Below are 144,179 nucleotides of genomic sequence, written 5' to 3' on the forward strand. Positions count from 1 at the left end.
ACCCTATACAAATCACGTTTACAAATATATTAAACATATCTATCGTATGTAACTAAAACGTTATTTAAAATATTATGACTTTCTGTTTGTAAAACATTATTATTCACATAATAAAGCGATCAGTAAGTAAATTGTGATATATTTTTACAGTCACTATTTGTAAAACATTGTTATCCACACAATAAAGCGATCACTAAGGGGGGGTCTTATGGTTAGGCACCACCAGGGGGGATTTAGGGTTAGGCACCACCAGGGGGTTGTTAGGGTTAGGCACCACCAGGGGGGTGGTTATGGTTAGGCACCACCAGGGGGGATTTAGGGTTAGGCACCACCAGGGGGTTGTTAGGGTTAGGCACCACCAGGAGGGTGGTTAGGGTTAGGCACCACCAGGGGGGTGGTTAGGGTTAGGCACCACCAGGGGGGTGGTTAGGGTAGGCACCACCAGGGGGTTCTGTGTGAGAGTAGGGTTAGGTTTAGTTGTACTAAAATGTTAGTAATATTTAGTAATGTTTTACTACAGTTATTTTTCATTGTTACAAACAATATTTTCAGATTTTATTACATGACGAAACGATAAATGAAGGTTATGTACAATATTATACAATTATAATTTTTATACATATATTATCGTTTTTTAACAAACATTATTATAAGTTTCACTTTCAAAATAGGGAAGATTATCGTTTTTACAATTTGCGAACTCATACACATTTGTTAATGTTTTTTTTAATTTGTAAAACATTATTGTAAACGAAATACAACATATTATTTTTTATAAACGTTATTGCCACTTATCATTTACAACCCGCGCCCTTTTTTCCTGACGCCCTTTTTGCATGTATGCGTCTAAGAGAATATTGGGAGCAACAACACCATGAAGTCCAAAGAACACACCAGACAGGTCAAGGATAAAGTTATTGAGAAATTTAAAGCAGGCTTAGGCTACAAGAAGATTTTCAAAGCCTTGAACATCCCACGGAGCACTGTTCAAGCGATCATTCAGAAATGGAAGGAGTATGGCACAACTGTAAACCTACCAAGACAAGGCCATCCACCTAAACTCACAGGCCGAACAAGGAGAGCGCTGATCAGAAATGCAGTCAAGAGGCCCATGGTGACTCTGGACAAGCTGCAGAGATCTTCAGCTCAGGTGGGAGACTATGTCCATAGGACAACTATCAGTCGTGCACTGCACAAAGTTGGCCTTTATGGAAGAGTGGCAAGAAGAAAGCCATTCTTAACAGAAAAGCATAAGAAGTCCCGTTTGCAGTTTGCCACAAGCCGTGTGGGGGACACAGCAAACATGTGGAAGAAGGTGCTCTGGTCAGATGAGACCAAAATTGAACTTTTTGGCCAAAATGCAAAATGCTATGTGTGGCGGAAAACTAACACTGCCCATCACTCTGAACACACCATCTTACTGTCAAATATGGTGGTGGCACCATCATGCTCTGGGGGTGCTTCTCTTCAGCAGGGACAGGGAAGCTGATCAGAGTTGATGGGAAGATGGATGGAGCCAAACACAGGGCAATCTTGGAAGTAAACCTCTTGGAGTCTACAAAAGACTTAAGACTGGGGTGGAGGGTCACCGTCCAGCAGGACAACGACCCTAAACATAAAGCCAGGGCAACAATTAAAATGGTTTAAAACAAACCATATCCATGTGTTAGAATTGCCCAGTCAAAGTCCAGATCTAAATCCAATCGAGAATCTGTGGCAAGATCTGAAAACTACTGTTCACAAACGCTGTCCATCTAATCTGACTGAGCTGGAGCTGTTTTGCAAAGAAGAATGGGCAAGGATTTCAGTCTCTAGATGTGCAAAGCTGGTAGAGACATACACTAAAAGACTGGCACTGGCAGCTGTAATTGCAGCAAAAGGTGGTTCTACAAAGTATTGACTCAGGGGGCTGAATAATTACGCACTCCCCACTTTGCAGTTATTTTTTTTTTTAAATGTTTGGAATGATGTATGATTTTCGTTCCACTTCTCACGTGTACACCACTTTGTATTGGTCTTTCACGTGGAATTCCAATAACATTGATTCATGTTTGTGGCAGTAATATGGGGTGGACTAATTGGCTACAAGGGAACATGTTCCCTTTCACCAATTAGTAATGCAACTGACACTGCCGGGGGGTGCGCTCTAAAGCGCACCCGATCGTGCACAGCAGTGCTGCAAGCTTAGTCAGTATATCTACGTCATGGTGGCTTGGAGGGTGCCACAGATGACGTAGATATACTGTAGCAGTGGAAAAAGTGGTTAAATAAAATCAACGATTTATACAGGAAAATCATGGCGATTAACAAGGTTGCCCAAACTTTCCCATCCCACTGTATATATGGAGATAATGCTTGCTTGGCATTTGACAACTTCTATTATCTCCCATAATGCAACAAGTTTCACAGACAGGAAACTGTCATGGTCATGGCCTTGACATCACACAGTGGGAGGGGTTTCTTCTCAATATTGGTCACACAGATGTCCCTGATGATCTATTCTAAAAAAAAGTAAAGATTCTTCATGGGAAAGGGGTATCAGCTACTCTTTGGGATGAAGCTGAATCCTGGGTTCCTCTTTAACTGTTGCTTGATGTCTGATTGGCTTTTGGATATAATAGGAATCACTCATAGAGCTAGTATGTGGCAGGACACTGATTTCTATGGACTGATTGTTGCTACCTTTAGAACTTTAACCGTCAGGGACTGAAACAGACACTAAGAAACTTACCGTAAGTATTTTTCATTTTTTATTCCTTTTATTTTAATGTAGGCTATATTTGTCGGTTTCTCTTAAGCCAATTTTTTCTATATTTTTTTCATATTTCTTTTTCTTTTCTTTAACCTCCTTAGCGGTAACCCCGTGTGTGACACGGGGTAAGCCGCCGGAGGGTGCCGCTCAGGCCCTGCTGGGCCGATTTACTTCATTTTTTTTTTGCTGGACGCAGCTAGCACTTTGCTAGCTGCGCCAGCACCCCGATCGCCGCCGCCGCGCGCCCGATCGCCACTATCCGGTGCGGCGCGCGCCCCCCCCCCCCCCAGACCCCGAGCGCTGCCTGGCCAATCAGTGCCAGGCAGCGCCGAGGGGTGGATCGGGTCTCCCAATGACGTCCCGACGTCGCTGACGTCGGTGACGTCATTCCGCCCCGTCGCCATGGCGACGGGGGAAGCCCTCCAGGAAATCCCGTTCTTTGAACGGGATTTCCTGATCGCCTATCGCCGGAGGCGATCGGCGGGGCTGGGGGGATGCCGCTGAGCAGTGGCTATCATGTAGCGAGCCCTCGGCTCGCTACATGATTTAAAAAAAAAAATAATTTAAAAAAAACTGCTGCGCTGCCCCCTGGCGGTATTTTTCATACCGCCAAGGGGGTTAAAGGACACCCGAGGTGACGTGTAATATGATGAGATATACATGTGTATGTACAGTGCCAAGCACACATAACTATGCTATGTTCCTATTTTACTTTCTCTGCCTGAAAGAGTTAAATATCAGGTATGCAAGTGACAATTTCTGTCCGAGTTGTGACTGGGTCAGACTATAGCGTAACCCACTTTCCTTGCAAAAAATGGCTTCTGAAAACAGAAAAGAGATAAACAAGGGTAATAGCTCATAGATTTTAGCTCTGGCATACTACAATGAATGTGTCATTGAAAAGGGGCCATGAAACGGTAAAAACTTAAAAATTATCTTACTAATATTTTAAATATGCAAGTTTGGATGTTCGGATGTTTGTTACTCAATCACGCAACAATGGCTGAACAGATTTGAATGAAATCTGGCACACACATAGTACATTACCAGGAATAACATATAGGATACTTTTTATCCCCATAACCAAAAAGTGAGAGGAGACAAATACAAATTTCACTGGGAAAATGTAAAATGCCGCCATTCTCACGCTGCCTGTTAATGGTAAGGTTCTCAAACTTTGCACATTTGATCACTGGGTGACTGGGATTAATATTCAGAAAAGTGGGTGGGGCCTACAAAAGCCAATCAAAATTCACCTATTGATTTTCAAGGGGAATGTTTAATTGCTGCTATTTCTTGCATTGTTAATGGCACAAGCCTTAAACCTGGTACAGCTGGTCATTGGGTGACTGGGGTTCAAATTCAGAAAAGGGGGTAGAGTTACAAACAGTCAATCAGATTTGTTACTTTCAATGCAAATTATTGATGTCGCAAAGCTAACAAACTTGGTCATTGAGTAATTGTGTGTTGGGGTTAGAAAAAGTAGGCGGAGCCAACACCATCCAAATACATAACCGGGGAACGCCGGGCCATCAGCTAGTATTTAATAAAATATTATTAGTAGTATTTTATAAAATAAAACTGTGGAATAATTAAAAAAGTAATTTTTAGGAGGAGGAGGAGGATAGATACAATTGTTTATCTCATGATTATTTTTTTTCACCTTCGGAAGTCCTTTAACCACTTCAGCCTTCAGTCGTTTTCACTTTACACATCCGAGCAATTTTCACCTCCCATTCATTAGCCTATAAGTTTATCACTACTTATCACAATGAACTGATCTATATCTTGTTTTTTCCGCCACCAATTAGGCTTTCTTTGGGTGGTACATTTTGCTAAGAGCCACTTTACTGTAAATGCATTTTAACAGGAAGAATAAGAAAAAAACCAGAAAAAAAATCATTATTTCTCAGTTTTCAGCCGTTATAGTTTTAAAATAATACATGCCTCCATAATTAAAACTCACGTATTGTATTTGCCCATATGTCCCGGTTATTACACCGTTAAAATCATGTCCCTATCACAATGTATGGCGACAATATTTTATTTGGAAAGAAAGGTGCATTTTTTTCCGTTTTGCATCTATCACTATTTACAAAAAAAATATAGAAATATTTCATCTTTACATAGATATTTAAAAAGTTTAGACCCTTAGGTAAATATTTACATGTTTTTTTTTTATTGTAATGGTTTTTTTTTTTTTTTTTTTTATAACAAACATTTTATTTGGGTATTTTCTGGAGGGTGGGATGTAAACAGCACTTTTATAATGTAAATGTGTGTTGAGTTTTATTTTTTTTACTTTTAGTTGTAGTTTTACTTTTTGAGTTTGTTTACATGACGTCACTCTAAGTGTAACATACGCTTAGAGGGACGCATGGGGGACGCAACAGCCAGAAAAAGCGAAGCTTCTGAGAGAAGCTGTCGCTTTTTCTGCAGGGGGAAGAGTCAGATATCGGGCACCATAGCCCGATTTACTGATTGCCTAGCTAACGAACCGCGGGCCGGGGGCGCGCGTGCACGCGCGCGATCGGCCGCGGGAGCGTGCGGACGCGCACATGGCCTCCTGGGCATAGCTAGTACGTCTAGGAGGCCAAAGTAGTTAAAGGGAACCTTAGGTTGCCCAAAGGTGTTCAGTTTAAATTACCAGCCCCCTGTAGTCCTTCAGGTCCTGTAGTCCACTGTCCTCTGCGTTCCACTTATATGCCCTCTGAAAGCTATCCAACTGAGCCCTGTTGCAGGCTACTGTGAGTATTGTGAAATAATACTAAGCATTGCTTTTTAGTAGGAGAGCTTTTCTGTCTCTTTTAGTTCCCTAAACTTTCTTAGTGGTTTGAGTCACCCCGAGCTGCTTGGTTACTCTGTTGAATCAGTCCGAGCCCTATCCTATAGAGCCAAACCAATCCCTGCCATGCACTAAAGAGGTCCAAGAGGCTGAAACAGGCTGTCTGCATGTTGGGTTGATGTGGCTCTATAAAATTTATAAGGTATAGTCTTGCTATACACCAGCAGCGATGGTCAGTGACATGACTATGTACTCTGTAAAGTGCTGCAGAAATCTATATATATAAAATCGGATGTATGTGTGTGTATTTGTGTGTGTGTGTGTGTGTATGTATGTGCCACGATCACGCAAAAACATCTTGACTGATTTGAACGAAACTTGGTATACAGATCCCTTACTACCTGGGATGATATGTTTTGGGGGTCTCGCGTCCCCCCTGCACACCTGGGCAGAGCTACAAACAGCCAATCAGATTCCACCCATTCAAGTGAATGTAAAAAATGGAAAAGGCTGCCATTCTAACAGTAATTGAGCCAGAGTCCCCACACTTGGCACAGGTGGTCACTTTGTGACCGAGGTTACAAATCCAGGAAAAGTGGTCAGAGCATAAAACAGCCAATGAAATTTCAGACATTCATTTTAAATGGAAAAACGTAATATGCAGCCATTCTTACACTGTTACTGGCAGGGTTATTAAAACTTGGCACACTTGGTCACTGGGTGAATGAGAGTAATATTCAGGAAAGTGAGTGGAGCCTACAACAGCCAATCAAAAGTCACCTATTGATTTTTAAGGGGAATATTAAAACTGCTGCCATTCTTACACTGTTAATGGCACAAGATTCAAACTTGCTACAGTCGGTCATTGGGTGACTGGGGTCCAAATTAAATTCAAAGGGGCGGGGCCACAAACAGCCAATCAGACTATCTTGTGATAAGGATAAGAACCAGAGGCGCCAAAAAGAGTAAAAACAATATTAAGATTAAAAATTGGGGGGAGACGTACTCGCCACCCATCAAACAGACCAAAAACCAATAGAAGACACAATGTCTGGTCAAAAATTCAGCAATTTATTAGTACTCCCGGGTGCTACGCGTTTCACGGGATTATCCCGCTTCCTCAGGCAATCAAACAGGAGCACAAGCAGTTGGGGGTCTGGAACGAGCTAAGCGCCTTAGGCGCTTAGCTCGTTCCAGACCCCCAACTGCTTGTGCTCCTGTTTGATTGCCTGAGGAAGCGGGATAATCCCGTGAAACGCGTAGCACCCGGGAGTACTAATAAATTGCTGAATTTTTGACCAGACATTGTGTCTTCTATTGGTTTTTGGTCTGTTTGATGGGTGGCGAGTACGTCTCCCCCCAATTTTTAATCTTAATATTGTTTTTACTCTTTTTGGCGCCTCTGGTTCTTATCCTTATCACAATGCAATCCACCTATGGTGGCAAGGATTCTTCCTAATGTCCTTCTACAGAGAGCGACATCTTATACCTGAGTGGGGTCAGGTACTAATTCTCCCCACCGGCATATGGAGTGGTTGCCTAGGGGCAACCCATGTTTGTGAGTATAACTTTTTCCACCTAATTTGTCTCTATTGCTTTGAAATACCGCACCATTTGGGCTCTCGGTCTTTTGTTTTTGTTTCTGAAGTGCAATCAGACTATCTTGGTGAATAAACTGCTTCCATTCACACATTTTTGATGCCAGGAACCTGAAAGCTCACAAACTTGGTCATTGAGTGACTGTGGGTCAAGGTTACAAAAAGTGGGCGGAGCCAAAAATAAAGTTCACTGGGAAAATATAAACTGCAGCCATTCTTACACTGTTACTGGCAGGGTTCTCAAACATTGCACAGTTTGTCACTGGGTGAATGGGATGAATATTCAAGATAGTGGGTGGAGCCTACAACAGCCAATTAAAATTCATCTGTTGATTTTCAAAGGGAATATTTACATTGCTGCCATTCTTACACTGTTAATAGCAGATGCTTCAAACCTGGTACAGTCAGTCACTGGGAGACTGGGGTTCAAATTCGGAAAGGGGCGGAGCCACAATTAGCCAATCAGATTTGTTTAATTTCAATGGGAATATACAAATTATTGATACCAAAAGCCCAAAGCTCATAAACTTGGTCATTGAGTAACTGTATGTTAAAGTTAGAAAAAGTGGGCGGAGTCAACAACTACATTTTATTCCAGGAGAAAATATAAACTGCAGCCATTCTTACACTGTTAATGGCAGGGTTCCCAAACTTGACACAGTGGTCCACTGGTGACTGGGATTCATATTCAGAAATGTGGGTGGAGCCAACAGCCAATCAAATTTCACCTATTGATTTTCAAGTGGAATATTTACATTGCTACCATTCTTACACTGTTACACTGTTAATGGCAGAGGCCTCTTACCTGATAGGTGACTGGGGTCCAAATTCACTAAAGGGGGCGGAGCCACAAACAGCTATTCAGATTTGTTAGATTGATTTCAGCCATTCTGTTATTGGCAGGGTTCTCAAACGTGACACATGTTGGTCAATGGATTACTGGGATTAATATTCAGGAAAGTGGGTAGAACCTACAACAGCCAATCAAAATTCACCTATTAATTTTTAAGGGAAATATTGAAACTGCTGCCACTCTTACACTAATAATGGCAGAAGCCTCAAACCAGCTACAGTCGGTCATGAAGTGGCTGGGGTTCAAATCCACTAAAGAGGTGGAGCCACAAACAGCCAATCAGATTACTTTACTGGATAAACTACTTCCATTCACACAATTTTGATGGCAGAAACCCAAAAGCTTAAAACTTGGTCACTGGGGAACAGGGATTAATATTCAGAAAAGTGGGTGGAGCCTAAAAAGAAAATCAAAATTCACCTGTTTATTTTCAAGGGGAATATTTAAATTTCTGCCATTCTTGCACTGTTAATGGCACAAGCCTCAAACCTGGAACAGTTGGTCATTGGGTCACTGGGGTTCAAATTCAGAAAAGGGGTGGAGCTACAAACAGACAATCAGATTTGTTTCATCTCACTGATACATTACAAATTATTGATGCCAAGGACCCCAGAGCTCACAAACTGGTCACTGAGTGACAGTGTGTCAAGGTTATAAAAAGTGGGCGGAGCCAAAACCAAATTTCACTAGGAAAATATAGACTGCAGCCATTCTTACACTGTTAATGGCAAGGGTTCTCCAACTTTGCCCAGATAGTCACTGGGTGACTGAGATTAATATTATGGGAAGTGGGTGGAGCCTATAATAGCCAATCAAAATTCACCTGTTGATTTTCAAGGGGAATATTTAAATTGCTTCCATTTTTGCTCTGTTAATAACAGATGCCTCAAACCTGCTACAGTTGGTCTTTGGGTGACTGGGGTTCAAATGCCGGAGAAGGGAAGAGCCACAAACAGCCAATCTGACTTGTTTAATTTCTATGGGAATATACAAATTATTGATGATGAAGACCCCAAAGCTCACAAACTTGGTCATTGAGTATTTGTGTGTTAGGGTTACAAAAAGTCACCGGAGCTAACACCAGCCAAATACATACCGGGGCAACGCCGATTCATCAGCTATTATTCATAAAAGTAGATGGAGCCTACAAAAGCCAATCAAAATTCTTCTATTGATTTTCAAGGGAAATATTTCATTACTGTCATTCTTGCACTGTTAATGGCACAAGCCCCAAACTGGGTACAGTTATTTATTGGGTGACTGGGGTTCAAATTCAGAAAAGGGGTAGAGACACAAACAGCCCACCAGATTTGTTTTATTTCAATGCAAACTATTGATGCCAAAGACTGCAAAGCTCACAAATTTGGTCATTGAGTAATTAAAGGAATACTATCGATACCCAAGTGTTCTAAAATGACAGTGTGCAAATAATGTCTAAGTAGCTGTGTAAACATTTTCCTACTTTTCATGTTAAATATCAGAGGCAAAAGCTGTAATTTATAGAGGGTAGGATTTAGCTATATTGGGACAAATCAATTGCAGAAGGGGTGTCTGCTTCAATGCACAGCCAGATTTGCATATCAGACTACAGAAAGCAAATATCAAACATATCAAACTCTGAAAGCAAAAACAGTATGAAAAAACTGTGACAATTAGTTACATTTCCTCTGCTCTCTTCAGACACGTCAGTCAGAAACACAGGACACAGGAGCTGCAGCTGTTGGGAGCTCTCTTCTCTGTCACACACAGAGTTACACATAGAGTTAACTGATCAAGTGTGAGAGGAATTTCCCCTCTCCTCATGGCTCAGTCAGCCGTCAGTTTTGGCGTCAGTAAAGTTTGAATGTATTTTGATAACAATAAACAAAGAAGTTGCTACTAAAATGTATACACCAGTACTTAGCAGCACTTCCCAAACAATTCCTGTGTCAATTGAAAAAAATATGTGAATCGATAGTATTCCTTTAAGTAATTGTCTGTTACTGTTACAAAAAGTGGGCAAAGCCAACACCAGCCAAATTCATACCCAGGCAATGCTGGGTCATCATTGGGCGGAGACAAATACAAATTTCACTGGGAAAATGTAAACTGCAGCCATTCTTACACTGTTAATGGCAGGGTTCTCAAACTTTGCACAGTTGGTCACTGGGTGACTGGGATTAATATTCATAAAAGAGGGTGGAGCCTACAAAAGCCAATCCAAATTCATTTATTGCTTTTCAAGGGGAATATTAATTTGCTGCCACTCTTGCACTGTTAAGGACTCAATCTTAAAACCTGGTACAGTTGGTCATTGGGTGACTGGGGTTCAAATTCAGAAAAGAGGCTGGAGCCACAGCCAATCAGATTTGTTTAATTTCAATGCAAATTATTGATTCCAAACAATGCAAAGCTCACAAACTAGGTCACTGAGTCATTGTGTTTTCTAACCCTAACACATACCCGGGCAACGCCGGGCAATCAGCTAGTACATAATAATAATATGACAGGACATTAGACTATGACTATGCTAAGATTAGATTGTGAGCCCCTCTGAGGACAGTCAGTGACATGACTATGTACTCTGTAAAGTGTTGCAGAAGATGCCAGTGCTCTATAAATAAATACAAATAATATGGTAGGACATTAGACTATGGTTGGATAAGATTGTGAGCTCCTCTGATGACAGTCAGTGACATGACTATGTACTCTGTAATGTGCTGCAGAAGATATTAGTCCTATATAAATACATAGTTACATAGTTATTTTGGCTGAAAAAAGACATACGTCCATCGAGTTCAACCAGTACAAAGTACAACTCCAGCCCGTCCCCCACATACCCCTGTTGATCCAGAGGAAGGCGAAAAAAAACCCACCAGGCATGGTCCAATTAGCCCCAAATGGGAAAAATTCCTTCCTGACTCCAGATGGCAATCAGATAAAATCCCTGGATCAACATCATTAGGCATAACCTAGTAATTGTAGCCATGGATGTCTTTCAACGCAAGGAAAGCATCTAAGCCCCCTTTAAATGCAGGTATAGAGTTTGCCATAACGACTTCCTGTGGCAATGCATTCCACATCTTAACCACTCTTACTGTAAAGAACCCTTTCCTAAATAAATGGCTAAAATGTTTTTCCTCCATGCGCAGCTCATGTCCTCTAGTCCTTTGAGAAGGCCTAGGGACAAAAAGCTCATCCGCCAAGCTATTATATTGCCCTCTAATGTATTTATACATGTTAATTAGATCTCCTCTAAGGCGTCTTTTCTCTAGACTAAATAAACCCAGTTTATCTAACCTTTCTTGGTAAGCGAGACCTTCCATCCCACGTATCAATTTTGTAGCTCGTCTCTGCACCTGCTCTAAAACTGCAATATCTTTTTTGTAATGTGGTGCCCAGAACTGAATTCCATATTCCAGATGTGGCCTTACTAGAGAGTTAAACAGGGGCAATATTATGCTAGCATCTCGAGTTTTTATTTCCCTTTTAATGCATCCCAAAATTTTGTTCGCTTTAGCTGCAGCGGCTTGGCATTGAGTACGATTATTTAACTTGTTGTCGATGAGTACTCCTAAGTCCTTCTCCAAGTTTGATGTTCCCAACTGTATCCCATTTATTTTGTATGGTGCTAGACCATTGGTACGACCAAAATGCATGACTTTACATTTGTCAACATTGAATTTCATCTGCCATGTATGTGCCCATATAGCCATCCTATCCAGATCCTGTTGCAATATGACACTATCTTCCTGAGAGTTGATGATTCTGCACAATTTTGTATCATCTGCAAAAATAGCAACATTGCTCACTACTGCATCTACTAGGTCATTAATAAATAAATTGAAGAGCACTGGACCCAGTACAGACCCCTGTGGGACCCCACTGCTAACAGTCTCCCATTTTGAGTACGATCCATTGACCACAACTCTTTGTTTTCTGTCCATTAGCCAGTTCCCTATCCATGCACACAAACTCTTCCCCAGTCCTTGCATCCTCAACTTTTGCACCAGACTTCTGTGGGGAACAGTGTCGAAGGCCTTTGCAAAGTCCAAGTATATCACATCTACAGCATTCCCAATATCCATATTAGCATTCACTACCTCATAAAAGCTGAGCATGTTAGTCAAACAGGACCTGTCTTTAGTAAACCCATGTTGATGCTGAGAAATAAGATTATTTTCTACTATGAAGTCATGTATAGTATCTCTTAGTAACCCCTCAAATAGTTTGCATACAACTGATGTTAAGCTTACAGGTCTATAATTTCCTGGATTAGATTTTTTGCCCTTCTTAAATAATGGGAAAACGTGGGCTGTACGCCAATCCACTGGGACTCTGCTAGTTGCAAGAGAGTCACAAAAGATAAGATAAAGGGGCTTAGCTATAACTGAACTTAATTCTCTTAGGACCCGAGGATGCATGCCATCCGGGCCAGGTGCCTTGTCTATTTTTAAGATAATAATAATATGGTAGGGCATAATTTTTAAGATAATAATAATATGGTAGGGCACAATAATAATATGGTAGGGCATTAGGCTGTGACTATGGTAGGATTAGATTGTGAGCTCCTCTGAGGGCAGTCAGTGACATGACTATGTACTCTGTAATGTGCTGCAGAAGATGTCAGTGCTATATAAATACATAATAATAATATGGTAGGGCATTAGGCTGTGACTATGGTAGGATTAGAGTGTGAGCTCCTCTGAGGGCAGTCAATGACATGACTATGTACTCTGTTATGTGCTGCAGAAGATGTCAGTGCTATATAAATACATAATAATAATAATATGGTAGGACATTAGACTATGACTATGGTAGGATTAGAGTGTGAGCTCCTCTGAGGGCAGTCAGTGACATGACTATGTACTCTGTTATGTGCTGCAGAAGATGTCAGTGCTATATAAATACATAATAATAATAATAATAATAATAATATGGTAGGACATTAGACTATGACTATGGTAGGATTAGAGTGTGAGCTCCTCTGAGGACAGTCAGTGACATGACTATGTACTCTGTTATGTGCTGCAGAAGATGTCAGTGCTATATAAATACATAATAATAATAATATGGTAGGACATTAGACTATGACTATGGTAGGATTAGAGTGTGAGCTCCTCTGAGGACAGTCAGTGACATGACTATGTACTCTGTAATGTGCTGCAGGAGATGTCAGTGCTATATAAATACATAATAATAATAATATGGTAGGACATTAGACTATGACTATGGTAGGATTAGAGTGTGAGCTCCTCTGAGGGCAGTCAGTGACATGACTATGTACTCTGTTATGTGCTGCAGAAGATGTCAGTGCTATATAAATACATAATAATAATAATAATAATAATAATAATATGGTAGGACATTAGACTATGACTATGGTAGGATTAGAGTGTGAGCTCCTCTGAGGACAGTCAGTGACATGACTATGTACTCTGTTATGTGCTGCAGAAGATGTCAGTGCTATATAAATACATAATAATAATAATATGGTAGGACATTAGACTATGACTATGGTAGGATTAGAGTGTGAGCTCCTCTGAGGGCAGTCAATGACATGACTATGTACTCTGTTATGTGCTGCAGAAGATGTCAGTGCTATATTAATACATAATAATAACATGGTAGGACATTAGGCTATGACTATGGTAGGATTAGATTGTGAGCTCCTCCGAGGGCAGTCAGTGACATGACTGTGTATGTACTCTGTGATGCTCTGTAAAAGAGAGGTCTGCACTATATAAACACATAATAATGTATGGAATTAATGCATACATACATCTTTGTGCCCTATATTTTAAAGGACATCCATGGTGAATATTAAATAATGAGGTAAACAACTGTATATAGATACAATTCCTCCTTCTTCTAAAAATGACTTTTTTAGTTATATCACACACAGTTTTATTTTATATTTAAATCTACTTTTTTGTTTTTTTTTTACTGTTTTATGGCCCCTTCTCAATGACACATTCATTAAAGTATGCCAAAACGAAAATCTGTGAACTATTGACCTTTTTTATCTCTTTCCTACTTTCATAAGAAGCCATTTACTGCCAGGAAAGTGTTTTATGGCTGCAATTCCTTACCAGTGTGGGTTACGCTATAGTCTGACCCGGTCCCGACCAAGACAGAAACTGTCACCTGAATACCTGACTTTTAACTCTTTAAGGCAGAGAAAGAAAAAAATGAACCAGGCATAATTATTTGTGTGCTTTGCACTGTGCATACACGCGTCTATCTCATCATCTCACATGTCACCTCGGATGTCCTTTAACCATCTCCGCCGCCCGGACGTGAAGCTCACGTCCGGGCGGCAGCTCTGCAGCGATCGCGGGCGCGCCCCCGTTGTGTCCCCCGGTACCCCTGGGATCAGTGAAAGGGAACATCACCGATCCCTTTCCCCCGCAGAAAAACCGAAACGCTCACCTGTTAGGCTTCAGTTCTTCTGCCCGGACAGATTTCCGCATCCCCCTTGTACTTCCGCTTAGCGAGAAGTACAAGGAGGGTAAACAAAAATGAAGGTGGCCATCTTGTGGCCAAATAGTAAAACTAGATCTACAAATGTTTTACATTACAATTTACACATAAAGCAACATTAAAAATTTACTGTTTATGTCCCAAACCAAAATATTCCCCAAATAAAATTTTTAATAGGAAAAAAAAATTACAATTAAAAAAAAAAAAAAAAAAAAAAAAAAAAGACATAAATAATTACCTAAGGGTCTGAACTTTTTAAATATGCATTTGAAGGGGGTATACTACAAACATTTTTTTAAATTATAAGCTTGTAAATAGTGATGGACGCAAAACGGAAACAATACACCTTTATTTCCAAATAAAATATTGGCACCATACATTGTGATAGGGACAAAATTTAAATGGTATAATAACCGAGACATACGGGCAAATAAAATACATAGGTTTTAATTATGGTAGCGTGGTTTATTTTAAAGCTATAATGGCCGAAAACTGAGAAATAATGAATTTTTTCCATTTTTTTCTTATTAATCCTGTTAAAATGCATTTACGGTAAAGTGGCTCTTAGCAAAATGTACCACCCACAAAAAGCCTAATTAGTGGTGGAAAAAACAAGATATAGATCAATAAATTGTGATAAGTAGTGATAAAGTTATTGGCAGATGAATGGGAGGTGAAAATTGCCTCTCGACCTTGCCTTTGTCAAGTCCTTCTGCTTTACTGCCATCTGATTTCCATGTTGACTCGGCCTGTCCCTGACTACTCTACTGATCATCCTTACAACACGACTGACATCTGACATTCTAATATACTCTAATTCCTTGTCTGAGCATCGAGAAAATGTAAGATTTGTGTTAAAAAAGTTGAGGGAGAATTCCTTGTTTGCCAAATTTGAGAAATGCCTGTTTGAAGTCACACAAGTTCCCTTCCTGGGTTATGTCATTTCAGACACTGGGTTGTCTATGGAAGAGAAAAAAACTGTCAGCAGTAATGGATTGGCCTCCACCCGAAGGCCTCAAGGCCATCCAACGGTTCATAGGTTTTGCCAACTACTATTGTAGATTTATCAAGAATTTTTCCTCTGTGATTGCCCCCCAAACTGACCTAACAAAAAAAGATGCCGACCCTGTCAATTGGTCCTCACAAGCTTAAGAGGCCTTTCTGCTCCTATCCTGACCCATCCTGATGTAAGCTTACCTTTTATTGTCGAGGTTGACACTTCTGATCTGGGGGTGGGATCCGTTCTTTCTCAGTTTTCTGGTTGTCCTGAACGATTACACCCATGTGCCTTCTTCTCCAAGAAATTCTCACCTTCTGAACCCCATTATGACATCGGTAACCGTGAACTTTTGGCTGTTAAAATGGGCTTTGAGGAGTGGAGGCACTGGTTGGAGGGTGCTATTCATCCAATCACAGTTTATACAGATCACGAAAATCTGGAATACATTGAGGGGGCTAAAAGGCTTAATCCCAAGCAAGTTAGATGGGCACTATTCTTTTCCCATTTTAATTTTGTGATCACGTATAAACCCGGGTCCAAGAATATAAAGGCTGATGCCTTATCCAGGACCTTTGAACCTGAAACTTCCCAAGATGTATCTCCTAAAAACATTGTGCCTACACATTGTGTTCTGGTGGCCACCCACACCCAAGAGTTTCCAGATTTGTATGACACTCTGCAGTCTTACCAACAAGACAGTCCCCCTGAAAAGCCTCCTAATGTTGATTATGTACAACTACATCTTCGTTTCCAAATACCTCAGGTATTTCATGAGTCCAAACTGGCCGGGCACCCTGGGGAAGCTAAAACCTTGGAACTCCTGCAAGAGAGTGTTCGGAGGGGGGGGCTTTTTAATGTAACAATCTTACCTTCCAGCGGCAGGTCCCGCAGCGTCTCTGGCAGGGTCCGTGCAGGTGATAGAGTTTCCACGCTGTCATCCTCTGGCGGCGTCCCCAGCACCCCTGCGGCGGTGAATCCGAGCCCACGTATGCGCAGAGCGTCCAAACGGATGCGCGCAAGACATGTTGGACCTTATAGGCTAAGGAGGCGGATCTGAAGGTGATGTCATCAGGTGACATCACCATGCAGGTGGTGCTACCAATTGGGGAGTGGTTTTGGGAATTGTCTATTGTGTATTTAAGGCCAGAGCTCTCAGTCGTTCACTGGCCTTGATACTAATCGGTACGCTAGTTCTTGGCCTAGCTAGTGATCTTTTTGAGCTACATTAATATATTGTGTAAACACACAATATATATGTACTCTAGTTAGTCAGTCTTGTTATTTTGTAGTTACAGTATATTTGTAATATTATCGTATTGTAATTATCATATCGTAATATTATATTAGTAACATCATATTGTATATTTTCTGTGTACCGACCTCCTGCCTGGCTTTCGACCTTGCCTTTGTCAAGTCCTTCTGCTTTACTGCCATCTGATTTCCATGTTGACTCGGCCTGTCCCTAACTACTCTACTGATCATCCTTACAACATGACTGACATCTGACTTATGTGTATGACCCTGCCTGATTATTGACTACGATTCTTGCCTAGCTACCTTGTACTTTGATAGCTCTGACCTTGTGTAATGACTTCGGCCTGAAACCTGACTACTCTTACTCACCTCTGCATAATTTGTACTTGTTACGCTACCTCTTCACGTATCAGCGTGATAATAGGTAGACACTATATAAGTAACTAGAGCAGGCTTTCTCAACCATGGTTCCTTGAAAACTCTGCAGGGGTTCCTTGGCATTTTTCCCCCATCGTGGGGTTTGGGGAAGTATGATAGAGAGCACATTATAATAAGTGGTACTGTAAAAGGAAGCACTAAATTTGGGGTCACAATAATAATGAACACATTAATAAAAAGCACTAGAATAAAGAGACGTAATTAATGGAACTGTAATGAGGTAGTGACATAAACAGCTACACCAGCTTTTGAAGACCATGCCAGGGGTTTTTCGAGGTCCACAAATTACTTGCAGGGGTTCCTTGAGATCCATGAAGTATTTTCAGGGTTCCTCCAGGATAAAAAGATTGAGAAAGGCTGAACTAGAGATACCCACAGTATAGGTGGCCAGATAAACCGACCTCCACTCCCTCAAAATAGACGAAGACAGATTAGAACCCTCCCCCGACACACAAACACACAAAAAGTATAGGTAGTCAGATTAGCACCACCTTTCACCCTTCCCCAAGGATAGGTAGCTAGATTAGAACTTTGCCCCCAAGTATAAGTAACCAGATTAGAAGATTAGCTCCCACCCTCAAGAATAGGTAGCCAGAATATCCTCCCTCCCGGAAGTATAGGTAGCCCCCCACATGTAGAGTAAGCGAGCGTAGTGCTGGACAGAAGTAACATACCTCTCTTGGCTCCACCAGTCTCTATTATCACAGTGCCCTCTAGTGATGGGAGTCGACGTTGCAGCCATAGAGACTCTGACACTAGGAGGAAGGAAGATCTTTTTGGAGCATGGAAAGGTGTGTAACTTCTGTCCAGCATGACGCTCGCTTACTCTGTAATTAAGGGCCCCGACGCAGGTCTCCATGAGGCCGAGACCACCAGGCCCTCCTTGGCTATAGGCCCTATAGCAGCTGTTGTGGCTGCTATGGTGATCCCTTCACCTATGCTGATGGCCATCTATTTTGGCAGCAATCAGAGCACTCCTGTATATGGTGTACAGAGGTAACAACATACTGCCCAACATTTTGGAATCAGAAACCGGGACACTTAGGCCACACCCCTAACCACACCCCCAACACACCCCTAGACCCGAATACCATAAAGATTTTTTACAAAATAAATGTTTTTAATCAATAAACCTTCATAGAAAATAAATATACCCTGCCCGTGAGTGGGGAGGAGGGTGCCACTGGAGAGGAGGTGGAAAAAAATTATCAAGGCGCCAGCCGGCAATACGAGATGCGGGATGCCTGGCATCACATACATTCCTCCCTCCCTTGCAGAGTAAGTATGCGGAGCGGGCTGTCATCTAATCTTACCATTGATCCTCGCGTAACAGCATCTGGCTCTTCTCTGCTTCCTTCCTGTGACGTCACAGGAAGCAGAGTGAAGCCAGATGCCGGTACACGAGGATCAATGGTAAGATTAGATGACAGCCCACTCTGCTGCGCACACTTACTCTGCAAGCAGAGGGGACACAGTGGGCACATTCGGAGGGAGGGAGGAATGTATGTGATGCCAGGCATCCCGCATCTTACACCTACTTTTGCCTTTGTCCCTAGTTGTATGCTCCTATGTTATATTGCCTGAGGAAGCAGGTTTACACCTGTGAAACGCGTTGCGACCCCCTTGGAGTATGCCAATAAAATTTATTTAGATTTGAACTGACAGTTTATAGTGTCTGCTTACAGGAGGTAAGTCCACCGCTGCCTCCAAAGCACTTTTAAACATTTTATTACCTGATTTTATCCTGCTGGCGCCTCTGTTCTTTCTACATAATATTAATTATCCACCCTTGGTGGAGGGGGATACCCCTTTTTTCCTGTCTACAGAGAGCGACTTCTTATTCCTGAGTGGGGACAGGATAATCTCCTCACCTGCCTATACAGTGGTTGCCTGGAGGTAGCCCTGTCTTGTGAGTATATATATTGTACTCTTTACATATATCCATTTTTGCAGTACTTACTACACTATATTGGGCTCTCGGTTTCCCTCTTCTGTATCCCGCATCTCGTATTGGCGGCTAGCGCCTCGATCATTCTTTCCCCTCCTCCCATTGCGGGCCGGGACACAAGGGGGTCATAGCGGGATAGCCCCCCGCCCAAATCGGGACAGTCCCGCAGTATTCGGGACACTTGGGGGGCTTGGGTAAGAAGGAAGTGTTTAAACAGGAAACATCCAGGGAGATCCCCATGCCGAGACCTCTCAGCAGGAGCAAAATCAGTAATGAATGGGAACCGCAATAATAATAACTACAAAGCTATTTAGAGTACATTTAGCGTGCTAAAGCTGAGATGGTCAATGGGATCCTAGTAATTCAAGCTTTCATGCAAAGTTAGTGCAAATTGTGTGCAGCTTGGATTTGGGCCAACTAAATGCAATTCAATGTCAGTCTGAGCTGCATACAATTTGCACTAAATTTGCATGGCAGGCAGAATTATTACTTTTTTAAGGACCACCCTAGCAAAAAAAAGTAAGAAGTTAAAACCTGGCAGAATTGACAAGTTTTGGACTAGTTCATCTCCTCATTGGGGGGTTGGGGGGTGTCCTCAGGGTTTTCTTTGTTTTCAAAAGCATTTCTTGAATGACAGTTGCTCAGTGAGTAGGGAGGCTAGCTGGTATTTTACTATTTTGGCAGTGAAACTGCCATTCAGGAAATGCTCTTGAAAACAAAGAAAACCCTGAGAATCCCCCCCCATGAGGAGATGGACTCATCCATACCTGTCGGCCGTGTCAGATTTTAACAGTTCTTTTTTTTTTGCTGGATTTTTCCATTAAGCCAGGGGCACAACTTCTAATCACTTCCCCCCTCCCCCCCAGGCAAAACATTTGATGGGAATCCCCCAACATTCACATCTTCTTCCCCCTTCCACCGTGGTGACTCTCATGGCCAGGGAATCTATCCAGCAGGGTCATATAACATGTGCTGCCAACCTGATCAATGAATAACAGTGCAGCCACCAGGACACCTCCCACCCAAAACCACCACGCCCACAACAGACCTGAGTGGATGAGCAGTTGAGCCCTCCCCCTCCACAGCTTTACGCCCCACTGTGGCACCAGGGTATTGTCCTCTAGCAGCAGAGGTGTAACAATAGCCCCTGTGACCCCGCCACCACACGGGGGACCCGGGGGCTAAAGGGGCCCACTCCTTGGTTAACATAACCCGCTCCTCCTCTTTAGTGTAGCTCATTGCAGCACCTTGCAGCCTATCACCACATGAATTGGGAGCCACATGGTGATTGGCTGCACAGGGTGGCTGTGAGCTACACTGAAGAGGAGTGTAAAAGAGTGAAGAGGACCTGTATAATTCTCTACTACCGCTCTGCTAATGGGTGGGTGGCAGTGGCATAGCCATGGTTTCGGCTGTACTGGGGCCCTTGGGCCAGAGTGCTCCACTGCTCGCCCCTGTGGAAGCAGAGTGGCCACAGACTGGGTTTGTGACAGCTGCAGTTTAAATGTTTGGCAGTTTATCTGCCTTAGTGTGCAAGCCTGCTGCCCGCCCCTTGCTTCCTGGTTACCTAGCTACCTATGCCATAGCCTTTGTGGCCTTGCCTCTGGCCATGAGGGTCAGTGACATTTGGGGAGCGAGGCTAGTGGTGTGTGTGTGTGTGTGTGTGTGTGTGTGTGTGTGTGTGTGTCTACCAGCAGAAAGTTAAACCATTTCAGGTACACTTGAAGAATCAAGCTGGGTACACACATCAGATAAAAGTCTTTGGAAAATGAAAGATCACAGACCAATTTTACCCCCTTCCATGTAGTATGAATGCCAGGGGTGTCGCAATAGGGGGTGCAGAGGTAGCCACCGCATTGGGGCCCTTGGGCCAGAGGGGCCCTCCCTCAACTACAGTATTAGCTCTCTATTGATCCTGTGCTCATAATAATCACTTCTAAAGATACTTTGAATAGTGGTAATCATTAACAAACTGTTTCCCATCCCCTTCTTGCGCCTCTGACACTGTAGTGGTCCTTGGCAGGTTTTGGTGCGCCGTATCAATTGTTATGTATAGAGTGCTTGGGGGGCCCCATTGTAAAACTTGCATCGGGGCCCACAGCTCCTTAGCTATGCCACTGATGAGAGCCATACCTACACAGTTTATTCTATTGAGCTGAACTCCTCATCAGATAAAAATCTTTGCAACATGCTGCACACACGCAAAAGATCTGTTCCTGCAAAATGCATTTATAGTCTATGAGATCTGCAGATCTTATACACACCTTGTTTAACAGACATTGATCTGCAGATCTGACAATCATCTGCAGATCTGAAGATCCATCCTGGTGGATCTGATCTGCAGATGAATGTCGGTTAAACAAGGTGTGTATGAGGATCTGCAGATATCATAGACTATGAATGCATTTTGCAGGAACTGATCTTCAGCATGTGTACAGCATCTGTGTGTGCAGCATCTTGCAAAGATTTTTATCTGACGGGGAGTTCAGCTCCATAGAATAGACTGTGCAGGTATGGCTCTCTTACTACATGGAAGGTTGGTCTGTGATCTTTTATCTGATGTGTGTACCTAGCTCAGAACTGAGTGTTTGTTTGTTTTTTTTACAATGATATTATTTCACCTGTAGATGTGGGAGTGATAAATGACTTATTTCTCATACACATCCTCTATAGAAATAACATACATGGATGATGTAAGAGAGAGATTACAGTTACAAAAGATAAACTGGGCTCCGCCTGTGGAACCTGCTTTTGTAGCCGATGAAAGAATTTTATGGTTATGATTATAAACCAGGTGAAAAATGATTTCTTGATCTCCCTGTGCAGCAGCTGGGAGGGGGGGTCACTTGTACCCATTCACCTGCACCTGGTATGTATACCGCAGGGCGGCCGGTGAGTGACAGGTTAAACGCATGGAGCTGCCACATGCAGGCAGAAGGTAAGGCTGCTGGGAAGGAGGGGGTAAGCTTTCTGGTCAGCCAGTGGGAGGGGAAGTGAGATGTTAAATCATAAGTTTAGGAGAGGCAGCCTCAGTCTCCTCCTGGCCTCCGGAGCATCGCAGGAGGGAGCAGCCAGTGCCAGGACCTCAGGTATGTTGTAATGCAATCCACAAACAGCCCTTGTTTGCTCGCTGGAGGTTTGGCCTTACTCACACTTAATCTCTTAATAATAACTGCATAGTTTCAGCACAGTGATAGAGATGTGTATGGAGGGCAGTATGAACTGTCAGGAGAGGAGGATTTCACTGCACCAAACTGATACTTCTTTGGAGGAACAGTCCCTATTTCTGATGACTTTTAAGCTTTCCATCCATCACCCTGTAGCACAGACAGTCCCCACTTTACATTCATTTTACCCAGGTCCCCTTTGTTTTAGATTGATTTAAAGCAAACCTTAAAGCCAATGGGTACCGTATTAAAAAAGAAAAAGTCAGATACTCACCTAAGGAGAGGGAAGGCTCGGTCCTAATGAGCCTTCCCTCTCCTCTCCCGGTGCCCTCGGTGCTGCGCTGGCTCCCCCGTTCGCGTCCGCGCCGCAGGGACTTCGGAGTTCTTCGGGAGCACTCGGGCTTCCGAAGACGGGCCGCTCCATACTACGTATGCGCGAGTGCGTCATAGAGGGCGCTCGCGCATGCGTAACATGGAGCGGCCCGTCTTCGGGAGCCCGAGTGCTCCCGAAGGCTTCCGAAAGCTCCCGAAGGCATGCGGAAGTGGCAGTATTTGACCGAACTGGTCGAATACTGCCACGGGGGATCCTGCGCGGGACCGGGCACCGGGAGAGGAGAGGGAAGGCTCATTAGGACCGAGCCTTCCCTCTCCTTAGGTGAGTATCTGACTTTTTATTTTTTAATACGGTAAACATTCACTTTAAGTGAAAAAAAAGTATTATTATTTATATAGCACTGACATGTTTCACAGCGCTGTACAGAGTATATTGTCATGTCACTAACTGTCCCTCAGAGGAGCTCACAATCTAACCCCTACCATAGTCTTATGTCTGTGTATGTATTATAATCTAGGGCCAATTTAGGGGGAAGCCAATTAACTTATCTGTATGTTTTTTGGGATGTGGGAGGAAACCAGAGTGTCCAGAGGAAACCCACACAGACACGGGAGGAACATACAAACTCCTTGCAGATGTTTACCTGCCTGGGATTTGAACCCGGGGACACAGCTTTGCAAGGCAAGAGTGCTAACCCTACGCCACCGTGCTGCCCACTCATGATATAATGAATCGTATGTGTAGAGCAGATAATTCATAGAACTTAAGTAGCAAAGCGCAGAGTCTCATATTTTTAGTTTCAGTTATATCATTTTTTTAAGTAACATTATATCACACTCAGTAGTTTAAGCTATAAAACAAACCAGAGTTAATGACCCTTTGAACTTTCCTGCAGCAAAACCTTATCTCAAGCTGCCTCTCACTGTTTCTTGGCTGTTTAAGCTCCCTGGCGGTAAGCCCGTGCTGAGCACGGGCTATGTCGCTGGGAGGCACCGCTCAGGCCCCGCTGGGCCGATTTGCATAATTTTTTTTTTTGCTGCACGCAGCTAGCACTTTGCTAGCTGCGTGCAGTGCCCGATCGCCGCCGATCCGCCGCTATACGCGTCGCCGCAGCCACCCCCCAGACCCCGTGCGCTGCCTGGCCAATCAGTGCCAGGCAGCGCTGTGGGGTGGATCGGAGTCCCCTTTGACGTCACGACCTCGTCTCGCTACATGAAAAAAAAAATGTTTTTTAAAAACGTATTTGCTGCCCCCTGGCGGATTTTGACAAACCGCCAGGAGGGTTAAAGGACACCCGAGGCGAAAATAAACTAATAAAATAAACAGTTGTATCTATCTTCCTTCTCCTAAAAAATGACTTTTTAAGATATCCCACAGTTTTATTTTATGTTTAAATCTACTTTTTAAGTTTTAACTGTTTTATTGTTTTTGCTCAATGGCACATTCATTAAAGTATGCCAGAGCAAAAATGTATGAACTATTGATACTTTTTATCTCGTTCCTGCCCTCAGAAGCCATTTTCTGCTAGGAAAGTCATTTATAGTTGGAATTTCTTACCAATGAGGGTCACACAGAGTCAGGACTGAGTCAGCCACTTACATACCTGATATTTAACTATTTCAGGCAGAGAAAGAAAAAAAAGAACACAGCCTAGTTATTTGTGTTCTATGCACTTTACATACACATGTCTATCTCATCATGTCACATGTCACCTCGGGCATCCTTTAACCACTTAAAGAGACACTGAAGCGAAAAAAAAATGATGATATTATGATTTGTATGTGTAGCACAGCTGAGAAATAAAACATTAAGATCAGATACATCAGTGTTAAGGTGCCCATACACTCGTCAGATTGGCAGCAGATAGATAAGAAATGCATCTGATGATCTATCTGATGCGTTTTTAGAACATTTTTTACCAGGATAGAATTCCAATAGATTTCAGTTTGAAATCTATTGAAATTCGATCTGATGGCATTTTTTTGCCATCAGATTTCCATTAAGGCCAATGCAAACTGATAAGCAATCTCATCAGATTGACCTAAATTTTCCACCCTGCCAGTTCGATGGAAACCCATCGAAATCGATCGAAATCGGCCATCGATCGATCGATCGGGATCGATCGGTCGGCCAGAAAATCGGCTGAGTGTATGGGCCCCTTAATTGTTTCCAGTATAGGAAGAGTTGATAACTCTTGTTATCTCTATGCAAACAAGCCATTAAGCTCTCCGACTAAGTTAGTCGTGGAGAGGGCTGTTATCTGACTTTTATTATCTCAAATGTTCCTGGACTATTTACTTTTCCTCTGCTAGAGGAGTGGTCATTAGTTCACAGACTGCTCTGAAAGACTAATTTTGAATGCTGAGTGTTGTGTAATATATTAATATACTCCTTTGACATGCATATTTATAAAGGTCAGACCCTTAGGTAACTATTTATGTTTTTTTTAATTATTATTATTATTGTACATTTTTTTTTTATTAAAAATTGTATGTGGGTAATTTTTGGTGTGGGAGGTAAACAGTTTTATTCTGAATGTAAAAAAGTGTATATGTCTATTGTGAAATGTATGTGGGTGTGGTTTTACTATTTGGCCACAAGATGGCCACAGTCAAATAGTCCTGGGAGCGATCGAGCTCACTCCCAGGAAGAAGAAAGAAGACTCTGAACTTTTTGGCACGCAGAAAAGCTGCAGCGTCTGGAGAGACGCTGTCGGCTTTTCTCCGGGGGGATGCGATCGGTGAAAGGGATCTATAATCCCTATCACTGTTCGCTGGGCTAATGGCAGGTAGCGGGAGCGCGCACGGGGGCGGGGGGGGGGGGGGCGCGGGAGTGCGCGCAGCCTATCTGGACGAGAAATCTTGTCCAGTTCGGCTTAAGTGGTTAAGTGCTAAGAGAAGCTCTTTTGCACAGATAACAATTGAAGTTTCTTAACTCTTCTTATACTGGAAAACACCATGAGACTCTTTTCTTTGCTACTAATGCTCTATTTCTTAGCTGTACTACACATGCAATTCATTATCTCATAGGTTTATTTTCATTTCAGGTTTGCTTTAATAACGCTTATCTATTTCTTTTTTTAGAGACAATCCTTATTTTAAATTAATTTCATAGCTCCCATCTGTTCTCCATTTGAATAAAAAAATCCCCATTTAGAATGATTCCATAGCCTCTAGCTCAGGTATGGGCAAACTCGGCCCTCCAGCTGTTACGGAACTTCAATTCCCACAATGCATTTGCCTTTATGAGTCATGACTGTGGCTGTCAGACACAGGAGCAACTGGAAAAATGTCAGGACGGGTTAATATAGCGCCTCTGTACTGAAATTTTTCCAGTTGCTCATTTTTGTTCCCCCTCCCCGCCCAAACTCACCCCCCGCCACGCACACACACACATGTTTAACGTCCCTGGCGTTCTATTAAGATCGCCAGGGCGGCTGCGGGAGGGTTTTTTTTAAATTAAAAAAAACTATTTCATGCAGCCAACTGAAAGTTGGCTGCATGAAAGCCCACTAGAGGGCGCTCCGTATGCGCACTTCTGATCGCAACAAGGAAGGCCGCAATGAGCGGCCTTCCTTGTTTCGCTTTCCTCGTCGCCATGGCGACGAGCGGAGTGACATCATGGACGTCAGCCGACGTCCTGATGTCAGCCGCCTCCGATCCAGCCCTTAGCGCTGGCCGGAACTGTTTGTTTCGGCTGCGCTGGGCTCGGGCGGCTGGGGGGACCCTCTTTCGCCGCTGCACGCAATCAGGTAGCACACGCGGCTGGCAAAGTGCCGGCTGCGTGTGCTCCTTTTTATTTGATAGAAATCGGCCCAGCGAGGCCTGAGAAATCCTCCTGCGCAGGTTACCCCGAGCTGAGCTCGGGATAACCAGCAAGGAGGTTAAGATGTTTTTAAATATTAGATTCTTTACTGGTGCCTCTCTACATCTAACACAGTCCATATTTTAGATTCATTTTACTGTCCCCATCCTTTTCCCCTGTTGCAGAGATTATTTCTGTTTTAGATTAATATCATAGCTCCCATTGATTCCCCTTTTGCAAGACAGTCCCCATTTCAGTTTAACTTTGTAAAATCTGTTCCCCTTTGGCAAAGGTAGTCCCTATTTTAGATTAATTTCATAGCCCCCAGCTGTTACTCTTTTGCAGAAACAGTCTCTATTTTAGAGTTGTTTTATAGCCGCTACAGGTATCTGTTCCCCTTTTGCATAGACAGTCCCTATGTTAGATTAATTTTATAGTGTGTGTGTGTATGTGTGTGCGCGCGCATGCACGCACGCATGCACACACACACCTGCCTCCTTCCCTTCTACACCTGCCTGCTTCCCTTCTACACCAACCTCAGAGAGGGGGGGGGGGGCAGGCGGGTCTCTTGCCCCAGGCGCAGTTTGTTGAATTCTTTAAAAAGACTGCAAAATGTGGATGGGTCAAAACAAAGTAGCAAAACAGTATAGTGGTCGGCACTACCTGGAGAATTAGCCCTTTAGATCTGGCAGGATGGACTCAAAGTCAGACCCATGTTCTTAACTGCGTGCTCAGGATGGCATGGTGCAACAGCATATCAATGTCAAAGGAAAAAAGTGAAAAACATCCGGCACTGCAGTGCATGGAAATTGTGTTTATTCCAGACTGTGCTCAAAAATAGAATGCATACAGCAAACAGTTCAACATATGGAACAATACAACAATGGGTGTGTAGATGGCAGTGGGCGCAGGGTGTGATACGGTGGATGGGGAATGGCAGTTTAGGAGCAAAAACCTGACCTTGCCCCAGGCGCAACTTGGTCTAGATCCGTCCCTGGGGATGGGGTAATAGCTGGTTAATCATTATTATCATTCAAAGCATCCATAGAAGTGATTATTACAAGCACAGGACCAATAAAGAGCTAATACTGCGGTTGAGGGAGGGCCTTACGGGGCCCCTCTGGCCCTCTGGCCCCTCTGGCCCGATGGCCCCGATGCGGTCGAGACCACTGCAACCCTCATTGCTACGCCACTGGTTCTGCATAAGCATATAACTGCATTTTTAGATGGCATTTTTACATTTTGCATTATGTATGTATGTATTTATCTACCTGCATCACTGTATTCTCCTGCTGTATAGGTCTACAATCAATATATTGCTCCACAATTTTGTCTATATTGTACTCTGCTCAGCACTACAGAACATGAGGATAGAAGTATATTACTACTACTACTACTAATAATAATACGTATCACCATTAAGCCGTTAAGGCCCCATTTAGAACAATTTCAAAATGTCCAACTGCACTTCTTTTGCAGAGGTCAAACCTTTTTGAAACATTGTATATGTGTATGTGCGCCTGTGCAGTGTGTAAAAAAATGTAGCAGAAAAAATTGTAAACAAAAGAATCCAAAACTCCTTCAATCAATGAAAAACTATTTTAGAGGCAGCCACTGGATTCTCCATACACTGGATAATGCTGCCCTTTAGGTGCCTTTATGCTGGGAATACAAGAAGATGATTTTTTTTGGCAGATTTCCTTTTTCCGATTGATTTTCCGATCGTTTTTTCTGATCGATTTCCATTCACTTCTATGAGAAAATCAATCAGAAAAATGATCGAAATCAGATCCGACCTCTCGGAAATTATCTACCGAGCCATTTATCTGCCGGAAAAACTCATTCTGTATTCCCAGTATTGGAGCCCCAAGCTTTAGCTTTAACCAGCATCGAATCAATAGAATAAAGTTTTCCTTCTTTATTGAAAGTCAATTAATACCCAATACTGAGTTAAAAAGGCGTCTTTCCTGACCTCTTACCTATTTACCAACAAAGGCTAAATGTACAAAAAGTAGCACCGACACCACTAACAAACTTTTAAAAAAATAAACCAATCACATTTGGGTTTTAACATATATTTTTATATCGCAAATCACAATGCATTCCATCCCTTAGGCTGCTTCCACACAGGGACGTTACAGGCGCACGTTAGCGCAGCCTGTAACGCTCCTCAACTCACAGCAATACAAAGTCAATGGGGCTGTTCACACAGCCCACGTTGCGTTACATGTAACGCTGCACGTTCTTCAGAGCATGCAGCATACTATAGCGTTCCAGCGGCTTAAGCCGCGTTAGACTGTTTGCACATGCTCAGTGTTGGGGCGGGGAGAGGCCGCTACGTAGCCGCGCACATGGCTACTCAATATGCACTGCACTGGTGGCCGCTGATTGGCTGGTGGTACCACGTGATGCGGAGTGTTTCTCTCCGCATCACGTGGTTCCGCCAGCCAATCAGCGCCACTCTCACTGCCCTAATGCGGAAAGAGCCGCTGAACGCGGCTCACCCAACGTCCTCTACCAACACCGGCAGGCGTTGCGTTAGGGGACGTTATGCGACCATAACGTCCACTATAACGCAACGTCCCGGTATGTAACTAGCCTTAAGGTGGCCACATTTTACAATTTTTTGAATTGCAATAAAATTGGATCATTTTATTGTATCATGTGTGGCCTCCTTAAAGCATGTTAAATATTACGTCTACATATAAAACAAATTGTCTAAGGAATTTTCAAATTGTTGATTGGCTGGTAAATTCAGTTTTCATGCACCACTGAGTTATAACTTCTGATTTGAGGATCCCCCTGGTTGCCTGAAGTTTACAAGCAAGAAAAGTAAAATAATCCAGCTGAAATGAGTAGTGAAGGAAGGACAGAAGGGAGGAAGGAAGAACAAGGTAAGAAGATGAGGGTAGCAGGAAAGGAGGAAGGAAAAAAAAGCAAGGAATGAAATGGTAGCGAAGAGAGCAAGGAAGACGTAACAACAAAAAAGGGGAGAAAAGAAGAAAGAGATTCAGGGCAGGCAAGGAACAGGAAGGAATAGCCAGAAATGAAAGTAAAGGGCAAAGAAGCAAGAGAGGGAAGAATGAATACATTTAGGGGGTATGGAAGCAGGGCCGGCGCTACCATTAAGGCAAAGGAGGCAGCTGCCCCAGGGCCCCAGAGCTTGTAGGGGCCCCCAGTGGCTACAAGAGGAAAAAAAAAATTTTCAAATCGGCCTTATAGTTTTTGAGAAAATCGATTTTAAAGTTTCAAAGGAAAAAAAAACACATTTAAAAACCTGCCGACTTTAATGGTTAATAGCAAATCCACCTTCAATGCTAGAAACCCTAACTTTGCAGGGTATGTTAAGGAGATCATTAGGAATAAGAGGAAAAAACAATTTTTCAAAAAGACCTTATAGTTTTTGAGAAAATCGATTTTAAAGTTTCGAAGGAAAAAAAGTATACTTATAAATGCGGTAAATGTCACTTTTAGTAGCAAACCTAACGGTAGTGTAATTTTACATGCATCAAATGAAAGCGCAATACATTTCCTGACGGGGTTTCCAGGGGGTCCATATGCAGCCGCAGCGCTTTGGCCAGGGATCGCTATACAGCCGCAATATGGCTGTATGAAGATCCCTGGCATTTTTTCCTATTCTCCCAATTTATTTTTATGTTTAGAGTGTGGGAATTTTTTTTTTTTTAAATTATGTGGGGTCCCCCCTCCTGAAACTTTTTAACCTCTTGTCCCCGATGCAGGCTGGGATAGCCAGAATGTGGAGCTCCGACTGATTGGGACTTCACACCCTGACTATACCAACTGCAAAAAAGGTCCCCTAATGCCGATTTTTGTTCCGGTGTATATGTTGGGGGGCCCCCCCATGTTTATTTTGCCCTGGGGCCCCATTGTTGCTTAAACCGGCCCTGTATGGAAGAAAAGTGTGGAAGGAAATAGAATGGAAGCTGTGAAGCAGGAAGTATTGGAGCACAAAGGGAAAAAGGAAGAAAGAAGGGAAGATGAATTGGGAGTCTAGAAGGAAAGAGAGGGCAAGAAGAAAGAGCAATGAATGAAAAGTAAGAGGAAGCGAGACCGAGTGAATGAAGAGGAAGAGGAAGGGGGACCAGGGAAGAGGAAGGAAGAAGGAAAGGAGGGGGGGGGGGAGGGAGAGCAGGGAACTGAAGGGGACAACCTAGGGAGAATGGAATAGAGAGAGAGAGGAATGGAAATGTGAAAGCGGAAGGGATAGCAGGGAATTCAGGCAAAAGGAGGACTGCAGGAGAAAAATAACAGAGGGAGAAAAATAGAAAAGTAAGGAATAAAGGCAAAGGGAATAATAAAGGTAGGAAAAATAGAGGAAAATGAGTAAGGTAAAGAAGAGCAGGAACAGGGAAGAAATGAAGAGCAGGGAAAGAAGATAAAAGGGTAAGGAAAGAAGGGTGGGTGGAAAGGAGGAATGGGGAGAACAGGGAACTGAAGGGAAGACGAGAGGAAGAGGGAGACAAGAAGAGGAACAAATGAAAGCAAATAAGCAAATCGAGGTAGGACAAGAGGAAGAAGCAAGGAAGAGAAGGGGAGGGAGTGAAGGCAAAGGGAAGAAAGAATAAGGGGGAGCGGATGGAAAGGAAGACATTTAGAACAGGAAATAGAAGTGAAAAGTGAGGGAGGGATGGGAGGAGGAATGAAGTGCAGTGAACTATAGGGAGGAAGAGGAGATGGAAAATGTAAATTAGAGAGAAAGGAAAGGCAATGAGTTAAGGTAAACGTGGAGGAAGAAAGGGCAAGATGAAAAAGGAAGGAAGAGCATGGAACAAAGGAAACGGGAGGAAGGAGGGAAGGGAGAACAGGGTACAAAGGCAATGGGAGGAAGGAGCAGGGAACAAAGGAAAAGGGAGGAGGGAAGGAAGAGCAGGGTACTAAGGAAAAGGAGGGGGGGGGGATGAGGGAAGGGAGAGCAGGGAACAAAGGCAAAGGGAGGAAGGAGGGAAACGAGGAAGGAAGGAAAAGCAGGGAATGAAGGAAAAGGAAGGAAGGAAGACCACAGAATGAAGGCAAGGGAAGGAAGAAGGGAAGGAAGGAAGAGCAGGGTACAAAGGCAAAGGGAGGAAGGAGGGAGGGATGGAAGGAAGAGCAGGGAATGAAGGCAAAGGGAGGAAAAGGGAAGGAAGGAAAAGCAAGGAACAAATGCAAAGGGAGGAAGGAAAGAGAGAGGGATGGAAGGAACAGCAGGGAATGAAGGAAAAGGAAGGAAGGAAGGAAGACCACAGAATGAAGGCAAAGGGAGGAAAAGGGAAGGAAGGGAGGGAGGTGGAGATGTATAAAGAGCAGGGAATAGAAGAGAACAGGAAGGAGTGTTTAGAGCAGCTGGTGATATTTTCCATCAGTCATGCGAAGGCTTTAGTAAGAGAATGATGTAATAGATTGTTTGCCTTGCCCCGCGGTGCTGTGATACACGACGTGCAGCTGAGGGCGGGGATCTTTAGTGCTTCACTTCATTTCTTTCTCTGTTTATTCTGCCTCCTCAGAGCTGCATTGGAGGCTCCGGTCAGGCAACTTTTGTCAGCACAGACGGATTGTCACATATACCGGTACTGATGGAAAATCAGTGGTGAGCCCTGTGATGTAGACACCGGATCAGTGTCTCACTTCCACAGCTGCTAAATATAAGACAACTCCAGGGGCGTAACAATAAACCCTGCAAGGGATGCAGTTGCAGGAATGCCCAGAAGCCACAGGGGGGCCCATTCTGAGAGACTGACAACTAAGGGTAAGGGGAGAAAAAAAACTTTCTGCTCTGTGCACAATTGTTCTAATGACTGCATCTGCTCAGCCACTGATAAGGATTCATACAAAGTTCTGCAGACAAAGATGTGTAACGGTCCCTATTCAGTGTGCATGGGGAGAGAGCCCCATCCAAAGTTTAGCAGGCGGGCCCAGTGATTTCTAGTTACGCCTGTGGACAACTCCTAACAAAGCTGAACTTCCCCTAAAGGAGGTGCTCTCCTGAAGGTGCTCACACAGGCACTATAACTGTCACTTGTAGGAGTCAGGACTCTAGGGCAACAGCTCTGGCCTGAGCTCATACGGATCAATCCCCTGACTGCTGCCGTGCAAACTTTACTAATGCTATGGGGAGGAGAGGAGGGGCGGCGCATGATGGAGAAGCTCCCTGGGGCAGGGAAGAACAATGAGCTTGCCCGTTGCAGTTGTTTGAAGATCTGGCATGCCTCGGGGGAGCCCGAGCACACACTAGATTCTTATACTGGGTACACACTGTGAGATTTTATGGTCGATTTACTGTCAGATCGATTATTTCCAACACGTCCGATTTGCTTTCCGATCGATTTCTGAGCATTTTCCGATCGATTTCCTATTAACGTTCACGAAAATCGATCGGAAAGCAAATCGGACATGTTGGAAAGAATCGATCTGACAGTAAATCGACCATAAAATCTCACAGTGTGTACCCAGCATTAGCCATGTTGGCTGAGCGCTGCAAAAACAGCACAGGAGATTTAGGTGCAGCCGGCGCCACCATAGGCCATAGTAGGAAATAATTATGGCTATAGTGGCGCTCAGTGAGTGATTTGTGTGCCGTCAAATTATGGAGCACAAATTACTACAAAAACACTGTAATTGGGCCGCCAGCAATAGTTGGAAGCTGAACTACGTCTTTCCCCCACTATCCATGGCGGCCTGGAGGGGGAATAGTAGTTAACACCGCCGGGACTGTGCAGGTGCAGGGTGAGAAGTTTATCAGCTTTAGCCTGCACCCAAATCTCCCGGTGGCATATTCATAGGTATGCATGCGGGCCCCTAACAACCTCTTCAGCCAAGTCCAGTGTAGTGGGAGGTTGCTGATGCTGAGAAAGCTTCATAAGTGTTGGTGTGTCTCCAGGGGTGTAGCAATACAGGGTGCAGAGGTTGCAACGGCATCGGGGCCCTTGGACTAGAGGGGCCTCGACAGGCTCTCCCTCAATCACAGTATTAGCTCTCCATTGGTCCTGTGTTGGTAATGATCATTTCTATAGAAGCTTTAAACAATTCTAATCATTATCAAACTGTTCCCCATCTCCTTCCTGCACCTCTGACACTGTAGTTACCATTGGCAGCTTTTGGTGCGCCGTATCAATTGTTATGTATAGCGTGCTTGAGGGGGGCCCGTGTAAAACTTGCACCAGGGCCCATAGCTCCTTAGCTACACCACTGTGTGTCTCTTAAAGAAGAACTCCAGTGAAAATAATGTAATAAAAATGTGCTTCATTTTTACAATAATTATGTATAAATGATTTAGTCAGTGTTTGCCCATTGTAAAATCTGACATTTATCACATGGTGACATTTTTACTGCTGGCAGTTGATGTAGCTGCTGTTTGCTTTTTTGGCAGTTGGAAAATGCTGTAAACAGCTATTTCCCACAATGCAATGAGATTTACAGACAGGAAACTGCCAGGCGGATCAGTGAATAATGGTGCACAGCGCCTATGCATAAAAATGGCGCTGCATTAAAAAGATACACTTATCGCTATTTATCGTTAGTACTGCATAATAATGGCGCACAGGGAAAAGAGAAGAAAAACGGCACACACTAACGTTATTTATCAATAGTGGCACACACTAACGTTATTTATCAGTAGTGGCACACACTAACGTTATTTATCAATAGTGCCGTTCATTTGCCAAACGGCAGACGTTATTTATCAATAGTGCCCTACATAAGCTGCAGACGTTATTTAACTGCAAAACGGTGAATGTATTTAATGTAACACTGTCAAGGTTAGGGTTAGGCACCTCTGGGGGTGTCTTAGGGTTAGGCACCACCAGGGGGGTCTTAGGGTTAGGCACCACCAGGGAGGTCTTAGGGTTGGGCACCAATGGGGGGAGGGGTTAGGGTTAGGCACCACTGGGGGGGGTCTTAGGGTTAGGCACCACCAGGGAGGTCTTAGGGTTGGGCACCAATGGGGGGAGGGGTTAGGGTTAGGCACCACTGGGGGGGGGGGGTCTTAGGGTTAGGAACCACCAGGGGGGTCTTAGTGTTAGGCACCACCAGGTGGGGTCTTAGGGTTAGGCACCACCAGGGGGGTCTTAGGGTTAGGCACCACCAGGGGGGTGGTTAGGGTTAGGCACCACCAGGGGGGTCTTAGGGTTAGGCACCACCAGGGGGGTGGTTAGGGTTAGGCACCACCACCAGGGGGGGGTTAGGGATAGGTACAGAGAGGGTTCTGTGTGTTAACGCTAAATAACGATAAGGCTTTAACGTTAAATAACAATAAGGCTTTAACGTTAAATAGCGATAAGTGGCAAACGGATTAGCGGCAACACCGTGCGCCATTATTCGCAGGCGCCATTTTCAGATGGATCCACTGCCAGCACCATGGCCCTCAGAGTTTCTTCTGGGAGGGGTTTCACCACAATATCAGCCATATAGAGCCCCCTGATGATCCATTTGTGAAAAGGAAAAGATTTCTAATGTAAAAGGGGGTATCAACTAAGCTGCTGATTGGGATGAAGTTCAATTCTTGGTCACGGTTTTTCTTTAAGAAATCAGCCAGTCTGGAGGTGAACTATGAGCAGGCCTGGGAGGTTCACCTGAATAGTCAAACACTAAGATAATTAATGCAAACACCAAACCAGCCTATAAAACTACAACATGAAAATAGGGTTGACTGACATTCCGGACTGAGGCTGCATTTCCACTTGTGCGGTGCGAATCGCCGCTTCAAAAATTTGCATGCAGGTCTATGCGAATTTTCATGCAAATTTGCATGAAAATTCGCATGGATGATGATGTATGCGAATTTAACCATGGCAGTGCTGGTGTGCTTTTCCATTGTTTCTTTGCGAATTCGCATACCCAAACCTCATGCGAATTTCCTATTAAATACATTGTATGCGATTCGCATAGCGGCATGCAATATGCGAATTCTGATGGCTCTGCCATGCAAATTTTTTCTGCACAGAAAAACGCAAAGGAATCCTGACAAGTGGAAACAGTCCCATTCACTTGTATTGCTATGCGAATTTGCATGTGAAAAACGCATGCGAATTCGCGATAGTGGAAATGGGCCCTGAGAGTTTAGAGGGAGCATTCACTTTTGTAGAAAGCAAAATGCATGGCTTTCATTTCAACGCTATATGCTGCAAGGATTATAGACAAACATTGAGGGCTCGCTCACACTAGGGGCAATTTTGAGATTTTTTTTAAGCGCTGGCGATTTTCAAAATCGCCCTGAAAGCGTTTGTGCAATGATTGTCTATGAGAAAGTTCACATCTGAGCGGTTTATTTCTGATCTGCTCAGAAAAGCGCTGCAAGGGCCATTTGTGAGGCGATTCTGCCAATGGAAGGTATAGGCAACGCGCTCACAAAATCACTTTGTGCAACGATTGCGTTCGCGTTTGTTAGAATAAATACATTGCATGTATTATTTTCTGGGTCACAGATTTCCCTTCCTGACTTGCGTCAGGGAGTGAATTAAAAAAACGTTCTGGAAAAGCGCTTTTAACAAAACCGCATCGCCCACCCAAGCTCCGGGAGTGGAAAAAAAAAAAGAACGCGAGCGGAACGTAATGGGAACGAGGCCTAAAAGGATTGTAAGGTTTGAGACCTATAATGGAAGCTACCATATTTATTTCCTTTTAAACAATCCTCAGTTGCCTGGCTGTCCTGCTGATCTTTCTGGTAAGTAGGGTCAAAATCACAACCCTGAAACAAGCATGCAGCTAATCTTGTCAGATTTGTCACAGACATCTGATCTGCATGCTTGTTCTGGGTCTATGGCTTAAAGTATTAGAGGCCCAAGGATCAGCAGGATAGCCAGGCAATGTGCTTTATTTAAAAGGAAATAAACATGTCAGCCTCCATATCCCTCTCACCTCGGGTTCCCTTTAAAGAGGCACTGTAGTGATAAATAATAGAATGAGAAAATTACTCACTTTTACATTAATTATCATGGTTTTAGCAACCCTTTCTATCAGAGCCAGGACAAGGTCCTCCAGCACCCAAGGCTGAGACACCAAAGTGCGCCCCTCCATCCCTCCCACCCCAGCTGTCACACACTGATTGCTATTAGACTAAGAGGGCCACAGGCGGAGCAGTGCTTTTCAGCGCTGCTAGATTTGGGCGCAGCCGGCGCCTCCATAGACTTCAATAGGAATCACTCCTATTGAAGCGCTTAGTGAGTAATGTCGGCTCCGTCAGAAGACGGAGCTGAGGTTGCTTAAAAACATGATAATTCGGCCTCCAGCAATCGCTGGAAGCCGAATTATTTTATTCCCCCACTATCCATGGCGGCCTGGAGGGGGAATAGTAATTAAATCGGCCCGGACTTGTGCAGAAGCAGGATCAGCTATATACCGATGTATCCTGCGCCCAAGTCTACCGGCGCCGATTTCAAATGTACTTGGCCACAGTACTCACAACCTCCCCAACACCTTAATATCTAGTTCTCTGGCCTGCAGTCACTGCTAATGTATCCCCTTTTCTTATTTCTTTCTGCTTCATACACAATTAGGAATGACAGCTGAATGAATTGTGCGCCACCTCCTATCATGCCTAAACTTATCACACCTAAACTTATCATGCCTAAACTGAGTTTAGGCGTGATAAAGGGCTTTTCACCAGCGTGCTAACTGTTAGCACCCCTTTGTGAATCAGGCCCCAAGCGTTTTAAAATGCTTGATGGTTGAAAACCGCTTGGCTAATGAAAGTGAATGGGCTGGTGCACACCAGAGCAGTTTGTTTTTCCCCTAAACGCAAACTCCTGTCCTGCAGCTTTTTTTTTTAGATTTCTGAGGCGTTTCTGCCTCAATGTTATAGTATAGGAAAGTAGAAAACAGCTCTGAAAAAAAACATGCCTAGAATCGCTCTGAAATCTGCTTCAAAAACCTCTAGCGTTTTGCGGATCTGCTAGAGGTTGTTGGTGTGCACTGGGCCTATCTGTGCCTAATTGTCCTCTTATTGAGTGCTGCGCAATAGTCCTTTATCAAGACCGGAATTCTGAACAGCCTTCAGGCAACAGTACTCCTGACTGAGCACACAGAGTACTGTTGCCATGGTTGCCAAAAAAACGCTACGTTTTTAGCTTATTGTCAGTTTTAAGAACTCAAAATAATTTTAACAGTAAATAGAAACAGGATTATGTAACACTCATCTGTATTTATGGAAGTTTAATAATAAAAAAAGCATTTTGCTTTTATGGTGCCCATACACTGGCTGATTTATCTGGCAGTTTACATGGCTTCGATCAAAAATGCCATAGATAACATTGCAAATCAGTTAACTTCCTATCCGTTCTGGACATTTTATTTGTCAAACAAGTAAGTGGGTAAAACAGTATGTTTACATTCAGTGAGTGTAAGGTGGAATTGTGAAAGATGAACAGCTGCATAGCTTTGCACTGCATTGAGCAGGATAACTCTATAACACTTGTATACAGGGCCGGTTCTCTCATGAAGCAAGGTGAAACATTTGCATCAGGCGCAGAGATTATAGGGGCAGCATTTTTGTACTGTTTTTACACTTACAGCATGCAGTAAGAGAAAAGCAGCTTGTTGTGCTGTGTGAGAATTGTGAGCGATTTTGTGAACGTTTAGGGAGCGATTCAAACCGCTAGCGATTTACCTAAACGCTCAGCTAATGTTAATGGATGGGCCAAATTCCACTGGAACGGTTGCGATTACCAAAATCGCAAACACAGGACATGCTGCATTTTTAGCATTTAGCGATTAGCGGTTAGCGTTTCTGCAATGTAAAGTATATAAACGCTGGCGTAATCGCTCATCAAAACCTGCACGGAGCGATTTTGCTAGCGTTTTTACATTACTGCACACTGTAACAAAATTACAATTATTTGAAAGGACCAATCAGAATTAAAAACGCTAATCGCTACACATCCGCTGGCAAATTGATTACACTTTTTAAAATCGCTACCGAAAATGCTCATGAAATCGCTTACAAACCACTCATACAAGAGGCTAGCGACTGCGATTAGTGATAGCGTTGTGTAGTGGGTTCCAGTCCTAAAACTGGGTGGGACACAGTGGTACAGTGATTACTGCAACTCAGGGCTGCTTCTGGCCATTTTTGTACCCCAGGCAATTCTTCCTACACACAAAAGAGGGTAGCAGCGTAAGAAAGTTGAATAATTGTGGAAAAATGATATATCCAGCCCTGACTTGTGTTACTGTCTAACCATCAGCAAGCTGAGATGCAGAAAAGGGTTTGACCTCTAAAGTTATCAGATAGTTGCAGTAAACGTGTCAGGAGAATTGCTTCCATGTGCTCGCTGGATTCTCCGGCGTCAGACAGTATCTCGGCCCATTACTGTGAGCAGCTGAGTTTAATGCTCGAGAGATTATGTTGTCCCGCTCAGGCCATTAGCCTATCAATCTGCCCAGATTTAATACCAGCCAGACATTCCTGAGGAAGTGGATTTATTTGCAGCAAGGTGAGCCGTGTTTCTTACACCGCAAGCCCTGTCATTTTTTATGTTTTTTTTACGCCCTCAAATTTCATTCCAGTGACGTCCTGGAAAAATGGTTGTGAAGGGGCAACCAGGCAACATATATCTATCTATACTGTTATCAGAATCAGTGTTCTATAGTATTTCTGCTATTTACAGTGTAAGCAAAGGTCTGCTGCCTTACTACTTGCAGAAGTTAAAGGACAACTGTAGAGAGAGGGATATGGAGGCTGCTATATTTTTTTCCTTTAACCCCCTTAGCGGTTAAATGGAATAGGGTCCTAAATGGAATAGGATGAGTGTCTGCAATGCCACACCTCTCTCCTTAGTCCTAAGTGGGATAAGGTGAGTGTCTGCAAAGCCACGCCTCTCTCCCTGGTCCTAAGTGGGATAGAGTGAGTGTCTGCAAAGCCACGCCTCTCTCCCAGGTCCTAACTGGGATAGGGTGAGTGTCTGCAAAGCCATGCTTCTCTCCCAGGTCCTAAGTGGAATAGGGTGAGTGTCAGCTCGGCCATGTTTCGCTCCCAGGTCTTAAGAGGGATAGGGTGAGTGTCTGCAAAGCCATGCCTCTCTCCGGGGTCCTAAGTGGGATAAGTTGAGTGGCTGCAAGGCCACTCCTCTCTCCAAGGTCCTAAGTGGGATAGGGTGAGCGCCTGCAAAGCTACGCCTCTCTCCCTGATCCTAAGTGGGATAGGGCGAGTGTCTGCAAAGCCACGCCTCTCTCCCAGGTCCTAAGTGGGATAGGGTGAGTGGCTGCAAGGCCACGCCTCTCTCCCTGGTCCTAAGTGGGATAGGGTGGGTGTCTGCAAAGCCACGCCTCTCTCCCAGGTCCTAACTGGGATAGGGTGAGTGTCTGCAAAGCCATGCTTCCCTCCCAGGTCCTAAGTGGGATAGGGTGAGTGTCTGCAAAGCCACGCCTCTCTCCCAGGTCCAAAGTGAGATAGGATGAGTGTCTGCTTGGCCACAGTTCTCTCCCAGATTCTAAGTGGATCTCCCGGAAGGCAGTGTTGCTTAGGAATACTGGGGGGGGGGGGGCGGCAGTACAGTGGAGGTTTCAGGGGAGAGGGGGGGCTGATCAATAATAATAAAATACAAAACGTCCTGGCTTAAAGGATCTCATTAAGACAATATCATGTAATAAAAGACTGTTGTGTTTCAGATGTTTGCTCACCCCGCCATTTCATCCAGTGCCCCCTCCGAAGTGACTTCATGATTAAAATTACTTACATTTTACAATGTTCCTTTATAGATTATTTAGTCAGTGTTTGCCTATTGTAAAATATTTCCTCACCCCGATTTACATTCTGACATTTATGACAGGTGGTAACATCTTTACTACTGGCAGGTGAACTGCTGCAGAATGTTTGTTTGTTGTGTGTTCCAAAGTGAGCAGAAGCAACACCTGGTCTCCCAGAGTGCACTGGGAGGAGAAAGCTCCATAACTAAACAGCCTAGGCTAAACACATTGGGAGGACGGGGGTTACAGACCAATATAAAGTAATATGTAGATATGGGAAGTGTTTTTGATGCTGAAAGCAGAATAATTAAGGTAAAAGTGTGAATCCTGAATAATCTATTACATTCTGCTATATGTTGTTGTGGTGTCTCTTTTAGGGCTCATTCACACTAGGGGTGCTTTCGGCCTTTTTTCAAGCGCAGACGATTTTTAAAATCACCCCCAAAACGCCTGTGCAATGAATGAGGTTCATATCAGCGCAGTTTGTGTGCTGTGCGCTCAGCAACTCGTGCCTGGTCTGGAAAAGCGCTTAGAAAAGCGCTGTTACCAGAAACGCAGCGCCTAGTGGAGCTGGCGTTTTGGTTTTTAGGTGTGAATAAAGCCTGCGGGAAGCCTGTACTAGTGCTTCACTCCTTCAGGCAGGCATTACGTTCCCTGCTATAATCCTACATGTTGTGTCATCTCTTGCAGGATTCAGGATGGGTCTGGACTCCAAGCATGTGGCTCTGCTGGTGCTGCTGCTGGCCGCGGTAATAGCCATGGTGATCGCTCTGATCCTCAGTCTGGTGAAACGTGACGATATCTCCCTTCCTCCGGGAATGAAGGTAATGCTCACCTAAAATTCTTAATAATATCGTGCGCTCCTCTATATTTAATCTCCACTTTCAGGCTTCCAAACAAACTACCCAATATGCCCCTGGGTCGCTCTCTGCAAAAAAGTGTGTGCTACACTCAGAATTATAATATAATAAAGAACAGTTTAGCGCTCAACAGGTAATACACATAGTCCTTCTCAACATTCCTATATCTGATCACCGATTAAGCCATAGTCCATGGACACATCAGTCCTTATAAAGAGAACCAAGTCTTTGTAGCTTGATGCTAATAAGTTGTGTTATCTTCATACATCCCCCATAGAGAAACAATATACGCTCACCAGATTCTGTGGCTAATCCTTTCAGATCAGCGAAAAGCGTGTTTGGCTTTGCCAACTGTCATCAATCGCATCCGCTCCAGTGGTGCTCCTCAGATATCCGGATACATACAAAGAAAATGAACAGCAATAGCATAATACTGTTTGAATACTCTACAGTTTAAAATTGCCACCAGTGCTCCCAGTTTCCAATTCAAACACCGCGTGTGCCTCCACCTCACGGATACACAAGCCTCTCACCAGATGCGGGCGCCGACCCGTAACAGACCAGCACAACAGCGTTTTTCTATATCAGTAGTGTCGTTTCCTCCAGATTAATACTCCTAGAGATCAAATAAGGTTGTACATAGCGTAATTCCGTTTTATTTAATACATAAGTAAAAGTAGTGCACTTACAATTTCCATCTAAAATTTGCGCATGTAAAATTAAGAACAGGATCCTTCAGCGTCTCGCCGGCTCCTCAAGCTCCGCCCAACTAGTTTCGTCAATTGACTTATCAGGGGCTTGGCCATTCAGAGCCAGGAGACGCCTTTAGTATCTTCCCCCCGCATCACATGGTAACCTGCTCAAGCCGTTCTCATTGGCCACTACTGCTGCCATTCACTTCCGCAGCCTACATTACCCATAGTGCCCATACTCGCAATGTTTTCTATTGGTGCTAACGCCGCTCTCAGCCTACATCTCCCAGAAGCCTTAGGGTGTTAAGCTGTCCGCTTGTCTATGGACTACATTACCCATGGTTCCCTTCTACCCGCAACATCGCTGAATAAGTCAGCGCATGCGGATTCCGAGTCTTAATGGAACCAATTACAGCAGCCTAGGCGGACTACTAGTCACAGCGAGCCCGAGTATTTAATTTCTTTGCTTTAATCAAAAAAAACATAAGGGTAGGGGGCAGGGCCGGCCCTAGACTTTTTGCCGCCTGAGGCAAATTTAGAAAAAATTGCCGCCGCCGCCGCCCCCCCCCCCCCTCGTAAGAGGCACGGGCGGGGAGGACTCACCTCTTCCCAGCGTGCGCTCCACTGACGTCACTTCCTGCAACGTTGCAGGAAGTGACGTCAGTGGAGCGCACGCTGGAACGAGGAAGAGGTGAGTCCTCCCCGCCCGTGCCTCTTACGAGTAGCGGCTGCTTCTTAACTATTTAAGGCTGGAGGGGAGCGCAGATCGGGGGACCCAGGCGAGGGAGGGGGGGGGTCCAACCCCCCTTCCCGCCGCTAGGCCCAATACCCCCATCCTGCCCGCTACCCCTCCAGCTCGGCGGCCAGCTCCCAGCACCCACGGACGGGCGGGTGCCGCCCCTAGAAATGTGCCGCCTGAGGCAAAAGTTTCACCCCGCCTCATGAGCGGGCCGGCCCTGGGAGGGGGGAATTTTTTGGATTTTGGATTGAATGTGCATATAGACGTCTCTTTAGACATCTGTTACAGAAACATCTGCTCCCTTCTATAAACTCGACAATATTGACCCATAGGGAAAAAATTGATCAAAAAGTGTTAAAATCAGACACCCTCAACCTTATTAATAGCCCCAAAGAATTGAATTCGAATAGCCCGGGTGATTGATCCTTGTTGCTAGTGGCCCATGAGGACTACTTAAACATCCCACACTTTTCAGTATACCATAATGTTCACATCATACATCATTATTCATCTGTACAATAAATGTTAGTTTAAATTTGAAATGACAATGATGGTGACCGCCAGGGTCTCCCCTTATCTGTCACCACCATCATCACCAATTTCTCCTTTCAATCATCTGCCATAAAGCAATTGATTTCCAATTCCACATTTAGGCCACCAGGGGTCAGGGTCTTCAATTCATAAATCCACCTCGTTTCAAATTTCGAAATTTCCCTAATTTTATGACAACCTCTCCATCTGGTAGTCAGTTTCTGTACCCCACAAAATTTTAGCAAACTAGGGTCATTATTATGTTTCTCCGCAAAGTGTTTAGAAACGCTATGCCCACCAAAACCTTTAGCTATATTATTAATGTGCTCCCCCATCCGTCTTTTTAATGATCTTTTTGTGCGTCCTACGTATTGTAGCCCACATGGGCACCAAAGGAGGTACACCACATGTGTGCTGCTACAGTGAAGGAATTCCCTAATTTTATGATTTCTTCCTGTTTGTGAAGATATCACCTCCTGCCCCCTTACCCCTTATGCTCTCTCACATCCTATACATTGGTGACACGGAAAAAATCCCACATTGCCCCACACATCAGTTTTATTTCTCACTACAGGGCCATCCACATAAGTTTTGACCAATTTCTGCTGCAAATTTCTTGCTCGTCTATAGATGAACCTCGGTTTTTCTGGTAGCTCCTTTCCCAAAACAGGGTCATTCCTTAAAAAGAACCCGAGGTGGGTTTGAAGAATATTATCTGCATACAGAGGCTGGATCTGCCTATACAGCCCAGCCTCTGTTGCTATCCCAAACCCCCCTAAGGTCCCCCTGCACTCTGCAATCCCTCATAAATCACAGCCACGCTGCTGACAAACAGCTTGTCAGAGCTGGCTGTGTTTATCTCTATGGTGTCAGTCTGCTGCTCTCCCCGCCTCCTGCAGAACTCCTGTCCCCGCCTGCCTCCCTTCCCTCCCTGCTGATTGGAGGGAAGGGACGGGGGCAGGGACTGGAGCTATGCAGGAGGCGGGGGAGCAGCTGAGACTGACACTACAGATGTAAACACAGCCTCACAGCACGGCTGTGATTTGTGAGGGATTGCAGTGCAGGGGGACCTTAGTGGGGTTTGGGATAGCAACAGAGACTGGGCTGTATAGGCAGATCCAGCCTCTGTATGCAGATAACATTCTTTAAACACACCTCGGGATCTCTTTAAAAGACACCAGTGTTTTCTATAGATATTTTCAACCTGTTTATATTGTGAATTAAAATCCATCATAACAGCATAGTCAAAGGCACTGGACCTGCCAGTATTCCCTCCTTTCTCCTGCAGAAAATCTCCCCTTTCCTTGCTCAGAATTTGGGCTGATACCCCTTCTAGATGTTCTCTCTTGTATCCTTTCTACACAAATCTCTCAATGAGCATGTCAGCCTGCATGACATAGTCTAGATCTGAGGTACAGTTCCTCCGTATTCTACTAAACTGACCCTTTGGAATGTTTTCCATCCATTTAGGGTAATGGCAGCTCTGGATTGGGATATAGGAATTCCTATCAGTTTTTTTAAAAAAAAAGTTCTAGTCCCCAGGACATTATTCCTTTTTGTCACTACCACATCCAAAAATTCAATCTCTTCATAGCTGCACTTCATTGTCAGTTCAATCCCTATAGTATTATTATTCTATTCTATTATTATTATTAATGCTCACCTATATGACACTATCACTGGTCACATGATCCGCTCTCAGGGTCTTTTTACACTTAATCAGTTGGTACGCGTTTTTTTTTCCCTTCTCCATAGCAGTACATCGTGAAAAAGCTTTCACTTAAAAATGCGTTTAGTGTGAACTGTGCCATAGGAAAACATGGGCATTACTTTGAAAATCAGTTATCTTTCAGTTATAACTGTGAGCAACTGGTTAAGTGTAATAGGACCCTTAAAGGGAACCTTAACTGAACGGGGGGTAAAGAGTTTTACTTACCTGGGGCTATTACCAGCCCCCTGCAGCAGTCCTGTGCCCTCGGCGCCGCTCTGGAATCCTCTGGTCCCCTGCTGTCACTTAGTTTCGTTTTTGACGACTCACCAGTCGCCGGCCGCCATGCGTATTATTGGACGCATTCACCAATGCAATTAGCGCTATTGCGGACCACAACGCGTACAAAAATACGCGTTGCCGCATATCTACGCGTGCGGAATGCGGCAACGCGTATTTTTGTACGCGTTGCGGTCCGCAATAGCGCTAATTGCATTGGTGAATGCGTCCAATAATACGCATGGCGGCCGGCGACTGGTGAGTCATCAAAAACGAAACTAAGGGCCTGTTCATACTTGCTGCGTTTGTAGAACGCGTATAAATTCAAAGAAACGCAAGTTGAAAACGCATGCGTTTTTCTTGCGTTTGAATGCGTTTTCTATTGCGTTTTGCACAAACACGTGACCCAGGGGAAAAAAAAGAATTATGGGAACCGCAGAGGAAAACGGACGCTAAAAACGCAATAGTACGCGTTTTTGATACGCGTCCATAGACTTTCATTGCGTCCGTTTCTATGCGTATCGCACAGAACTGCGTGCAGCAATGCGGATGAGAAACGTATGCGTCTCATACGCATACATGTGAACTAGCCCATTCAAAAGCATTAGGAGCCGTTTCTATGCGTTTTTGGTACCAGTACGCGTTCCCTGAAAACGGCTAGGAACGCATATAGTCTGAACAGGCCCTAAGTGACAGCGGGGGACCAGAGGATTCCAGAGCGGCGCCGAGGGCACAGGACTGCTGCAGGGGGCTGGTAATAGCCCCAGGTAAGTGAAACTCTTTACCCCCCATTCAGTTAAGGTTCCCTTTAAAGAAAACCTGAACTGAAAATTAAAAGTCAAAATAAACATACACAAGTCATACTTACCTCCTGTGTAGTCTACTCATCAATCTCTTTCTCCTCTCCTGCGTCCTGTTTGTCCACTGTGATCAATGGAATTCTCCGTCCTCCATTTTGTAAATGTCCATTACCCCATAACAGCTTTCTGGCCAGCACACTGTTAAACTGTAACATTGCCCACTTGAGCCATAGGGAAACATGGACATTACCGGGCACATCAGTTTTCCTCTCAGCTGTAACTGACAGCTGCTGATATATAACTGACAGCAACTGATATATTTCAGTTCTGACAAAATGTTGTCAGAACTGGAAGGGATCATTGTCAGAAGAAAATGGTGAGCTTCTGAGAGGAACTGATGGCAAGGTAACTATGTAATGTTCATTTGAAGTTACCTCATGTGTTTATTTTAAATAATTTTACTCAGTACAGGTTCTCTTTAAAGAGAAACCATAACCAAGAATTGAACTTCATCCCACTCAGTAGCTGATACCCCCTTTCCCATGAGAAATCTTTTCCTTTTCTCAAACACCTCATCAGAGGGCTCTGTGTGGCTGATATTGTGGTGAAACCCCTCCCACAGTGTGATGTCAGCACCTCACAGCACTGAGATGCTGACATCACACTGCGGGAGCCTTGTGGCATTGTGGGAAATAACAGCTGTTTCCAACTGCCAAAAAAGCGAACAGCAACTCCTTCCTGTGATATCACCTGTCAGCAGTAAAAATGTCACCATGTGATCAATGTCAGGCTGTAAATCAGGGAGAGGAAAGATTTTATTATGGGCAAACACTGACTAAATCATTAATACATAATTATTGTAAAAATGAAGCACTTTTTTTCATTACGTTTTTTTCACTGGAGTTCCTCTTTAAAGTTCATGTCTAGGAAAAGCTTTAATTTAATTCTGGATAGTGTGCTAAGCAGCAAAATGTAAACATATATAGTGTGTGTCTATCTATCTATCTATCTATCTATCTATCTATCTATCTATCTATCTATCTATCTATCTATCTATCTATCTATCTATCCAGTATATATACATGCATACATACATACAGTATATATATATGATTCCACCACTTCCTGTACAGAGAGGAAGTGAGGAAACCTAACCGCGTTGAGCCTCGTACACACACAGGGCGATTCTTGAATGGCTGCTGGTGAAACTACTGTGTGGATAGCAGCACCCCATGCTCCCCAACGCATCACAGAGAGACCTAGACTGGCGCATCCTCTCTGCCCGGTGTAGGTCAAAGCGGACTAGAACTCAGAACCTCCTCCTCACTGCTCTTCAAGATAAGCAACAGCATGGTAACCTTTAAAGAAAAACATTTATTTTTTACAGCTGATACAATTCCTTTTTAATAAATTTGCAGTGTGTCTCCTTCCTGTTTTCATGGAAGCAGACATAGGGTTAACATCCTGTGTTTACAAATTAGCTGCTCTGCCGAAGCAGCCAGCTGACACAGCTGAGAGATCAAATTATACTTGTGATAAGACAAAGATGAGGGGAAATTAGACAGGCTAAACTCTCTAAATACATACAGGGTGAATTTCTCTCTCTTTTCCTTCTGTCCTGTGCAAGAGTTCAGCTCCACATTAACACAATGAAAAACATACGAGTGGTGTCCATTGACAACCTTGTATCACTTGCACAAAACCTTATGATATCTCGGTCACCCCCTCAGGCATTTTTCCGGCTCCCCTTCATCCGCCCACAATGATTTCACAGGCATCTGATTTCCTCTTGTATAGGGATGAGCCACGTCCTCACGCTGGCTGCATTATTATGAGAAGCGGAGCAGCTGAGTCAGGTGATGATAAGAGAGGGCACAACGCACAGTGTTATCTTTAGAAGCGCTGCATGTGCATGAGTTCACCAGAAGTGCTAGAATCAGCTGTTGTTCCCGCTTCCTTCTCGTTATTCAGATCTTGCAGAACCGACTTTGCCAGATGGCATTGACCACAAACCCGCCACTTCCACTGGAAAGGGCCCGAGAGTTATATCAAGCACTTCAAGGGGAAATGATTGTGTAATGTTAGTGAAAACATCCTCAGAGTCATTATCCTGGAGTTCACCTAAATGTCACTTTTACTGATGTTTCCTCATTTTCTCCCAAATGCCAAAAAGTGAACTCCATTAACCACTTAAGGACCAGCGGTCTCTGGGCACTTAAGGACCAGAGACCGCTGGTCCAATCCCGACAGAATCCCGACGAATTGCCGCACATACCCGCCGCAACCGCCATCATCGCCGCTCGCCAGGACCCCCAGGACATAGACTCTGCCGTCTCTATGACGGCAGAGTCATGTGAGCCGGTCAGGAGCTGTTTTTATTGGCTCCTGACCCTGTTTTTCAAATGTAAGCCAATGGGAACGGCTTACATTGAAAGACTGGGCCAGGAGCCAATGAAATCGGCCCCTGACCGGCTCACATGACTATGCCGTCATAGAGACAGGCAGAGCCTGTGAGATGCGGTTAAAATCGTCGGGTTTGAGCGGCGCGATCAGCGGGGAGCGGCAGAAACGGCAGATACGTGCTGCAGAGAAGTGATTGAGATCTACGCCCTGCTAGCCAAAAGCCCACCAAATACAGGGCGTGGATTTCAATCACTGCGGTCCTTAAATGGTTAAAGGAGAACTGTAGTGAGAGGTATATGGAGGCCATCATATTTATTTCCTTTTAGGGCCCGTTTCCACTTTTGCGGAAACGGCCACGAATCCGCAGAGTTTCCCCGCAGGCAAATCACGCGGGGAAACTCTGCCATAGGGGATAGCGGCGCCGCCGGCCGAATCGCTTGCCGGAACCCCCTACATAATTCGCGGCGGAGGCTGTGATTCCCATAGCCGTGCATGGCACGGCTCATGGGATTCGCCTGCAACCCCGCCCACCCGCTCAGTGTCGGCGTGCGTCTACGAGACGCACGCCGCACTAGTGGAAACGAGCCCTTAAGCAAAACCAGTTGCCTGGCAGCCCTGCTGATCTATTTGGCTATAGTAGTGGCAGAAACAAGCATGCAGCTAATCTTGTCATATCTGTCAAAATTGTCAGAAAAACCTGATCTGCTGCATGCTTGTTCAGGGTCTATGGTTAAAAGTATTAGAGGCAGAGGATCAGAAGGATAGCCAGGCAACTGGTATAGCTTAAATGGAAATAAATATGGCAGCCTCCATATACCTCTCTCTATAGTTCTCCTTTAAAGAACCACTCCTTCCATACAGATTTACCTCAAAAACGAATCCTAATATAGCCACCTTGCTGTTGGCAGTGCCAGCATTCTCGCTGCTGCAGGTTTTCTAGGACTGCATCTGTATTATCCACTTTTGTAAATCTTTTGTCAAAGTGTTAAAGCGGACCTGAACTCAGAACTTCCGCTCTGCTCTGAAAGATACGCAACAGCATAATAACCTTTAAAGAAAAATATTTCTTTGTTACAGCTGATACAAATCCTGCAATAAATCTGCTGCCTGTCTACTTCCTGCTTTGATGGAAGCAAACATAGGGTTTACATCCCGTGTTTACAAATTAGCTGCTCTGCCAAGGCTTCCGAGATTCCTGAGCTGACACAGCTGAGAGATCAAATTACAACTTGTGATTAGTCACAGATAAGGGGAGGAATTAGACTGGCTAAACTCTCTAAATACATACAGGGTGGATTTCTCTATGTTTTCCTTCTGTCCTGTGCAATGCCTCCACCCCCCATTTCTCCAACTGTGGTCAGCTCAGCTGTTATCCTTTAACCTCTTGAGGACCACAGGCTTAAACCCCCCCTAGTGACCAGGCCATTTTTTACAATTCAGGCCACTGCAGCTTTAAAGGGGAACTTTAGAATAAAAAAACATACTGTCATTAAGTTACATTAGTTATGTTAATTAAAATAGATATACCCACCCTGTTTTAAAAAAAGAACAGGCAAATGTTTGTGATTCATGGGGGCTGCCATCTTTGTCATGGGGGCAGCCATCTTTTTGGTTGAAAGGAGGTGACAGGGAGTATGAGACACAGTTCCAACTGTCCTGTGTCCTGATCACTCCTCCCAGCTGCGCTATGCTTCAAATCAAATTCAAAAGAATAAAAAAAAAAGTGCCAAAACAGCAGAAGGAGAACAACAACATCAGAAATCCCATCATGCTTTGCACAGCATCAGGGGGAAAATGCCCCGGCAGTTTTCTTCTGTGCAGCTAAACATGAGCTTGGGCAAGAAGCAGGGGCGTAGCAATAGGCCCTGCAGCGCCTGCGCCCGCGGGGGGGGCCCGCTCGGGGCCGTTTTTCGGGGGCTGGAGGGGTGGCAGCATGAGGGGAAAGCCTTGCCCACAGTCGGCGGGGAGAGGGGAAGTCCCCCCCTCTCCCTCACCTCGGGGCTCTCCCCTCTGCGCTCCCCTCCAGCTAGTTAACGTGTGTGGGCAGCGGGCAGCAGCGGCGTCAGGATACATACCTTCTTCCTTGCGTTCCATCGCCGCCTTCTCGCTCTAGCGGCTGACGTCACTTCCGGAATTTCACTTCTGAAATTCTGCAGGGGGATTTTCTGGTGTCTGCTGCCCACATTACGATTTTCAGGTGTCTGCTGCCCACATTACGATTTTCAGGTGTCTGCTGCCCACATTGCGATTTTCAGGTGTCTGCTGCCCACATTACGATTTTCTGGTCACTGCTGCCCACATTGCGATTTTCTGGTGTCTGCTGCCCACATTACGATTTTCTGGTCACTGCTGCACACATTGCGATTTTCTGGTGTCTGCTGCCCACATTACGATTTTCAGGTGTCTGCTGCCCACATTACGATTTTCTGGTCACTGCTGCACACATTGCGATTTTCTGGTGTCTGCTGCCCACATTACGATTTTCTGGTGTCTGCTGCCCACATTGCGATTTTCAGGTGTCTGCTGCCCACATTACGATTTTCTGGTCACTGCTGCACACATTGCGATTTTCTGGTGTCTGCTGCCCACATTACGATTTTCTGGTGTCTGCTGCCCACATTGCGATTTTCAGGTCACTGCTGCACACATTAGGATTTTCTGGTGTCTGCTGCCCACATTAGGATTTTCTGGTGTCTGCTGCCCACATGGCGATTTTCTGGTGACTGCTGCCCACATGGCGATTTTCTGGTGACTGCTGCCCACATGGCGATTTTCTGGTGACTGCTGCCCACATTGCAGTTTTTTGGTGAACTCTGCCCACATTACGATTTTCTGTCCCACATTACGATATTCTGGTGAACGCTGCCCACATTACGATTGTCTGGTGAATGCTGTCCACGTTACAATTTCCTGGTGACTGCTGCTCACGTTACGATTTTCTAGTGACTGGTGCCCACATTACGATTTTCTGGTGAACTCTGCCCACATTATGATTTTCTGGTGAACTCTGCCCACATTATGATTTTCTGGTGAACGCTGCCCACATTACGATTGTCTGGTGAATGCTGTCCACGTTACAATTTTCTGGTGACTGGTGCCCACATTACGATTTTCTGGTGAACTCTGCCCACATTATGATTTTCTAAAGGCCCACATTACGATTTTCTGGCCCACATTACGATTGTCTGGTAAAATGCTGCCCACTTTACAATTAATTCACAGTGAAACGCTGCCCCATTACGATTATTTGGCACCTATGGGGGGGGGGGGGGGGGCCCATCCAAATATTCGCAGGGGGGCCCAGTGATTTCTAGTTACGCCCCTGGTAAGAAGAACAAAGTTCTGATGCTGTGAAACTGTTAAAGAAACACCAAGACTTTTCAGTGCTGCTGAGTAGATTTTTAGTCTGGAGGTTCACTTTAACAGCTTGCTGCATGGTCATACAACTTAGCACATAAATGAATCTTGTCCCCTTTTCTTGCCACCAACAGAGCTTTTTGGTGGTGGCATCACAGAGAACACATCTTAATCAATGGGCTAGTTCACACTTGAATGCGCATTTATTAAATGCAGAAAAAAAGACCCTGACATCCTGCAGCATAATTCTTCTCACTGTGTGTTTTCTCTAATACATTAGTTGCTGTAAAAAACTACACATGTTATTCTGCATAAAAACACACATGTTGTGCAGAAAAACATGCACAGAAATCTGACAGACAAGTGTGTCCCCGTCTAAAAGATTTCTCACAGCATGATAACCTTTATGGGAAAAACTGAAGATTTACTTGGCTTCACATTTGCAGGAGGCATGGAAAGGGCCTCAGTGTTTACTATATGGAGAGCTGCCAGGGCAGAGCTCTCCTGCAGTCTCTACAAAGTTGCTGATAAGAACTAATTAGTCACTTTAATCTGTCTAAACCAGCCGTGCCCAACCTACGGCCCGCGGGCCATTTGTGGCCCACGAAGCAAGTTTCTGTGGCCCGCGCGGTGTCTGCCTGCGGAGGGGGAGAGGATCGGGTGGTATTGCGTAGTATCGGCACTCGGCGGGACGCGCATACACCAGCGTGTGCTCGTATTCAGCCCCGGGTAGTGCTGGGATAGTCAGAAAGCCTCGCTCATTGGTTACTGCAGGAACCTTCCTCCAATAGGAATCAGCCTAATTCCTATTGGAGGAAGGTTCCTGCAGTAACCAATGAGCGAGGCTTTCTAACTATCCCAGCGCTACCCGGGGCTGAATACGAGCACACGCTGGTGTATGCGCATACCGCCGAGTGCCATACTACGCAATACCACCCGATTCTCTCCACCTCCGCAGGACACCGCGGGCAGACACCTGGGCACACGCTGTGACAGCCCCCTCAGCCCCACACAGAGCTGACAGCCTCCTCAGCCCCACACAGAGCTGACAGCCTCCTCAGCCCCACACAGAGCTGACAGCCCCCTCAGCCCCACACAGAGCTGACAGCCCCCTCAGCCCAACACAGAGCTGACAGCCCCCTCAGCCCCACACAGAGCTGACAGCCCCCTCAGCCCCACACAGAGCTGGCAGCATGGGCGTCCGCACATATGGCAAAACCGGGCATCTGCCCGAGCCTGGCCGCCCGCTGCCCCCCCTGGCCGCATGCCCGTGCAGCCAGCAGGAGGGGAACAGCGCAGAGAAGAGAGAGAGCTATGGGCACAGTGGGGAAGGGCGGATGTCTCCCCCCCTTCCCTCACCTTATGGGGCTCTCTCTCCCTCGCTGTCCCCTCCGGAATGAAGTGTGCAGCGGCTGGCAGCGGGCGGAACTTACCTCCTCTCGCTCCTGCGCCGGAAGTTCTGGCGCCGCACTCTGGTCTGGATCAGGCCAGAGTAGCGGCTAATCCATCCGGCGCGTGCGACGAGAGGAGGTAAGTTCCGCCCGCTGCCAGCCGCTGCACACTTCATTCCGGACTCCGGAGGGGAGAGCGAGAGAGGGAGGGAGAGCCCCCTAAGGTGAGTGCCCATAGCTCTCCCTCTTCTCTCCACTGCTCCTCTCCTCCTGCACACATGCCCACTTTTTCTGGGGACATATCCCCCTGGCTACATATACTAGGACATATACCCCTGCCTACATATACTGGGACATATACCCCTGCCTACATATACTGGGACATATACCCCTGCCTACATATACTGGGACATATCCCCCTGCCTACATATACTGCGACATATACCCCTGCCTACATATACTGGGACATATACACCTGCCTACATATACTGGGACATATACCCCTGCCTACATATACTGGGACATATACCCCTGCCTACATATACTGGGACATATACGCCTGCCTACATATACTGGGACATATACCCCCTGCCTACATATACTGGGACATATACCCCTGCCTACATATACTGGGCACATATACCCCTGGCTACCTGTTCTGGGGACATCTCTACCCCTGGCTACCAGTTCTGGGGACATCTATACCGCTGGCCACCTATTCTGGGGACACCTATAGACCTGGGGCTACCTATTTTTGGGGAACCACTGCTGTCAGATTGAGTGTATTTTGGGGAACTGCTGCCAGGTGAGAGGTGTCTACATATTAAGGGGGCATTCTGCCTATTTATGTGAAAAGCTGTCTATTTATGTGCCTCATGACTGCTGAATTTGTCTTGTTGCGGGCCTCATGGTTACTGACTTTGTCTTGTTGGGGTCCTCATGATTTGTTGGGGGCCTCAAGATTGCTGAATTTGTCTTGTTGGGGGCCTCATAATTGCTGAATTTGTCTTGTTGGGGGCCTCATGATTGCTGAGTTGGTCATGTTGGGGGCCTCATGATTGCTGAATTTGTCTATATGGGGGGGGGGGGGGGCTCATGATTGCTGAATTTGTCTTGTTGGGGGTCACATGATTGCTAACTGCGAGACTATGGAAAGAGCTGAATCATCATCATATGAGACAAAAGCATTAAACCTACTTTTTCCGCTTTTTAAAACAGAAAATGAAACTGGGAGGTTCTAAAAAAAATGAATAATTTTTTTCAGGAGTACGATGGATGAAATTGTTTATCTTCACAGTTTATTTTCAACTTAATTTTCCATAATGTTCATGTATGAGTTAAAACGTTTGTATTTAGTTTAAATTGCTGTTGGCACTTTGTGATAGTAAAGTGACTTTGCAGTTTGGACACTCGACCTCCAAAAGGTTCGCCACCACTGTCCTAATCTAATGTCCCACCATTGCTTAATTCATGTAAACTTGTCTCCACCCACGACCACAACCACATTCTGGTTCATGACCACACCCATTTTTCGGCGCGGCACGCTACGCGCGCCGCATGACGTAGCTCCATTTTTTGGCAGCCCAGATTTGCGGCGTGCTAAGCGCGCCGCCCCGCTTTTGGCTCCCCACTTTTTGCCCCCCCCTGGAAAATTTTCTACGGACGCCCATGGCTGGCAGCCCCCTCAGCCCCACACAGAGCTGACAGCCCCCTCAGCCCCACACAGAGCTGACAGCCCCACACAGAGCTGACAGCCCCCTCAGCCCCACACAGAGCTGACAGCCTCCTCAGCCCCACTCAGAGCTGACAGCCTCCTCAGCCAGCACACTACAGGCCACGTGTGGGTAATTAGGCCTCTGTTCCTCCTCAGCCAGCACACTACAGGCCACTCTGATACCATTGCTGCATTAATCTGCCGCAAACTTCTCATTAAGAAAATGTGCATCAAATGGTGAGTAGTACAACAATTCTTATATTGTCGTTTTCCTTCCATGTCCAACGCCATGTTAACTGTTACTAGTGTTGGGCGAACAGTGTTCGCCACTGTTCGGGTTCGCCCGGATTTCGGGCTGTTCGAGTTCGATTCGGGCTTCGCCGGACACCTCGTGGTGTTCGGCCATGCGGTCGAACGTATGTTCGGCCTGACAGCGCATGGCCGAACGTTCCCCGAACGTTTGGTTCGCGCTGTGATTGGCCGAGCGGGTCACGTGGTTCGGGCACGAACACGCGGCTCGCGCTGCGATTGGCCGAGCGGGTCACGTGGTTCGGGTAAATAAATACCCGAACCGTGTCATTTCTCCGCCACTTGCGTTTGGGTTTAGCTTTGGGTAGGCAGGCAGGTTAGACTCTCTCTCACCAGCTAGGCTAGCCAGGGCCCCCCAGCCTCCTATACTATATTTGCCACTGCACTGTAGTGCCAGTCAGCTCAGCGTGCGTTTACTGCTGGGATCAGTAGTACTTCCGTCCATCACCAGTATATAGCATAGTATATAGCATTGTCTTCTATTGCCACTGTACTGCCGGTCAATGTGTACTGCTGGGATCAGTAGTACATCCGTCCATCACCAGTGTATAATATAGTATATAGCACTGTCTTCTATTGCCACTGTACTGCTGGGATCAGTAGTACTTCCGTCCATCACCAGTGTATAACATAGTATATAGCATTGTCTTCTATTGCCACTGTACTGCCAGTCAGCTTGTACTGCTGGAATCAGTAGTACTTCAGTCCATCACCAGTGTATAACATAGTATATAGCACTGTCTTCTATTGCCACTGTATTGCTGGGATCAGTAGTACTTCCGTCCATCACCAGTGTATAACATAGTATATAGCATTGTCTTCTATTGCCACTGTACTGCCAGTCAGCTTGTACTGCTGGGATCAGTAGTACTTCCGTCCATCACCAGTGTATAACATAGTATATAGCATTGTCTTCTATTGCCACTGTACTGCTGGGATCAGTAGTACTTCCGTCCATCACCAGTGTATAATATAGTATACTAGCTGATTGCCCGGCGTTGCCCGGGTATGTATTTGGCTGGTGTTGGCTCCGCCTACTTTTTCTAACCCTAACACACAATTACTCACTGACCAAGTTTGTGAGCTTTGCGGTCTTTGGTATCAATAATCTGCATTGAAATGAAACAAATCTGATAGGGTGTGTGTGGCTCCACCCCCTTTTCTGAATTTGAACCCCAGTCACCCAATAACCAACTGTACCAGGTTTGAGGCCTGTGCCATTAACAGTTCAAGGATGGTAGCAATTAAATATTCCCCTTGAAAAACAACAGGTGAAGTTTGATTCACTTTTGTAGGCTCCACCCACTTTTCTGAATATTAATTTCAGTCACCCAGTGACCAACTGTGCAAAGTTTAAAAACCCTGCCATTAACAGAATGGCTGCAGTTTACATTTTCTCAGTGAAATTTGTATTTGTCTTCACCCACTGATGACCCGGCGTTGCCCGGGTATGTATTTGACTGGTGTTAACGCACAAACACTCAATGACCAAGTTTGTGAGCTTTGGGGTCCTTGGCATCAATAATTTGTATATTCCCATAGAAATTAAACAAAATCAGATAGGCTGTTTGTGGCTCCACCCCTCTCCAGCATTTGAACCCCGGTCAACCAATGACCAACTGTAGCAGGTTTGAGGCATCTGCTATTAACAGTGTAAAAATGGCAGCAATTTAAATATTCCACTTGAAAATCAACAGGTGAATTTTGATTGGCTACTATAGGCTCCACCCACTTCCCTGAATATTAATCTCAGTCACTCAGTGACCATCTGGGAAAAGATTGGGAACCCTGAAATAAACAGAAGGGCTGCAGTTTACACTTTTCCAGTGAAATTTGTTTTTGGCTCCGCCCACTTTTTGTAACCTGGACACAAAGTCACTACTCAATGCCCAAGTTTGTGAGTTTTGGGGTCCTTGGCATCAATAATTTGTATTTTCCCATTAAATGAAACAAATCTGATTCACTGTTTGTGGCTCTGTCCCCTTTTCTGAATTTGAACCCCAGTGACCCAATGACCAACTGTACCAGGTTTGAGGCTTGTGCCATTAACAGTGCAAAAATGGCAGCAATTTTAATATTCTCCTTGAAAAGTGACATGTGATTTTTGATTGGCATTTTTAGGCTCCACCCACTTTTCTGAATATTAATCCCAGTCACCCGGTAACCAGCTATGCTAAGTTTGAGAACCCTGCCATTAACAGTGAAGACGGGCTGCAGTTTACAATTTCCCAGAAAAATCTGTTTTTAACTCCACCCACTTTTTGTAACCTTGACACACAGTCACTACTCAATGACCAAGTTTGTGAGCTTTTGGGTTCCTGGCATCAAAATTGTGCTAATATAAGCAGTTTATCCAGCAAAGAAATCTGGCTGTTTTTGGCTCCGCCCCTTTACTGAATTTGAACCCCAAACACTTAAAGGGAACCTGAAGTGAGTAAAATTATTTAATATAAACACATGACGTCGCTGCAAATGAATATTACATACTTACCTCACTGTCAGTTCCTCTCAGAAGCTCACAATTTTCTACTTACAGTGATCACTTCCAGTTCTGACAATATTTTGTCAGAACTGAAATATACCAGTTGCTGTCAGTTATATATCAGCAGCTGTCAGTTACAACTGAATGTACAAGGTAATGTCCATGTTTCCCTATGGCTCAAGTGAGCGATATTACAGTTTAACAGTGTGATGAGCAGGAAGCTGTTATGGGTGTCACAGGAGCCCTAGTGGCTGACCGCACTTAGCCTTCTAAACGGTGCCAGCGCACAGATCGTGCGAACTCTGGTCGCAGTCAATGCGCAGGAACCGTTAAGAATTAGCCGCAGACAACTCAGAAGGGAGCCTGTGAGACACGGGTGATTACAACTTCACCCACTGGTTCAGGGTACTGCCACCACCGCGGTTACCATGGGACCGTGGAGCCCATTAACTGACTAATCCTGCGAATAAAACGGTTAAACACACGATATTCTGTCTAGCCAACAACAAACAAACAGTAGCGTATCTTCAGAGACCCGGGATCAGTTCTGTGTGTGCTGATAAGCAGGCTAGCAGACAGTGAATGACTTGGAGAAAGTCATTTATTCACGCAATATAAATAATTAATATATACAGACAATTATTAAAATCAACAATTATTAAAACAGTAATAGCCAGTATAAAAAATAAAAGAAGGGAGAAAAATACTTAGTTCCTGGAAAGATGTCCTTTTTGTGGGAAAACAGAGTTCTGGGTTTCAATTTGAGTTCAGAGTTCAGACCAGGTGGATGCCAGCATATCCTCAAGCTGGCATCTGATGAGTGCAAGATGTTTCAGTCTGGAGGACACTGAGTTTGGGTCCTCAGCCATTCTTATGCCCCTGCTTCAGTAGGAGGGAGTGATGGCGGGGAGCCATACACCCCCTTAGAAGATGAGATGAGCCCTCCCCTTATCCTGGGGGCTAGAAATCATATCTACCCATATATGGGCTCTATCTCACAGAACCGTACAGGTCAGGGCAGATTTATTAACATTTTCAGGTCTGTCTCGATATACCCAGCGCCCTGATACCAGACATGAGGGGTGGGACCCCTGTGGTATCATCAGGGCATTTTCAAACTGCCTAACTAGCAGTCCTTACCTCAGAATGTTCTGAAACTTCCTCAGAACCAGCACCGGGGCTCATGCTACACTTCCCCCACGTTTGGCGAAGCTGCCATCTCAGGAACCCCAGAAATATGACAGATCTGGGAAGTTATGGATTATGCTATGAGACTCAGCAGCTAGAACACATCCTGAATAAACCTAACAGCTGGCTTCCCTTTGATCTTTACCAGTGAGCAAGGTGTCAAGACCTCCCGTGGATTCGTAGCCTGCCTGGCTGTACCTAGGCATCCTTTGGTTAATTAACATCTCCATGAGATCAGCTAAGTGTCACCTGGTTCCCAGAACCAAAAGGGGAATTGTGCCTTCCACAGGGAATATGTCCAAGCTAATTAACACCTTCCCCCCAGGCTGTCACTTCAGCTAAGACAGATCCCCCAGCTGTTCCTAGGCATAGGGATACTACACGTCAAATCTTGGTTCTATTGATCTGAGGCGCAATCGATGCAGGAATCGAGTGCGATCGTTCTTTTCTTCACGGGCGGTTCCAGGACGCGCCTGCGTCCCCGCAACCGTCCGTGACAATGGGGTAATGGCCATTTTTAAAATGGAGGACGGAGAATTCCATTGATCACAGTGGACAAATGGGACACGGGAGAGGAGAAAGTGATTGGGGAGTAGACTGCACGGGAGGTAAGTATGACCTGTGCATGTTTATTTTGACTTTTTATTTTCAGTTCAGGTTCTCTTTAACGACCGACTGTAGCAGGTTTGAGGCCTCTGCTATTAACAGTGTGAGAATGGCTGCAGTTTCAACATTCCCCTTGAAAATCAATAGGTGAATTTTGATTGGCTCCTGTAGGCTCCACCTACTTTTCCCAATATTAATTCTAGTCACCCAGTGACCAACTGTGTGAAGTTTGAGATCCCTGCCATTAACAGTGTAAGAAAAGCAGCAGTTTACATTAACTAAAAAGTTAGTTGTTTTTGGCTCTGCCCACTATTTCTAATCTTGACATACAGTCACTTAATGACCAAGTTTATGAGCTTTGGCATCAATAAGTTGCATTTCACCATTGAAATTAAACAAATCTGATTGGCTGTTTTTGGCCCGCTCCTTTCAGAATTTAATCCCCAGTCTCCCAGTGACTGACTGTAGCAGATGTTAGGCCTCTGCCAAGGGCCCTTTTCCACCTGCAATCGCTAGCGTTCATGCTGAACGCTAGCGATTGCTGAATCGCAAAACTGGCGATTCCCCCAACGTTTGCGGCCGCGATTTTGCTATGCTATGCACTGCATAGCAAAATCGCGGCAATTATCGCTCCGCCGCGCGTTCGCGTTCCCGACAAAAGCGAATCGCGGTAGTGGAAATGACCTACCGCGATTCCTATGTTAAAAAGCAAACCGTAGCGATTGTAAAATCGCTAGCGGTTTGCGGTTTTGCGATTCAGCCAGCGCTGGTGGAAAAGGGCCCTAAGAGTGCATGAATGTCAGCAATGTAAATATTCCCCTTGAAAATCAAAAGGTGAATTTTGATTGGCTGCTGTAGGCTCCACCCACTTTTCTGAATATTAGTCCCAGTCACCCAGTGGCCAACTGTGTCACGTTTGAGAACCCTGCCAATAACAGAATGGCTGAAATCAATCTAACAAATCTGATTGGCTGTTTGTGGCTCCACCCCTATAGTGAATTTGGACCCCAGTCACCCAATGACTGACTGTATCAGGTTTGAGGCCTCTGCCACTAACAGTGTAAGAATGGTAGCAATGTGAATATTCCCCTTGAAAATCAATAGGTTCATTTTGATTGGCTGTTGTAGGCTCCAGCCACATTTCTGAATATTCATCCCAGTCACCCAGTGGCCAATTGTGTAAAGTTTGGGAACCCTGCAATGTAAAAAATGAAGTTGTTGGCACTGCCCACTTTTTCTAACCTTGACATACAGTCACTCAATTATCAAGTTTATCAGCTTTGGGGTCCTTGGTATCAATACTTTGTATATTCCCATTGAAAAATAAACAAATCTGGCTGTTTGTGGCTCCGCCCCCTTCCTGAATTTGGACCCTAGTCACCCAGTGTCCAACTGTACCAGGTTTGAGGCATCTGCTTTTACCAGTATAAGAGAATGGTAGCAGATGAAATATTCCCTTTGAAAATCAAAAGGTGAATTTTTATTGGCTGTTGTAGGCTCCACCCACCTTCCAAAATCTTAATCTGTCACCCAATGACCAACTGTGCAAAGTTTGAGAACCCTGCCATTAACGGTGTAAGAATGGTTGCAGTTTATATTTTCCCAGTAAAAGTTGTTTTGGCTCCACCCACTTTTTGTAACCTTGACACACAGTCACTCAATGACCAAGTTTGTGAGCTTTCAGGTTCCTGGCATCAAAAATGTGTGAATGGAAGCAGTTTATCCACTAAGGAAATCTGATTGGCTGTATGTGGCCCCGCCCCTTTAGTGAATTTGGACCCCAGTTACCCAATGACCGACTGTAGGAAGTTTGAAGCCTCTGCCATTAACAGTGTAAGAATAGCAGCAGTTTAAATATTCCCCTTGAAAATCAATAGGTGAATTTTGATTGGCTGTTGTAGGCTCCACCCATTTTCTTGAATCTTAATCGCATTCACCCAGTGACCAAGTGTGGCAAGTTTGAGAACCCTGCGATTAACAGTCTAAGAATGGCTGCAGTTTACATTTTCCCATTTAAAATGAACGGCTGAAATTTGATTGGCTGTTTTATGCTCCGCCCACTTTTCCTGGATTTGTAACCTCGGTCACCAAGTGACCAACTGTGCCAAGTGTGGGGACTTTGGCTTGATTACTGTGAGAATGGCAGCCTTTTACATTTTTTCCATTGACTTGAATGGGTGGAATCTGATTGGCTGTTTGTAGCTCCGCCCACATGTGCAGGGGGGCCGCGAGACCCCCAGAACATATCATCCCATGTAGTAAGGGATCTGTGTACCAAGTTTCGTTCAAATCGGTCAAGCGGTTTTCGCGTGATCGCGGCACATACACACACACATACACACACACATACACACACACATACATACATACATCCGATTTTATATATATAGATAGCACTGTCTTCTATTGCCACTGTACTGCTGGAATCAGTAGTACTTCCGTCCATCACCAGTGTATAACATAGTATATAGCACTGTCTTCTATTGCCACTGTACTGCTGGGATCAGTAGTACTTCCGTCCATCACCAGTGTATAACATAGTATATAGCATTGTCTTCTATTGCCACTGTACTGCCAGTCAGCTTGTACTGCTGGGATCAGTAGTACTTCCGTCCATCACCAGTGTATAATATAGTATATAGCATTGTCTTCTATTGCCACTGTACTGCTGGGATCAGTAGTTCTTCCGTCCATCACTAGTGTATAACATAGTATATAGCATTGTCTTCTATTGCCACTGTACTGCTGGGATCAGTAGTACTTCTGTCCATCACCAGTGTATAATATAGTATATAGCATTGTCTTCTATTGCCACTGTACTGCTGGGATCAGTAGTACTTCCGTCCATCACCAGTGTATAATATAGTATATAGCATTGTCTTCTATTGCCACTGTACTGCTGGGATCAGTAGTACTTCCGTCCATCACTAGTGTATAACATAGTATATAGCATTGTCTTCTATTGCCACTGTACTGCTGGGATCAGTAGTACTTCCGTCCATCACCAGTGTATAATATAGTATATAGCATTGTCTTCTATTGCCACTGTACTGCTGGGATCAGTAGTACTTCCGTCCATCACTAGTGTATAACATAGTATATAGCATTGTCTTCTATTGCCACTGTACTGCTGGGATCAGTAGTACTTCCGTCCATCACCAGTTTATAACATACTATATAGCATTGTCTATTGCCACTGTACTGCCAGTCAGTGTGCGTGTACTGCTGGGATCAGTACAACTATAATGAAGAAATCCAGTGAAAGAGGGAGGGGCAAGGGAAGAGGTGTTTCCCCTGACGGTTCACGTAGAGGCCGCAGTGGAGCACCTAAGAAAACCCACTCAATACCACCCATGTGTGCCAGACAAACAACCCTCACTGATCCACAAGAGCAGGAACGGATAATGAATTGGATGACCTCTCAAGCGTCCAGCAGCGGGTTAAGCAGCAGCAGCACCAGCACATCCTTGTTGTCACGCACGAGGTCCTCTGCCAGTTACAAGGAGCCAGTGGGCACAACGGTGACACAACCAGCAGCTACACCATGCACACAATGTCCGAATAACCAGTCCGAACAATTATTTCCGGACACAATGGCCTCTTCGGAGGAGCTATTCCCACTCCTACCCCCACAAACAATGGAACAGCCAGAAATGTTGTGCCCGGATTCACAACCATTGTGCGAGGTAAATGCACCACGCACTGAAATGCAAGGCGAGGACGAAGACACCCAAATCCCTGAGCAATGTGCGCAGGAATTTGAATTGCAGGAGGTCCACCAAGAACATCTTGAAGACATGGGAGTGAGGTGCGCAGAGGGTGTTCTGGGGAGCTCTAGTCCACTGCACACACACACAGTCACAGATGAGGAGATGGAAGAGGAGGTTTTGGACGATGTGAACACAGACCCGGATTATCGAGTACAACCTCGCTGTCGGGATAGCAGCAGTACAGATGAGTCTGCTGCAGAACCCACTGCTGCAAGAGTTCGCCGTGTGCCACAAAGTAGGCGGGGGTGGGGTATTTCGGACACAACAGGCATAGCCGTAGAAGTGAGACGCCAAAGAGGCACGAAAGAAACTCGCCAGCAAAGCAGGAGCTCAAAAGTATGGGCTTTCTTCGACGACTGCAGGGAGGATGTTACCATGGTGATTTGCAAGGTGTGCAGGACCCGACTGAGCAGGGGGAAAAATATCAACAACCTCTCCACCACCAGCATGCGCCGCCACATGGTAGCCAAACATAGCACTCTGTGGTCAAACACGCAAGGCCAGGGTAGCGGCTCGCTTCCAGCCCCCAGCAACACTGCCTCCGTTGCCACCAGACCCTCCTCAGCAGCAGCCCAGCCATTACGTGGTACACAAACATCCGTAGTAGACGACGATGTCAGTTTCCGCAACAGTCCTCTTGACGTTTCCCAGTCTTCAACGACCACGACAACAACAACCAACTGTCCTTCGGTGTGCGATCCTACGGTTCAGTTGTCTGTCCTGGAGATGTTAGAGCGCAAGAGAAAATTGCCAGCAAATGACCCCCGGGCCGTGGCACTAACAGCCAGCATAGCCAAGTTTGTGGCCTGCGAAATGCTGCCATATCGCGTGGTGGAGACAAACAGCTTCAAGCGCATGATGGCGCTGGCCATCCCACGTTACGTGGTTCCCAGCCGATACTATTTTGCGCGGTCTGCAGTGCCAGCGTTACATGAGCACGTGGTTAGCAAAATAACCAGAAGCTTGAAAAATGCCGTTGCCTGCAAGGTTCACCTCACCACAGACACCTGGACGAGTGCCTTTGGCCAGGGTCGATACATCTCCCTGACGGCGCACTGGGTGAACCTTGTGGAGCCTGGCAGCGACTCCTCACCGGCTACGGCGCGGGTGTTGCCCACGCCGCAAACTGCTGGACCGGAGTTCCTTAGAGATAACAGCAGCACCTACCTCGACTCTGACTCCTTCTCCTCCAACTCCTCTCAAAGTGGTACCTCATCCGGCATCGGTAACCCAGCAATAGGGTCGTGGAAGCAGTGCAGCACAGCTGTTGCCATGCGTCAGCAAGCCTTACTGAAGCTGATCTGCCTTGGAGATAAGCAGCACACAGGTGAAGAAATTTGGAAGGGAATCAAGGAACAGACCGATTTGTGGCTGGCACCGCTGGACCTGAAACCAGGCATGGTTGTGTGTGACAATGGGAGCAATCTCATTCGCGCTTTAAAGTTGGCTAAGCTGAGACACATCCCTTGCCTGGCACACGTTATGAACCTAGTTGTTCAGCGGTTCCTGAGGACATACCCAGGCGTGGCAGATCTTCTGCTGAAGGTGCGACGAGTGGCCAAACATTTCCGAAAGTCCAGTACCGCTTCGGAGGGACTCACCAAGATGCAGAAGCGGTTCAATCTACCGAACCATCGCTTGGTGTGTGACGTACCCACGCGCTGGAATTCGACGCTGCACATGCTAGCACGCTTTTGCGAGCAGAAGAGTGCAGTGGTCCAGTACATGACGGCGCAGTACCGAGGCGCATCCGGACAGCTATTAAGCTTCTGTGGATCTGATTGGGCCACCATGTTGGACCTCTGCCAAGTCCTCCAAAATTTTTAGCAATCCACGTTGCTTGTGAGCGGTGACAACTCTTCACTCAGCATTACGATACCACTGCTGTGTTTGTTGAAAAAAAATCAATGCTGCAGATCAAGGAAGCCGCAGTCAGGATGCAAGTGGGGGAATCTCAAGAGGACAACGATCAGCGTGATGATGATACCAACATCAGGCAATCTGCCTCAGGAAACGCTGGTCCTCCCGGCAGCTATGCTGAAGAAGAGGACGAGGAACAGCTGGAGTTGGAGCAGGACTTGGACGCCCCCACTGCCGAGGGACAGAGCGGTGCACGTTGAACTTCCATGATTCAGCGGGAATGGACAGCAGAAGAAGACGAGGAAGAAGGTGGGCGACGGCGTGATGCTGGTGATGATGATAAGGGTGCGTCAAGCTCAGAAGAACATGATGAGGATTCTGTTAGGACTGTGGCAGACATGGCTCAATTCATGCTAGACTGCATTGAACGCGACCCGCGCGTTGTTCGAATTCTGGACGACGTGGATTACTGGGTTTATACCCTTCTGGATCCACGGTACAAAGACAATGTTCCCAAACTCATTGGAGAAACTGTTAGACAGGTCAAAATGGAAGAATACCAACAGGCCCTTGTGGAGACATTAGAGAGGAGATTGACATCCTCCTCCTCTAGCCAGTTCCACGCCGACAGACTGACTTCCGCAAACCCAGGACGAGGAGGGGAACAAAAAACGCAAGCTGCAGCTAGTGCCCACAAGAGAATGGTATCGGCAGTGTCCTTGGAGTGGCAAAATTTTCTGACACCCATGCAGCAGCCCACAGAACAGCAATCGCCCAGTTCCACCTACAACACCGCTCGCCTGCAGAAGATGGTCAAGGACTACATGTCAGATGGTGTAGCCGTGTTGAACAATCCATCTGCACCCTTCAACTATTGGGTCTCTAAGCTACACACCTGGCACGAACTGGCAATGTACGCAATAGAGGTGCTGGCTTGCCCGGCAGCCAGCGTTATGTCGGAACGCTGTTTCAGTGCTGCCGGAGGCATCGTCACAGATCGGCGTATGCACCTCTCCACAGAAAATGCAGACCGTCTGACTCAAATTAAAATGAATCAATCCTGGATTGGATACGACTACGCAACACTCCCGGACCCCAACCAAGTAACATGAACAGTGAACATCTGTGATGAGTTAGCATTTCCGGTCCTTGTTTATTGAACCTCTCATCTGTATTACATTTATGACTGCATGGCGGCAAAATGCATTGCTATCCGCACGCTTCTTGTCCTCATGCAAGGCCTGGGTTGCGCCTCAAAGCGGGGCCTTCCCCTCCTGCACCTCCTCCTGTTCCATCACGTGTGCTGCTGCTGGGTTAGCGTTGCCGGTCCCTTTTTACGGAACCTCTTATCTGTATTACATTTATGACTGCATGGCGGCAAAATGCATTGCTATCCGCACGCTTCTTGTCCTCATGCAAGGCCTGGGTTGTTGTGTCTCAAAGCGTGGCCTTCTCTTCCTGCGCCTCCTCCTGTTCCATCACGTGTGCTGCTGCTGGGTTAGCATTGCCGGTACCTTTTTACGGAACCTCTTATCTGTATTACATTTATGACTGCATGGCGGCAAAATGCATTGCTATCCACACACTTCTTGTCCTCATGCAAGGCCTGGGTTGTTGTGTCTCAAAGCGTGGCCTTCTCCTCCTGCGCCGCCCTCCTCCTGTTCCATCACGTGTGCTGCTGCTGGGTTAGCGTTACCGGTCCCTTTTCCTGGAACCTCTTATCTGTATTACATTTATGACTGCATGGCGACAAAAAGCATGTTACCTGTGCAAAGAAAAATGACATTTTCCGCATTTAAAAGACAGTTTTTCCTTTGAAACTTTACAATCAATTTTCTCAAAAACTATAAGCTCTTTTTTAAATATTTTTTTTCCTCTTGTACCCACTCCCAAGGTGCACATACCCTGCAAATTTGGGGTATATAGCATGTAAGGAAGCTTTACAAAGCACGAAAGTTCGGGTCCCCATTGACTTCCATTATGTTCGGAGTTCGGCGCGAACACCCGAACATCGCGGCCATGTTCGGCGAACGTTCGCGAACCCGAACATCCTGGTGTTCGCCCAACACTAACTGTTACTAGAAAAACGTTAAAAGTTTTACATCGAAATTTTGTATGCATGTGTTCCGGCCCTCGAGATTTTTCTTGATTTGAAGTGGCTCGGGCCAAAAAAGGTTGAGCGCCACACAGAACAGAGAGAAGTGAATTTCCTCAGCAACTATATGCGGAATAAAGACTTTGTATTCTGTGCTGTGCAAGAGTTCGGGTCTGATTTAAAAGGAACCCAAGGAGTAAAACCTATGGAAGCTGATATTTATTTCCTTTTAAACAATAATAGCTGCCTGACAGTCCTGCTGGCCTTTCTAGTCAGTAGGGTGTAAATCACACACCTGAAACAAGCATGCAGCTAATCCTGTCAAATTTGTTATAGACATCTGAACTGCATGCTTGTTCAGGGTCTATGGGTTAAAATATTAGAGGCAGAGGATCAGCAGGACAACCAGGCAATGTGCATTATTTAAAAGGAAATAAACATGTCAGCCTCCATATCACTCTCACCTCGGGTTCCCTTTAACGCTGCTAAGAGATCCATTGCCACATTATGGCGTTCCCAATCCCAGCCAACTATAGATTACTTGACGTTAGGCGGATAGAGGAGCTAACAGCCAGATGGAATAACTCCCTTGATAAATTTCATGATATTTGACAAGCTTGGAAACTCTGGAGGACCATAGAGGAATATGGAAAACTTGTTTGAAACTATTTTGACTTTTGGAACCTATTCTTTTCTCTATAACAATATTTGTAACAACTTGGTACTTTCTGAGTGGCTTTGTGAGTTGTGACAGGTTGACTTGATCTCTTTATTTTGTTTTTGCTGAGGTTTTATATTGTTCTATCATATATTGTGGTACAGGCATAAAAGTTATTTGTACCCATTGAAATTATTCCTGTACCACTATATACAGTAATGCTGCATTTGTATATCTATATTAAATCTTAAGGTGGCCACACACCATACAATTTTTTAAATATATGTTCAATTTAAGAATTGCAATCAATTTTTCTGACTGATTGTAACATTTCAAAAATATGACCAATGTACCACACACCTATGTTCAATTTTTTCCTCAATTATGATAAAAAATGATTGGAAACTCAGAGAAAATTGCTAGGGGGTGTATATTAATAAATTAAAAATCCAACACACACCATACAATCTTTAGTAGAAATACCCTACTGCTACTAGTAGAAATTGAAGAGAAATATCTGGCGTTCCGGATCGATTTAAATCGAAAAAAACGGGAAATCCGATCGGATTTTTCAGTCGAATGAAAAAAAAGCTTTCGATTTTTTCGAGAAAAACGATCGTTTTTATCGAATTACTGTAAAATCGGATCATTTAATTGTATCGTGTGTGGCCACCTTTAGAGTGAACTGAGGTGGACATTTTTGTCCCCAAAAACATGCTACCTTATCCGGGGGGCTAGCCGGATCATATAGCCTCAATTTCCGCAGCTCTGCACCGCCCCTGTGCCTAGATATCAGCCACTTTCACTTAGGCAGTAGGTGGCAGGTTGGGCATTAGATGGGGGGTTCGGTTTGGGCACTTAGGCATCAGGTAGGGGGGTTTGGTTTTGCACTAAGGTGGGGGGGCCTTAGGATGAGGCACTCAATGGGGAGTGCATTGGTTTGGCACTAAGAGGGGTGGTTAAGGTTAGGCATTAGGTAAGGGGGTTCAGTTTTGGCACTTGGGGGGTTAGGATTAGGCATTAGGTGGGGAGGTTCAGTTTAGGCACTTAGAAGGGAGATCTTACGTAAGAATTGGTGCCGGGTGGTGTATAGTAAAATATCGGTAATCTAAATTTGCTATTATTGGCAACGCCCAACTCATGCAATATGTACTCGGCCAATTATGCCACGGTCAGAATCGCTGATTTCTGCATTCTGGGGTTGTGATGTGACTTTTAGCACATCATAGCATTTACTGAAACTTCTGACCGGTATCTGCAGGATTTTAAACATGCACTTCTACTGTGTGATTGGATGATTAGATAACTGCAGATGTCCCTAATAAATTGCACAAGGAGTTAATTGGAGAAGGGCAGTAAAGTGTATATAATTTGCACTGGTGCCACCTGTCACTTTATATAGATGTGGCTGGCTTTATGATTGGCTCATTTGTGACGTATGTCATGGTTTACACTTCACAGTACGGCATGGTATTCGATGCTGGCTCCTCCCACACCTCACTCTTTGTCTATCAGTGGCCCACGGATAAAGAGAACGACACTGGCGTGGTCAGCCAAACACATGTGTGCGACGTACAGGGTAAGTGAGATATTTCAGTTATAACCCAGTTTGTCTGCCCCCTGCCACGACCTCTGCCTGATTACTGATCTTGTCATGGCTGCCACAACCTCTACCTGATTACCGATCTTGTCATGTCTGCACCTGCCACAACCTCTGCCTAATTACTGATCTCGTCATGTCGGCCCCCTGCCACAACCTCTGCCTGAGTACCAATGCTGTCTCAACTGCCACCTGACACTACCATGACACAATGCCTGACTGATTACCCACATTAACTTCTTCAACCTTAACGTGTCTGTAGCCTGGCATGACCTTTACTTGAAGACCCACCTTTCCTTGTCTGCTGTTTGCGATGACCTAAGGGCTCTGCCTAATTACCAACCATCACTCGCCTGTGGCCTGCCACGACCTCTGTCTGATTACTACCTTTCCTTGTCTGTAGCTTGCTACGATCATTGCCTGATTGTCGACTTTGTATTATCTCCTGCTTACCACAAACTCTGCTTGATTATTGTTCATCCCTTGTCTGTCACCTGGCACGATCTTCCCCTGACTACCAACCTTGACTTGTCTGCCACCTGCCACGATCTTTCCCTGACTACCAACCTTGACTTGTCTGCCACCTGCCGCAATCTTTCCCTGACTACCAACCTTGACTTGTCTCCCACCTGCCACAATGTTTCCCTGACTACCAACCTTGACGTGTCTGCCACCTGCAACAATCTTTCCCTGATTACCAACCTTGACTTGTCTCCCACCTGCCACAATCTTTCCCTGATTCCCAACCTTGAATTGTCTCCCAACTGCCACAATCTTTCCCTGACTACCAAGCTTGACTTGTCTGCCACAATGTTTCCCTGACTACCAACCTTGACTTGTCTCCCACTTGCCGCAATCTTTCTCTGACTACCAACCTTGACTTGTCTCCCACCTGCCGCAATCTTTCCCTGACTACCAACCTTGACTTGTCTGCCACCTGCCGCAATCTTTTCCTGACTACCAACCTTGACTTGTCTGCCACCTGCTGCAATCTTTCCCTGACTACCAACCTTGACTTGTCTCCCATCTGCCACAATCTTTCCCTTACTACCAACCTTGACTTGTCTCCCACCTGCCACAATCTTTCCCTGACTACCAACCTTGACTTGCCTCCCACCTGCCACAATCTTTCCCCGACTACCAACCTTGACTTGTCTCCCACCTGCCACAATCTTTCCCTGATTACCCAATCTTGACTTGTCTGCCACCTGCCACAATCTTTCTCTGATTAATAACCTTGACTTGTTTGCCACTTGCCATAATCTATGTCTGATTACTGGTTTTGACTTGTTTGCAGCCTGCCATGACCTCTACCTTATTTCTGGCCTTGCCTTATCTGATGTCTGGCATGACCTCTGTGGCCTGCCACACCCTCTGCTTGATTACTGACCATATTTTGTCTATTGTCTGCCATGATCTTTGCCTGATTACCAACCTTGCATTATCTGCTGCCTAACATGACCTCAGAGTGATAACTGACCTTGCCTTATGTGATGCCTAGCATGACCACTGCCTCATTACCAACCTTGCCTTTTCTGCTGCCTGGCTCGACCTCTTTATGATCTTGCCTTGCCTGCCTAATAACTAACACCTGCCTCCTATTTTTCAGTCTTTGATCTGTGGACTCTCCTTTTCTGCATTGGGCTAATCCCAGGCTGGTCACTCTCAGCTATGTGATCTGCTGTCCCCTAGCAATATTGGCCCATTAAGTCTATCTGGACGGATATATCCGTCCAGATAGACTGTGCAGCTCCTGCTGCCTGAGGCACGCGACCACGCGTGCTCCTGCTGCCTGCCATTAGCCCTCCAATCAATGAATGGGAATATACTTCCCTTTCATCGATTTAAGTCCCCCGCAGAAAAAAACGACGGTATCTTATCAGAGACCTCGGTCTTTCTGCAAAAAAAATAGTTTCCCGTCTTCTTTCTAGTTCCTGGAAGCGAGATCGTTCGCTTCCAGGACTTTTTGACTGTAAATAGTAAACTGCACTCACATACATTTTTTTATTAAATAATTACATTATATTACATTTAAAATTAGCTGTTTACCTCCCACACCAAAAATTACCCAAATAGATTTTTTAATTAAAAAAAAAAAAAATTACAATTAAAAACAAACAAACAACATAAATAGTTACCTAGGGGTCTGAATGTTTTGAAAATACATGTCAAGAGTGCATATTATTATATGTTTTTAATTTATAAGCTTGTAAATAATGATGGGCGCAAATTGAAAAAATGCCCCTTTATTTCTAAAAAAAATATTGGCACCATAAATTGTGATAGGGACATCATTTAAATGGTGTAATAACTGGAACAAATGGACAAATAAAATACTTGAGTTTTAATTATGGTAGCATGTATTAATTTCAAACTATAATGGCCAAAATCTGAGAAATAATTAATTTTTTCCATTTCTTTCTTAAAGTGAACCTAAAGGCATAAAAAAAAATGAGATGAACTCACCTGGGGCTTCCCTCAGCCCCCTGCAGCCGATCGGTGCCCTCGCAGCTCCGCTCCGATGCCTCTGCCGCCGGGCGGATCGCTGGTAACCAGTCTTATCACCCGAACGATAGTCTGTACACACGTCGGATTTGACGCGAAAACGTCCGAACGACGGAACGTTCAAACGACGGGTCGTTCGCTAAAATCCGACGTGTGTATAGGCCTTTAGAACTCAATGACTATTTGCATAGATAACAACTGGAGTTTCTTAACTCTTCCTGTACTGGAAACAAATATTAGACTTGTGTCTCTGCTCCTAATGCTTTATTTCTTAACTGTACTACACATACAAATCATTATATAATCATTTTTTTTTCGCTTCAGTGTCTCTTTAAAGGACCACTATCATGAAAAATTGTAAAATATTAAATACATGAAACCACATAGATAAAAAGTACATTTCTCCCAGAGTAAAATGAGATATAAATTATTTTTCTCCTATGTTGCTGTCACTCACAGTAGGGGGTAGATATCTGACAGGTTTTAGACTAGCCCATGTCCTCATGTGGATACTCAGGGTTTTCTTTATTTTCAAAAGCACTTAGTGCAATGCGGTTGCTCTGACCAACTGCCAGAATGGTGTGCAAACAGCAGGTAGGGCGGAACGGCCTGCATCTTTGTATAGATCCTTTGTAGGGAGAGCTTTTGTAAAGAATAAATGAAATACTGAGAATCCCCCATGATGAGATGGACTAGTCAAACACCGTTTGCATCAGTTCCGCCAGATTTGTACTAACTACTGTAAGTGACAGCAACATAGGAGAAAAGTGATGTATGGCTCATTTTACTGGAAGAAACATACTTCTTATTTGTATGTGTTTACATGTATTTAAAATTTTACGCGGTGGTGGTGGTCCTTTAAAATCCTTTTCGGCACTAGCATCGTGAGGGGGGGGGGGGGGGGGGAGTGCGATCCTTACCAGGTGGGGTGACAGATTGGCAGGGCAGGACTGATATATGGTCAGGCCCGTTTCTAGGGCCGTGTGGCTGACCTGAGCGCTGGTGGAGGGGGGCTGTAATGGAGGGGGGAGTCAGCCACGGGGAGGGCAGCCCGACCTCTCCATCCCTTCCTCTCCGCGGGCCGCCCTCCGTGCTCCCCCCTCCGACTGCAGAGTTAGCGCAGGGAAGCGCTGTAAATAGTCAGTAACTCACCTCCCTGGTTTCAATTGCGGCTCACTTGCCTCTGGTCTTCTCCTCTGCATAGACGCTTATACACACTATACTTCCTGCTAAACAGGAAGTATAGTGTGTATAAGCGTCTATGCAGAGGACAAGACCAGCGGCAAGTGAGCCGCAATTGAAACCAGGGAGGTAAGTTACTGACTATTTACAGCGCTTCCCTGCGCTAACTCTGCAGTCGGAGGGGGGAGCACGGAGGGCGGCCCGGGGAGAGGAAGGGATGGAGAGGTTGGGCTGCCCTCCCCGCGGCTGACTCCCCCCTCCATTATGGGGGGGGGGCACCTACCTGCCTACCTATACTGGGGGCAGCTACCTAATCTATCCTATACTGGGGGCAGCTACCTATCTGACCTATACTGGGGGGCAGCTACCTAATTTAACCTATACTGGGGGGGCAGCTACCTATCTAACCTATACTGGGGGACAGTTACCAATCTAACCTATACTGGGGGGCAGCTACCTATTTAATCTATACTGGGGGGCAGCTACCTATTTAACCACTTAAGCCCAACTCTTTTCGTCCAGTTGGGCTGCGCGCACTCCCGCGGGTCGCGCGCGCTCCCGCGGGCCCCCCCGTGCGCGCCCCTGCTGCTGGCCGCTAGCCCACCGATCAGTGACAGGGATTATAAATCCCTTTCGCTGATCGGACCCCCCCGGAGAAAAGCCGACAGCGTCTCTTCAGACGCTGCGGCTTTTCTGAGCTCTGGTCTCCTTTCTTCTGCCTGAGAGCGAGATCGATCGCTCCCAGGACTTTTTGATTCTGGCCATCTTGTGGCCAAATAGCAAATTACACCCAAAACACACTTGGTATTAAATAAATATATTTAAATACATTAAAAAACCCCTGTTTACCTCCCACACCAAAAAATACCCACATACAAGTTTAAATTAAAAAAAAAAAAAAAAACATAAATAGTTACCTAAGGGTCTGAACTTTTTAAATATGCATGTCAAAGGAGTATATCAATATGATTTAATAAATTATGGGCTTCTAAATAGTGATGGACGCAAAACGGAAAAAATGCACCTTTATTTCCAAATAAAATATTGTCGCCATACATTGTGATAGGGACATAATTTTAATGGTGTAATACCCGGGGCATATGGGCAAATACAATACGTGAGTTTTAATTGTGGAGGCATGTATTATTTTAAAACTATAATGGCTGAAAACTGAGAAATAATGCATTTTTTCATTTTTTTTTCTTATTCTTCCTGTTAAAATGCATTTACAGTAAAGTGCCTCTTAGCAAAATGTACCACCCACAGAAAGCCTAATTGGTGGCGGAAAAAACAAGATATAGATCAATTCATAGTGATGAGTAGTGATAAAGTTATTGGCAAATGAATGGGAGGTGAAAGTTGCTCGGATGTAAAAAAATTTCAACCCTTCGGGCTTAAGTGGTTAATCTATACTGGGGGGCAGCTACCTATTTAATCTATACTTGGGGGCACCTACCTAATCTAACCTATACTGGGGGGTAGCTACCTATCTAACCTATACTGGGGGGCAGCTACCAATCTAACCTATACTGGGTGGCAGCTACCTATCTAACCTATACTAGGGGGCAGCTACCAATCTAACCTATAATGGGGGGCAGCTACCTATCTAACCTATACTGGAGGCACCTACCTATCTAACCTATACTGGGGGGCAGCTAGCTTTGTAATCTATACTGGGGGCACCTACCTATCTAACTTATACTGGGGGCACCTACTTATCTAACCTGTATTGGAGGTACCTACCTACCTAACTAGCCTATACTGGTGGCAACTATACTGGCTACCTATATTGGAGGCACCTACCTAATTATACTGGGGGCACCTACCTATCTAACCTATGCTGGGGGTAACTATTCTGGCTACCTATATTAGCCCACTGCCTTACTTTTACACAGTTACATTACAGTTATAAGCACATTATAAGTAAAGAGAAATGTTCAGATGTTAGCTGCAAAATGTAACCCAGCTAGGAGGATGTTGTACATGTAATATATCCTGCCGTTCTGAATATACGCTGGGACCTGTTACTTCTCCATCTGTTTCTAGATGTTGGCCAGCTCAGTTCACATCGCTCCCTGCTTGCTTGTTACTGTCATCCTGACTTGTATTTATATCTGTGTCCAGTCCACACATCTGGCTTAGTCAGGCGTAACACACATGCTTCTACTGCTAATATCATGAGCAGACTTCCGCCAAGTAACCCTACCTGACAGATTCTCCTGGCCCATTGTGAGGGTCCGTTGATCATTCTCTGCCTTTTACCGCTAGCTTCCATTCTAGCGACACCTATGTCCTATGAAAATACATACAGTTACCCGATTCAAATAGACATTTCATCTGCGCTGGTTACTACGTATTCAAAAGTCGAATTTGTTATGTCTGGTTTTAAAGAGACATGATTTGTATGTGTAGGACAGCTAAGAAATAAAACATTAGGAGCAGAGACATAAGTCTAATATTGTTTCCAGTACAGGAAGAGTTAAGAAACTCAAGTTGTTATCTATGCAAAAGAGCCATTGAGCTCCACGACTTTCAAAGTTGCAGAGAGCTATGTCTTCTGAAGCTTATTATATCAACTGTCAGTCACTGTATTTTCTTTTTCTCTGCAGAGAAGAGTTCAAAAGTTAACTAGCCTGCTCTGGAAAATAATTTAGAATGCTCAGTAGTGTGTAAACTGCAAATATTAGAGAATGATGCAATGTTATAAAAAAAAAACTATATAACTGAAATAAAAATATGAGAATATTTGCTTTGCTACTAATGTTCTAGTAATTATCCGTACTACAAAACCAATTCATTATATCATCATTTTTCTTTTGCTTCATTGTCTTTAAGTAAAGTTTGTCCGCAGTTATAAATGTATTAAAGCGATGCTTTCTCCCACCTAGGGCCGGTTCTAGAAACAATGGGGCCCCTGGGCAAAGTTAGCCTGGAGAGCCCCCTCAAAATACTCTCCCGACTAAACAGCGGTATTAGGTGCCCCTTATTGCAGTCAAATCACTGTCAGACTGACAGTGGAGCATACCTGCCAGTACTACTACTCTGCCAAAGACACTAGGGAGGACACCTTGTGGGACCCTACTGGCTCTGGGGCAATTGCCCCCTTTGCCTCTATGGTAGCGCTGGCCCTGCTCCCACCCTCCCAACAGTCTTGTAAGAAATAATGACTTTAACACAGACAACTTTTAGTACATCCATGCCAGGTTTGAAAGATGACTTATGTTCTCCTGAGATCTTCATCCTTGGACAACCATAACAAACTAAGCCCAATGACTCTTTCCAGAGTTCTCTAAAGAATGAGAAATGTATTATTTTGCAGGCCCTGGGATATCGAGTTATGCCAACAACCCCCCAGCAGCGGGACAGTCTCTGGTACCCTGTCTAGAAGAAGCCATGTCCATCATCCCACCGGAAAGACAACGAGGAACTCCTGCATATCTCGGAGCTACAGCTGGAATGAGACTCCTCAAGTAAGGGGCCTGCTAAGGTCAATCTCTGCTCAGTGTTTTCAAAGCCTTGTTGGCTCCTGAATGCTCCATATTGGTCACACCAAGGTCAAAAGCATAACCTCCCTCAACGTTGACCTCCAGGGTCTTCCCAGAGATCATTCATTCTATGGTTGGGGGAAAAAAATATGGCTTTGGACTCAAGCCATGAAAAGACCGGCCTGCTACCTCATGCACCTCTCTAAGACCGAAAATAGTCTTCTACAGTGTGGGAATGTGAGTTAACGGTTACAGGAAGCCCTGAGCACTATAACCCGTTTTATAGCCAGATTTGTTCTGTCATATAAAGCAAGGCATGGTAATAAATCTGTGATTATGGTTTCCTTTACCTGGGGGGCCAATTACAGCATGTTATTGAACAATGGCCACTTGTACAGCTCGCTATCCAGTTGTAGATTCATTAACTTTATCTTGGGATTACACAAAGCGGAACTCAGTTGCACCGGTTTTATATTAGCTTTGAGATGAAGGTGTAAGAGCTATTTAGATTTCAGACAAGAAATCTGTTTCTTTCATTAAGGCAAATCTCCAGTTTTTTTTTTTTTTTCGAGTAGCACACCCCTCCCATACCCTACCTAAAAAAAGTGCCTATTGTGAATGAGAATATGAGTCTTTTGCTATGAGAAACACTTTTTTTGCTGTACCAAAAAAGTACAGGTTTAAAGAGAACCCAAGGTGGGTTTTAAGAGTCCTATTAGCACACAGAGGCTGGTTCTGCATATAATCATGCAGTGTGTCGCTAGCAGGCTGTTTACATGCAGACGGTCACTCTCCGCCGCTCCCCCCTCCTCTATAGTGCCACTCCCCGTCTGGCGATATAGAGTAGGCCTGGGAGCGGCGGAGAGTGACAGTTTACATGTAAACAGCCTGCTAGCGACACGCTACGTGTTGCCAGCACGGCAGTTTGATTTATGTGGGACAGCAGAGTGCAAGGGGAGGGGGGGGGGGGGGGGGGGGCGCGGGAACAGTATAGTAACAAAAGCTGGTGATTATATGCAGAGCCAGCCTCTGTGTGCTAAAAGGATTCTTAACCACTTCAACATTGAGGGCTTTTACCCCTTGAGCACCAGAGCAATTTTCACCTTTCAGCGCTCCTTCCATTCATTCGTCTATAACTTTATCATTACTTATCGCAATGAAATGAACTATATCTTGTTTTTTTCGCCACCAATTAGGCTTTCTTTAGGTGGGACATTATGCCAAGAATTATTTTATTCTAAATGTGTTTTAATGGGAAAATAGGAAAAAATGTGGGAAAAAATTCATTATTTTTCAGTTTCGGCCATTATAGTTTTTAAATAATGCATGCTACTGTAATTAAAACCCATGAAATTTATTTGCCCATTTGTCCCGGTTATAAAACCGTTTAAATTATGTCCCTATCACAATGTTTGGCGCCAATATTTTATTTGGAAAAAAAGGTGCATGTTCTTCAGTTTTGCGTCTATCACTAATTACAAGCTCATAGTTTATAAAGTAACAGTGTTATACCCTCTTGACATAAATATTTAAAAAGTTCAGTCCCTAAAGAAACTATTTTTTTTTTATTGTAAGTTTTTTTTTTTTTATTACAAAAAAAATAAAAAATTGGGGAGTGTGGGAGGTAATGAGTTAATTTTTATTGTAAAACTATTCTATTTGTATATGAAAAATGCTTTAGGGTGTAGATTTACTATTTGGCCACAAGATGGCCACAGTAACTTTTTGTTTATGCGACCTGCAAGCGTACAGGAAATACGCTTGCAGGAAATGTTATGAGACTGGGAAACTGATTTTTTTACACAATGATCGCTGCTTCTCATAGAAGCAGCTGATCATTGCGGGGGCTTAGATCAACGAACGGGAATGTTTTTTCCCGTTCCTTGATCTCCAGGCGAGCAAGCAGCGGTGTGCACGAGTGCGGGAGCACGCGCACGAGCGCGCGAGAGCACGGGCAGTGGCAGGAGTGCGGGAGGCACGGATATCGCCGTCCCTGGGGATGAAAGGATAGAAAAAGGGACGGAGATATCCGTACCTGTGGGAGTGAAATGGTTAAAACCCATCTCAGGTTCTCTTTAAAGAAAAAGTTTACTCTCATGTGCCACCTTGTGGCCTGATCTAAGATGACATTTTTGGCTGTGTAATCTCGGCTTTGACCTTCTTGGAGCAGATTTGTTTTTCTGCACTTTGGTCTTCCCTTTGGTTTTACTGTGCTGTCAGACTTCTGGAGGTGATTTCAGGGGGTTTACTGTTAGGGGCTGCATTTAACGAGGGGGTAGTGTTAGGCACTAGACAGGGGATGTTAGATTGGGAAAGAATAGTATTTAAAGTGAACTCAAGGTGAGAGTTATGTAGAAGCTGCCATATTTATTTCCTTTTAAGCAACACCAGTTGCCTGGCTGTCCTGCTAATCCCCTGCCTCTAATACTTTCAGCCATAGACCCTGAACAAGCATGCAGCAGATCAGGAGTTTCTGACATTTTTGTCAGATCTGACAAGATTAGCTGCATGCTTGTCTCTGGTGTACTTCAGACACTACTGCAGCCAAATAGATCAGCAGGGCTGCCAGGCAACTGATATTGTTCAAAAGTAAATAAATATGGCAGCCTCCATCACTCTCACCTCGGGTTCACTTTAAAGGGAATCTAAAGTGAGGCTTCCAAATGTATTTCCTTTTAAGCAATACCAGTTGCCTGGCTGTCCTGTTGATCTCTTTGGCTGCAGAAGTGTCTGAATAACACCTGAAACAGCCACCCATGAGGCAAACCACACTGCCCAGCATGTTATAGCTCATGATACTGAGGGGATAAGGGTAAGAACCTGCAGTATCCATCAGTATCCATACGCTCTTCAGCAAATTCTTATCTGAGTAAATGGGAAAGGTACCTGATCCTGTTCCACTTATTCCTTTACTTCCTGTCTGGGAGACCCATGTCTGAGCTGAGTAGTTTTATCACAGTGAGCTAGGTCTCCACCCCGCCCACTCAGAGTACAGAAACTGAATTTGAATCTTTGAAAAGCACCAATTTTTAAATCATTTTGTAAAGTACTTTCTAAGATAATCAAAAGTTAATCAAACCTTTCAGTTATTGTAGTTTTCATTGTGAATTTTGTCTAGCTATAGGTAATACAATATATATTTGCTGACAGCTGATTTATCAATATCTACCATACACCACTTTACAGATTACATGACATTTTTTATACGAATCCTCTTAGCACAGCTTCCAGTATACAGACTTTTGCAAAGGCATTGCAGCTAATTTTAGGAGGAAGAGCATTAATCTAGGAAAGAATTTGGTGAACATAAAGAATTTTAGAAAAAGCAGGAGAATACGCAGGGCCGGATTTACCATAAGGCACTGTAGGCATGTGCCTACAGGCGCCTGATGATAAAAAGGCAGCTCATTCCCCTTTCCGAATGCCTCCCTCCCATCTTCCCTATGCAGAGTCCTGTTGAGAGTGTAAATAAGAGATTACGCACTCTGCTCTCGGCATTCCACTGACAAGATCTCCCTTCAGTCAGGGGCACTTCTTGCTACCTAATACTGAGGGTACCTCTAGCTACCTAATACTAAGGGGTACCTGTAGCTACCTTTGACAGGCAAGGAAAGTAAGGGAGAAGTGGCAGCTGGGCTAATCGGCACACTAGTGCTGCGGTTCAGTGGGTGTTTGTAGGTCCATGTAGGGTGAAGACTAGGGTGCCAGGACATCTGTGCCTATAGGCTCCTGTGAGGTAAATCCGGTGCTGAGAATACGTGAACGCCACGTCTATGTGATTGCGCCCCTGGTGGGGGTTGAAACTAAAGCCACAGTGCTGTTTAAGCAGAGTACTAATCAGCAGTCTTGATTCAGTTAGCAGAACTACAGATTATAGTAATTAGGAGAAAAAGGTAATTGCATATGTGCCAAGGAGAGATAAATCATGAGTTAAGTTATTTAAGGAGGGATAAATTGAGAGTTAATAAATAAGGTGAGATAATTCAACAGAGAATTTTGTGAATCAGCCCCAATATATCACACTGCAAATAAGGGGCTTGATTCAGAAAAGGGTGCTAAGTAGTAGTTTGCATGTAATCCAAGGAGAGTGAAAGGTGTGTGCTTCTGACCAGTTTCACCTGACTTATATACTGGCTGCCTCAAGTCTAATGACTCATTCAAATTTAAACTGACTCTCGTCTAATTAAAATGGCAAAGCGTTGCACCTTTCACTCTCATTGAATTACATAGTAGTTTGCATGTGCTAACTACGGTGCTAAGTAGTAGTTTGCATGTGCTAACTACGGTGCTAAGTAGTTTGCATGTGCTAACTACTTAGCACCCTAGTTAGCACATCCAAAGCTTTTAGGCATGCTAACTATGTTAGTACCCTTTTGTGAATCAAGCCCCTGGTGTTAAATAAAATCCGCAGCTATTAGGACTGGGACCTACGCAATCGCAAAATGCAATCACTAGGTGCTTCTTTGTAGCAATTTAAGCAACATTTTCCAGATCGATTTCTGGTGATTTTAAGAGCCCTTTTCATCAAAGAAACGCAATTGCACTGTGTTTCTTCCCAATTTCCACTACCGCGATTCTGCTGTGTACAAGCTGTGATCTGACGCAATTTGCATCGGGGGAAAAAAGGCAAATATTGTCAATTTGCAAATCGTGGAGAAAATCGCATATCGGTGCAAAGTATAGGAGCTCATTCGCAAGGGAATTGCAGCAGGACGGCAATTGCGCTCTGGAGAAAATTGCGTTGCAAACAGATTGCACTAAGGGAGATATTCGTGGTTTCCATTTGTTGCCCTGTACCTAGCTAATTGCTATCCGCGAGCGATCGTAATAGGATCGCAAAACACTGGTAGTGGAAAGGGCCCTAAGGGCTGTTTCACATTGAAAGTCGATTTTGTGGTGATTTCCTTCACAATTCTCATTCATGGTACGAAATCGCACAGCCCATTGCAGAAGTATCTTGCTGATGTGAAACAGCCCTAAGGCCTGGAACCCACCACACAGCGCTAACGCTAATCAGAATCGCTAGCGGTTTTTAATGAGCGTTTTGTAAGCGATTTCATGAGCGTTTTCTGGCGATTTTGGTAGCGATTTTAAAAAGTGTAAGCTTTTTGCCAGCGATTGTGTAGCGATTTGCGATTAGTGTTGTTAATTCTGATTGGTCCTTTCAATTAATTTTCATTTTTTTACAGTGTACAGTAATTTAAAAACACTAGCAAATCATTCTGTAAAGCGATTCATGAGCGATTACGCCAGCGTTTATATACTTTACATTGCAGAAACACTAACGCTAACACAAAACCCTACCGCTCAAAAATGCTGCACGTCCTGCGTTTTGCAATTTGGTAATGGCAATCGCTCCAGTGGAATTTGGACCATACATTAACATTAGCTGAGCATTTAGGGAAATTGCTAGCGGTTTTAAAACCTCACTAAACGCTCAGAAAATTGCTCTAGTGGGTTCCAGCCCTAAAGCGCTGTTAAATTTAATGCTAGCGATTTCTGCAGCGATTGCGATTTCCTATTATTATTTTCGTGGTTCTGGGTAGTAAAATCGCAGCAAAATTACTTTTGAATAGTGATTGGAAAAGCGTTTTAGTTTCTCCTCTTTATCTTTCGGCGTTACAGCCTTGCGAATAAAGACGCTTCGGACAAAGTGTTGGTGGAAGTCTCGAAGACCATCAGCAGTTACCCCATTGATTTCCGGGGGGCTCGCATCATCACGGGGAATGAAGAGGGGTCCTACGGCTGGATAACCATTAATTACCTCCTGGAGTCTTTTATGAAGGTACGTGTCCCTGATCTGTGATTTGGAGACACATTTATTTCAGAACACAAGAAATCCAGCGCATGAGATTTGGGCACAGCCGGCGCCACCATAGACCGTAAAAGTTATTTCGGCTATAGCGGTGCACAGTAAGTAACTTCAGAGCTGAAGTTACTTTTAAAACACTGAACACTAATTTGGCCGCCAGCAATAGCTGGAAACCGAATTACATCATTCCCACTACCCACATGGACCTGGAGGGGGAATAGTAATTTACACCACTGGGACTTGTGCAGCAGCAGGATAAGTCGTATGTTGGCTGTATCCTGCACCTAAGCCTCCCGGCGGCGATTTCTCTCGTACGCTTTATTTCCAGATTCTAATGGTGATTCTCAGGGTGCTCATACATCATTCGATATTGCGGGCCGACCGACCTTTCGATTCATTTTATCAAATCGGAAGAGAATCAGAGCTACATCATGGCCACCTTTCAATCAATTTTCAGCCGAAATTGGCCAAGTTAAAAAAGTGAATTTAGACTCGCTTCAGAGTCTCTTTAAATGCTTTATAGAATTTTTTTGAGATTTGGTGCTCTGAAAATATTCACTAAGGTTTATTGCTTTATGAAAGTCACTAATGCTATGTACACACCATACAATTTTCTTGCATATGTACCTGCCAGATCGATTATTTCCAACATGTCCGATCTGAACCTTGATCGGTTTTCAGATCATTTTTTAAATAGTTTGTTCGATCGTGTTTTTTTTAATCGATTTTCATAGAACTGAATAAAAATCGATCGAAAAAGGTCGGAAACTCAAAAAATCGATTGAAATTCAGATCGTACATTATAGCAGGTAAATCTGCCAGAAAATTGTATAGTGTGTACCTAGTATAATGCTGGGTACACACGTTACGTTTTTTTGTGCGATAGATGGATCAGATAGATAAAATCCGTCATGTCCGATATTGCTCATGATCATTTCCGTGCTCGATTTCTCATAGCGGTGTATTGAAAAAGATAAGAAAAACTAATGAAGATAAGAGAATTTAATGTGAAATCGTGCCGAAAAAATGATCGGGTGGCTAAATCATACGAAAAAACGTAACGTATGTACCCAGCATTAGATTTGGTGTTCTTCAGAGATCTGTACTGTGGCACCAGATTTCACAGCTTATCAGTACAATGGAATCTGCAATTTGACACATGTTAAGGTGGCCACTAACGGTCCAATTTCTAGCGAAAAATCGTTTGAGCGATCAGAAATTCTGATCGGAAGTGAAATATTGTAATAAATCGTTCACTACACCATCAACCAATCTTTGCTTCCTATCTATCACAACCAACGAGAAAATCCAAATTTTGGTTCGACGAAAATTCATTTTTTTCACTTGTTCATAATCGATTGTGTCCACCAATGGAGATTATTTACAACCAATCCGATCAGAATTTCTGATCGCTCCAACGATTTTTCGCTAGAAATTGGACCGTTAGTGGACACCTTTAGTTCTATCATAAACACAGAGGCGCCAAAAGGGTAAAGCAATGTTCAAATTAAAAATAGGGGAAAAGGTACTCAATTCCCCGTAGAAGATTCCACAAGATAAATGTTTCAAAAGTATTCTTTAATAATGTACTTTTGAAACGTTTATCTTTTGGAATCTTCTATGAGGAGGTGAGTACCTCTTCCCCTATTTTTAATTTGAACATTGCTTTATCCTTTTGGCATCCCCATGTTTTTGATACAAGTATAACTAGTCCATCTTTGGTGAAAGGGTCTACCACCGTTCTTCCTGCCTACAGAGAGCAACACCTTAATCTACCCTGTGGGGATGGGTCAAGTTCCCCTAACGCCTTGAAAGTGGTTGCTTGTCAGCAACCGACCTTTGTGAGTATATCTTATATTGTTTTCTTTTTACCATATTGTACAAAAATACTACACTATAGTGGTCTCTCAAATTCTCTATTATCTTGACCCATGTTAGCACAAAACATGAGATCCCATGAGAATTGTTTTAAAGGACTCACGAGACAATTTTTTAAATCCAGTTTTACTTTTTTGGGGCTTCTTTCAGCCCTAGACTTCATTTGGGTCCATCGCCACAGCTCCTGTCCTCTTCGGTGTCTCACTAGCTGCCTCCTAGGATTGTTGACCCCTGATGGGTTGACGTGACCTGTGCATGCGTCCCAAGAGAGTATGTGGCCACGTCACCGGGAGCGTACTGCGCCTGTGCAGTAGTACTTTAGAGGCAGCAGCCAGCAGGAAACCCGAAACGACTGTAGCTGCGGTGAGGGACCCAAATGATATCTAGGGGCTGGAAGATGCCCCAGGTAAGTAAAACTAGAAGTAAAATGTTGCCTTGTGAGTCCAAGCATACCGGAGCCCAACTTGCTCTGCTTTAAAACATATCGTACTGATGGCGAAGGTTTTCTTGCAGGAGTGACAAAACATTTTGTAGAACTGAAAAAGTTGTATGGTTGTAGACACCTAATTTTTATTTGGGTAAACTGAGACCTGGATCAACGAGAACCACCACAGCACTAAGTGGTTTCCCTCAGTTCTCTTTCAGTGGACGTTGGGTACGGCCTGGGACTTCGAAGATATATGGCGCTCTGGACCTTGGTGGGGCCTCGACACAGATCAGCTTCGTTCCAAAAGTGCAAATTGCGGATGCAGCCGAGAAAGCTGATTTCAAGCTCTATGGTTTTTCCTACAGCATCTACACACACAGTTTCCTGTGCTACGGACAGAACCAGGCCCTGCTTCAGGCGCTGGTCCATGCCGTGAAGGTGAGCACTGAGCAGGCATTACAGGATGAATACAGAGAGGGATGTTGCCGCATTATGTGTTGGTCCATGGCATTGATATTTTGGTGCTAAGTGGTCTTCATCCTTTGACGTTCTACAAGTCAGAGTCTCTAATGAGATATAGTAGAATTTAAATTATGAAATTGAGTGTAAGGAAAAAAACAAGAAAACAAACACACAAATACCTATTGAAAGGGATGGCTCTGGGTCCTATAGACCCTTCCCGCTCCTCTCACGGTCCCCTCATTCTAGCGCTGTCACCAGGGGCATAACAATAGACCCTGCAAGTGATGCAGCCGCAGGTGGGCCCAGAAGCCACAGGGGGCCCCGTTTGTGTAGAAGTTTCTTTTCCCTGTTCTGAGAGACTGACAACTAAGGGGACAGAGAGTAAATTATTTCTGCTCTCTACACATTTGCTCTAATGATAGCATCTGCTCAGTTACTGATAAGGAATCACACAAAGTTTTGTAGACAAAGATCTGTAGACAGTCCCTATTCAGTGTGCAGCAGGGTCTTGTGTACAGCGCTGCTCCACTCCAGCCTCTCTACCCCTCCCCAAGTGCTGTGTAGTGATGCTGGTGGAGTCTGCAGAGCCAGTTCTGCTCCATCGAGGAGAACAGAGTGAGTGTAATAAGCTGAGGCTGGGAGCACTTGTCTGTCAGTTTTCTGTATGCATTTTCTGCACACCGTGTGTGTCTGTATGTGTGAAAACATGCATGTTGTATCACAGGAGCTAATGTAATTGGTAGAGAAAATGCGTGCAGTGCTTCACTGCTTTTTACCTGCATGAATATAACACATTCAAGTGTGCACTAGCCAATTGAATAACATTGGTTCTCAGTTTATCCATGCAGAAAGCGAGGAGGGGGATGGGCCCCATCCAAAGTTTCGCAGGGTGCCCAGTGATTTCTAGTTACTCCCCTGCTAGCAGGATCTGATTGGTCGAATTTTGCTCTGTGCCACCGCAGGAGGCTTCAGAAGTCTTTAGGAGCCTGTGTGCTCCCGAAGGCGGACGGCTCCATACTCGCTCTCTCTCGGGCTCACGCTCACGTATGCGCAGTACGGAGCCGCGCATCTTTGGGAGCATTTAGGCTCCCAAAGACTTCTGAAGCCTCCCGCAGCGGCAGATTGGAGTATCGGTGATGGCACTGGAAAGAGGGGACCATGAGAAGGCTCTATGGGACCCAGAGCCTTTCCTCTCCTTAGGTCAATATCGGTTTGTTTTTACTACAGGGATTTTACAAGATTTTACAACGGGGAAACACTTTGACATCATTTTAAGGTAATACCGTAAAATAAATCACACGGTAGACTCACAAATGGTAAGTAAAAAAAATTACTAATGTTGCAAAACGAAAGGCCGTACCGATTATGCAATTTTTCCGAATAGACTGGTGACTTTTTGAGTGATGAGAGATCATTTACGTGATCTTGCAATGTCTGTAGAGGTGCGCAATTACTTAAATGATGTTTAGCGATGTGCGTTCAAGCACGTCTTGTTCAAGCACGTCGTGTGACATTGATTGGGGAGCGCTCGTCGTTGTGGGACATCACTGGGATCCATCTTCAGGGCCGGATTTGTACTGTTTACTGCCCAAGGCCACTGTCACCAGCCGTCCCCCCCCCCTTCAGTATAGGTAATGAGATGACCCCATTCCGCTTCCCTCCAATATATGTAACCAGATGCCCCCTCCCCCTCTAGTATAGGTAGCCAGATGACCCCTGCCCCCTTCCCTCCAGTATATGTAGCCAGATGCCCCCTCCCCCTCTAGTATCGGTAACCTGACGACCCGCCCATTTTAGGTAGCCAGATGACCCCTCCCCTCTTTCCCTCCAGTATAGGTAGCCAGATAATTCCTTTAATCCTTCCTTTTCCCACCCCCTACCTTTCAGTATAGGTAGCCAGCTTGCCTTCACACCGCAGCAGCCATCAGTGTCACTCATTTCTCTGCTCGTCTCCAGTGCAGAAGCTTCCTCTTCCTTTCCATCTCCAATGCTGCCCAAGTCCGGAGCCGCCGGCCACAATGCAAAAGTGCACAGAGAGCAAGATGGCTGCTGCACAGGCGGCTAGCAGCAAAGTACCGCGGTCAGGCGCTCGTCTGATCTCCCTGCATTGCAGCATTTTCAATCTTGCAAATGCTGCACCAGTTTAGCCTGCTGGTTTGGTGCCTTGCTCCTGTGGTGCCCTAGGCCATGGCCTAGGGGGCCTTGGCCTAAATCCGGCCCTGTCCGTCTTCCTTGGTTATGAGGTGTGTATGTAGCTTTATAGTGCAGTACTCGGAGGCTCCAAGACCAAACTAAGTGTTCAGGGTTTCTACACTGAACCCCCCCCCCCCCCCCATCCCATTCCTCTTTTCTGTGCCTACAACTACAACACCATCTTGGATGCAAAAAATATATCCTAGGATATTTCACCCTTTCTATCATGATCAATGGACTTATATGATTATGTATTTATGTTTCCTTACAGGAAAAAGATTTATCACAACCTGTCGGCTTTCCCTGTTATCCTCGAGGGTACCAAAGCACCATGGCCCTGGGGTCTCTATTCAGCAGCCCGTGTACTGCCAGCTCTGCCCCAACTTCCTCTCTAAACCAAAATGTCACCATATCCGGCACTGGGAATGCCACGCAATGCCAGGACCTCATCAGGACCATTTTCAACTTCAGTGCCTGCGATGGAAAGAACTCCTGTTCCTTTGCGGGTGTTTACCAACCTCCTGTCGCTGGAAACTTTTTTGTAAGTTGCTTAAAAAATACTTATTAGCATAAACATGGTACACATTAGTTCACAGCTCCTGTTCCCCTTATATATTTTTGGCCTACTGTAATTACATCCCTCACAGCTACTCCAGTGACCTACTAATGTAGCCTACCACCTAACCTCTTTCTCTGTGCAGGACCAAGAGTTCTCTAGAGCTGGTCTACTCTCTGGAACACTTTTTCCTCGTGCTCTTAGATGTATCCCAACTTTGATAAACCCTCTGCGGCGCTCAAGACACTCACATAAAGCTGGAGCACTAGTAGCTATAAAAACACCTAGGACCCGTCACCCATATGTAATTAATCAGTACTAGCGGAGACAAAAAAGGACACACGGACACTGGGAGCCTGTTTTGGCGTAATATCGCCAGATTATATACAGGGTTGTATAAGTAGAGTAAAATACTCACTCCAAAAGGCGACCACTCGTATGGGCATGTGTGGAGGTATTGTCCCCACTCGACCTTTAAGAAGGAAGTATTGGTTGCTGCTCAAAAAATAATTCACTTGACAATCAAGTTGTGGGGGGAGTCCCCTGGTTGACTAAAGGGTGATTAAAGTATACTTTACACCAGAAATGGAGGCGCTCAAAAATTAAAAGCAATGCGTTCGACCAATGCAATGCTCTATGCAAGAGATAAAAGCTAGACCCTACCTTTAAGGCGCATACACATGCTGTATTTTTACAAGAGACGGATCCGTCAGACCCTCCCGCGGAGCAGTCGTTCTGCCGACAGTAGCACGTGTGTACAAGCTGTCGGCAGACTGAGACGACTGCTTTTGACTGATCCGCCGCGCCGTCGCTTGTAAATATACGACGTGTGTACGCGCCTTAAAGGGAACCTGAGGTGGGGACAAACTAAAATAAAAACAATGCTACCTGATCCGTGGGGGGATTCGGATCAGGTAGCCACAATTGCAGCCGCTCCCTTTGCGTGCATTCCCTCATTTTCGTTAGTGTGACCTCTGGGGTCACGAAACTGGACGAGCTGCGTGCAGGGAGGCAGGGGAGCGGCAGGGGGTGGGGCCAGGGAGAGACAGAGCTGCCCAATGGCAGCTAGGGAAGCCTGCAGGAATGTTCTCAGTGGGTGTTTTGAGCAGGGAATACCGCTCCACCCTTACCCTCCAGAACAGCAACAACTGCTTGTCGCTTTATTTCGGGGGCCTATAGCGTGGGTGGGCAGAGAGCAGCATGTGGGGGACTAAGGCCTCGTTCACATCAGGGCCGTTTCTGTGCGCTTTCCACAGCGCACTGCCCTGTGCGTTCAGCAAGGTATTGATTTTTCCATGTAACTAAATGTAGCTGGTTCACATCTATGCGCTGCGCTGAGCAGCGTTACAGAAACGTAGTGTTGCAGGCATTTCTGTGCGTTGAGCTGTAAAGCGCACAGCAATGCAAGTGAATGGGTCCGCTTTTTTAGCGCATAGAAGCGCGTACAAGCGCATAGAAGCGCATGCGTTTTTTTACCCCTAATTGGAGAAAAAAATACATTTACATACAAAAACAAAGTTTTATTGACAACTGCTGCTGCTACAGTAAGCAAAACGTGCTTTAAAGAAGCGCAGCGCAACGCACAGAAACGCGGACTAAAGCGCGCACAAGCGCATGCGTTTTTTACCATGCGCTTTAACACGTTTTTCAGCGCAGCAGATGTGAACGAGGCCTTAGGGTCCTTTTACACTTAATCAGTTGCTCTCAGTTATAACTGAAAGAAAACTGATTTTCAAAGTAATGCTCATGTTTTCCTATGGCCTCTTTTACACTTAATGCGTTTTAACTGAAATCTTCTTCCCAATGCACTGCTATGGAAAAAACGTGCACCAACGTGTACTAACACATACTAATGCACACTAACGCATACCAACTGATTAAGTGTAAAAGGGCCCTAAGAGGCATGTCCTGAGCAGGACACATGCCTCTGTGGGTGACGGGAAAAAATGGCGCACGGTGCCGCGCATTATGTGATTTAAACGCTATTTAGAGTTTTACGGAATTGCGAGTGTAACAATTATTTTCACTTAAAATGCTATTTATGGTTTTAGTTATTACATATTAACTCGGAAAATAGCGTTTTAATGCAATATTGCACATAATTTGTTGTAAAGCGTTTGAATTGGAAAAGTGAAAGTAAAAGTGCTTTTACTGTTGCGCACAAACCATTAGCGATATTGCATTAAAACACTATTCTGCGAGTTAATAAGGAAGGATTATAACAACACAAAGGCCCTTATGCAATTCACTTTTTCTTCTGAATTTTCTCCCAGGTGATCTTTTCACAACTTGTCATAAAATGCCTTTTAAGCCACCAGTAAATAAGAAAATACTCAAAATAAATTTGATGGTACTTTTTTCACCAATTTTTGGTGGGTACTTTTTTAATTGTAAAATGTTGAAAAGTTAGTTTAAATAAAAAAATGAAAATTATCTCCTAGTTTAAAACTCAGGTGAAAAAGTTAATTGCATATGGGCCATAGCATTTTAAGTGAACTTTAAATGTTATACACGCAAAGACATAAACCGTTAAATAGCGTTTTAAGCACTTTATCGGCAGCACCGTGTGCCATTTTTTCCTGGCGCCAGTTTTGGCTGTATGCGCCTCTGTGCCCCATCTGCCCCCCCTGCACCGCCTCGAGTTCACTTTAAGAAGGAGGCTCACAGTGGGTTTTCTATAAAAAGTTTTCGACGTTATTCAACACTTAATAGGGAAATCAGCCTAGTACCATCTGACGGAATGCCTTCTCCCCGATGTAGGTGTCCCCACTACCACCAGGCTCACCTGCTGCGAATCCTGGCCTCCTCCGGTGTTCAGCATGTTGTCACCGCGAGTGTCTGTACCACGTGACACCGGTACATGAACTGATGTGACTACATGCAGCAGTGTCTCATGGCACCGCCCCCGCGGTGATGCCGGACACTGGTGATGGTGAGGAATTTGACAGGTGAGCCTGCAGCACTCACTACGGGCCCGGGGAGGAACACATACACTTGAGGGGATACCGGCCGGGGGTCCATCGCTGTTGTGCCGTTACCACCACTCACCTATTTGAGACCTTGCGACTAAGCATGCCCTATAGATCCTTTCTACTGATTTCAGCTGGAGTATGATCAAAACGATCAATCGGTTGGCCCTGTTGTGGCATCAGTATCTGACAGATTCAATCAATGTGATCGAATTGGCCGGATATCGATGCCGTAAATCAAGTAATTTACGTTTACCCTTATGAATTAGCTGCGTTTATCTATTTATCTCATGAAATATCTCTCCTACTCTGTTTATCACGTGAATTATCCTTCTTTGGGCTCTATTCATAAAACATTTGCGGGGGAAAAAATCTTGAAGGGAAAACTGCATCGGTATTTTATACTTTTGTGTGCTAATTCATATAAATGTTTACACTTGCGATAATAGGTCGGGGGGGGGGGGGGGGGGGGGGGGGGGGGGATTCCCACAGTAAACTGGCAGTACTGGCTGAGTTGTTACATTTGCTGGCTGATTTGATACATTTTCTCCTGCAGAGACAGCGTTAGTATAAAGGAGGCAGCCCCAGCATCCCTTTAGATGTGTGTGTTTTTTTTTTAATTGCCTCTCCTTGCCCTAAATCTGCACTGAATCTGTCTAATAGTCTTTCTAAACAATCTATTTAATGGCCGCAGCCTAGAAGAACTTCAAGAAATGTTACACATGCAGGCTTTGTGATGTGAAATTTATCTGAAAACAGGTACCCAAGGGGTTAAAAAACACAGCCTTTGTATTCCAAGATGCATTTTGTGCTCTGCTCTCACTGCAGCTGCCTGGGAGGTCTGTCCCCATTATCTTGCCTGTTATCTTGGCTGTTATCGCTGGCTTATCTCCTTTTCTAAACAGTCGGTGTTCTCCGTTCCCATTCCGCCTGCTCTAATCTTTATGAATTAACCTTCAGTGACATGTGTTGTGATAATCTCCACACAAGGCGGTAATTTTCCGCACTGCTCAGGAATTGTAGCTTTTCATGCGGAAACAGCTTTTATAAATGGACACTTTGCTAAATGGTCGGGAAAGTCAGCTGTTTTGAGCATTACCGCATGCTGGAATGCTTTATGAATAGAGGCCAAAGTGGTTGAAGTCTACAATCCGTAAGGTGAGATCATTCAAGAGATTAGCTTTGTGAATCAGCCCCAATGGCCTTGATTCATAAAGCATTTCCGCATGCGGTAATGCAGAAAACAGTTGACTTTACCAACCACTTAGCAAAATGTCAATTCATAAAAGCTGTTGCCGCATGAAAAGCTGACATTCCCGAGCAGAGCGATAAATTACTGCCTTGTGCGGTGAACACTTCCAACACATGTCAGTAAATGTCAGTAAATGTTAATTCATAAAGATTAGAGCAGGCCGGTAATGGCACGGAGAATACCGCCTGCTATGAAGAGGTGATAAGACAGCGATAAGTGCAGGGATGAATGGAGACGCAGCAGAAGCAGTGACACACAGGCTGCAGCAGAGCGAATGGAACAAATAAGGCCTCCCTGAATACCCTAGGCTGTGTTTTTAAAGGACCACTATCATGAAAATCATAAAATTAAAAAATACAAGTAAACACATACACATAAGAAGTATGTTTCTTCCAGAGAAAAATGAGCTATAAAATGACTTTTCTCCTATGTTGCTGTCATTTACAGTATATCTGACAGTACCGACAGGTTTTGGGCTAGTCCATCTCTTCATGGGGGGGTTTGCAGCATGGCCTTTATTCTTTATAATGACACTCCCTGAAAAGGGTTTATACAGCCTCTCCACTCACTGCACACTTTTTTGGCAGTTGGACTGAGCAACTGCCATTCACTTAGTGCTTTTGAAAATAACGAAAACCCTGAGAGTCCCCCATGAGGTTCTGCCCGATTTCTATTATCTACTGAAAGGGACAGCAACATAGGAGAAAAGTCACTTACAGTGGTGCTCGTAATGGCAAAAAAACGTCGTTTTGCAAATTTCGTGAAGTTTTTCGCATCAAAAGCTTCGCATTAAACTTCGCTTAGTATTTTACGAAATTCCTGGTATAGCGTAATTACGGTTATGGTACTACACGTGTAAACAAAATTGCGTAACGTAATTATGCATTACTTACACCTGAAAGTCTGCGTTAAACTTGCCAAAGCGCATACGCATACTATATATTAATGCGCATAATCATACTTATAATGCGTATAAACATACGCATTAAACAGCGCATGCGCGTCTATACCATACCATGTCCGCAAGCGGAAATTTGTAAGCGTACATCAAAATACGCGTCAAAAGATACTAAAAGACTAATTTCGTAATGAACCGTAATTTCTTGAAATTACGAAGTTATGCAAAATGTTGATACATAATTACGGTTCACACGTAATTTATTACGCATTCTCCCATAAATTACGCATTATGATTACGATGGAAAATGGTGAATTTTGATGCAAAATTTCGCACATGCCAACTTTTGCAGCACACCACTGGTCACTTATGTCTCATTTTACTCTGGAGGAAATGTACTTTGTATTTGTATGTGTTTACGTGTATTTAAAATTGTATGATTTTTGTGATAGTGGTCCTTTACCCTCTTGGGTACCTGTTTTTTAGATGTATATTTGCTGGAAGTGAATATAAAGCCTGGCATGTGTAAAGTTTCTTAAAGTTCTTCTGCATTGTGGCAATTAAATAGAGTGTTTAGAAAGATTAATAGACAGATACAGAACAGATTCAGGGCAAGCAGAGGCAGTATAACAAAACATGCACATCTAAAGGGAAGGTGGGGGTGCCTTTTTTTATTGTAATGCTGTCTCTGCACAGAGAACAGCCAAATGTAACAAATCAGCCAGCTCATTAAAGGGAACCTCCAGACTAAAAATCTACTCAGCAGAACTGAAAAGGCTTGGTGTTTCTTTAACAGTTTCACAGCATCAGAACTTTGTTTTTCTTATAGAAGTCTCATTTTTAGCTGCATTTTTTGCTAAGCTCCGCCCCATCAAAGAACACTGCCCGGGCTTTTTTCCCCTGATGCTGTGCAAAGCATGATGGGATTTCCTATGTTATTCACGTTGCCTAGCAACTGGGAGGGGTGATCAGGACACAGGACAGTTGGAACTGTGTCTCATGCTCCCTGTCACCTTCTTTTATCCAAAAAGATGGCTGTCCCATGAAATCACTCAGGGCTGGAACCCACTGAAATCCGCAAACGCAAAACGCAACCGCTAGCGTTTTGTCTGAGCGGTTTGCAAGCGGATTCATGCACGTTTTCGGTCGCGTTTTGCAACAGTGTATTTTTTTGCTCAGCTGTTGTGTAGCGTTTTGCGTTTTGCGTTTTTATCCTGATTGGTCCTGTGAATTATTTTTAATTTTGTTACAGTGTGCTGAACAGCAAAACGCTAGCAAAACCGCTCAGTTTAGGTTTTGCTGAGCGTTTCTGCTAGCGTTTCAATACTTTACATTGTAGCGCTAACGCTCCCAAAATGCTGCAGGTCCTGCGTTTGCGTTTCTGGGAAACGCAAACGCTCCTGTGGAAGTTGCCCCATCCATTAACATCAGCTGAGCGTTTTGGCAAAACGCTAGCGTATCGCAGCGCTGCCAAAATGCTCAAAAAAACGCTCTTGTGGGTTCCAGCCCTAACATTTGCCTGTTCTTTTAAAACAGGGCGGGTAAGAGATTACCTATCTATTGTAATTAACATAACTAATGTAACTTAATGACAGTATGTTTGTTTAGGCTGAAGTTCCCCTTTAATGTAACAAGTCAGCCAGCTACATTCCTCATGTTACCGACAATTCAGCTCGGTAAATCCCCGCATTTCTATCGCACCTATGAAATTGTTTATGAATTAGCACACAGAAGTCTAAAATACCGAATGCGGTATTTTCCCTCCAAGATTTTTTTTACCGCAAAGCCTTTTATGAATCGAGGCCAATGTGTGGAATGTAAGAAGGCTATGTTGTATGTGTAGATGTTTATGTTTGTTTATGTTTGGGTGACATCCTTTCTGTTTGCACTAGGCCTTTTCTGCATTCTTTTATACATTTCACTTCCTGAACATGACCTCTGGACAGAATGTGCAGGCCGTGCGGGACACGGTGTCAGCATACTGCGCACGAGACTGGGCCGAGGTGAGTAACTAACTTCATATGAGGAATGAGGTGTTTTTCTATAAGACATTAGGACGTATTTATTTATTCACAGTGATGAACAAAAACGCCAATATTCTTTTCGCATTAATTTTTGCGCAAATGTTAAATTCGATTTTCAAGCAAAAAAGCCATTGAAAATTGTGTGATTTTTTTTCAGGAAAAATATAGATTTTTCAAATTTTTGTGGTAAAAATGTTCACAGTAAAGATAGCCTCAATTCACTAAGCTTAACTCCTGTCTTTAATAACTCTTCTGAGCTGTTTTACAGTTATCACCATGGTGATATAATTGTGATAACTGTAAAACAGCTCACAAGAGTTATTAAAGACAGGAGTTAAGCTTAGTGAATTGAGGCCAAGGTTTTTCTGCATTTTGCGCTTTTTGCTGTAAATGAAATGCAAATAATTTTACACTGATGCTGGATTGTGCAAATTTTCATGGGGGCATCTAGGGGTCGACCCCCAGATGCTCACCTTACCCCAGGGGATATGAGTATAGGGGTACTTAAATACCCCTTAACTATTTCCATAAAGAGTTAAAAATGATAAGAAAATGCAACAATGGTAAAAAGTATTGTATTGGTATTATTGAACCATAAATACTTACTATTAATGAATGTTCCCATGCCAATATCCTCAAAAATGATGCCCACGCCATTATCCTCTCGGCAGTGGCGTCCCTACCATGGGGCAGCCAGGAGCGCTCCGCTCTGGGTGTCAGCTCCAGGGGGGGTGTCATCAAGGCCTCCCCAGAAGCCTTGATGACACAGGAGGGGAAGCAGCGCTGAAGGAGGGGTGGCAGCGTCGGCGGGGAGGGGGGAAATACCCCCCCCCCATATCTCCCTCACCTGGGTCCCCTCCTTCGGCGCTTCCCCTCCACGGGCGCCGGCAACGGGCACTGACAGTGCGGCTGATAGCCGCCCTCAGTTTACCCGAGCAGGGCTACGGGAAGATGGCCGCCGACGCCCGCACTGGAGACAAAAATAGACGGCAAGATGGCCGCCGACGCCATCTTGCCGTCTATTTTTGTCTCCAGTGCGGGCTTTGGCGGCCATCTTCCCGTAGCCCTGCACTGATGACGCAGCAGGAGACGGCGCAGGACATTCAAGAGGAGCTGCAGAGAGAGAGGCTGCCTGGGATTCGGAAGAGAGGTTTCATCTGCAGGTAAGTGAATGTTTTTTTTTTTCTTTTACAGGTGCACCGGCCCGGCCACCCACCGCTGCTGCCCACCTACCCACCACTGCTGCCCACCTACCCACCAGGCTACCCACCACTGCTGCCCACCTACCCACCACTGCTGCCCACCTATCCACCGCTACTGCCCACCTACCCACCACTGCTGCCCACCTACCCAGCAGGCTACCCACCGCTGCTGCCCACCTACCCACCGCTGCTGCCCACCTACCCACCACTGCTGCCCACCTACCCACCACTGCTGCCCACCTACCCACCAGGCTACCCAGCAGGCTACCCACCACTGCTGCCCTCCTACCCACCACTGCTGCCCACCTACCCACCGCTGCTGCTCACCTACCCACCACTGCTGCCCACCTACCCACCAGGCTACCCAAAAGGCTACCCACCACTGCTGCCCACCTACCCACCGCTGCTGCCCACCTACCCACCACTGCTGCCCACCTACCCACCACTGCTGCCCAACTACCCACCGCTGCTGCCCACCTACCCAGCAGGCTACCCAGCAGGCTACCCACCACTGCTGCCCACCTACCCACCGCTGCTGCCCACCTACCCACCACTGCTGCCCACCTACCCACCAGGCTACCCAGCAGGCTACCCACCACTGCTGCCCAGCAGGCTACCCACCACTGCTGCCCACCTACCCACCACTGCTGCCCACCTACCCACCGCTGCTGCCCACCTACCCACCACTGCTGCCCACCTACCCAGCAGGCTACCCACCACTGCTGCCCACCTACCCACGACTGCTGCCCACCTACCCACCACTGTTACCCACCACTGCTGCCCACCTACCCACCAGGCTACCCAGCAGGCTGCCCACCTACCCACCAGGCTACCCACCACTGCTGCCCACCTACCCACCACTGCTACCCACCTACGCACCACTGCTGCCCACCTACGCACCACTGCTGCCCACCTACCCACCACTGCTGCCCACCTACCCACCAGGCTATCCAGCAGGCTGCCCACCTACCCACCAGGCTACCCAGCAGGCTGCCCACCTACCCACCACTGCTGCCCACCTACCCACCACTGCTACCCAGCAGGCTGCCCACCTACCCACCAGGCTACCCAGCAGGCTGGCCACCTACCCACCACTGCTGCCCCCCTACCCACCAGGCTACCCACCTACCCACCATGCTACCCACCTACCCACCACTGCTGCCCACCTACCCACCAGACTGCCCACCTACCCACCAGGCTACCCAGCAGGCTGCCCACCTACCCACCACTGCTGCCCCCCTACCCACTACTGCTACCCAGCAGGCTGCCCACCTACCCACTAGGCAATAAGGCTGCTCACCCTTCACCACCTACCCACCAGGCTATCAGCTTGCCAACACTCAAATCTGCTACCGATATTGTGTATTTTGTGGTCAGATCAACTGCCGACATTGTGTATTTTGTGGTCAGTTTAACTACCGTCATTGTGTATTTGTGGTCAGTTTAAAGAGGAACTCCAGTGAAAATAATGTAGTAAAAAAAGTGCTTCATTTTTACCATAATTATGTATAAATGATTTAGTCAGTGTTTGCTCATTGTAAAAATTTTCCTCTCCCAGATTAACATTCTGACATTTATTACATGGTGACATTGTTACTGTGGGCAGGTTATTTAGCTGTTTCTAGCTGCTCTGTCTGTTACAGACAGCTAATAACAGCTATTTCCTGTCTCTGAACATTGTTACATTGTGGCAGTTTGCCAGCAGTACCTCGGTATTCAGAGCCTCTTGTGGGAGGGGTTTCAGCACAAAATCAGTCACACAGCGCCCCCTGATGGTCTGTTTGTGAAAATCATTGTATTTCTTATGTAAAATGGGGTATCAGCTACTGATTGAGATAAAGTTCAATTCTTGGTTGGAGTTTCTCTTTAACTACCGTCATAGTGTATTTTGTGGTCAGTTTAACTACCGATATTGTGTATTTTGTGGTGAAATCTGGTGCTGACATTGTGTATGTTCTGGTCAAATCTGCCGACATGATTGAATGTATTTTCTTGTGAAATCTGCTCACATAACGTGTAATGTCTGGTGAAATGTTCTCGCATTACGTGTATTTTATGTTGAAAGCTTCTGACATTTTGTGTATTTTCTGGAGAAAAGCTGCGCAATGATGTGAATTTTCTGGAGAAAGGTTGACTAAAACTTGGGTGCACTTTTAAATTAGCTCCGCCCCATCCGTTCATAGCCACGCCCATTTTTTCACCGCGGCGCGCGGTGGTGTGCCGTGGGTGGGGGGGTGTCTTTCAATACCTAGCACCGGGTGTCAAATGCCCTAGGTACGCCACTGCCTCTCGGAACTTCTCTGAAGATCTCTGATGAGCATGACTCACTCCACGTCGCCGACACTTGCTATACTAAGCATCTTTAACCCCTTCACCCCTAAAGGGTTTTTACCCTAACGGACCAGAGAAATTTTTACCTGTCAGCGCTCCTACCTTTCATTCGCCAATAACTTTATCATTACTTATCACACTGGAATGATCTATACCTTGGGTTTTTTTGCCATAAATTAGGCTTTTTGAAGGGGGATTTTTGTTTTCAGTATTTACTTTACTTTCTATTAATTTTAAAGGGAAAACAAGGGGAAAACGGTAAAAATGCTGTTTTATTTTGGTTACTATGGGGGGGCAGAGGAGGAGGGTTCAACTTATTTTATTTAATTTATATAGTGTAAAATGTGTATTTTTTACCATTAGATTTCCCCACACGCATTATTCTGTGTGCTCTGATCAGAATTAAAAGCACACAGGCAGTGTTGTTATAGGAATGATCCTTGGTTTCTAGTTGAAGCCATGATCTTTCCATTACAGAAATTTTAATTGGCTTAGGGAAAACATGTTCCCATTCACCAGTCAAAGATGTATCAGTCTCGCCGGGTACCCGCAGTGGGAGCGCTCATGTGCTCGGCGGCAGCAGCGGGTAATGTCTGGTACTGGTAACAAGGGCTACAAGGGCTACTGGGGCTCCCCATTAGTTCTTTAACAGACCAATGGATATCCTCTCTAAGGAGGGGGGTTCCTCAGATATACTGAATACCGAACGCTGTGCTGGGCTATTTCATTGACTGCAGTCACATTAATTTTCCTTGTAGCCTGGAATGACTCCGCCATAGAATTCTTACATATTGTATGTTCACCATTATGTTCAGCTTCTGACGTCTTACCCTCAAGAGAAGAAGGACCGTTTGAGGGATTACTGTGGCAGTGCTAACTACATCCTCACTTTGCTGCTGGATGCTTACAAATTCACTGCAGACAGCTGGAACTCCATCACCTTCGTGAAACAGGTATTACTACTTTTACCTTTTTGGTGACAGAATATAAAGGGGGAATTTACCAAGACAGTCACACACAGAGTGTGCAGAAGAATACACTATCTTGTCGAGTTGCAATGAATTTACAATTTCAAACAGCAGCCTTGTGCAACAGCAGCCTCTAGTGGCCAAAAGTAGGATTGCATTAGCCTCAAATCTGTTTAAAGGGAACCCGTAATCAGTACAATTTTTATGAACAATTTTAATATCTGTAGGGAAGTGTGTAGTCCAGAGGAGTCCCAAGACTTCCTATGGATACAGGAAAAACACAGAGAGAGACCAGGAGCCCCTTATGATGTAGTATATTAACGTCAAGTTCTGGATAAATACAAAGTGATGAGGTACTCACAAAGGTGGGTTGCAAGACCAGCAACCACAGTATAAAAGCAAGTGAGGAAATCCTGTCCCACTCGGGTTTTTGTCTTCAAATGTATTGATCACACTCCAGAATAAGCGATTTTTCGGGTACACAAAACAAAAAAATGACAGAAACCTCTAATAGTTAGGGGGCTGTAAACAATATTGCTGGGAGGAAGAAGGCACCCATAAAAAAATAACCATGAATGTAATAAACGTAAAATGGCTTACCTTAAAGAAGAAGGGGTAACGCCAATATTAGAAATAAATTTTTATAATCCGACACAGAAACTATTTTAACGCGTTTCGCAGAGCACAGTCCACTTCCTCAGATCAAATAAAGTAGTGTCTGAAAAAATGAACAATGTAGACACTCCTTAGCTTAATACACCAAAATACAAGATTAAATATTAAAATATTATATCATCATAACATAAAGGTAAAATGAAAGGGGTATATGAACTATCATCTGTTTTTCAATCATATATTTCCTCCCTTCCTCTTCCTTCATGTATCTATAATCTCATAAAATATATTATTAAAGAGAAACCGTGACCAAGAATTGAACTTCATCCCAATCATAGCTGATAACCCCTTTTACATGAGAAATCTATTCTTTTCACAAATGGATCGTCAGGGGGCTCTGTATGGCTGATATTGTGGTGAAACCCCTCCCACTGGAAACTGTGGTCCTGGCAGTTTCCTGTCTGTGAACCTCATTGCATTGTGAGAAATAACTGTTTACAGCTGTTTCCAACTACCAAAAAAGCAAGTAGCAGCTACTTCCAGTGACATCACCTGCCAGCAGTAAAAATGTCACCATGTAATAAATGTCAGAATGTAAATCAGGGAGAGGAAAGCTTTTGCAATGGGCTAACACTGACTACATGATTTATACATAATTATTGTAAAAATTGAGCACTTTTTTTAATTACAGTATTTTCACTGGAGTTACTTTTTAAGATCTATTTTTTCCCCTTAGTAATTAGTGTTTTATACTATTGTTTTAATATATAAATATACTAAATAATAATAATTATAATGATGATATAAGAAAGTCCCATACTGTCAAATGGTATCTGTTTCAGGAGATTGTTTATAAGTTGAATTTGTGGGTTAGTTGAGTCTAGTGTTGGGCGAACAGTGTTCGCCACTGTTCGGGTTCTGCAGAACATCACCCTGTTCGGGTGATGTTCGAGTTCGGCCGAACACCTGGTGGTGTTCGGCCAAACCGTTCGGCCACATGGCCGAACTAAGAGCGCATGGCCGAACGTTCCCCGAACGTTCGGCTAGCGCTGTGATTGGCCGAACGGGTCACGTGGTTCGGACCCGAACGCGCTCTGATTGGCCGAACTGTCACGTGGTTCGGGTAAATAAATACCCGAACCACGTCATATTTCCGCCATTTGTCTGTGGGTTTAGCTTTGGGTAGGCAGGCAGGGTAGTTCGCGCTCCAGCCACGCTAGCCAGGGTCCCCCAGTCATTGTGTCGCTGCTGGGAATAGTAGTACACCGCTCGCTCAGCCACACTATATAGCATTCTGTTTACTGCCACTCTGTGTACCTCGCTCAGCCACACTATATAGCATTCTGTTTACTGTTCTGTGTCTGCTGGGAATAGTAGTACACCGCTCGCTCAGCCACACTATATAGCATTCTGTTTACTGCCACTCTGTGTACCTCGCTCAGCCACACTATATAGCATTCTGTTTACTGTTCTGTGTCTGCTGGGAATAGTAGTACACCGCTCGCTCAGCCACACTATATAGCATTCTGTTTACTGCCACTCTGTGTACCTCGCTCAGCCACACTATATAGCATTGTGTTTACTGTTCTGTGTCTTCTGGGAATAGTAGTACACCGCTCGCTCAGCCACACTATATAGCATTCTGTTTACTGCCACTCTGTGTACCTCGCTCAGCCACACTATATAGCATTCTGTTTACTGTTCTGTGTCTGCTGGGAATAGTAGTACACCGCTCGCTCAGCCACACTATATAGCATTCTGTTTACTGCCACTCTGTGTACCTCGCTCAGCCACACTATATAGCATTCTGTTTACTGTTCTGTGTCTGCTGGGAATAGTAGTACACCGCTCGCTCAGCCACACTATATAGCATTCTGTTTACTGCCACTCTGTGTACCTCGCTCAGCCACACTATATAGCATTCTGTTTACTGTTCTGTGTCTGCTGGGAATAGTAGTACACCGCTCGCTCAGCCACACTATATAGCATTCTGTTTACTGCCACTCTGTGTACCTCGCTCAGCCACACTATATAGCATTCTGTTTACTGTTCTGTGTCTGCTGGGAATAGTAGTACACCGCTCGCTCAGCCACACTATATAGCATTCTGTTTACTGCCACTCTGTGTACCTCGCTCAGCCACAGTATATAGCATTCTGTTTACTGTTCTGTGTCTGCTGGGAATAGTAGTACACCGCTCGCTCAGCCACACTATATAGCATTCTGTTTACTGCCACTCTGTGTACCTCGCTCAGCCACACTATATAGCATTCTGTTTACTGTTCTGTGTCTGCTGGGAATAGTAGTACACCGCTCGCTCAGCCACACTATATAGCATTCTGTTTACTGCCACTCTGTGTACCTCGCTCAGCCACACTATATAGCATTCTGTTTACTGTTCTGTATCTGCTGGGAATAGTAGTACACCGCTCGCTCAGCCACACTATATAGCATTCTGTTTACTGCCACTCTGTGTACCTTGCTCAGCCACACTATATAGCATTGTGTTTACTCCCACTTTGTGTCTGCTGGGAATAGTAGTACAACGCTCGCTCAGCCACACTATATAGCATTGTGTTTACTGCCACTCTGTGTACCTTGGTCAGCCACACTATATAGCATTGTGTTTACTGCCACTCTGTGTCTGCTGGGAACAGTAGTACACCGCTCACCCGCCACTGTATAGCATTGTGCTCTGTGTCGCTGCTGGGAATAGTAGTACACCGCTCACCCACCACTGTATAGCATTTCTGTACTGCCACTGTACTGCTGCCAGTCAGCGTGTACTTTAAGGATAAGTGAAATGGGGAAGAAATCCGGTGAAAGAGGGAGGGGCAAGGGAAGAGGTGTTTCCCCTGATGGTTCACGTACAGGCCACAGGGGAGCACCCAAGAAAACCCACTCAATACCGCCCATGTTGTCCAGGACAACAACCCTCACAAATCCAAAAGAACAGGACCAGATAATTACTTGGATGACTTCTCAAGCGTCCAGCAGTGGGTTAAGCAGCACCAGCACATCACGCACGAGGTCCGAGTCCTCAGCCAGTTACAAGGAGCCAGTGGGCACAAAGCTGACACAACCGGCAGCGACACCACGCACACAACTGCCAGATAACCAGTCCAATGAATTACCTCAGGACACAATGGGGTATTCGCAGAAGCTATTCCCAGCCCAACAAACTTCCACCTTTCAAAGGTCAATGGAGGAACAGCCAGAAATGTTGTGCCCGGATTCACAACCATTAACTGTGGGAAATGCACCGCGCACTGAAATACAAGGCGAGTCCGAGGAGGACTCGGAAACCCAAATCCCAGAGCAAGTTGGGCAGGAGGGGTTGCAATTGCAGGAGGTCGGCCGACAAGATCTGGAAGACGACGTTGGAGTGAGCTGCGCAGAGGTTGTTCTGGGGAGCTCTACTCCACGGCGGCGGCCCCCACAATGACATATGACGAGTTTCAGGAGATGGAAGAGGAGGGTATGGACAATGTGGACATAGACCCAGATTTTGTTTGTGAACGAGAACATCGCCGTCGTAGCAGCAGCACAGATGAGTCTGTTGAAGAACCCACTGCTGCACGAGTTCGCCTTGTGCCACAAGGTAGGCGGCGCGCAATTTCAGGCACCACAAGCGTGGAAGTTCAAGTGAGAGGCAAAAGAGGCGCAAACAGAAATCGCCAGCAAGGCAGGTGCTCCAAAGTCTGGGCTTTCTTTGAAGACTGCACTGAGGATGGTACTATGGCGATTTGCAAGGTGTGCAAGACCCGCCTGAGCAGGGGGAAAAGTATTAACAACCTCTCCACCACCAGCATGAGCCGCCACATGCTATCCAAACATCCCACTCTGTGGGCAAATGCGGCAGGACAGGGTACCAGCAACACTGCCTCCCTTGGGGTCACCAGACTCACCACCAGACCCGCCTCAGCAGCAGCAGTAGCCCAGCCATTGCATGGTTCACAACATTCACAAACATCAGACGCTGACACTGTCACTTTCCGGAGTAGTGCTCTTGAGGTCTCCCAGTGTTCATCAAACACAACAACCAACAGCCCTTCAGTGTGCAGCCCTATGATTCAGTTGTCTGTCTCGGAGATGTTTGATCGCAAGAGGAAATTGCCAGCAAATGACCCCCGGGCCGTGGCAGTAACAGCCAGCATAGCCAAGCTTCTGGCCTGCGAAATGCTGCCATATCGAGTGGTGGAGACAAACAGCTTCAAGGGCATGATGTCAGTGGCCATCCCACGTTACGTGGTTCCCAGCCGCTACCACTTTGCGCGCTCTGCAGTGCCTGAGTTGCATGAGCACGTGGTCAGCAAAATAACCCGAAGCTTGAAGAATGCCGTTGCCTGCAAGGTTCACCTCACCACTGACACCTGGACGAGTGCTTTCGGCCAGGGTCGATACATCTCCCTTACCGCGCACTGGGTGAACCTTGTGGAGCCTGGCAGCGATTCCTCACCTGCTACGGCGCGGGTGTTGCCCACGCCGCAAACAGCTGCACCGCCGTCCCTCCCACTGGATAACAGCAGCACCTACCTCTCTGACTCCTTCTCCTCCAACGCATCTCAAAGCTGTACCTCATCCGGAAACGCTAACCCAGCAGCAGTAGGATCGTGGAAGCAGTGCAGCACAGCTGTTGGCATGCGTCAGCAAGCGTTGCTGAAGCTGATCTGCCTTGGGGATAAGCAGCACACAGGGGAGGAAATTTGGAGGGGAATAAAGGAACAGACGGATTTGTGGCTGGCACCGCTGGACCTGAAATCGGGCATGGTTGTGTGTGATAATCGGAGTAATCTCATTCGCGCTTTAAGGTTGGCTAAGCTGACACACATCCCTTGCCTGGCGCACGTGATGAACCTAGTAGTTCAGCGGTTCCTGAGGACATACCCAGGCGTGGCCGATCTTCTGTTGAAGGTGCGACGAGTGGCCAAACATTGCAGAAATTCCAGTACTGCTTCGGGGGCACTCGCCAAGATGCAGGAGCACTTCAATCTCCCCCACCATCGCTTGCTGTGTGATGTCCCTACGCGCTGGAATTCTACGCTGCACATGCTAGCCCGCTTTTGCGAGCAGAAGAGTGCAGTGGTCCAGTACATGACGGCGCAGTACTGAGGCGCATCCGGACAGCTGCCAAGCTTCTGTGGATCCGATTGGGCCAACATGTTGGACCTCTGCCAAGTCCTCTAAAATTTTGAGCAATCCACGTTGCTTGTGAGCAGTGACAACTCTTCAGTCAGCATTACCATACCACTGCTGTGTTTACTGAAGAAGTCAATGTTGAAAATCAAGGAAACAGCTGTCATGATGCAACTGGGGGAATCTGAAGGAGAAAACGATCAGCGTGATGGTACCAACATCAGGCCATCCGCCTCAGGAAACGCTGGCCCCAGCAGCTATGACGAAGAAGAGGAGGAAGAACAGCTGGAGTTGGAATTTCATGCCACCACTGACGAGGGCCAGAGCGGTGCACGTTGGACTTCCACAATTCAGCGCAAATGGTCAGCAGAAGCAGACCAGGAAGAAGGTGACGACTATGATGCATCACAACAACTATCACAACGCTCACAAGAGGATGATGAGGATTCTGGCAGGACTCTGGCACACATGGCTCAATTCATGCTAGACTGCATTGAACGCGACCCACGCATTGTGCGCATTCTGGACAACACCAATTACTGGGTTTATACCCTTCTGGATCCACGGTACAAACACAATGTTCTAAAACTGCTTGAAGAAAGAGTCAGACAGGTCAAAATGGAAGAATACCAGCAGGCCCTTGTGGAGACTTTAGAGAGGAGATTGACATCCTTCCCCTCCTCTAGCCAGTTGTACGCCGACAGACTGACTTCCGCAAACCCAGGACGACCAGGAGGGCAGCAAACAACACAAGCCGCAGCTAGTGCCCAAAAGGGAATGGTATCGGCAGTGTCCTTGGAGTGGGAAAATTTTATGACACCCATGCAGCAGCAGCCCACAGAACAGCAAGCGTGCAGATCCACCTCCAACACTGATCGCCTGGAGAAGATGGTCAAGGACTACATGTCAGATGGCGTAGCTGTGTTGAACAATCCATCTGCACCCTTCAACTATTGGGTATCGAAGCTAGACGCCTGGCACGAACTGGCAATGTACGCAATAGAGGTGCTGGCTTGCCCGGCAGCCAGCGTTATGTCGGAACGCTGTTTCAGTGCTGCCGGAGGCATCGTCACAGATCGGCGTATCCGCCTCTCCACAGAAAATGCAGACCGTCTGACTCAAATTAAAATGAATCAATCCTGGATTGGAAACGACTACGCAACACTCCTGGACCCCAACCAAGTAACATGAACAATGACCATCTGTGATGGGTTAGCGTTTCTGGTCCCTGTTTATTGAACCTCTCATCTGTATTACATTTATGACTGCATGGCGGCAAAAAGCATTGCTATATCCGCACGCTATTTGTCCTCATGCAAGGCCTGGGATGTTGTGTCTCAAAAAGCGTGGCCTTCTCCTCCTGCGCCTCCTCCTGTTCCATCACGTGTGCTGCTGCTGCTGTTGCTGGGTTAGCGTTTCCGGTCCCTGTTTATTGAACCTCTCATCTTTATTACATTTATGACTGCATGGCGGAAAAAAGCATTACTATATCCGCACGCTATTTGTCCTCATGCAAGGCCTGGGATGTTGTGTCTCAAAAAGCGTGGCCTTCTCCTCCTGCGCCTCCTCCTGTTCCATCACGTGTGTTGCTGCTGGGTTAGCGTTACCGGTCCCTTTTCCTGGAACCTCTTCTCTGTATTACATTTATGACTGCATGGCGACAAAAAGCATGTTACCTGTGCAAAGAAACATGACATTTTCCACATTTAAAAGACAGTTTTTCCTTTGAAACTTTACAATCAATTTTCTTAAAAACTATAAGCTCTTTTTCAAATATTTTTTTTCCTCTTGTACCCACTCCCAAGGTGCACATACCCTGCAAATTTGGGGTATGTAGCATGTAAGGAAGCTTAACAAAGCACGAAAGTTCGGGTCCCCATTGACTTCCATTATGTTCGGAGTTCGGCGCGAACACCCGAACATCGCGGCGATGTTCGGCAAACGTTCGCGAACCCGAACATCTAGGTGTTCGCCCAACACTAGTTGAGTCCTGTGTTGAACAAGGTGAAAAGTAGATAAAGGACAAATCTGGATATGAACACACTATGGGCTTGATTCACAAAAGGGTGCTAACTTAGTTAGCACGCCTAAAAGCCCCTTAGCATGCCTAAAGTCCTTTAGGGCGTGCAAAATTTTGCGTGCTAAGTTGGCACGCGCAAAGCTGCGCACCGGGTGCGCCTAAAACATCGCAACGTTTCGGGCACACCCGGTGCAATGTTTTAGGCGAACCCGGGGGGATGTTTTGAACTCACTGCGCAGCGCTAAACTTTGCGCGCGATCAATAAAAACTTTGCGCGTGCTAACTGCTTAGCACTCTAGTTAGCACGTCCAAAGCTTTTAGGCGTGCTAACTGAGTTAGCACCCTTTTGTGAATTGAGCCCTATGTGCTTTTTAAAGTGTTTTAAACTGCTTATAACAGTTTATTCAATACTGTATTATTACAAAAACAGTATTATATACAGGTAAAACTTGAAAAATAAAAATATCTTTCAAAAGTACATTTATTTAAGTAATTCAACTTAAAGTGAACCCAGTGTGAGAGTGATATGGAGGCTGCCATATTTATTTCTTTTTAAGCAGAGCCAGGACAAGGTCCTCCAGCACCCAAGGCTAAGACACCAAAGTGTGCTCCCCCCATCCCTCCCACCCCAGCCGTCACACACTGATTGCTATTAGGCTAAGAGGGCCACAGGCAGGGGCGTAGCAATAGGGGGTGCAGAGGTAGCGACCACATCGGGGCCCTTGGGCCAGAGGGGCCCCAAAGGACCCTCCCACAACTACAGTATTAGCTCTTTATTGGTCCTATACTCATAATAATATCTTCTAGAGATACTTTGAATAGTGGTAATCATTAACAAACTGTTCCCCATCCCCTTCTTGCACCTCTGACACTGTGGTTATTCTTGGCAGATTTTGGTGCGCCGTATCAATTGGTATGTATAAAGTGCTTGGGGGGCCCCATTGTAAAACTTGCATAGGGGCCCACAGCTCCTTAGCTACGCCACTGGCCACAGGGCCCACAACACCTTAATCTCTAGTTATCTGGCTTGCAGTCAATGCCATGTATCCCCTTTTCTTATTTCTCTCTGCTTCAAACACAATAAGGGAATGACAGCTGAGAAAGTTGTGCCCCCCTCCCACACTGCACCCAGAGGCTGGAGCCTCTCTCACCTCTGCCTCAGGCCCGGCCCTGCTTTTAAGCAATACCATTTGCCTGGCTATCCTGCTGATCCTCTGTACCTAATACATTCAGTCATGGACCCTGAACAAGCATTCAGCAGATCAGCTGTTTCTGATATTATTGTCAGATCTGACAAGATTTGCTTGTTTCTGGTGTAATTCAGATATTGCTGCAGCCAAATAGATCAGCAGGGCTGCCAGGCAACTGGCATGGTTTAAAAGGAAATAAATATGGCAGCCTCCATATCACTCTCACCTCAGGTTAACTTTAAAAGGTGAAACTAATATGTGAAATAGGAACCCTTTGCAGGTGTTTTTGAATAATAAGCTGATTAGAGTCTGACACTTTGAGCCTAGAATATCGAGTGTTTTCACAACATTCTAATGGTTTAAGATTTTGGGGTTCTCATAAGCCATAATCATCAAAATTATAATAAATAAAGGCTGGAAATATCTCGCTTTCCATGTAACGAGGGTATCCTCTATAATACAACCCCTGTGTCTCTGCATCCCAGGGGTTGTGTGTGTGTGTGTGTGTATGGATGGGTCAGTGCTCCTTACCAAACTGCGCATGTGCAGGGACACAGAGACATGGAGGGGGAGTGACGTGCGACTTGCAGGGGAGGACGGGGCCAAGGGGAGGGGGGGCATGAGCGAAGACAGGCCTAGAACCCGTTTTGAAACGGGCTTAGGTCAGCTAGTTTAATATATTAGTTTCACCTAGAGACACTGAAGTGAAACAAAAAAATTATGATATCATGAACTGGTTGTGTAGTACGGATAAATACTAGAACATTGGTAGCAAAAAAAATATTCTCATATTTTTATTTTCAGTTATAGAGCTTTGTTTATAACATTGCATCAATCTCTAATATGTGAGGTTTACACACTACTCAGCACTCGAAATGTTTTTACAGAACAGGCAGTGAACTTTTGACCTGCCCTGAACTCTTCTCTGCAAAAGAAAAACACAATACAGTTGAGATAACCTAATTAGAAGTCAGAGCTCTCTGCAACTTTCAAAGTCCTGGAGCTCAATGTCTATTTGCATAGATAACTGGAGTTTCTTAACTCTTCCTGTACTGGAAACAAATATTAGACTTATGTCTCTGCTCCTAATGCTTTATTTCTTAGCTTTACTACACAACCAATTCATTATATCATAATTTTTTTTTCGCTTCAGTGTCTCTTTAAGCGGAATTACTGAAAAATGGACTTTTGCACGTTGATTGTATCTCTGAAACATTGTAACTCCAGTCGTTTGTAAGTAAGGGACTACAGTATTTTGAAAGAATATTTGTCATCTTGGCAAACTAGGTGTTACAATGCCATCTGCAGTCCACTTACTGTAGCATCACCATATCAAGATCACAAGTATCTATAGCAACCCTGTAACAACGAGTACTGTCTTAATGATCAATTTAAGGTTTAAAGTTGGTTAGTAGGTTGGTTAGATTAGTCCTTTCATACTGATTAACATTTTTCATCCAAGACAAGGTCAGAAGTGGGGTGTGAACGTCCATGTTCCACATCTGTCAAAAATGTGTCACTGTCTCGAAAACATGCTAGTTACGGTAATTTTGTTAACTGCTTCCTTCTATAGGCTGCAGAAACTGATATTGGCTGGACGCTGGGTTACATGCTGAACCTGACCAACATGATCCCCTCCGAAGTCCCGACCACCATTAAAGCACAAAACTACGGGGTATGGGTGACCACTGTCTTCTTCATAGTCCTCACCTTGGTGCTTGTCCTGCTTATGTTCTTGTTGTATTTCCGATGATTGACTTTCATGGTGAACATTACTGAAACGATCACGGAATATTCAAGAGACAAACCTGTATATCGCCATGAGCCAAACTCTCATGCCTAACGTTCTGCTAAGAACTGTACCCATAAACTCTGGATTGATGATCACTGAGGCTCACCATCAATCTTGTGAAGCCATCAGCATGGAGACCTTTCCGCTTATGAAGGATGTATATCAAGTTGCGTTTTGTTTCAGAACAAAGAAGGAGGCCATTATCTGAATATATCAACAGAAATCCCCCTGGCCAACTCAAAAAAGTTAGATATTCCCATCCCTAACGTCCTGTCCTCTATAGTCCACAAGTATTAGAAAGAACCGTGTATGATATAGACACCACCATGGGCCAGACTGATTTTCTGATTTAACCTCAGGCCTTGAGCTACGCAAAAAATTCTGGATGAGAGGAAAAAAAGGGACTTCAGAAGAAGAAATCTTCATGAGTGTCATTTTTCAATAATAGAACTTGTGGCTAAAGGAGGCCTGGATGGAATGTGTACAGCAAGGAGAGCAGCTAGTCTCAGTAAACTTCCTACAGGGGCTTCTTGTCCCATAAGAGGTCATCTACAAAGTGATTGAACCACCATGATTGTACTGATGACTTTTCATGCAATGGCTATCATTGCCAGCTGTGTTTCTATCTTAGTTATCTAAAAAAGATGTTAAAACAAAGCTAAACATACGTTCTTTCATCTTCTATTTCTTACCGAATTCTGTAGTTACCGAGATAAACCATTATATAGCTATGGAAATGGGAAATAAGACTTATTTTCTGTTGTGTATAGGCTGCTATGGATATATGAAGGTCTATAAGGACTCTTGTGAAGTAGCCCAAGCTTTATCGATAAATAGCCATGTTCATTTAAGGTAAGATCTACCATTAGGCCTAATAGTCTACTCCAAGGAGAAATCACCAGTTATTGGCATCTATTTCTTCATTTCCCATCCCAGCAGAGTAAACCAGGAGAACAGTTTAGCTCACTCTGTTATATCTATTTGCCTTTGGACTTTGCAAACTTTAGGCCCCGTTCAGACTATGTGCGTTCCTAGCCGTTTTTACAGAAGGCATACGGACAGACTTTGCGCATAGAAACGGCTACTAATGTTTTCTAATAGCCTCGCATACGTTTCTCATCCGCATTGCTGCACACAGTTCTGTGCATCACGCACAGAAACGGACGCAATGTAAGTCTATAGATGCGTATCAAACACGCGTACTATTGCGTTTTTAGCGTAAGTTTCCCTCTCCGTTTCCCATAATTATTTTCTGTTTCCTGTCTGACGTGTGTGTGCAAAACGCAATAGAAAACACATTTGAACGCAAGAAAAACGCATACAAACGCATGCGTTTTTCAACTTGTGTTTCTCTGAATTTCTATGCGGTTTGTGAACGCTGACAGTATGAACAGGGCCTAAGTATCATGGATGTACTCTGCAAGTGTGGAAGAAAAGGGGGCCTGTTTCTAAAGACTGCAAGGTGAAGTACATATTTCATGTAGCTGTCTTAATTTCTACCTGTTTTGTGTACTCTTCTCAGACTGTTATAATGTTATTTGTAAATGTAATCAGGAACCGTAATTTCGCAATTTCATGTAAGTTGTGCAGACTTTAGAGGTTAATAGCAAAGCTCCCATGTATGCAAATGTCGCCAAAACACAAAAATAAAAATAATAAAAATAATTTTTCAAAAAGACCTTGTAGTTTTTGAGAAAATCGATTTAAAAATGCAAAGTAAAAATGTTTTTTTTTTGCCTTGTTCTCACACTTCCCCTTAACATATGTAGCAATTTTGGTGACAATAGCATATATAGAGGCTTTGCTAATAACCACTTAAGTCAGCACAAAATTACGCAAAAATTATGTGAAATTATGAATAGATTACCGTAAATCAAATCAGTCGAATATCCACATCGTAAAATACATATTTCCGTAATTATGAAAATTTACGTGGAATTGTGCATAATTGTAATTAGCAGATCTCGATCATCGCTACCTAATCATAACCTCCTAATCCTAATTTGTAATTGTAATCTCCCCTTACCATGTCCCCTAACACTAACCTCATAAATGGCACCTAACCACTAACCTTAAATAATGCTTACTTTCCGCCATCTTTGTTAGCAGCTGGAATACTTGGGTGCCAAGTGCTCAGCTGGAAACTGTAGCTAATATTCGGTGATCAAATGTGCAATAACCGATTGCAAGCGTGCAAGTACAAGTATGAGGAGGAGCCACGTATTGCTAATAATATGCACTGGCTCCAAGACAATGGCCAACTTGTAGCACTCTAACCATCTTCTTTGGTGTTTTATTTTAATGTAACTATTGTAAAGAAAAAATGAAGTCACGCAAAAAACGTGTAATCGTATTGGAGTTCCACCTGCTGGTATGGTTGGAAATGCCTCTAAGTAGAGAAACATCTTCATCCAATTTTAATAAAGTTCTTTGTTTTTGTATATATAGTTCTGCGCCCCCAGCAGCCCATATTGATTCTGACCATTACTGTCTTGTCTGATCTGTTGTATGAATAGATAGTGTTGGGCAGAGGCATAACTATAAGTCACTAGGTCCTACCCTGGCAAAATATAGGACGGGCTGCCCACTCTGTTCCTCCACCATTCCCTCTGTGGGGTCTGTACACTGCCCTCCTCTGTGCCAATTCTCCTCATCCTCTTTGTTAGGCAGCCTACAAATATTACCAAGGAGAAGAAGAAGGACCATGACTGTTCTTTGATGTTCCACCACTCTCATGTACCACAACCCTTTCCCGTCGCCTCATCCATTCCCAACCTGACTGAGCATTGTCTGATACTCCTCCACCATCTCCACCTGTCACCATCTGCTTCCTTCTTATGGAGGTTGTGACATCATCAGCCTGCAGAGGATCCCATTGGCTGGTGACAGCAGCAGCAGAACACAGCTTGCTCTGCCCCTATTGTGCCTAGCCAACTATCAAGTCTAGCCCATCCAATGCTTATGTGGCTGGCCCAAACTGCATGAGGATGAGCTTGGACCTCTCTTGTGCCCCTGTGCCTCTCAGTATTCGCAGGTGCTATAGTTACACCATTGGCTTTAGAATAGCTTAGTAATTTCTGAGACCTGGGAAATGACTGAAAAGGATAGGTTTCCTCAGAGGTCCATCAAGGTCGCTTAAAGCAAATCGGAAGTGAGAGATTCTATGTAGAGGAGGGCTCTTGACAGCATAGAGCCTTTTCGGTTCTTGGTCCGTCCATCATTCCTCCACTGCCCTCAGCTGAAGTTACCTCTCAGGTCTTTGGCACTCCTTGGGTAGCCTTTTGAAATAATTGTGTCCTCGAGTATTTCCAAAAACGAACGCATCCGTACTGCGCTTGTCTTTGTAACTTCTCCGGGATGAAAAGAGTTCTGAAGGCTGCCCAATGAGTGCTAAAGAATTAATCAGGTCAAGCAGGTCAAATAACATCAACCAGGGATGGTGCATGAACGAAGGGCCAGACCAAGGAACAGGAAGGCTATTTGGTTTCTAGAGCCTTTCCTCTACATAGCTATGCATGAAATCTTAAGGGAAAGGTCCCACTAGCGTTGCTTTTGTAGCACTTTCCGGTTGCCAGCGATTAGAAAACCGATACAGAAAGGAAACCTTTGGTTCCACAGCAGTGCTGCAATTGCTGAGTGATCATAAAAGTGCTGCCTGGAGCATTTTTGCAGTGATCCTGGGGTCGCACTGAAATTTGCGGTACTTTGCAATTCAGGGATTTTTGAATTTTAAACGCAGCTGTTTGTATGTAGGCACTCAGTTGAGATTCCCTTTAGTCCAACATGCCAGATCTTTCAGAGATCATTAGCAAACAAGTCAATTGTTCCCCTCCTTTCAAAGTTTATAGAAGCTGCTCCGTTGTTTAGGCGCTGTTGTCCCCTCTCCTTAGAGATGGAATTGGATGCTCGGCTGTTGCTTAGCAATGTGTCTGTACAGCATTGGGACACCCCAAGGTCAACTGCAGGATCGAGTTCAATCCTGACAAGCAACATAAATTGTGTGCAAATTGTGCATTTCTAAGCAGCTTAAAAAACCACTTAACGACCAAGGTCAGCCGATCGGCGGACCTAGGTGTTAAGTGGGTTTCCATGGAATCGCCTGCTCGTTCGAGCGGCCTTTCCATGTCAGTTCACGGAGGGTGTCTCTGTGAACAGCCTGCGAGCCTCAGATCATGGCTCGCAGGCGAAATGTAAACACGCGGGAAAGAAATCAGCGCTGTTTACATCGTACGGCGCTGCAGCAGCGCCGTAAAGCAGATTGTCGATCCCCGGCATCTGATTGGCCGGGGATCTCCGGCATCTGATAGGCTGAAGCCTATCCTAGGCGGTGCAGCACGGATTTCCGTCCAGCCCCGCCCATAGCGAGAGGGAGGGAAGGGCAGAGAGGGCGGAAATCGCTGTGGAGGGGGGCTTTGAGGCGCCCCCCCACAGCACGCAGATAGCCGGTGGCAATCAGACCCCCCCAGCAGGACATCCCCCCTAGTGGGGAAAAAAGGGGGGAAGTCTGGTCGCCCTGCAGCAAACCTGATCTGTGCTGTGGCCTGGAGAGCGCACGCAGTACAGATCAGGGAAAAGGAGCCTGGTCCTTAAGTGGTTAAGCCTGGAGATGAGCTATAAGATTAACAGAGGAAACATTTTGAGTTTAGGCTGTTGTACTGGAGTGGAAAGTTATCCTACTTGTATGAAAACTTTACTTGAATTTTACTCACAGTCTAAGAATTCTTTTATCAGTATAAAATGTTTACCATAGAATTGTGGTTCCCAGTCAAACATATGTTTGTCTGAGATAATATTAGTTTTTAATAAAGTTGTTATTTTTTTGACAGATGAATAATCCTTTGTGTGTTTATTTTACCTTGATCTTATCAGGAATGTACAATATTATGTTTCTGTGTTGTGTTTGGTACTTTGAAGTGTCATCTTTTTTCCAGACATGATGAGTTATGTTTACGGACGAAAAACAAGACTGTTTAGGTAGAGGTATGTGTAAATAAAGTAGTACAGTGAAGGATGGACAGAAACCACTCCATCCAACGCTATAGTTTGCTCACAGATTCCTTTACCTTATCAAACCTCAAAGATCATGTAGAAATAAATATTTGTTCTTTGAATTCTAACACTTTGTACGCTCACCCCAGGCTTCCATCACCCAAAATGATCATTTAGGTAACAATCTAGCCCAAGGACACGACTCAAAAACTTTCACACAATATGGACCCCTACATGGTACAGCAGCCCTTGGGTCATGCCCCTCAAAAACTACATAAAAACAGTATCCTAATTTAGCTGATCAAAAGGCCAGAAATCATGAGGTCAATTCACAGATGTAGGGTAAGACTTTAGTGCACTGACAGCACACAGCAATTTTACAGCTACTGGCGCCATAGAGTAGCGCACAGTACGCAATTAGCGCAACCCACGTTATATGGATAAAATTTGTGCTACTATGGTAACAAGCATTACATTACTTGCATAACGCATGTTACCCAAGGAAGGTAGGAAGGAACGTGGTGGAACCCCAGACTGCTGTCCCCCAAATGTTAATGTGCCCCCCCCCCCCCCCCCTCCGTGCAATAAAGTCTCTATAGCCAAAACATCATAAAAATAATGATTCCCCCGTCCTCCTCCGTCCCACTGATCCAGCGCTGGAAATCCCTGAACACCGAGGAGGTAAATATTTACCTACCGTAATCCAGGGCAGGTGCAGTAGAGACATCCTGATCCACCACAGGCAGAAATAGGAGAGCAGTAGAGTAGACCCAATCAGACTCGGCTATTTACATCTGAGCCCGATCGGAAAGCCGCAACTGCTCTGGAGTATTGGAAGGTAGATATTGCAGGATGTCGGCTGTGGTTTCGCGGGCTTACAGCGCTGGATCAGCAGGACGCTGGAAAACGGAGGAAGCTTCATTAGGATCCAGAGGCTTTTCCCTCCCGAGATAAGTATCACCCAGGAGGCATTTTTGTTTTTCTTACAGTTTCGGTTTAAGTACTCTTAAAGTGTACCCGAGACAACAAAAATAAAAAAAAACAAGTACCTTGGAAGAGGGATCCTTCAGAGGTTTCCCACTTCCTCCTGGCCCCCCGTTGTTGCTGGTTAGGACTTGTCGGATTTCTAATCCCGACATCGCGCCTCTTCATGCACAAGCGGCTCCTTACTACTGCACAGGCACCCCCGTACACATGCGGGCACATTATATTCACACTCGTGCATAAAGAGGAGCAGGGCTATGAACTTTGAGAGAATCCCAGGCAGTGGTGGTAGGGGCGAGCAGTATCTGTTTTTTTCTGGCTGAGGTTCGCCTTTAAGGAGAAACTTTAACCCATTATTTAACTTCATTCCAATCAATAGGTGTCTGACACCCTTTTTCCCATGAGAAATCTTTACGGCTGTGATTGTGGTGAAACCCCTCCCACAGTGTGATGTCATGACCAAGGTCCTGACAGTTCCTGTCTGTGAACCTCATTGCATTGTGGGAAATAACAGCTTTTTCCAACTGCCAAGCATGCTGTATCTCAGTAACAAATATTCCGTACAGATCACCTGACAGAGCTAAAGAAGTTGCCACCTGTAATAACTTTCAGAATCTAAATCAGACAGAGGAAAGATGTTACAATGGGCAAAAACACGCACTAAATAATCTATAAGTCAATATTGTAAAAATTAAGCAATTTTATTATGTGATTTTCACTACAGTTCCTCTTTAAATGAAAGAATATTTGTGAATCCTATATGTAGAAAAAAACAAAGTATTTTAAAAGTAATACCTCTTAATGGCTAACTGATAAAGTTGAATTATGCTACTGGTGTGTCTATTTTACCCGTATTGATTTTAAAGTTTTGATGGTTCATTCTTGGGCGCAGTTTTTGTCCTGTTTCTCCTAATGAATGAACCATCACCGCTTTAAAATCAATGAGAGTAAAATGGACACACCAGTGGCCCAACACTTCTGTGAACCAGGACACAGCATGCAAGATCTCAAAGTACTTATTCTTAGGGGTGACTTAAAAAATGAACAAGCAGAAAGATTTCTGAGTACAAGACATGTTCAAGACATTAACAGAATGTTTAAATTGAGGGATGGGATTTATGTCACCTTATGGAACACAATTGACTTGGCTTCATAATCTTCAGAAACCTGCTAGATTTCATGTAGAAAGACAAAAAGAAAGAACAACCGAGAGCCCCCAATAGTGTATTATTGTTGATATAAGGTAATCTTCAATTTGTACAGCAGATATGGATATACTCACAAGTCTGGGTTGCCGACGTCAGGCAACCACTCCAATCGCATATGGGGATATTAAGCCTGTCCCCGCTCAGGCTAAGAAGTCGCTTTCTGTAGAAGACAAATCAGGGTGTACACACCCATCCACCAGGTGGATAATGATATTTGTAGTAGTTACTGAGGCGCCAGCAGAATACAAATTAGTAGTCTATTAAAACCAAATAAAAAATTGGGGGACTGGGGTGGATCAGTCTCCCCAATATATATGACACAACCACCATATATGGTATCTGGTATCCAGAAAAATACATATTTAACCAGCACTCCACATAAAATTATGCAACGTGTTTCGTTGCATCAAAAGCTATTTAGTATTGGTTCCCCATTGGTGTGAGAACCCTATGTATGTACATATGTATGTGCATGTGCACATATATCTACATACATAGGGTTCTCACACCAATAGGGAACCAATACTAAATAGCTTTTGATGTGTTTCTGTGTATGTAATGATGCAATGTATACATGCTTAGCTGTAATTATTTTTTTTTGTGCTATTGTTTGTTTGTATTGCAGTTACTCCTGCTCTTGTATTTGCCCGAGGAAGCGGGCTTGGGAACCGCAAAACGCGCTGCATAATTTTATGTGGAGTACTGATTAAATATATATTTTTCTGGATACCATATATGGTGGTTGTGTCATATATATTGGGGAGACGGATCCACCCCGGTCCCCCAATTTTTTATTTGGTTTTAATAGACTACTCATTTTTATTCTGCTAGCACCTCTGTAACTACTACAACTGCTAGATTTCATGTGTGCTTGCATGAACTCACTGGCTCCAGCCTGCTGATCACCTGACACCTAACAGATAATCAGTAACAAGCACAACTGTCATCTTCCTGTTTGTTATTTACCTGCATCAGTGTTTTACTTCAGCTAACATCTGGAAATATGCCTGAAGAAGGGGACTAGATCCCAGAAAGCTTGCATCTTTTAACTTTATCGTTTAGCCATTAAAAGGTATTACTTTTACAAGACTTTCTTTTTTTCTGCTTAAATCATTTGTTTGGCTAACACGGTACAGAAACATTTTTACTACTGTGAATCCTATAAAATGTTTTATATTATTATTTGAAGGTGGCCTAAAACAAACATCATTTGATTTTCATACCTTAAGGCCTCTTGCACACTGCATGCATTTCAGATTCCGATTCCGCTTTTTAATCTGTTTTTACATCCGATTCCGATTTTTAATCTTAACTGCATGCTGCGTTTTTTGATCCGTTTTTCTGTTGAATGTATTCAAGGAAAATCGGAAACGGAATCGGAATCGGAAACGGAATCGGAATCGGAAAACGGATTTGCAGTGTGCAGGGAGCCTAAAGTAGATGAAAACAATCTTGCTACAACTAATAAACTTTATGTAACGATAGGTCTTAGCAAATAACAGAGTTCTGATTATTAGGTGATCTGCAGTATCACCAATAATGCAGATACTATATCTGATTATATGGTGATCTGCAGAATCACCAATAATATAAATATAGCAAACACTAAGATAGAACCGTGACCTTAGTCACCACTTTATTGCTCTGAGTGTAGTGTTTAGTGCAACAGTAAGTACTGATAGGTTTAACGATACCTCACCAGAGGAGCTGGTGGGTACTAACAGTACGGGGCCCCTCACCAGACACAAGGGCTCCCTGGTGAGAGAGTAGAGTGATCGGACAATCGAGTCGGTAACAGACGGGCAGATAAAGTACAAAATCGACAGGCAAAGGCAAGAAGGTTAAACAGGCAGAGGTCGGCAACAAGATCAGATGGGCTAGAGTACAGAAGCCTAAAACAAAGGGATAGTCAGAAACAAGCCAGAGTCATACACAGATAATATACAGTATAGCAAATAATAATAATGGCTATCAAACAATTCCTATCACTGTGTGAAATCCCCGGTTTCCTCCCGGATCAAAGCTCTATCTAAGGTCTGAGCGCTAACACGATGTATTCGCAACAACAGACAGCGGGCAACTGACAGCCCGTGTCTTTTATGCTGGAAGGGATTCCTAGCACCTGCCCAGCCAATCAGTGGCGAGGCGCGTCCCCTGTGACGTCAGCTGATCCGCAGGTCAGCTGATGCTTCTACGGGATGCGTAAAGGTCTCGCCGCTGGCCGCACGCACGCGTAGCTCTGAGGCTGTGCGCGGGCGAGAGTCCTGTGCGCGGCGTGCGCAGCTAAGCGGCGGGGATGGCGGCGGCGGCCACACTGCTCTCCGTGACCGCCGTATCCCTGCCGCTCGTTACACTTTATTTTTAAAACGCTAACATATTGTGCATCTTTGTACAATAATTAGGGGAGACATAGAATTTGAATGAAGCAATTGTTTTACCACTGCTTGATACATTTCAACTGTCCAATACCAATCTATCAATCTATCATTTGAACACATCCACCAGGATAGATCAGTCTCACAGATGATAATGGCCGTCTGTTGGTGGCTGTTCACGTCATTGTGCCAACTTTATTCAGGCAACGTTGTTCCATTATGGACAATGGCGGTCTAACATTTGTACAGAGATTTATGGTGCCCATACAATTTTTTCATTTTTTTTCTCCGATTAGATACATTCGTTCGATTACCCCTTTAGAGCGAAAAAAGTTGCATAGTTGTTTTTAAGGTACCATACACGAACGTTCGATTAGGCTGAAAATCCGGGGGAAATGATCGAATAGGCCGAAAAATCAAATTGAGAAAAAATAACAAGATAAAAAATAAAGTATTTGATCTAATGGTTTATTTGAACGGTGAAATTTTTTTTAACCGGAATCTCTTTTTTTTTTTTCAGCTCAAGCTGTATTCTCAGATAGTTAACACAGACGGCAGTTGCAGCTCAAAGCGTCTATTGAGCTGTATTTTTCCTCTGAGTGGTTCAATTTATTTATTGTGAAGTTAATATTACCTCAGAGCAACTATATAGGTGTGCTTTACCTCACAGTGTTGTTTTTTTTCATGCTGAGGGAATTTTTACCACAGAGTGACTACAAATGGCTCTATTAACTAACAGGAAGAAGGCCAAAATTGCATTTGCATTGTACCTGTGGACTCTCCTTGATGAGGATAAACTTATAATTACTTAATTATAATAAAATGATAATAATCTTACACATACTTCAATATTTAATATTTAATCTTGTTATGAAGACAATGCAAATAAAGATTATAGTCTTTGAAACAATTCTTACAATTAGGATCTAAAAGATCTTTTCATACAATTTAACATACATGATACAATTACAACACACAATCATCAACATTTTTCCAGCATGTCCGATAAGATTTAAAAAAAAAAAAAAAAAACTGGATAATCGTTCAAGTTTCTTGATCGAAAAAAAAAAAAAAAAAGATTTTTGACTTTCATTTGATTTACCGTAATCGTTTAGATCCAATAAATGGGAAAATCGAACGTTTTTATTGTACCGTGTATGGGCACCTTTAGACTGACAAAGACATCATGGAGAAGGGCAGTATCAAAACTACTTGTCTTTACAGAAAAGCCTTTTCAATTAGGCAGAGTTTGGTGACAGAATAATAATCCGAACATTTGTATAGTGCTTTTCTCCTGTCGGACTCAAAGCGCTCAAGAGCTGCAGCCTCTGGGATGCGCTCAAGAGGCCACCTTGCAGTGTTAGGGAGTCTTGCCTTGAACTCCTTACTGAATAGGTACTTGACCTAGCCAGGATTCGAACCCTGGTCTCCCATGTCAAAGGCAGAGCCTTTAACCAGTACACTTTCCAGCCAATATCTTGTTAACCAAATCTGAGCTTACTTCACGATGAGTGAATAAGTGAAAGGGTCCATTGCAGATCTCACTCCACAAGAACCTGCAGAGAGTCCGCTAAGGTGAGCAGCCCATGTCACATGACTAACAGTGACATCACTTCCATGTGTGTCTGCCAGCAGCCACCTGGGTAGACGTCACACGCTGTCAGATATCATCCATTGGAATGTATTGTGTAAAGTTTCTTTCTTTTTATGAGTATTGTAAATATTTAACGAAAGGGAGAAGCTTCCTGCAGTCAGTCAATATTCTTGGAAAAGTGGTGAGGGGGCGTCTTATGGGTCTGACCTCATGTCCTACCACTATAGTCTCAACTGAAGGTATGCAGAGGTCCGCCAATGTCATCACAGAGGGATCAATCGTAGGCTTGTGTAAGAACCTTCTGCACAGCTAAATCGCCCATGTCTAGCATTCCTGGGTATTAGCAGAGGGATTTCTCCTGCCAGTGGTGTAGCAATAGGGGTTGCAGAGGTTGCCACCGCATCGTGGCCCTTGGGGCAGAGGGGCCCCGTAAGGCCCTCCCTCAACCACAGTATTAGCTTTTTATTGGTCCTGTGCTGGTAATGATCACTTCTCTAGATGCGTTGAATGATAATAATCATTAACAAGCTGCTCCCCATATCCTTCTTGCACCTCTGACACTGTGGTTGTCCTTGGCAGGTTTTGGTGTACCGTATGAACTGTTATGTATAAAGTGCTGGGGGGGCCCCATGTATAACTTGCACCGGGGCCCCTAGCTCCTAAGCTACACCTCTGTCTCCTGCTATCTGAGTTTAAAGCACTGGGGCTGATTCGCAAAGCTTTTCTGTTGAATTATCTCACATTATTTATTAACTCACAACTGATCTCTCCTCGTGATGTATCTCTCCTTAACTGACTTAACTCACGGTTTATCACTCCTTATTTGTCTTAAAGAGGAACTTTAACCCAGGATTGAACTTCATCCCAGTCAGTAGCTGATACCCCCTTTCCCATGAGAAATCTGTACCTTTTCTCTCTAATAGATCATCGGGGGAGTCTGTATGGCTGATATTGTGGTGAAACCCCTCCCACGGTGTGATGTTATGACCATGGTCTTGACCGTTTGCTCTCTGGGAACCTCATTGCATTGTGGGAAATAATGGCTTTTTCCAACTGCCAAGCAAGCAGTATCTCCCTCTGTGCATAGAACTCTCAGTAAACGAACATTCCGTACAGATCACCTGGCAGAACTAGAGATGTCACCATCTGTGATAAATCTCCTAATGTGAATCAGAGAAAGCAAAGATTTTACAATGGGCAAACACTGACTAAAAAAAAAAACAAAAACAAATTATAATTGAGCATTGTAAAAATAATCAGTGTTATTAACCACTTCACCACTGAGGGGTTTTACCCCCTGAGCACCAGAGCAATTTTCATTCGTCTATAACTTTATTATTACTTATCGCAAAGAAATGAACTATATCTTGTTTTTTTCGCCACCAATTAGGCTTTCTTTAGGTGGGACATTATGCCAAGAATTATTTTTTTTCTAAATGTGTTTTAATGGGAAAATAGGAAAAATGTGGGGAAAAAAATAATTATTTTACAGTTTTCGGCCATTATAGTTTTTAAATAATGCATGCTACTGTAATTAAAACCCATGAAACGTATTTGCCCTTTTGTCCCGGTTATAAAACCATTTAAATTATGTCCCTATCACAATGTTTGGCGCCAATATTTTATTTGGAAATAAAGGTGCATTTTTTTCAGTTTTGCGTCCATCCCTAATTACAAGCCCATAGTTTATAAAGTAACAGTGTTATACCCTCTTGACATAAATATTTAAAAAGTTCAGTCCCTAAGGTAACTATTTATGTATTTTTTTTAATTGTAAATTTTTTAATTTTTTTTTAATTACAAAAAAAAAAAAATGGGGAGTGTGGGAGGTAATGAGTTAATTTTATGTGTAAAAGTCATTTATTTGTATGTGAAAAATGTGTAGGGTGTAGTTTACTATTTGGCCACAAGATGGCCACAGTAACTTTTTGTTTTAATGCGACCTCCAAGCTTCCTTCCGGAAGCTTGGAGGAAGAATAAGGAGGCTGGACACGTGAGTTTTTTCTCACAATGATCGCGCTGCCCATAGGAGAGCAGCTGATCATTGCGGGGCTTAGATCAACGAACGGGAATGGATTTTCCCGTTCATTGATCTCTGGGCGAGCGGGCGGCGGCGGTTTTACTAGCGGCGGGCGGCGTGTTTACGAGCGGGAGCGCGGGCAGCGTCGGGAACGCGGAAAGTACGTGTTTCTCCGTCCCTGGTTTTTAAAGGATGGAAAAAGGGGCGGAGAAATACGTACGCGCGAGGGTAAAGTGGTTAATGTTATTTTCACTACAGTTCCTCTTTAATTCCTTGTAATGGTTTTTTGCCCAGAGGCGCTTGGCCATGCTACAGACCCGTTCTTGCATTCTCCAATTTAATGCCTGATGAAGCGGGGTTTTGACTTGCAAAACGCGTTGCATATTTGGAGTACCTAATAAATGTTACTGTGAATCATAGTAACGTCTCACAGTCCGTTTTTTCTACGAGGGCGGTAAATCCACCATAACGTCCCCCTTTTAAACTGTTTTTAAACGTTTTTAACCTTTTTGGCGCCTCTGTTTGCCTAATTGCTAAAAGATAAGCAACAGCATAATAACCTTTAAAGGAATTTTCCAAGCAAAATTAAAAAAAAAGACCCACTTAGCTGGGGCTTCCTCCAGCCCATGACAGCCGTCCTGTGCCCTCGCCGCAGCTCCGGAGGCTCCCGGTCTCCTCTGCTGCAGAACCCAACCCCGCCAGGTCGGGTTCTGGGTTGGCGTCTTCTGCACTCCACGACGCGGGTCACGTGGTCCAGCCGACGTTATCAGGAGGGTACTGCGCAGGCACAGAACTACTACTGCGCAGTACCGTCCTGATGATTTCGGCCGGACCACGTGACCCGCGCCGTGGAGTGCAGAAGATGCCGACCCGGAACCCGACCTGGCGAGGTCGGGTTCTGCAGCAGAGAAGACCGGAAGCCTCCGGCGAAGGCACAGGACGGCTGTCACGGGCTGGAGGAAGCCCCAGGTACGTTGATCTTTTTTTAAAAATTTTGCTTGGATGTTTCCTTTAAAGAAAAATGTTTCTTCATTACAGCTGATACAAATCCTGCAATACATCTGCAGTGTGTCTACTCCCTGCTTTCATGGAAGCAGACATAGGGTTAACATAAAGTGTTTACAAATTAGCTGCTCTGCCGGAGGCTGCAGAGATTCCTGAGCTGACACAGCTGAGAGATCAAATTACAACTTGCGATTAGTCATAGATGAGGGGGAATTACACATTCTAAACTCTCTAAATACATACAGGGTGCATTTATTTATATTTTCCTTCTGTCTTGTGCAAGAGTTCAGGTCCACTTTAATGCTAGAATGACAATAGATGAAATTTGAGTTTCATCTCACTTCAGTGGCAAAAAAGTTTCTGTACCGTGTTAGCCAAACATATTATGTAGGTAGAAAAAACTAAGCTTTGTAAAATTAATGAAAAAAAATAATACCCTTTAATAGCTAACTGATAAAGTTAGCTTACACAAGCAATTAAGAGGTTAAAATGGACACACCAGTGACCCAACACTTCCGTGAACCAGGACACAGCATGCAAGATCTGAGAGTACTTATTGTTAAAGAGGACCCGTGGTGGTGCAGGGGGGGGGGGGGGATATTGGGACACCAAAGCATGTTCCCTGCTGCAGGACGTGCCTCTGTCCCCCCCCCCCATTCAGCTCTCTGCCCCTCCCCAATGCTGCGCAATGATTGTCGCTATTCCAGAGGGTAATGGGAGGAGAGGTATTCCCTGCTGAAAACGCCCACTAGGGGCGCTCCTGCAGGCTTTCCAAAGCTGCCATTGGGTATCTCTTCCTCTCCCCGGCAATGCCACCTGCCACTCCCCCGCCTCCCTACATGCTGCTCTGTGAAAGCAGCTCTTCCAGCGTCGTGACCCCAGGGGTCACGAAAGTGAAACTAGAAGATTGCAGGTGAACGGAGCAGCAGAGATGGCGACTACCCGATCCGCCCAACGCCCCCCCCCCCCCCCCCCCGGATCAGGTAGCATTGATCTTTTTCTGATTTCCATCCTCTCTGGGTCCTCTTTAAGGGTAACTTCAAACATGAACAATCAAGAAAAATTTCTGAGTACACATTTATGAAAATATTCAAGACATTAACAGAAGGTTTAAAGAGAAACTCCGACCAAGAATTGAACTTAATCCCAATCAGTAGCTGATACCCCTTTTTACATGAGAAATCTATTCCTTTTCAGAAACAGACCATTAGGGGGCGCTGTGTGACTGTTATTGTGGTGAAACCCCCTCCCACAAGAAGCTCTGAGTACCAAGGTACTTCTGGCAGTTTCATGTCTGTGAACCTTGTTGCCTTGTGGGAAATAGCTGTTTACAGCTGTTTCCAACTGCCAAAACAGCAAGCAGCAGCTACATCACCTGCCAGCAGTAAAAATGTCACCATGTAATAAATGACAGAATATAAATCAAGGATTTAAAAGATTTTTTGGGAAAACACTGACTAAATCATATATATATAATTATTGTAAAAATGAAGCACATTTTTTTATTACATTATTTGGAGTTCCTCTTTAAATTCTGAAATGGGATTCATGACTCCTTATTAGGGATGGTCGGAAAATTCCGCGGAATTATTAATTCCGTGATTCCGGCCGGAATTAGCTAATTCCGATTCCGGTGGTCGGAACGGAATTCCTATACCTCTTAAACGGAATTCCGCAGAAATTTTATAATTCCGACGGAATTTTCCGGAATAACACCCAAAAAATCTCCTCCTCCTTCCTCCCTCCATCCATCCTCTTATATCATCAAGTAGGGAATTGCAGATTTTCAAAACAGCTTATATACTATAGCTGGGATTTGAACCCAGGACACAGTGTGTAGTAGGTATCTGTCTTACCCTCTAGACCATGAACCACACTACATGCTAAAACTGGCCTAGCATAAACCATACTACCATTATGATCAATTCAATAGAAAAAGTAGCATGAATAAGGATTTGTACTTTTTGAAAAGCATGCTTATATTCCATAGCTGGGATTTGAACCCAGGACGCAGTGTTTAGTAGGTATCTATCTTACCCTCTAGACCATGAACCACACTACATGCTAAAGCTGGCCTAGCATAAACCATACTACCATTATGATCAATTCAATAGAAAAAGTAGCATGATTAACCTTCCTGGCGGTAAGCCCGAGCTGAGCTCGGGCTATGCCGCGCAGGAAGATATCTCAGCCCCTGGTGGGGCGATTTGCACACTTTAAACTGCTGTACGCGCAGCTAGCACTTTGCTAGCCGCGCGTACAGCTCGATCGCCGCCGCTCTGCGGCGATCGCCCGCACGCAGCGGCACAAGAGGGCCCCCCCCACCAGAGCCCTGCGCTGCCCGGACCAATGAGTTCCGGGCAGCGCTATGGGCTGGATCGGAGACGTCTGACGTCAGGACGTCGGCTGACGTCCATGACGTCATTCCGATCGTCGCCATGGCGACAGGAGAAGCCAAACAGGGGAGCGCGTTATATACGCGTTCCCCTGTTTGCTTTTGATGCCGGCGACGATCGCACTAGAGGGACACATGCACCCTCTAGTGGTGTTTCATGTAGCTACCACTCTGGTAGCTTTACATGAAACAAAAAAAAATAAAATAAAAAAAAAAAGGATTTTTGCCTAAGTGGCAAAAAAAATTAACCGCCAGGAGGGTTAAGGATTTGTACTTTTTGAAAAGCATGCTTATATACCATAGCTGGGATTTGAACCCAGGACGCAGTGTGTAGTAGGTATCTGTCTTACCCTCTAGACCATGAACCACACTACATGCTAAAGCTGGCCTAGCATAAACCATACTACCATTATGATCAATTCAATAGAAAAAGTAGCATGATTAAGGATTTGTACTTTTTGAAAAGCATGCTTATATTCCATAGCTGGGATTTGAACCCAGGACACAGTGGGTAGTAGGTATCTGTCTTACCCTCTAGACCATGAACCACACTAAGCATGCTTATATACCATAGCATATCTATTGAATTGATCATAATGGTAGTATGGTACATGCTACGCCAGCTTTAGCATGTAGAGGTGGGACAAGGTCCTTCAGCACCCAAGGCTGAGACAGCAAAGTGTGCCCCCTCATCCCTCCCTCCCCAGCCGTCACACACTGAATGCTATTACACTAAGAGGTGCCCCAGGGCCCCCAACCCCCCCAACACCTTAATCTCTACTTATCTGGCTTGCAGTCACTGCCATGTATCACCTTTTCTTATTTCTTTCTGCTTCAAACACAATTGGGAATGACAGCTGAATGAGAGAGAGAGAGAGAGAGAGAGAGAGAGAGAGAGAGAGAGAGAGAGAGAGAGAGAGATTAAAATTTTTCCGACGGAATTCCGTATACGTCGGAATTCCGCGGAACAGCTCCGGTATACCGTCGTAATGAAATGGTAGCGGAATTTCGGTATGACGGTATGCGGAATTGTCCCGGAAACGGAAATGGGCTCTTCCGACCATGCCTGCTCCTTATGTAACATGATTGACTTGGCATCATGATCTTCAGAAACCTGCTGGATTTCAAGTGTGCTTGCATGAGCTCACTGGCTCCAGCCTGCTGATCACCTGACATCTAACTGCTAAACAGTAACCGGCACAACTGTCATCTTCCTGTTTACTATTTACCTGCACCAGTGTTTTACTGCAGCTAACGTCTGGAAATATGCCTGAAGAAGGGGACTAGGTCCCAGAAATCTTGCATCATTTAGCTCTATCAGTTAGCTATTAAAAGGTATTACAAGATTGTTTCTTCTACCTGCATATCTTGCAAACTGAATGCATCTTAGAATTGGGACACCTCACGAGTTAACTTAGAAATCTACCAATTACAGTGCAGGGGACAGGGGGAACAATGGCAGGATTGTGACAGTCTTGTTATGGCAAAAACATAATTACCATGTGTCTTATTACACCTATAATGTCTGGCCCTGTTAGAAACTTTGTGTTCCCCTCTTGTCCAACTTGTATTCAGAATCTTGCTTTGTGTTTTGCTGCACGAGGTGGAGTGTATCATTCCTGAATCCTAAACTTCAAGTACAGATTCAGTTATTTATTTTTTAGAGACGTTTAGAAGTCTATTTTAAACTACATTATGCTTATAAAACAATTTAAATGGAAATAAATGTCAGCTTCCATATCTATCATATTCCTCAGCAGGCCCATTTCTAGGGCCGTGCGGCCCGTGTCGCCGCCCTGGGCGCCGAAGGACTGTGGGCGCGCAGTAACGGAGGGGGGAGCCGCAGCCGCGGGGAGGGCAGCCCGACCTCTCCCTCCCTTTCTCTCCGGGCGCCCTCCGTGCTCCCCCCTCCGAGTCTGACTGCACAGAAGCGCTGTATACAGAGTGCATAAGCGCAACTCACCTCCCTGCCTGGTTCCAATCGCCGCCGGTCTCCTCTTCTCTTCATAGCCGCTCATACACACGCTGCTTCCTGTTTAGAGGAGACCGGCGGTGATTGGAACCAGGGAGGGAGGTGAGTTGCGCTATTGCGCTCTGTACACAGCACCGCTTCCTGTGCAGTGAGACTCGGAGGGGGGAGCACGGAGGGCCCCGGAGAGGAAGGGAGGGAGAGGTCGGGCTGCCCTCCCCGCGGCTGCGGCTCCCCTCTCCATTATGGGGGAACTGCTTCCTATCTAACCTATACTGGGGGGCACCTACCTAATCTAACCTATACTGGGGGCACCTACCTAATCTAACATATACTGGGGGGCAGCTACCTAATCTAACCTATACTGGGGGGCAGCTACCTAATCTAACCTATACTGGGGGGCACCTACCTAATCTAACCTATACTGGGGGGTAGCTACCTAATCTAACCTATACTGGGGGGGGGGCACCTACCTAATCTAACCTATACTGGGGGGAAGCTACCTATCTAACCTATACTGGGGGGCACCTACCTAATCTAACCACACTGGGGGGCACCTACCTAATCTAACCTTTACTGGAGGGCCCCTACCTATCTAACCTGTATTGGGGGCACCTACCTACCTAGCTTATACTGGTGGCAACTATACTGGCTACCTATATTGGAGGGACCTACCTAACTAACCTATACTGGGGGCACCTACCTATCTAAGCTAGGATGGGGGCAACTATTCTGACTCCCTATATTAGGGGCACCTGCCTATCTAACCTATACTGGGGGCACCTACCTATCTAACCTAGAATGGGGGCAACTATTCTGACCAGAGGCGGGACAAGGTCCTCCAGCACCCAAGGCTGAGACACCAAAGTGCGCCCCTCCATCCCTCCCACCCTAGCCGTCACACACTGATTGCTATTAGACTAAGAGGTGCCACAGGGCCCACAACCTCCCCAACACCTTAATATCTAGTTATCTGGCTTGCAGTCACTGCTATGTATCCCCTTTTCTTATTTCTTTCTGCTTCAAACACAATTAGGAATGACAGCTGAATGAATTGTGCGCCCCCTCCTACACTGCGCCCTGAGGCTGGAGCCTCTCCAGCCTATGCCTCGGCCCGACCCTGATTCTGACTCCCTATATTAGGGGCACCTGCCTATCTAACCTATACCGGGGGCACCTGCCTATCTAACCTATACTGGGGGCAACTATACCGGCTACCTATACTGGAGGCACCTTCCTGGCTAACCTATACTGGGGCACCTAAGCCTGGCTACCTATACTATGCCTAGCTACCTATACTGGGGGGACCTATAGCTGGCTACCTATACTGAGTGCAACTAGACCTGACTAACCTACACTGCGGACATGTATACCTGGCTTCGCGGGGGGGGGGCGCTATTTTAACCCTCGCCCTGGGTGTATTTTAGCCTAGAAACTGCCCTGTTCCTCAGTTCAGGTGTGCTGTGTACTGGGATGAAGCTTAAAATGTATTTTTGCTCTAAAACATTAAACACAGTAAAAATTAACTATGAAACAGTATAAGACTGGTCTGATGTCATTTGAAGGCATATTTACACCTTACTGAAGTTTAACATATGGAGAACAAATTATCAGATTGTCTTGTAATTAAGGAATTACTCAACAAGTTAAAGGGACTCTGAGCACCTCTTAATGGGTATGCCTTTAATGCTGGATACACACCATGAGTTTCCACGTCGAATGCGTCCGTCGATACGCGACGATTAGATTATTTCCGAGCATTTCCGAATGAATTTCGATGATTTTTAGGTCGATTGCCATGTAAAAGTATGGCAAATCGACCTAACGATCCATCGAAGCTTGAATCGGACATGTCGGAAATAATCGAATCGACGCGTATCGACGGACGCATCGAACGCGGAAACGCATGGTGTGTATCCAGCATAAGAGTCCGACCAGTACTGCAAAGTACTTAAAGATGCATACCTTTCTGTAGCTTGTGCTCTCCTCTTTCATTTGATGCCGGGCTAGTCCAAAATCTGTCAGTAATGTCAGATTTCTACTGCCTACTGTAAGTGACAGAAACATAGGAGAAAAGTAATTTATGGCTCATTTTACTCTGGGAGAAACATACTTCTTATTTGTATGTGTTTTAAATTTTAAAATTTTCACGACAGTTCCTCTGTAAGGCCCCGTTCACACTTGCGGTTTTGCAAAAACCGCACCGGATGTCCGGACCGCACCGGATCCGGATCGGACCTGAACCGTACGGTTCCTGTCCGGATCCGGTCCGGATCCGGTCCGGTTGTATACGGTTTCCGTGCGGTATGAACACGGTTGCGGTCCGGATCCGGATTCTTAAAGAGATAACAACCTGTATAAATACCTGGGGTTCTGGGAGGTCAGCAGAAGCTCTGGGGTCATTGTTGGAGACAGCTGGACGTGTGGAGACCATCCTTGGATACAGAGACAGCAGTTGGGACCATGGATCCAGTCATTTTTTACGCTTATTACCTGGGAATTCTCTCCTTCCTGTTGTTTACCTACTACTATGTGGGGAGAAGGCGTGCTCCTCGCAGGAGATGGTGGGTGCACCCTCTACTAGCCAGGAGGCAGAGGAAGGGAGAGTTCCAGGCCCTCTACCGGGACCTCAGACGACACCCACAGAAGTTCTACAGCTACACTCGGATGTCTATTCCCCTGTAAGTATATAGGCCTAAATACACCAACCCCCACCATTCCTAAACACCCCACCCTCACCCCCACAACACCTCATCCCTGTATACCTAGCTAAACACACCACCCTGACCCCCACACCCCTGTATACCTAGCTATACACTACACCCCCACCCTCCACAACACTCCCAAACCTCTGTAAACACACCTCCCCCATCCTCCACCCAACACCTTGTCCCACAACATACTTTACAGCTTCTTCCTTTACATCTCCTGACAGGTTTGATACCCTTTTGGAGATGGTGAAGGATGACCTTAGGAAGAAGGATACCACGTTCAGGAGAGCAGTCACACCACAAGAACAACTACTCATCACACTGAGGTATGTAAAAACAAATTTTTTTATTGCAAAAACAACCACTTTCCAACATGGAAACATTCTTCCAACATGGAAGACAAAAAAATAACATATCTATGGTATAGCCCGGTCAGTTTTAAGGAACACCAACCACCAACTTTGTGCTGGAAGAGTTGTAGGGCATAGCTGCCCAAGTGTCTTTCGGGGACACCAGGCCCTAAAATTGAAGTGCTTCAAAAACCTAACCACTGGCACATGACCCTCTGAGCCATGGATGAAGGACACAGGTCAGTGAAAAGGCTAGGCCTCTCACCGACCAGTCAAGGTGTCCTTCATCCATGGCTCCAAGGGTCTTGTGCAAGTGGTTAGGAACAAGAACAAAGTGAGGAGCAAGAGGAACCGATGGCAGAGGTGCATGACTACAGGTGCAGTGCAACAGGCACAAGGTTGTGACCCAGGTAGTGTCTTTCGGGGACACCAGGCCCTAAAGTTGAAGTGCTTCAAAAACCTAACCACTGGCACATGACCCTCTGAGCCATGGATGAAGGACACAGGGCAGTGAAAAGGCTAGGCCTCTCACCGACCAGTCAAGGTGTCCTTCATCCATGGCTCCAAGGGTCTTGTGCAAGTGGTTAGGAACAAGAACAAAGTGAGGAGCAAGAGGAACCGATGGCAGAGGTGCATGACTACAGGTGCAGTGCAACAGGCACAAGTTTGTGACCCAGGTAGTGTCTTTCGGGGACACCAGGCCCTAAAATTGAAGTGCTTCAAAAACCTAACCACTGGCACATGACCCTCTGAGCCATGGATGAAGGACACAGGGCAGTGATAAGGCTAGGCCTCTCACCGACCAGTCAAGGTGTCCTTCATCCATGGCTCCAAGGGTCTTGTGCAAGTGGTTAGGAACAAGAACAAAGTGAGGAGCAAGAGGAACCGATGGCAGAGGTGCATGACTACAGGTGCAGTGCAACAGGCACAAGGTTGTGACCCAGGTAGTGTCTTTCGGGGACACCAGGCCCTAAAATTGAAGTGCTTCAAAAACCTAACCACTGGCACATGACCCTCTGAGCCATGGATGAAGGACACAGGGCAGTGAAAAGGCTAGGCCTCTCACCGACCAGTCAAGGTGTCCTTCATCCATGGCTCCAAGGGTCTTGTGCAAGTGGTTAGGAACAAGAACAAAGTGAGGAGCAAGAGGAACCGATGGCAGAGGTGCATGACTACAGGTGCAGTGCAACAGGCACAAGGTTGTGACCCAGGTAGTGTCTTTCGGGGACACCAGGCCCTAAAATTGAAGTGCTTCAAAAACCTAACCACTGGCACATGACCCTCTGAGCCATGGATGAAGGACACAGGGCAGTGAAAAGGCTAGGCCTCTCACCGACCAGTCAAGGTGTCCTTCATCCATGGCTCCAAGGGTCTTGTGCAAGTGGTTAGGATCAACAAAGTAAGGAACAAGAGGAATCAAAGGCACAGGTGCAGGACTACAGGTGCTGTGCAACAGGCACAAGGTTGTGACCCAGGTAGTGTCTTTCGGGGACACCAGGCCCTAAATTATTAGTGCTTCTAAAACCTAACGACTGGCACAGGACCCTCTGAGCCATGGATGAAGGACACAGGTCAGTGAAAAGGCTAGGCCTCTCACCGACCAGTGAAGGTGTCCTTCACCCATGGCTCCAAGGGTCTTGTGCAAGTGGTTAGGATCAACAAAGTAAGGAACAAGAGGAATCAAAGGCACAGGTGCAGGACTACAGGTGCTGTGCAACAGGCACAAGGTTGTGACCCAGGTAGTGTCTTTCGGGGACACCAGACCCTAAATTATTAGTGCTTCTAAAACCTAACGACTGGCACAGGACCCTCTGAGCCATGGATGAAGGACACAGGTCAGTGAAAAGGCTAGGCCTCTCACCGACCAGTGAAGGTGTCCTTCACCCATGGCTCCAAGGGTCTTGTGCAAGTGATTAGGATCAACAAAGTAAGGAACAAGAGGAATCAAAGGCACAGGTGCAGGACTACAGGTGCAGTGCAACAGGCACAAGGTTGTGACCCAGGTAGTGTCTTTCGGGGACACCAGGCCCTAAAGTTCAAGTCCAGCAAAACCAAAAGTTAAAAAGCCCTGTGATGGTATCCTTCCTCCGAGGATCGGAGGTATTCAGAGGAGCATGTCCAGGAACAATTTGACTTTTTTTTTCAAATTGTATCGGCACCACTACTAGAAAAGGTGGGAGTTGCTGCCTGGAAATCTGGACTCTCTTGGGTGCTGGTCGTGGATGAGCTGGACCCTGACAGCGGTGGCCCATATTGACTGCCTCTGTAGCCGGTGTACATCTGTGATGATTGCCAGGTGGGCACCGCTGTTGGTTGTGGGGGTCTAAAAATTGGTGGTTGCAATAATGGCGTGTCCATGTGCTGTTTAATCACCTCCAGCAAATTGGAATGGCACGCCATCAGGTTTTGTGAAGGCACCTTTTCTAGATATGGTATTAGAGACATCACAGTGTGAAAACACGGGTGTGCCTGCAATTTCAGTAGTTCCTTGCTTTGTTGATGCATTTGCTGCATCATGTTCTGCAGCTGGCCCACCGACTGATGATGCTGCGCACGCAGTTGGTCGATTTCTCCTCTGTGCATCTCATGCATCATTTTAAGCTCGTCCCTGTAGTGCCCATGTACAGCGTCGAGCTCACATTGCAGTGTAGTGATGTGGGACTTGTACTGCTCCATGATATGGCCCCTGTCCTCATCTTGCAACTGCCGGGTTATGAGAATTTGGTGGCTCTGAAGAATCCCGAGAAGTCCGGAGACAGCCCCGGACATCTCGGACTCTGTCTCTCTCCTTGTTGGGGGGAGGGTACCTCGACGCCTCACTGGTGTGGTGGTCCTCACTGGTGGTGTGGCAGCATCTTCCCGTCCTCTGGCCTGTGTCGGGGTTGCCCTGCGCGCTGGTTGTGCTGCAGTCTCTCGGTGCTCCTCACTTTGTTCTTGTTCCCCTGGAGCTTCCATAGCGGTCGATTGTGGAGGTTCAGCTTCTTCCACACTCGGTCCTGCAACCTCAACATCCAAGCTCTCTTCTGCCAAGTCATCATCAAAGGACGGAGTTGTGATTAAGGACTCCCTCCTCCTACTCCTCGCCTCGGGGCAATAGGTTACATCGGCGACGTCATCATCCACCAAGCTCTCCTCACTGCTGAACCGTGCCTCCTGGGTCGGTTCCTCTTGCTCCAAATTGTCTTCAGTCCTGTAGATAAAAAAAATATTTATTGGTGTGCCAAACAGCATGTGGCGTCAATTCACAGAGCTAGCAAACACTAGCAATCACTTTATCACCCGTTTCTACCCAACATTTGATAAAGCTTGTGAGAAAAGTTCGCTAGCCATGGGAATTGAGGCCATAGCAATACATGGCCGAAGTCATGGTAAATGAGCTCTCAGTTCCTGCCCACAGTAGTGGTACTTACAGTCTAGGTTCCAGGCTTGCATTGATGAAAGACAATTGCTTGGCAAATTGGTAGTCTTTTTGTCGCCTTCCCCCGCCACTGCCACTTCGTTCGGCAAGTTTTTTCTTCCGTAGCCATTTCACATATGCATCCCGTATATTGCGCCACCTTGTCTTGTACCTTTCTCCTGTAACGACATGAAAAATTGAATAACAATAGTAGACGTAAAGGATGGCTGGCACTAAATGCTGGCTGTGGAGTAGCTCTGTGTAGTAAACTCCCCACAAGTGTGTGCTCACGTGATCCAGAAGTGTAATCCAATGTCAAGAAGCAAAAAGACGGAGCACCAGCACTGCTCTTAAGGGTTTAATTGTAGTTACACAGGCATACAGGCAACAAGTAGGATGAGAGTATAAGATACCGGCCTTACAGCCGTTTCACGGCAACTGCCGCTTCTTCAGAGACCAACAAAGGTATCAAAAGCAGTACATATGAACAGTCATTTATATACGTAAAGTATAGCCACTTACCACTCCCCACCGTCTAATTACCGCTAGCGAGTTGCGCGCCGCCATTGCTGCGGCTGCGTACGCTTCCGGGGTCGCGTCCCACCCACTCCCGGGGGTCACGTAACGTCTTACCCAATCGGCGCTCTGGAAGGGGACAACCAATCCGGCGCACGCTGGGTCCGTTATCGCTGATGCGTCCTTGGTTACAATGTAACCAATAGCGGAGAAGACGGTGGAGGTGGAGTTCTAAAAGAACATAAACAATAACACAGAATTAAAATTGTAACCTGTGATAACAATAAAAACAGCATAAAAATACATAAGCGAGGTCGTGTATCTATAGAGACGATAAGGTGCAATCTAATAAGCATCTAAATAGCAATGGAGTTCATTCCGTTCATTTAGTCCCATAGCATAACAGGCATCAGTCAGGGAGATTAAACGTGCTTCTTCCTGTAATAGTTTTTGTTTGCGGTTTCCTCCCCTATGGGGGATTGGTACCTGTTTAAGCCCCAAAAACCTCAGGCCCCCTGTTTTACCTCCATGACACTCCCTCATGTGAGTTATCAGTCTGCCTGCTCCTATGCCAGTCCGTACTGAGTTGACATGCTGCTGAAAGCGGGTAGCTAGTTGTTGCTCTGTCTTCCCAATATAGAACCTTTTACATGGGCACATGATAGCATAAACAACATATGTGGACCTACAGTGTAAGTAATCCCTTATAGTCAGCCTAGTTCCCCCTAACTGTATTGTTTTTCCTGGGAAGAACTGACCACAATGATTACATGTTCCACATCTGTAGTTACCCTGTGGACAAAGGCCATGCAGCCAATTTGTCTGTTTGATCTGTCGTAATTCGCTCGATGTAACGATGTCTCCTATCGTGCGTGCCCTTCTGAATGTAATCAGGGGTTTCTCGTTAGCAATATGGCTCAGTGATGGATCTACTTTTAAGATAGACCAATGTTTAAGGATAATACTGCGTAGTTTTTCCGCCATGGGGGAGTATTCAAAGACCATTGCTACACGTCCTTTGTTGGGTTGTGTACCTACTCCTTTCTTTTTCCTTTCTTTCCAAATCAGGTCAGTACGTTTCATCTTGTTAGCTCTCCAGTAAGCCCCCACCACCACCTCTTTTGGGTACCGCTTGGCCAAAAAGCGCATGCCCAGGTCAAAACTTTGTTCCTCATAGTCAGAATCCAAACTATTGTTCCTTTTTAATCGTAAAAATTGCCCATATGGAATTCCATCTAGAGTGTGTCTTGGGTGGTAACTGTTATACTGAAGGAGAGAGTTTGTTTGCTGTATTTTTTCGGTATCCTCTGGTAAGGATATTCTCTCCATCAGTAAACAGTTGTAGGTCCAAAAACTCGACCTGATTCCCTCCCCACACTCCAGTGAACTGCATATTGAAAATATTCAAATTAATGTATTCAATGAACCGATTGAAACTGGACTGGTTCCCTTTCCACACTATCAGAACATCATCCACAAATCTAAACCAACAGACAATGGAGCCGCGATAGGGATTCGTCGTACTGTGGATATATACTTCCTCCCACTTTGCCAGGAATAAATTTGCAAACGTGGGTGCTACCGCGGTCCCCATCGCTACTCCAGATGACTGTTTGTACCATTTATCTTCAAACATAAAGCTGTTGTGGTCTAAAACAAATTTCAGGCATTTGCCAAGGAAGCACACCCAGTCTTGTTGTTCTCCCCGTCCTAGCAGGTAGTCACTGACCATATCAACCCCTAAGTCCTGGGGGATCCGAGTATATAGACTCACTACATCTATTGATGCAAGGCTATATTCTTGTCGCCATTTTATGGTACTGATTTTTTTGAGGACATCTAATGTGTCCATAAGTAGGGATGGTATTTCCTCCAAAAATGGTTTCAACTGAAAATCAAGAAATTTAGATAGAGGTTCCGTAAGGGATCCTCGGGCCGATACTATCGGTCGCCCTGGAGGTTGCAACAAATTTTTATGAATTTTTGGAAGGAAGTACCAGACCGGCTTAATTGGGAATGACGGTAATAGTCCCTCCCCCACTTTCTTGGTGATTTGGACCCCGGAAGCGTACGCAGCCGCAGCAATGGCGGCGCGCAACTCGCTAGCGGTAATTAGACGGTGGGGAGTGGTAAGTGGCTATACTTTACGTATATAAATGACTGTTCATATGTACTGCTTTTGATACCTTTGTTGGTCTCTGAAGAAGCGGCAGTTGCCGTGAAACGGCTGTAAGGCCGGTATCTTATACTCTCATCCTACTTGTTGCCTGTATGCCTGTGTAACTACAATTAAACCCTTAAGAGCAGTGCTGGTGCTCCGTCTTTTTGCTTCTTGACATTGGACATGAAAAATTGATTTCGATTATTTCTCTTGTAGGTACATCGCAACTGGACAAACATATACATCGCTACATGTCACATTTCGTATTGGGAAGAGCACGGTGGCAGGCATCGTCGTGAGGACTTCGAGGATCCTTTGGACGCGACTGAGGGCCAGATACATGCCTGTGCCGGACACCACGAAATGGGAGGAGATCGCCCAGGGCTTCTGGACCGAGTGCAAGTTTCCTAATTGTGTTGGCGCACTGGATGGGAAACACATCCGGATTCAGAAACCCGTGGGGAGTGGCAGCCATTATTTCAACTATAAAAAATACTTCAGCATTGTTCTAATGGCAGTGGCAGATGCGGACTACAAGTTTGTGTACGTGGACGTGGGGTCGTACGGTAGTTCCAATGACTCTGGAATTTTCCAGCGTACGACCCTTTGCCGGCTGATGGAGGAAGGCAGACTGCGTCTCCCCCGTGACAGACCCTGGCCTGGGACAAGGGCACCGGCCTACCCCTATGTGTTTGTGGGGGACGAGGCCTTCGCCCTGTCCGACCATGTAATGCGTCCGTACCCAGACAGGGGACTTGATGCCAGCCAGCTACACTTCAATGCTCGGTTGAGCCGTGCAAGGAGAATGGTGGAGTGCACATTTGGGATCCTGGTGTCAAAGTGGAGGGTGTTTCACACGCCCATGCTGCTGAAACCGGGCAACGCAGTTGTCGTGGTGAAGGCAGCATGCATCCTCCACAACTTTGTGCGGCAGGAGGAAAGAGAGACTCCGGAACCCCCGAATGTGCTTCCACTAATGCCCCTGCGGAGGTATGCAACCAGGCCAAGGGTAGTGTCACTGCGGAACAGGGACCAACTGAGACTTTATTTTACCACACCACCTGGACGAGGGTGAATGTTTGGTTTTTAATATGTTTTGTTGAAATGTGTTTATTTTGGAGTTTCAAGTTTGAGTGATTTTAAATGTATTAATTTTTTACAATAAATTGATGTATAATTGGTCATTGTGTATGTTTTATGTGCACAGGTGGGGTACATCGCAGGTGGGTGGGATACATCACAGGTGGGTGGGATACAGCACAGGTGGGTGGGATACATCACAGGTGGGTGGGATACAGCACAGGTGGGTGGGATACAGCACAGGTGGGGTACAGGTGGGTGGGATACATCACAGGTGGGGTAGAGGTGGGTGGGATACAGCACAGGTGGGTGGGATACAGCACAGGTGGGTGGGATACATCACAGGTGGGTGGGATACAGCACAGGTGGGTGGGATACAGCACAGGTGGGGTACAGGTGGGTGGTATACATCACAGGTGGGATACATCACAGGTGGGGTAGAGGTGGGTGGGATACAGCACAGGTGGGTGGGATACATCACAGGTGGGTGGGATACAGCACAGGTGGGTGGGATACAGCACAGGTGGGTGGGATACATCACAGGTGGGATACATCACAGGTGGGATACATCACAGGTGGGGTACAGGTGGGTGGGATACATCACAGGTGGGGTACTGGTGGGTGGGATACATCACAGGTGGGATACATCACAGGTGGGGTACAGGTGGGTGTGATACATCACAGGTGGGTGGGATACATCACAGGTGGGGTAGAGGTGGGTGGGATACATCACAGGTGGGGTAGAGGTGGGTGGGATACATCACAGGTGGGGTACTGGTGGGTGGGATACAGCACAGGTGGGGTACAGGTGGGTGGGATACATCACAGGTGGGGTAGAGGTGGGTGGGATACAGCACAGGTGGGTGGGATACATCACAGGTGGGTGGGATACATCACAGGTGGGTGGGATACAGCACAGGTGGGTGGGATACAGCACAGGTGGGGTACAGGTGGGTGGTATACATCACAGGTGGGATACATCACAGGTGGGGTAGAGGTGGGTGGGATACAGCACAGGTGGGTGGGATACATCACAGGTGGGTGGGATACAGCACAGGTGGGTGGGATACAGCACAGGTGGGTGGGATACATCACAGGTGGGATACATCACAGGTGGGATACATCACAGGTGGGGTACAGGTGGGTGGGATACATCACAGGTGGGGTAGAGGTGGGTGGGATACATCACAGGTGGGGTACTGGTGGGTGGGATACATCACAGGTGGGATACATCACAGGTGGGGTACAGGTGGGTGTGATACATCACAGGTGGGTGGGATACATCACAGGTGGGGTAGAGGTGGGTGGGATACATCACAGGTGGGGTAGAGGTGGGTGGGATACATCACAGGTGGGGTACTGGTGGGTGGGATACAGCACAGGTGGGGTACAGGTGGGTGGGATACATCACAGGTGGGGTAGAGGTGGGTGGGATACATCACAGGTGGGGTACTGGTGGGTGGGATACATCACAGGTGGGATACATCACAGGTGGGGTACAGGTGGGTGTGATACATCACAGGTGGGTGGGATACAGCACAGGTGGGGTACAGGTGGGTGGGATACATCACAGGTGGGGTAGAGGTGGGTGGGATACATCACAGGTGGGGTACTGGTGGGTGGGATACATCACAGGTGGGATACATCACAGGTGGAGTACAGGTGGGTGTGATACATCACAGGTGGGTGGGATACAGCACAGGTGGGGTACAGGTGGGTGGGATACATCACAGGTGGGATACATCACAGGTGGGGTACAGGTGGGTGGGATACATCACAGGTGGGGTACAGGTGGGTGTGATACCTCACAGGTGGGTCGGATACATCACAGGTGGGGTACAGGTGGGTGGGCCACGGGTGGGTGGGCAACACGTGGGTGACACAAATCCATAGCAAAAGTTGAATACATCACAAGCTTAAACCACAAGCCCCCCCCAAAAAACTTCTAGTCAACATACCCTCTGTGCCTTGCTGTCTCTTGCTCAAGTTCTCAAAGTCCTCCACATACAGCTTGGCAATTTTTTTCCACAGGCCTCTGCATTTTTTGATGTTGCTGTGGTCCGCATCCCCCTTGTCCCACAGGGCTGGTACCTGCTGCACCTGTAGGATGAGGTCTTCTGATGTGTAGGGCCTCACCCCCTCGCTATCAGACAGATCCTGCTCCATATTGCTGCCAAAGAGCTCCAGCATGAAGTCACTGCTGCTCCACTCTGTGAACGCTGGTGCCATGTGGTCCCCATCCAAAATGGCCACCATACCATAGAGTCTGCATAGGAAGTGTGGTACAACATCCGGTTTTTATAGCCAGTGTGTTGTGCGCTCTCCGGTTCTCATTGGTTTCCATTGGCCGGATGCAACATTCCGGCTCCGGTCCGGATACGTCAGCCGGACCAGCCGGACCAAAAAATAGCGCATGTTGGAACGGACGCCGGAGTCCGGATCCGGTCCGGCTCCGGTCCGGACGAAACGGACGCATGTGAACGGTCGCATAGACTTTCATTGCTATGCCGTGCGTCCGTTTCGTCCGGTCCGCATGCGGTCCGGCTCCGGCACGGCTCCGGTACGGCGATTCCGGATAGCAGCCGCTAATGTGAACCGGGCCTCAGGAAGACTGACGTCATCGGACGTCCTCCGGGCTTTACTGCGCAGGCGCAGAACTACTGCGCCTGCGCAGTACAGCCCGGAGGACGTCCGATGACGTCAGCGTGCCCGCGTGGGACGCAGAAGAGCCCGTCCTTGGAGCGCAGAAGAGCTCGACCTGGCAGCCGGCCTGGCCAGGTCGGGTCGGTCACCGAAGACGACCGGAAGCCTCTGGAGCGGCGGCGAGGGCACCTCCTGCCTGCCACGGGCTGGAGGAAGCCCCAGGTAAGTGGATATGGATTTTTATTTTTTTAAAGGTTTCCCTGAACCTTCCCTTTAATTTTCAGTTCAGATTTTCTTTAAGTAATGGGTTATTGTAATCAATAAAGCTGGTATGGAAATGAAAGTTACAGATAACAAGCGATATCGATGTTATATAATTACCCGGGTACCTTTTTGTACACTTGGCACCAGAAAAGATAGATTTGCATCGATGTAAATGGGGCGCCCTTTTTAATAGGCGGCAATATTATGTTCTACACCGAATCTGGAGAAGATCAAGGAGGAAAACCAAAACCAAACCAAACAAAAAGATAGCCACAAGTTGTTTGATGTGGTTCTGTAAAACAAATATGCTGCAGGTGGTTTTACAAAGCAGTACATTTATTTATTTAGTGTGGCCGTTTATGTTCAGATCAGTTTAATGAGGCAGTGCAATTTTCACATTTCAGCGCTCCTCCCATTCAGTTGCCAATAACTTTATCACTACTTTTGACACCTAAATCATCATTTTTTTCGCAACCTATCCGGTTCAGCACCGCTGTGCCGAAAACCTCATGCATCCGAGCAACGTTCACCTCCCATTCATTCGCCAATAAGTTTATTGCTACTTATCACAATGAATTGATCTATATCTTGTTTTTTCCGCCACTAATTAGGCTTTCTTTGGGTGGTACATTTTGCTAAGAATTATTTTTTTCTAAATCCATTTTAACAGAAAGATTAAGAAAGAAATTAAAAAAAATCATTATTTCTCAGTTTTTGGCCATTATAGTTTGAAATTAATATACGCTACTGTAATTAAAACTCATGTATTTTATTTGCCCATCTGTCCCGGTTATTACACAGTTTAAATGATGTCCCTATCATAATTTATGGCACCGATATTTTATTTGGAAATAAAGGTGCATTTTTTCAATTTGCGTCCATCACTACTTATAAGCTTATAATTTAAAATAATATAATAACATACTCTCTTGACGTGCATATTTAAAAAGTTCAGATCCTTGGGTAACTATTTATGTTGTTTTTGGTTTTTTTTCATTGTATTTTTTTTTCTTAATAAAAAATATATGTGGGTAATTTTTGGTGTGGGAGGGAAACAGCCAATTTTAAATGTAAAATTAGAATTGTTTATTGAAAAATGTATGTGGGTGCAGTTTACTATTTGGCCACAAGATGGCCACAGTCAAAAAAGTCCTGGATGCGAAAGATCTCGCATCCAGGAACTAAAAGAACACGGAGAAGTTTCCTGGGGGCAGAAATACAGCGCTCTCTCAATAGAAAATTATATTCCCATTCACTGATCGGGGGGCTAGCGGCGGGCGGCAGGAGCGCTCACGGGAGCGCACCTGATCACGCGCACCACGCAGCGGCGGCAGCAGAGCCTATCTGGACGAACTTACTCGTCCAGATAGGCCGAACTGGCTATTATGCTTTTTGGGTTTTTTTAATATATTTTTTTAGTAAGTACTTTATTTTCTATGCATGTTAAAGGGAAACATAAGGAAACAATTGGAATAAAATACACTACTGCTTCCTTTTCATGTACTATGGTTTTACAGTAAACATTGCTATTGTAAATAAAAGCCCCACATTTTATTTGCCCATTTGTCCTGGTGTCACTCTTGGTGGTGTATCCTCCACAGTCAGCACACAATGAACGTTTGCTTAACTAGTCACTGCTTAAGTGACGGCAAACGTCCAAGACAAGACAGACTGGAATGAGGCAGCCAATGCGATTGCAGCGGTGGCGTGCCTCACAAGGACAGGACAGGATAGTCGGGAAATAGAGTTCAAAAGAAGGCAGACGTAATCCACACAAATATACAATAGGTATGATTTCCTAGCGTATTACGATTACAGCTATCAATGAACTACAAACGACTAACTGACATATGTATATATCGGCGATAAACCGATATATGACATAAGCAAGGAACACTGACAAAGAACTGGAGCAGGACTAGGAACAGGACTGAACTTGCTAAGCACGGGTGATCACGATACGTGCAACCTACCAAAACGTGCTGGAAACTAAGGCCCAGTGCACACCAAAACCGCTAGCAGATCCGCAATACGCTAGCGGTTTTGGGAGCTGATTTCAGAGCGATTATAGGTATGTTTAGAGAGGTTTTCTAAACATACCTAGCGGTTTTGGGTGCGTTTTTGTGTAGCAGATTACACATATTGTTACAGTAAACGCTGTTACTCAACAGCTTCTGTAACAAAAATGCCTGGCAAACCGCTCTGAAGTAGCGTTTTTCAGAGCGGTTTGCGTTTTTCCTATACTTTACATTGAGGACGAAACGCTTCCGAAATCCGCAAACGCGCAGCAGTAGGCGCGTTTGTAGCTTGGCAAAAACCTCAAACCGTCGGTGTGCACCATCCCATTGCAATACATTAGCCAAGCGTTTTTCCAGGCGGATGCGGCCGGCGGATCGCTCCAAAAACCGCTCGGTGTGCACTAGGCCTAACTGACTGAACACCGGAAATAAACAGTTAGAGTACGTATATATCAGCGACACTGATGTATTAACGTAACACGAATACAAG

At 45.2% G+C, this 144,179-nt stretch overlaps 2 protein-coding genes across 3 annotated transcripts in view; both read left to right on the top strand.

The window, feature by feature from the left end:
• Positions 1-22,138: 22,138 nt before the first annotated feature.
• LOC137528545 (ectonucleoside triphosphate diphosphohydrolase 8-like) lies at positions 22,139-111,706 on the top strand. Its single transcript, XM_068249877.1, has 10 exons — positions 22,139-22,179; positions 40,763-40,896; positions 68,976-69,093; positions 76,121-76,271; positions 81,912-82,071; positions 84,611-84,841; positions 87,330-87,599; positions 94,626-94,736; positions 99,106-99,243; positions 109,792-111,706. The coding sequence occupies exons 2-10, from the start codon at positions 40,771-40,773 to the stop codon at positions 109,969-109,971; spliced, it is 1,485 nt and encodes a 494-aa protein (XP_068105978.1). The 5' UTR covers positions 22,139-22,179; positions 40,763-40,770; the 3' UTR covers positions 109,972-111,706.
• Positions 111,707-127,807: 16,101 nt separating this feature from the next.
• LOC137528546 (ectonucleoside triphosphate diphosphohydrolase 8-like) overlaps positions 127,808-144,179 on the top strand; it is a 139,147-nt gene continuing 122,775 nt past the window's right edge. For both annotated transcript variants that reach the window (XM_068249879.1, XM_068249878.1), the window contains exon 1: positions 127,808-127,915. The gene's annotated coding sequence lies outside the window, so the exon portion shown is untranslated. The remainder of the gene's footprint in view (positions 127,916-144,179) is intronic.

Source organism: Hyperolius riggenbachi, chromosome 8 (genome assembly GCF_040937935.1).
Source record: "Hyperolius riggenbachi isolate aHypRig1 chromosome 8, aHypRig1.pri, whole genome shotgun sequence".
Taxonomy (NCBI): Eukaryota; Metazoa; Chordata; class Amphibia; order Anura; family Hyperoliidae; genus Hyperolius; species Hyperolius riggenbachi.

Bases quoted from the DNA above. Each gene is read 5' to 3' on its own strand.
- LOC137528545 (XM_068249877.1), top strand. From the start codon at position 40,771: ATGGGTCTGGACTCCAAGCATGTGGCTCTGCTGGTGCTGCTGCTGGCC. The intron at 40,897-68,975 runs GTAATGCTCACC...TACACTTCACAG, and splicing joins CCCTTCCTCCGGGAATGAAG to TACGGCATGGTATTCGATGC. The intron at 99,244-109,791 runs GTATTACTACTT...TTCCTTCTATAG, and splicing joins CCATCACCTTCGTGAAACAG to GCTGCAGAAACTGATATTGG.